The sequence below is a fragment of the Vicugna pacos genome, chromosome 12 (genome assembly GCF_048564905.1).
Source record: "Vicugna pacos chromosome 12, VicPac4, whole genome shotgun sequence".
Lineage (NCBI taxonomy): Eukaryota > Metazoa > Chordata > Mammalia > Artiodactyla > Camelidae > Vicugna > Vicugna pacos.
In genome coordinates, this window is record NC_132998.1 from 11821207 (window position 1) to 11943725 (window position 122519).

The 122519-nt window shown below is 36.6% G+C and overlaps 2 protein-coding genes, 1 long non-coding RNA gene and 1 other non-coding gene across 20 annotated transcripts; 1 reads left to right on the top strand and 3 right to left on the bottom strand.

The window, feature by feature from the left end:
* Window positions 1–8653: 8653 nt before the first annotated feature.
* Window positions 8654–51161, bottom strand: LOC102543958 (transmembrane serine protease 12). 5 transcript variants are annotated; one of them, XM_072972803.1, is made up of 6 exons: window positions 50949–51161; window positions 50112–50268; window positions 38497–38765; window positions 26840–26982; window positions 23867–24028; window positions 8654–10055 (listed from the first exon to the last, which is right to left on the bottom strand). In XM_072972803.1, the coding sequence occupies exons 1-6, from the start codon at window positions 51112–51114 to the stop codon at window positions 9819–9821; spliced, it is 1134 nt and encodes a 377-aa protein (XP_072828904.1). In that variant the 5' UTR covers window positions 51115–51161; the 3' UTR covers window positions 8654–9818. The 5 variants fall into 5 exon arrangements, with proteins under 5 accessions (XP_072828904.1, XP_072828903.1, XP_072828905.1 ...); XM_072972802.1 differs by having other exon boundaries at window positions 50073–50268; XM_072972804.1 differs by lacking the exon at window positions 50949–51161 and adding an exon at window positions 50675–50904 and having other exon boundaries at window positions 50073–50268.
* A 90-nt stretch (window positions 51162–51251) lies between these two features.
* LOC140700423 (uncharacterized) lies at window positions 51252–52690 on the top strand. Of its 2 annotated transcripts, none has more exons than XR_012078811.1 (2): window positions 51252–51475; window positions 52275–52690. It is a non-coding gene; the product is annotated as an uncharacterized lncRNA (long non-coding RNA). The 2 variants fall into 2 exon arrangements; XR_012078812.1 differs by having other exon boundaries at window positions 51252–51395.
* Window positions 52691–64615: 11925 nt separating this feature from the next.
* Window positions 64616–120372, bottom strand: ATF1 (activating transcription factor 1). 12 transcript variants are annotated; one of them, XM_072972809.1, is made up of 8 exons: window positions 120349–120369; window positions 115041–115139; window positions 84102–84221; window positions 81584–81684; window positions 73036–73166; window positions 70572–70754; window positions 70327–70486; window positions 64616–65114 (listed from the first exon to the last, which is right to left on the bottom strand). In XM_072972809.1, the coding sequence occupies exons 2-8, from the start codon at window positions 115131–115133 to the stop codon at window positions 64970–64972; spliced, it is 933 nt and encodes a 310-aa protein (XP_072828910.1). In that variant the 5' UTR covers window positions 115134–115139; window positions 120349–120369; the 3' UTR covers window positions 64616–64969. The 12 variants fall into 12 exon arrangements, with proteins under 12 accessions (XP_072828910.1, XP_015093595.1, XP_015093596.1 ...); XM_015238109.3 differs by lacking the exon at window positions 120349–120369 and adding an exon at window positions 119918–120172; XM_015238110.3 differs by lacking the exon at window positions 120349–120369 and adding an exon at window positions 120029–120170.
* On the bottom strand, window positions 71724–71796 carry TRNAA-UGC (transfer RNA alanine (anticodon UGC)). The gene has a single exon. It is a non-coding gene; the product is annotated as a tRNA-Ala (tRNA).
* Window positions 120373–122519: the final 2147 nt, after the last annotated feature.

Genomic DNA, 122519 nt, shown 5'->3' on the forward strand with positions numbered 1-122519 from the left:
GGATTGGCCCCTGCTGGAAATTCACTAGTAGCAGCACATGGACCACAAACGCTAGGCTTTCAAAAATAACATTCAAGAAAACATTAGGCTTTTAAAGAAGGTGCATTTCCCTCTGCTTTCACAGGGGCGCTTCTAAGTCCCCTCTGTGGCTTTGAGTCCGGCTACCTGACTCTGGGGCCTGATACTAAAAAGAATGGGCGCGGCGTTACAACACTTAGTTTTGTGGGTGGGAGTGGGCAGGGGGATAGCCTTCTGAGGGCCAGAGCCTCGTTGTTTTTTAGGCTATGCGCTTGCGCAAAGGGCACTACCGTGGCCGGGATCCCGGGCTCAGGCGCCACTCAGTGGCTCTTTTTTTTTTTTTTCTTCTATGAAATGAATAGTGACGTTGACTTCACCCACTGAGAGGAATAGTGTGGAAATGAGTGTGGTAAAGGTTTGGGCTCTGTGGCAGCTGAGGGTAAATTACAAGATTTCTGAGCAGCATTGAAAGTCTAACTCAGGTTTTGTCCTTTCTCCTGAGAGCAGCAACAGAGGAAGCAAAGGGCTGGGTTCATTTGTTCATTTAATAGAGTTTAATTGAGTGCTGCAGGTAGAAAGATGAGTTAAGACAAGTGCCCTGTCCTCAAGAAGCTTGGAGTTGAGTTGGGGAGACAAATGAGTAGAGCAGCAATGAGAGCATGGTGGGATGGTGGGAGGAAGAGGCGTGGACCAATGGGAGCATAGATAAAGGATCTAAAAATCAAACTGGAGGAGCAAGAAGGTGCTTTTTGGAGAAAGTGGCTTATGGAATGTTTTAGAGAACTGGTAAATTTTAGATGAAGAGAGAGTAGGGGTAGTCCAGGCAGAGGGCATAGCTTGTCGAAAGGCACAGAGGCAAACAGCCCAAGCGGCTCAATGTATCAACCCAGACTGTGGGAGTGGCTTGTAGAGGATGGAGCTATGTGGCCAGTGGGGCCAGATCATGAGAACTTTGCATTTTAAGCTAAGGATTTTGATCTTCAACCTGAAAGCCTCGAGAAACCATCAAAAGATTTCAGGCAGGAAGCGATTTTTTAATTTAGGTTCTGGAAGCAGCAGAAAAGACAGATTGGAGAGGGTGAGGCTGAGATCACTTAATTCAAGTAAGGACTGATGCGTGCAGAAGTGGTGGGGGAAGAGAGGAAAGGTCGGTGTCTGACCGGTGTGGGAGGTGAGAGAGAGAGAGGAAGCTAGGATGATGTCTTGGTTCCCCGCTTGAGTGACAGTGACAGAAATTGGTTTTGCCATTTGCTAAAGTTAAAAAATACAGGATAAGAAGCAGATTAGGAGTAAAGGGGACCCATGGTCAGATATTGGCAGATTTTTATGGCAGTAGGAAAAGGAGGCATGAATGGGAGAGTAGTGATGAATTGATTTACTCTGCAGTCCAGCCTGGTTAGAGAAGGGAATCAAGGTTAATTGATAGCCTGAGACAGACCAAGACAGGTTAGACGCACTCAAGATCTCTAAACTGAAGAACAAGTGTGGTGGGAGAGGTGGGAGGCTAGGAGGCTGGGTTTCAAGAATGAGACTTCAGAGTCTAAAGATTTCATATGTAGCACTTTGGAGGTGATGACAGTATGCTTAGTCAGGTGTGTGGCATGTCTGTGTTCCTCTAGAAATGGTATGTTTATTGGTAGGAGCATTTTTTCTGAGGAAAGAATCTGTATCTTTCATCAGACTCTTAAGGAATCTCTTAGGACCCCATAAAAATTAAGAATTGATTTTAGGTAGCACCATTTTAACCTAATCTCACATTTTCAGACATACCTGTCATTCAGGTGTTGTGTGAGCAGAAGGTAAATGTTTCTTTATAAAACTTTACTCACAAGGGCCCTCCCCAGAGTAGGAAGGGAAGAAAATAAAAGCACACTAGCAGAAATGTAGGTTGACAGGTTAACAATTTGTTAATAGTGGCCACTTTCTCCAGTGTTTCCTCCCACTTTTTTTTAAACATTTTTTTTATTGAGTTATAGTCAGTTTACAATGTTATGTCAATTTCCTGTGTAGAGCACAATTTTTCAGTTACACATGAACATACATATATTCATTGTGGCATTCTTTTTCAATGTGAGCTACCACAAGAACTTATATATATTTCCCTGGGCTATACAGTATAATCTTGTTTGTCTAGTCTACATATGCCTGTCAGTATCTACAAATTTTGAACTCCCAATCTGTCCCTTCCCACCTCCCTCCCCCCTTCCTCCCACTTTTAATATTTGGGCAGGTGGGGTATATGGCATCATTTATAGTTATAAATAAATGTGTATTTATTTTACTATTTCAGCCTTTGCTTTTTGAAAAAGACAGTTTTTAGATTTCTTTGTTTCTAAGCTTTGGTGGACAATGAAATTGAAAAAAAAGCTCTTCCTCTGGGGTCAGAGTTAATAACCTGTTCCCATAACCTGAGAGGTAAGATAGAATTTGAATGGAGTGCTGCTGCTTTTACAGTCTTAATACTACATGCTTAGCTTGATGGGTAAGATGGGAGCCAAGATGAGAGGGACTTAGAAAATCATGTCTGTATCCATAGCACTCCATGTGGAAGTTATTTGCAGCAGCTGAAGCAAGTGCATCTCATGTAGGTGCCAATTTTTTATTGTCACGTACAAAAATGAGAGCTCTGCCGAGTTATTTTTTATGGAAGATTTCTTTTAAAAAATACTGAATCGTCAGAAGACATTATAGTGTATGATAATCCAGACAAGTAAAATTCCAGGACATTTATAGAGGTAGAATATCTTTTTTTGATAGAAAAATTCACTTCATTCTGTTCTCACAAATGCTTAAGGAGGCGAGGCCATGGCGAGAGTGAGGGACTGTGTGGAGCGATTCCAGAGCCCTTACCAGCCATTGTATATCTCATTTCATCTTCACAAAAATCCTAGGAGATGTGGGTGGTGGTATCTTCTGTTTTTTTTTTTTTTAAATTAACACTTTTATTGTGGTATGGTTCCTATGCAGTTAAACTACACATATTTCAAATGTACAATTTGATAAATTTTGATAGATGTATACACCAATGAAACCACTACCACAATGAAGATAGCTAACATTTCCATCACTCCCCAAGAGGTGCAGTTTTCAAATTCCCAGTTGATCCCGTCCCACTCCCTTTGCCGCCCGGTAACCATAAGTTTGTTCTTTATGTCTGTAAGTCTTTTTCTGTTTTGCAGACAAGTTCATTTGTGTCCTTTTTTAAAGATTCCACGTATAAGCGATATCGTATGGCATTTTTCTTTTTCTTTCTGGCTTACTTAGAATGACGATCTCCAGATCCATCTGTGTTGCTGCAAGTGGCATTTTATTCTTCTTTTAAAATATATATTTTATTGAAGCATAGGCAGTTTACAGTGTTGTCAGTTTCTGGTGTACAGCACAATACTTCAGTCATATAGAAACATACATATATTCGTTTTCATATTCTTTTTTTTTTGCTGAGTCACTTTTTTTAAAAACATTTTTTGAGTTATAGTCATTTTACAGTGTGTCAAATTCCAGTGTAGAGCACAATTTTTCAGATATACATGAACATACACATATTCATTGTCACATTTGTTTTTCACTGTGAGTTATGCAAGATTCATATTCTTTTTAATCATGTTACTATAAGATATTTAATATAGCTCCTTGTGCTTTACAGTATAAACTTGTTTATCTATTTTATATGTAATAATTAGTAATTTTATTCTTTTTTGTGTCTGAGTAGTATTCCATGGTGTGTGTGTGTATATAACACCCACATCTCCTCTTATACTAGGTGAATAAAATATTAGTAATATGTAATGATGATATTTGGATTCAAATATTATGACTTCATATCCCATGCTTTTTACACTGGACCACAGAGTTGAGGTGTCAGTTGACAGACGGCCCTGAATACAGGGTTGAGCAGCTTAAATTCAGTCTTATTTATTATTGTATTTTAATTATTTTTTTTTATTTTGGGGGAAGGAGGTTAATTAGGTTTATTTATTTTCAGGGGAAGTATTGGGGATTCAACCCAGGACCTTGTGCATGCTAAGCATGCACTCTACCACTTGAGCTATACCCTCCCCTCTAAATTCAGTCTTATGCTGAGTTAGGTACTTTCATAATTTTGAGTTTTGGGGATGGCCAGATTAAACTTTTCTGGGAGGAGGATATAGCTCAGTGGTAGAGTGAATGCTTAGCATGCATGAGGTCCTGGATTCCGTCCTCAGTACCCCTACTAAAAAATTAACCTAGTTACTTCCTCCCCCCCAAAATTCTTTTTGAATTAAAAGGAATGATTTGTTTATCAAAGGATCAAGAGAGAGCTTTAGCCCTTAAATACTCTTGCCAAATTGTTCTGGAAATTATGAGCTCATGCTCAGGGCAGGTGATGAAGGCGCAGAGGCATGGAGACCAGTTTGAAGCATTTTCTGGTAAGAGAGATTATGACTTGGATGAAGTGTTGGTGCCTGCCTACAAGGCCATTTCTTTGTAACCCAGGAAAGTTGTTTGCTGAGCTTGTTTTTCCATGGAGTGAATTGGGTGAAGGAAGGCAAAGAAGGTTAAGTCAGTTGCAAAAGAAGTGTTTTTCTACTACTGTATAGATGTAATATCTCGCTCTGACCTTAGAGCTGCTTTCCTGTCATATTCTTGAATCAAGCAATAACTGGCAAGTTCCAACATAAACGGTTTGTCATCCCAGCCATCCCCACTGAATCTATACATGGGGTCATCCAGGCATTACTTCTCAGACTCAGATGGTGGCTGTGGAAGGCAGCAGAAGGGACCAGTTGAGAGGTATGTGGCAGATGAGGGAAGACGTGATGATGAATCCATTAGCAAATACTTCCTGAGCACCTGCTGTGTAGTACGCAGTGTGTTTCACGTGTGGAGGAAGGGAAGGTGAGACTGGAGGATATTAGTGTGTGCTAAGAGATTTCTCAGAGAAGAAGCTTCTTGAAACAGCCAGAGGATGCTTTCTAGAAGGTTATCACTTTACCTGGTCCTTGGGAAATAATTGAAGGTATTGAGGGAGTTGGAAGGGGTTGCTAATTTAGGGAAGGGGAGCGTGAATTCTGTTTTTGAGGTGTTAAATTCTGAATATCAAAGGCATGGCAAGTGTGATGTGAGGTTTAGGAATCTTTTTTTCACATAGGTGGTGGTTCACAGCCTAAGAGTATAAGACACTCTGAAGGGGTTGAACATAGACCAAATGAGTTTGAGGAGATCGTTCACAGAAAAATGGTGGCAGAAGGAGGAAGTAGTTGCAAAGACTAGTCTTGAAAAGACCCCGAGAAGCGGGGCAGTGTGCTGGGGAGGCTTGGGCTTCCGAGTCAGGTAAACTACGTGGGAAGACCAGGGTGGCCACTCACTGTGTGGCCTCGCGCAAGTGACAGAGCATCCATTGCTTTCACCTTTATCAGATCAGATAATTATATCTGCCTTGGAAAGTTAGAAGTACTGTATGAAATAATTGTGTAAAAGTCCCTAGTTATAAAGAAGGCAGACAATAAATGGACGTTTTTCTTTTTAGCTGTTAGAATCGTGGAATAAAAGAATCATTCCAAGGAGAAGGTTGGCATCAGTGTCAGATACATTTTAAAGACTGAAAAGGATGCAGCCTGAATTAAGACTATTATTGCATGTAAGAAATTTCTACTTTTAAGAATGGTAAATACTGAGCAATTTTCCTTTTTCCCATGAAGTTCTCTTCAGGTTCCCAAATAGTTTCCTTTAGACGAAAAATAATACCTTACTTGATCGGCATATTACTGTTTTGTTCACTGAACTAGAACCTAGGAGCATTGCCACTCTGTTTTATTTCCTGTGCCCTCAGTTAACATGACTTCTGCCCACAGTTCTCTGGTGGTTCCATGCTTCAGGGAATTCTGGTTATTCTTTTTTTTTTTTAATTCTTTTTTTGAGGGGGGAGGTAATTGGGTTTTTATCTATTTACTTTAATGGAGCTACTGGGAATGGAACCTACCACTAAGCTATACCCTCCCCTGCTCCGGTTATTCTTTAATGTAGTCTGAATATTTTTGGTTTTAAGTACTGAGATATTTAAAGTGACACTGAATAGTTTTCTTTTTTACTTTTGTTGACATTAGTCCGCTGTGATTCATTACATCCTCAATGGCCTAACAAATAAGAATTGAATTTCAGTTAAGTTCTGTATTTTTTAAAGCAATACCAAATAAGAAAGGCTTATGTTAGGGTCAGGAGTACAAAAGGAACTATTATGTAATGTTTGCCTCACTTTCTATTCAAGTATGAAATACGTAGAAATTAAGAAGAAACAATTAGAATATTAGAACAGTTAGGAATAGAGTATAATAAATATATATATATATAATATATAAATATTGTATAACTGTAATACATTTTAATGTTTTTTGTTAGCCATTAAAATAAGTGTTATGCGCATGGACCCAGTCCAGTGTCTGAACAAAATTAGGAACAAACTGGTGGAAATAGTAGCCATCCTAAAATCTGCCCTTCAGGTGCCCAGCCCTGCCTGCTTTCTGTCAGTTGCTTGAACATACTGTGTTTCTTCCTTTTTTTTTTTTTTTTTTTGTCTGTGGCACGAGCTGTTCCATTAGTCTGAAATACTCTTTATTCATCCTCTGGAATTTAGCTCGGATACCACTTCCTCAAGGAAGCCTCTGATCCTCCTCCCCCTGGGAGGGTCAGGTTCCATTCTCCTGGCACCCTGCACTTCCCCACCTTGAGAGCACTGACCATAACTGTGTGCCCCACGGGAGCAGAGAACACATCTAGCTTCTTCAGGGCTCTAAGCCAAGCACCAAGAGCAGAGTACACAGTAGGCACTCGATATTTAATGAATGAAGTCCAGCATTTATTAAGCACTGAATGCCTCACTTCATTAACTCCTCACAGTAACCCCTTATGTAGGTATTATTGCCATTAACAGATAAGGAAAGAGACTATAGAAGTACTTGCACCAGGTTACATAATCAACGAATGACACAGCAGAACTTGACTAAGATCACTTTGATGCCAAAGCCAGTGTCTTGTTGTTTATTTCCCTCATTGCATGCAATTATCCCACTGAAAAGCCAGTTGTAAGCATGGTCCTATGTGATCTATCACAGGAAAACAGATGGAGGGTCTGATCAAAATATAGCAATGAGAGGGAGGGTATAGCTCAAGTGGTAGAGCGTATGCTTAGCATACACAAGGTCCTGGATTCAATCCCCAGGACCTCCTCTAAAGACAGTAAACCTAATTGTCTTTCCCATAAAATAAATAAATTTTTAAAAGTGCAACACATTTTAAAAAACTTTTTTAAATGTCTTGAAAACATGGAACAATGTGCTTATAATGGACATTTGTAGTGTGCCTCCCCACCGTCCATTCCTGCTTTCCCCAGCACAGTTCATTTGGGGGATTCGCACCTCTCCTTGTCTCAGTCCACATGGTCTGGGTGTGCTCAGCCCTAGGGATGAAGCACTGTGCCAGTCAGCATGATCCATCCCATTGAAACACTATGATTGACTCAGGGATGGACTTGTGACCTAGTATTGTCAGTAAGAGGCAGTTGAGACTCAGTGTAGAACTTTGGTTGGAGTTTTTGCAAAAGTAGTTCTTTCCAACTGATCTTGGGCCCTGGAAACATGAAGTTCGGTACTACTTCTACAGACTCACTGCTTGAAGCAGAGAGGAGGGCACAGGTGACCCTGGACAGTGTCTGGCTCCTGATAAGATGATCTGAGCCTTGCTCAACTGTGCCTGAGGCTGTCTGCCCCGATACCTTTCACATTTGGGTCAGTGGAGTCCTTTTTCTGCTTAAGCCTTTTTGGGTTGGGAGTTCTCTCACCTACAATCAAGGGAATCCTAACCAACACAGGATCTAAAAGACATTGGACGTGTTTTGCCTTTTTTCTGTTTCCTAGTTGCATAGTTGTAAGTCACTTCCTTAGGCTCTTGGAATGATCATAAATGCGTGTTTTCTGGGCCTGAGGAGGAAAGCAGTGAGAAGGTGGTATGGCAGTGATGGCTTATCAAAATGGGTGCTGTGGTTTTAGGAATCAGGACTTCAAAGACTTGCTCGGTAACTTGTGGAATGTAAGATACTTCACTTATTTCTTTTTCTAAACCCATAGGGAGTGAGAATACTATTTGCTAATTATTTGAACAGGAGGGAGTTGGCTAAGATAGTGCCTGTTAACTTTGTACTTCGGTGTTACTTACCTTCCAAGGTGCTGATAACATGTCACCCTGTCAGCCTGTGGCTTTTCACATTTCTCAATCCCTGACTGAACCAATAGTGAGGCAGGTAAATTAAGGAGTTTCCTACTTTGGAGAGACGATAGAGGGAGGATATTCTTGTTCCACAGCTCAGGAGGCCATAGATAAGCGGTCCCACCCTTACTGTAACATTAACCGTTTCCACCTTCAGGAGACAACAGTAAGCTTCCTTTCTTCCTGCTCTATGGAGTTCACAGATGGGATCTTTGCACTTGAACTTTTCAAAACCCATTTAGATCCTTCCAAAGTTGTTTTTTTCCAAAATCTGCTAGCTGTGTTTAGAGTTACCTGGCTGTAGAAAGAAAAATCTGTATGTTCAGTTAGCTTTATTTTCTACAATGAAGGAAAGCTCTCCTAGAGACACTCAGAAAAACGAAACCAAGCCAGCAAAGATATAAACCATTAATTTTATTTCCATTCCTAAAATGTACATGAAGTCATTGATTGATTTGATTACTTAAAATAGTCTCTTTGCAAAATCATCTCAGAAAATATACTAAGTGTATTAAAAAAAAATTCAAACTATCGCTGAAAATTCTTTTAAGCCCTCTGACTGACCAGCGTGTTTTCAAAGCATATGTGATGATTTTCCAAGGTTTCCATGACTATAAGGAACAAAGAAACCATCTTGGGACCCAAGCGGAAATTTGATCAAAGTTATCCAAGCAATGTTTGTCTACTTCTTTACAGACTCACAGGTTGCCTGTTTGGTGGGGAGGGGCCTCTTACAGAGTGTACCTAATTACAGGATTTCCCTAATTACAATAGACTTTTCTTCACCTACAATTTGCTACATTCAGCAATGTAGTAGATAATGAGGAAATAAACTCAAGAACTTTTAACTGCTTCATACAGTTTTATGGACATACTAAAGTACAGTCTTCATCTTAAGAACTGAAGACTGGAATGCAAGAGAACAAACTGATGGGATACTGGAATGAAGAACAACAAAGCTGGGCAGAACTAGGTGTGGCGTCCTGGTGCATTAATCTTGAAAGCCAGCCCAGTGATACCAAGAACAACAAATAGATTCAGATTTCTTTTTCCAAAATAAACAACCAAAAAAATTGTGCTACTTAGGTTTGGATTTTCAACTAGTTAGTATTTCTGTATTCAGTTTGTGAATTATTAAGATCTTTTCACTCCTCCCTTTTCAAAATCTTCTTTTGAGTGCTTTAACTGCTTTGAGAGCATCAGCTTCTCAGAGAGGGAATGAAATTAAAATCTCTTGGGTAACAATTTAAATAAGAAAAATCGTGAGGTTAATAAAGTAAGAATTGAGGATAATTGTAGACTTCAATTATGAAAGCCCACTGTTTCCTTTAAGGGAGGGTTTAAAGCCGATTTGTTTTGTTTTGTTTTGTTTTTGATTCTTTGTGAGACTATAGAAAATAGCTAAATCAGTTACAGCATAAACTTTTAGGGATGAAATTAACCTGTAGCTAAAAAAAAAAACAAAAACAAAAGAGTTCCCTTCTCCCAATTAGTATTTTAAGTGTAAAACCAAAGCCTTGAACTCTTTGAGCCATTCAGCTCTCTACTGCCTGCTTGCACTACTTCACAGCATATCCGTAGATGTGAGGGCGCATCAGCTTCCAGGACAGTGGGGCCTGCAAATGCTGCAGCTTCAGCTTGGAGAAGCCGGCCTGCTCCAGGGTCTTCCAGCTCTCTCTGGTCAGGCTGCACCCATCAAACAGAAGGTACCACACAGGATTCAGGACCTGTTGCCAGAAGTAATTCCAAGTTGAATGCTTAGCTGCTACATGCTCCATGAAATAAAAAGCTCCTCCCTGAGAAAGAAAGGGGGGGGGGGGAAGAAACACACATCAAGGATTTTAATTTTGGGAAAACAAACTTCTGAAATGACTGAAGGTCAGATTTCAGTGGCCCCCAAGGCCAACTTCATGAGAAGACATGGAGAAATTAAAACTTACTATGATACTATTTTGGTTAATAATGTCTGTCATCTTCTGTCAAATTTTATGCAGAGCTGCCAGTCTATATTTTCTGTTCATAAAAGTAATACATAATAATAGCTAACACTTCAAGCGGTTACTTCATGCAAGGTCCTAAGTTTAATGCCCATCACATGTTAACTCACTTAATCCTCACAATAAACTTATTTGGTAAATATTATTATTATCATTTAATCATTCATATTTTTACAGATGAGGAAACAGTCACATAGGAAATGAACAACTTGCCTGAGGTCATACAACTTGTAAATGTCAGAATCAGGTTTTTTTGTTTTGTTTTTTCATTTTTATTAGGTAGAATTGTTACAGTTTGACTGCACGTATACAATATATTGCACGTAAATACATATACACAATATACTGCCCATACTTTTAAAAATTTATGTATATGTACTAAAGAACATTTAGAACTTCAGCTTTTTAAACTTACATAGTTATCAAAGGAATAAAGCCAACCACAAAATAAGAATTAACTCAAAAAGATACATACACCCTGCTATTAACAGCAGCATTCTTTATAATTGCCAAGACAGAGAAGCGTCTTAAGTACACATCAACAGATGAATGGATAAAGAAGATGCAGCATATATATGTAATGGAACACAACTCACCCATAAGAAAGAAGGATATTTTGCCATTTGTGGCCCTTCATTCATTTTTTTTTTTCACTTCAAAAAACAGAATTTTATAACTGGCGTAAACATTTCCATTGCATCAAAAACAACAAAATACTTAGAAATAAACTTAACCAAGGAGGTTACTTATCCTCTGAAAACTGTAACAAACATTGATGAAGGAAATTGAAGATGATGCAAAGAAATGGAACGAAATCTTGTGCTCTTGGATTGGAAGAATCAATATTATCAAAATGGCTGTATTACCCGAAGCAATTACAGATCTAATGCAACCCTTGTCAAAATACTCAAGACATTTTTCACAGAACTAGAACAAACAATTGTAAAATTTATATGGACCCATAAAAGACCCCAAACAGCTAAAGCAATCTTTTGTAAGTCTTTTTTTTTTCCCCCTTCTTCTTTTTGTTCTCTTATGGTTTGATGACTAGAGAATTTCGTTTAACATTTGTTGTAAAGCTGGTTTGGTGGTGCTGAATTCTTTTAGCTTTATCTGTAAAGCTTTTGATTTCTCCATCAAATCTGAACGAGAGCCTTGCTGGATAGAGTATTCTTGGTTGTAAGTTTTTCCCTTTCATCACTTTAAATATAATGTGCCACTCCCTTCTGGCCTGTAGAGTTTCTGCTGAAAAATCAGCTGATAACCTTATGGGAATTCCCTTGTATGTTATTTGTTCCTTTTCTCTTGTTGATTTTTAATATTTTCTCCTTATCTTTGATTTTTGTCAATTTGATGACTATGTGCCTTTAGGTTGATCCTGTGTGGAAATCTCTGCACTTCCTGGACTTGGGTGATTCTTTCCTTTCCCAACTGGGGGAAGTTCTTGGTTATTATCTCTTTAAAATTTTTCTCAGGTCCTTTCTCTCTTTTCTTTCTGGGATCCCTATAATGCGAATATTAGTGCACTTCATGTTGTCCCAGAGTTCTCCTAAACTATCCTCATTTCTTTTCATTCTTTTTTCTTTTTTTGGTTCTGAAGTGGTGATTTCCACAATCTGTCTTCTAGTTCACTGATCTGTTCTTCTGCCTCATTTAGTCTGTTCTTGGTTCCTTCTAGTATGTTGTTCATTTCAGTGATTTTATTCTTCAACTCTGGGTATTCTTTATATTTTCTAACTCTGCTAAAAACTTCACTCTGTTCTCCAAACATCTTCACCATCATTACTTTAGGCTCTTTCTCAGATAAATTGCCAATATCCTCATCATTATTTCTTCTGAGGTTTTATCTTGTGCCTTGGCCTGGGAGATATTCCTCTGCCGTCTCATATTGTCTATCTTTCTATTTGTATTTCTAGGTAGGTTAGTTACATTTCTCAACCTTGGAGAAGTGGCCCTCTGTGGGAGATATCCTATGTGTCCCAGCAGTACACTCCTCTCTTGTCACCCAAGGGCCAGGGTCTAGCCAGTCCCAGGGTAGAGTCTGGCCTGCGTGGATTCCTTCCACAGGCTTTGGGATTGTTTTCTTATTTCTGGTATCTGCCCCTAGTGGATGAGGCTGGACTAGAAGCTTATGCAGGTTTCCTGGCAGGAAGAGCCGGCGCCTGCCCACTGCTGGTTGAAGCTTGATCCTGGACCTCTGGTGGGTAGGGCTGTGCCTAGAGGCGTTTGTGGCTTAGGAAGTTGCTGATGGGTGGGGCTGTGTTCCCACCCAGTATGTTGTTTGGCCTGAGGCTTCCCAGCCCTTAAGCCTACAGGGTGGGGGTAGGTCTTGGTGCTAATGATCCAATCAAGATGTAAGCCTGCAGGAAAGCTCATGTAGATGAACACTCCCAGAATGTCCACCACCAGGTTTTATGTCCCCTGGGAGAGGCCCAGCCATCCCCTAAGTCCCTAAGAGATCTTCCAAAACCAGCAGGGAGGTCTTGCCCATGTTCCTGTGAAATCACTGCCTCTGCCCTTGGACCTAGTGCATGCAAGATTCTGTGTACACAACCCAAGAGAATGAAGTCTCTGTCTCTCCCAGTCCCGTGGGGATCCTGGAGCTAAGCTCCGCTGGCCTTCAAAACTAGATTTCCTGAGTCTCCTTCTCCTCCCAATGCTAGAACTCTGGGCTCGGGAGCCTGGCGTGGGGCTTAGAACTCTCACTCCTGTACAAGGGCCTCTGCAACTTAATTCTCCTTCCTTGTGGATCGCCCACCCAGGAGGTATGGGGCCCAATTGTATCGTGAGCACGCGCCTCCTGCTGTCTCACTGGCTGCTTCTTTATGTTAACAGCTGAAGATCTTTTTTGCTACGTTTCAGTCTTTTTTTTGATGATTGTTTAGCAGTCAGTTTTGGTTTTGTTGTAGTCATAAGGAGAGGTGAGCTCTTGGTCCTACTACTCTGCTGTCTTGACTGGAAATACAGAACCAGGTTCTTAACTTGAGTGGTCTGGCTCCAGAGGCTGTCAGTACTGTCTCATCATTATGTTTATTGTAGAAAACTTAGAAAGTACAGAAAAGTTTAAAAAGAAAAACAGTCACCTTTTATCACCTTGAGATAGCTACTGTTAAGATTTTTTTGTGTACTTTTATATGAATATGTGTTTTTTCCTAAAACTAGGACTAGAATATACATTGTTTTATAACCTGCTTTATTTTATTTATGTATTTGAATATTATTCTAAAACATGGCTTAAAAAATCTTTACACAATATTTCACATCATTGAAGTTATCAACTCTTTAACCATTCTCACTTAGGCTTTTTTTTGCTATTATAAATACTGTTACAGTGAACATCCTTCTCCATAAATCTTTGTGACTGTCTAAAACTATTTCCAAATAAATAAGTTGCTAAAAAGTGGAATTGCTAAATCAAAAGTCTGTACCTTTTTAAAGCTGTTGGTACAAGTTGTCAGATTGCCTTTTGGAAAAGTTGTAGCAGTTTGCATTCATACTAGCAATAAGTGTGAGTTCCCATCCATAACTCTCATTGATACTTTTTCCCCCCGTATCTTTGTCAATTTGATATGTAAAATGATACTTCATGTTTGATGATATGCATGTCTTTAATAATCTTAATCTTAACATCTTTTACTAAACTTTATTGGTTATTTGCATTTCTTTCTGATTTGTCTGTTGATACCCATTATCAATTTTCTAATAGGCTGTTGGTTTTTTTCTTACCATTAGTAAGGGCTTTTAGTATAATTAGACTATGTATACTACAAATACTTTCCCATTTGCTGTTTGTCTTTTAATTACAATTTTTAAAACTTCTTATTTTACTGTAAAAAAAAATCTTGTAATTCATCTGAAAATTGTTCTTAGGCTCTGCTTGCAAACCTGTGGGAGTCTGAATCCATACCAAGCACTGCCTGAGACTAAATACCATGTCTTACACTTTTGTACTGTTGTCACAAGGATGTAAGTGATAGGATTAATTAAAATACTGAATTATCTCAAAGTGTTACTGAATTCATGATAATGTTTTGTCATTAGGTATTTTATTCAATCAGTGGAGACTGTGGAAATTGCTGGCCTGGGAGGTTAGTAACTGCTGCTTTCATTAGGACAGACATATAAACGTAGGTCAGGTGTGGACATAATGGAGGCTACATGTTACTAACAGGTCTTCAGAAGTTTTCTACCATCTGCCTCTGGGGGCGTATGGGGAAGGGGCTGATGATTACCTCCGAAGGCTGTGGTAAGTGTCCCACTTTTCTCAGCCTCTTGTAGTCACCCTAGTCCTGGCTGTCCCAGGCAGAGAGCTTAGAGATGGAATTCCCCCGCATTCTATAGGTAAGTGTAAGACCTGTATTCATGAATGGAAAACTTGAAATTTCCAGATTGAAAAAAAGAATTCCACAAAATAGGACAGGAGAGAAGAGGAGACCCAGGCCTGGGGAGGTGGATACACAGGTTAAACTAGAGATGCCTCTACCCATTCAGGCAACTCTCAGGTAGATGGCTAGATGTGAGGGTTTGGGGTCAGAAGAGAGATCTGGGCTAGATACTGAGATTTGGAAACCATCTGTGTATCTGTGGTAACTGAAAACTTTGGGGGCATGTGAGATTGCCGAGGGGGTGTATGTAAGTGAAATGAGAGCCAAAAAAGAAATTCCAGTGCTTAGGGGACAGGCAGAGGAAGAGCAGCTAGCAAAAGTGGCAGAAGGGTTGAAGTCAGAGAGATAAAAAGCCCTGGTCACAAGCGCTGTGGCACAGCGATAAGAATATTTGCATTAAAGTTAGACCTAGAAGCCCTGTAACTTGTGGCAAATTTCTGAACTTAACTGAGTCTGTTTCCCCAGCCCAACCCAGAGACAGTACTTGCTTTAAAGGACTCTTGTGAGGGCTAAATGAGAACTTAGTAAAGCTCTGATTCTGTTCAGCAGAGAGTAGGTGCTTCGCAGGAGCTAAGGAAGACTACCAAGAATATGAGCCCCTTGAGACTACCAGTGCTGTAAACTGGAGACAGTTACTTGCTTTGCAGGGGTGCTGTGAGATTAGTGACACTCTAGGCAAAACATCTACTGACTGCGCATCAGTGCCCAGTCTTAGGACACAAGAACCCAGGACTTGGGTATCAGAATCAGACCTTTTTCATTTACTACTTTGATGTCGGCCTATCCTTGAGCCAAAGACAGAATCACAGTTGGCCCTCAGTATCCACATGTTCTGCACCCTCAGATTCAACCAACTGCAGACAGAAAATATTTGAAAAAAAACCCAGAAAGTTCCAAAAAGCAAAACTTGAATTTGTCACATGCTGAAACTGTTTACATAGTGTTTATACTATATTTACACAGCATTTATGATTTAAAATAAAGATGTAGTATGTGTACACACACACAAACACACACACACACAAAGGAATATTACTTAGCCATAAAAAAGAATGACATAATGCCATTGGCAGCAACATGAATGGATCTAGAGGTTATCATACTAAGTAAAGTAAATCAGACAGAGAAAGACAAATATAATCTGATAATACTTATATGTAGAATCTTAAAAAATGATAAAAATGAATCTATTTACAAAACAGAAGCAGACTCACAGACATAGAAAACAAACTTATGGTTACTAAAGGGGAAAGGGAGAGAGGAATAAATTAGGAGCTTGGGATTAACAGATACATACTACTATATATAAGATAGATAAACAACAAAGTCCTTCTGTATAGCACAGGGAACTATAATCAGTAACTTGTGATAACCTATAATGAAAAAGCATCTGAAAAAGAATATATATGTATATGACATAACCACTTTGCTGTACACCAGAAATTAATACATAATTGTAAATAAACTATACATCAGTTTAAAAAAATAAAGTATACAGGAGGATGCACATAGATTACATGCAGACACTATGCCATTTTATATAAGGAACTTGAGGGTCTGCAGATTTTGGTGTCTGTGGCAGTGGTGGGGGGACCCCAAAGAAACTGAGGGATGACTGTATGTCATTGCCTGTAAACACTATCTCCAAGTCCTTTTCTTCCTGAGAAACTTCCTTTATTAGAAAATAAAACAGAACATCCTTTTCTCCGAGAATAGTAAATTCAAATGTTAAGATATCCATACTTTGTGTTCAACTATGTTTAGAATAAAACTATTTTAAATTAGTTTTTAAACAAAATAGTAAAGGTAATATATGAAAATTACATACAGGTGTGAAGAATTTCAAACTGTACAGAAAGGTATAAAATAAAAAATAATTCTTCCCCATCATTCATTTCCCTTCCCAAGAGGGAACCACCATTAACTGCTGTTAATAGTTTCTTGTCTGTCATTCCCATTAATATAAGTACTTAACGTAGGTATATTCTTCTCCACAACACAGAAATGGACTTATACTCTACATAATATTCTGTGCTTTCATTGCTTTTTTATTGCTTTTTTAAATTTAACATTATGTCTTGAGAATTTGTTTTTAATCAACACAGATAACTCTTCTTTGTTCTTTTTAACAACTGAACAGCTTTCTTTTAATACCATGTGACAGTTTACTTAACAATCTCCTATTGATGGATTTTTAGGTTATTTCCAATTTGTGGTATTACAAATAATGTAGTAAATATCTTTGCATGTGGCTAAATTTTTGCACATTTGTATAGCTACTGTATGAAAGAGTAAGTATGCTTTAAAATTTGATATTATCAAATTGCCCTCTGAAGAGAGCACTTCAATTAGGATGTCCAGTCCCGCAAACTCACCCCAAGACCGTTATTGACCTTAAAAGTCTCTGATAGTATAGTAGGTAAAAGTGGTATCTTGTTTTAAGTTCTTTTTAAGTGACATGTAGTTGATTTACAACATAATAGTTACAGGTGTACAACATGGTGATTCAATATTTTTATAGATTTTACTCCATTTAAAGTTACTATGAAATAATGGCTATATTTCCTTGTGCTGCAGAACATATCCTTATTGCTTATTTTCTACATAGTTTGTATCTCTTAATCCCATCCCCTATTTTCCCCCTCACGGCTTCCCTCTCCCCACCGGTAACTGCTAGTGTGTTCTCTGTATCTGTTAGTCTGTTTCTGTTTTGTCATATACATTCGTTTGTTTTATTTTTTAGATTCCCCATATAAGTGATTTCTTGCTTTAATTTGTTCTTTAATTGCAAGAGTAAACATTTAATCCTATAATTGGCTATTTTTATTTATATTTCTATTCCAGTGCTTTGCTCTCTTTTTTAAAAAAATTTGGTAGAAGAATCTATTGATCTTATTGATTTATGACATCATTTAATATGAAGGAAGTTAACCCTTTGTCTATCATCCCTGGCAAATACTTTTCCCATCATTTTTGTACTTTGTATCTCGTCCTTTTTTTTTTTCCTCTGCAGGAGTTTTATATTTTATGTATTTATGTATTCTCAGCCTTTTCCTTTATAGATTCTTTTACACCCTAAGATTTTTTAAAAACTTCAACAATGTCTTCTCTAGTAGTTTTACTTTTTGATAGGATGTTTTGAGTTACGTGAAATTGATAGGACTGCCCTTGGTGATAGTGGTTGTTATTAACCAGTCCTCTTCACACCCCCGCACTCACCGGCCTTAGCACTCTGCGCACTTCCTGGAGGATCTGCTTCTCGTTCTTTACGGAGCACAGAACCAGGGTGCAGACCACCACATCCATGGAGCCGTCCGCCACCTGGTGCATGTTCTCCCCGGCAGCTACCACAAAGCGCTCAAACTGCAGGTGTCGGTTCTGGGCAATGCTCTTGACCAGGAACTTCTCAAAGTTGGGGTTGGGGTCGATACAGGCCACTCGGCATCCAGGCGGGTAGAACTTGAAGTTGGCCCCAGTGCCGCAGCCCAGCTCCAGCAGGGAGAGCTTCCCGGAGGGGCCCGCAAACTCCTGCAGGTTGCTGAAGAGCTCCCGCTTCTTGCTCGCCATCTGTTTATTGTAAATCACAATGAACTTTGCCAAGAAGTGGGGGAACCATTTTTTGCATATCCAGTTCCACATGCCCAGGAAGTTCAGCAGATACATGGGAAATGCCAGGATGCAGACGGCCAGCTGGAGGACAGAGATGGTAAGCGCCATCATTCAAAGAAGAAAACAGATCAGCAGTTAGAGACTTGACCCCTTTAAATGCAAGAGGGTGGGGTTCTGGCCACACTCTGGAGCCAATCAGCTGCAGAGGAAAGAAGAGCTGCCTGTGCCGGAAAGGCGCGGCTGAAGTCAGATCTTGGGCAAGAGGCCCATTTCCCTCAATTAATAGATGCTTGGCAAATGTTGCCTCATAGCTTAGTTTTCTTCAAGCAAAATGAGAAGGTTCCCAGCTTTTCCTTAGAAGAAACGCTGACTGCAATCCCTTATTACAAACCTATTTTTGCTTCCCCTTCTCAGGGTTTGGCGACTACTGCTAGTTACCTGCTGCGTTTTAAATGCAGTGTCCTTAACCCTGCGAGTTCTCCAGTGACCTCTACTAAGAAAACAGAAGCCGTGGGTGTAGCCTGGTTAAACAACACTGGAAGGCCCCTGCTAAAGCCCCTTTATTACAGTGTTCCTCCTCCTACTCCCCTCCCATCCCTCCGACTCCACCTCACTGTTTCATAAGGAAGTGAAAGGACATGCCTGTCTGGCCACCGTTAACAAGAATTTGCCTTTCTGAATTCTGGCGGAGGCTCTCATATGTTCATAATTCAGTGATGGGATCATTTTTAAGTGACTGTTTTGGGGCTGCCCATCTTTTAAAGGGCAAATTGAACCTTCAAATTGTGTCCAACTACTAATTTATATAAAAATAGTTCCCAGAGTATTCACATTTAGGAACCTAAAGTATTCAGAAAATAGTTTCAAACATCCATCTGTTTTTAGCAAGAAAGCCTGGGCTTTAAGATGGTCAGGGAACACAGAAATTTTTTAAAATAATGGTCATATTTATTTTTTTAAAACCAGGTAATAGATACAGGGAGTGTTCTGTTGCTTCATTATTTGTTATACCTTACAAATATTTTATAAATATTATGTACCATTTTAACAGCTTTTTTGAGACAGAATTGACATACATGCATATACATATTTGAAATGTATAGTTTAAGTTTTGACATGTACATACTTGTGAAACCATCACTTCACTCAAGATAACATATCCGTCACCCTCCAAAATACCTCCTGCCTCTTTGATTCCTCCTTCCTGCCCTCTCCACTCCAAGGCCACCACTGATCTGTTTCCTATCATTAGAGATTAGTTTGCCTTTCCTGAATTTTATGTAAGTAGAATCAGACAATATGTCCTTTTTTGTCTGGCTTCTTTAACTCAGCATAATTGACGGTCATCCATATTGTTGCATGTATCCATTGATTTTATTGCTGAGTAGTATTCCATTTTATGGCTGTGTAACGGTTTGTTTATCCATTAACCTGTTGATGGACTTTCAGATTGTTGTGTGTTTTTCGCTATTACAAATTAAGCTAATATGAACGTTAGTGGGCAAGTCTTTGTATGGACATACACTTTCATTTCTCCAGGATAAATTCCTATGGGTAGAATGTATAAGTCCCATGGTAGGTGTATGTTTACCTTTAAAAGAAACTGCCAGACTGTTCCCCGAAGTGGTTGTACTGTTTTATATTTCCACCAATAATGTATGAGAAATTTAGTTGCTCCATATCCTCACCAATGCTTGGGATGGTTGTCTTTTTAATTTTAGCTATTCTAAAAGGTGTGCAGTGGTCTCTCACTGTAGTTGTAACTTGCATTTCCCTGGTAATTAATGATGCTGAGCATCTTTTAATGGATTTGCCATCCATGTATCTTCTTTGAAGTGTCTGTTGAAATCCTTCAACATTTTTAAACTGGGTTATTTTCTTACTGAGTTTTGAGAATTCTTTGTATATTCTGAGTGCAAATCATGTATCACATATATGATTTGCAAAAATTTCCTCCTAGTCTGTGGCTTGTCTTTTTAACGATGCCTTTAGAAGTGCAGAGATTCTTTCTTGTGCTCTCCTTGCTTGCTTTTGGTATCAGGGTAATGCTGTCTTTGTAAAATGAGTTTGCAAGTGTTCCTTCGTCTTCTGTTTCTTGAAAGAATTTGAGAACTTCTGGTATTAATTTTTCTTTAAATATTTGGTGGAATTCACCAGTGAAGTCTTCTTTCTTTATTGGGAGATTTTTGATGACTCATTTCATCTCCTTACTAGTAGTAGACCTTACTAGTTCAGGTCTCCTGTTTCTTCATGATTCAATCTTGGTAGGTGGTATGTTTCTAGGAATTTATTCATTTCTCTTTGGTTAACCAATTTGTTGGCATATAATTGCTCATAGTAGTCTCTCATAATCCTTTGTATGTCTGTGGTATCACCTGTAAAATCTCCTTTAATGTATGGTTCTATATGAGTCCTCTCTTTCCTGATAACTCTGGTTAAGTTTTGTCTATTTTGTTTATCTTAAAAAAAAAAACCTGTTAGTTTCCTTGATCTTTTCTATTGTCTTTTTAGTCTCGATTTCATTTATTTCTACTCTAGTTTTTGTGATTTCCATCCTTCTACTAACTTTGGGTTTTATTTGTTCTTTTTCTAGTTTCTTGAGGTGGAAAATTATTTATTTAAAAAAAATTTTTTTAGGGTTTTTTTTTTTAAATTGAAGTATAGTTGATTTACAATGTTTCAGGTGTCCAGTACCATAATTCAGTTATACATATATATAATATCTATTCTTTCTCAGATTCTTTTCCATTATAGGCTATTAAAAGATACTGAATATAGTTCCCTATGCTACACAGTAGGACCTTGTTGGTTATCTATTTTATATATGTTAATTCCAAGCTCCTAATTTCTCCCTCCTCCCCCTTTCCCCTTTGGTAACCACGGTTTGTTTTCTGTCTGTGAGACTATTTGTTTTGTAAAAACATCGATTTGTATCTTTTTTTTTTTGATTCCACATATAAGTGGTATATGATATTTGTCTTTCTCTGTCTGCCTTACTTCACTTAGAATGACAATCTCTAGGTCCTTCCAGCAGTTTACTTTCAAATTGTTCAACCAAAAAAAAGCATGTGTGGAGAGAGAGAAAGATAGTGTGCAAACAGGGCAAGATGCTAATATTTGGGGACTAAAGGTGGGCAGTTATAGTACTTACTGTTCAACTTTTCTGTAGGATTGAAAATTTTCAAAATAGCTGGGGTAAAATAATGCTTAAGAAGAGTTTATAAAAATTCTTGTTATAATAAGTCAAATAGGCAGGACTCATGGTAGCTATTTTTGCATAGAAGGGCTATGGATGATTTTCTTTATACTTGTTTTCTGTAATTCCTTCAGTTAATATGAGGATATACTATTTGAGGAATTACAAAAATAAATTTAAAAATAGAATACTTTTTAAGTTAAAAGTTATTTGTATACAATTTTAAAGGTTGCTTTCTATTTACAGTTACTACAAAATACTGACGCTTTTCCTTGTGTTGTGCAGTACATTCTTGAGCCTTTCTTATATCCAGTAGTTTGTACCTCCCATCCCTGTATTGTGCCCCCCACCCCTTCCACCCAGTAGCCACTAGTTTGTTCTCTGTATCTGTCAGTCTGCTTCTTTTATGTTAAAAAACAGTATATGTGAGTAGGACTAGAAGCAAGTCCTTTGAGTGTATAAGTAGAAACTAGTCCTTTGTCTTATTAAGTTTTTCAGGTGAAAGTAACAAGATAGTTATCCAATGCCTAATGATCTATGCAATGAAAAGGCTCATGTGAATCACTGATGGGAAAACAATAACAGTAACCAGTTACTGAGCACCTTCAAGGTATCAAGAACTTCGTATAATCAACTTATTTAATCATCACAACAATGCCATAAGTAGGTATTAATAATTGTCCAAACTCTTATAACTACTAAATTAACAGAATGAAATTTGAAACAAAGTCAGTCTTAGATTCCAGAGTCTATCCTTTAATGGTCTCTTGTGGTGGGGAGAAATGTTATATAACTGAATTCTGGTTGGCTGAAATAAGGGAACTAAGCTGGCCAGAAAGATAAGAAGTTGCAGATGGTAAGTCCTGTGTGATTATAAAGGCAGACCTAAGAGGGGAGGGTACAGCTCAAATGGTAGAGCGCATGCTTAGCATGCATGAGGTCCTGGGTTCAATTCCCAGTACCTCCTCTAAGAATAAACAAATAAATAAACCCACTTACCTCCCCCCAAAATTAAAAATAAAAGAAAGGCAGACCTAAGGAGTAATTAGGATATACCTTTGAAGTGAAAAGCTATGCTTTTCCCCTCCAGTGTTGTCAACACATTTTAGAATAGTTTCTTTATATTACTAATATGCAGACTCCTTTGGCTCAGAGTCAGGTAGAAAAATGGGAAATGACTAATGTATTATACTGATTTTTATATAACCATTACCAACTAATTCCCTATAAAACCTTGTCAATGGGTAAACTAGGGTCTCTTTCAAGAAAGAACAGTTAATATCCTCTCACTGTTGCTCACAGGCCTATAAAAATCACAGTCTTCCACCCCTTGAGTGATAAACCAGTAATGATCCCCAGGGGAATTAATTGATGGAAAACTCATGCTTGCTTTCAGTTAAATCCTGAAATGAGGTCAAGCTAAGCAAAACAAAACAACAACAAAAATACGTGGTTTTACCTGGCTGAATGTGAAAAACAGGGATGAGAAAATAATTACTTCTCCTTTCCTACATGGGTTCTCCAAAGATTAAGGGAGATGTGAGTTGATTAATAGTAGATATTAATCCAGTCAACTTTTTCTTAGTCATGGTAAAATGAATCCCAGATTGGCATCCATCCTTTTCCAGCATGCTTTTCAGTTACCTCTCCTCACAGTTCACTTAAAGGGCCCAAGGAATACAGACTTTTAGCATGGGCTTCAAGAAAATAAGGTTCAGAAGCTAGGTTATAATGCTGGGGAAAAGGTCACAGATACATTTCTAAATAAAGAATAAATTATTTGGGGGTATTTGCACCACAATTCTCAGCATAGGAAAGAAAGTATTAATATTAAATAGTTTTAATTAGAATTTGATAAGTAAGCAGATACTTATTGCTCCAAATATCCTTTGAGAACCAGAAACAAGATGATAATTCAAAAAATAAAATATCATACAAAAATAATATATCATACAAACAAGTATTTTTGAATAAAATAAAATCTAACTTAAAAGAGCAGCTTTTGTTTTAATTATAAACTTTTTACTATTTGACATTTATACACATAAAATATATATTTATTTAACTGAATGTTTTATACAAACTCCAGGAAAGTATTCCAAGTGGAAAATTATGATTATAAAGTAAAACAATCAAGATACATCAAGGAGGCATGTGATTCAGTGCCAAATTTACAATCACATATCTGTTATGTCACAATCCTTTTATTCCAAAAAATGTTCTCATGAGAACTCCATAGTGGGCAATTACTTATGAAAAGAATAAATAATTTTCATTATGTAGAACATGGAAAAGTACACGATGCAAAATAAAGATTCTTCAGAATTTCTTCATGGAGTTGCTAGTAAGACAACAGAACCTAAAGCTACAAGGACCTGTCCAAGTAGAATATTTATGTCAAATATGCCTTTATTGCTTGCCTGGTAGAAGTGATCTGTCAGCCACTTTTGGAAGAAGACTGGCCCACTATAGACACCAGGGAAATTTTTTCGACCACAGCCGTATCCATAACTGGTAATTCCCATTACAAAATATCGTTTATGTTCTGGTAAGTAGCACATTAATGGTCCACCACTATCACCCTATTAAAAAAGTTCCAAAATAATGTTAGTTACTTCCAGTAGTCCTTAAACAACAGTAAAGCTGGAATAAAGTAATCACATTAAACATATATTTATATAAATATACATTTCCAGTATACCTCCAAGTTACAAAGATCCATAGGTTTTTGGTTTTATGTTTCAACTCAAACAGGAGGTATGCAGTCTGGCCTGGTATTTAGAGGAGTCATATAGTTGGAGGATAAACTTCCCACCTGTATAGTTTTGAACCAGAATACTATACATCAGGTTGTTTGAATTTTTTAGTGCAGTTACTCAGGAGAAGTGATTGAGGAAGTATGCAAAATACTGTAAATACTGTCTATTAGAATACTTCTGTTGCTTACTGCTGTGTGGGAAATGGGAACTAAAATATCTGAAGGCTTCTTTTAGGTGTGTGTCTGGTTTGCTAACTGGAGGAGAGGAGTAAGCTGGCGTCTTCCTGAGTGTTGACATTGGCTGGTGTAGGATAAACAGGAATAAGTGCTAAGCCTCCCAACAGGATTACAAGTACAAATCGCTCTCGTAGTTCTCGTAGTTCACAAGACGGTTAACGTACTGAGACACCACTGCTAAGAACTGTTAATCATTCAGAACAAGAGAGACACTGCCGTAACTGTTTCAGTGCCTAAAGGTTTGACTATGTTTTGAAGGTGTTTTCAAATCCTCTCTACAAGGTAAACACTGAATAATTATTTTTGATGATGAGAATGTTTCACTTATGAATATAATTCAGTTAGTTTGGATTCTTTTACTCAGCAAGATTTTTAAGGAAAAGGACACAGGAAAGATAAACCCTGGATTGTAGAAATCAGAATGAATAGGAAAAGATCAAAGCATGGGACACTCTTTGGGAGTGATGTGCTGGTAAATTTAGAAGTAGTGAAGAAAAGAGGAATAAAGATTCCAACAGCACAAGAGGCAAAAAAAAAAAAAAACAGCAAAAACAAAAACCATAAATTCAACTTAATAAAAAAACTCAAGGGCTTGTGCTACAAATGGTAACATCAGGAAAGTGAAAAGACAGTCCACAGAATGGGAGAAAATATTTGCTAACCATAGATCTGGTAAGGGACTTGTATCCAGAATATATAAAGAATGTTTATGACTCAAGAATAAAAAGATAAATAACTCAAAATAAAAACGGGCAAAGGCTCTGAATAGACATTTCTCCAAAGAAGATATGCAAATGACTAATAAGCTCATGCAGCATCAGCATCATTGGTCATTAGGTAAATGCAAATTAAAACCACAATGAGATACCATTTCACACCCACAAGGATGGCTGTAATCAAAACTCTAGTTTGAAAAGATACATGCACGCCCAATGTTCAGTATTTACAATAGCCAAAATATGGAAACAACCCAAGTGTCCTTCAACAGATGATGGTTTAAGAAGACGTGGTGTATATATACTATGGAATATTACTCAGCCATTAAAAATGAAATACTGCCATTTGCAGCAGCAACATGGATGGACCTAGAGGATATTACACTAAGTAAAGTAGGTCAGACAGAGAAAGAGAAATATTATGTATCACTTATGTGTGGAATCTAAAAAATAATACAAATCAATCTACATATAAAACAGAAATAGACTCACAGACATAGAAGACAAACTGGTTACCAAAGGGGAAAGGGAGTGGGGGAAGGATAAATTAGGAGTATGGGATTAACAGATACAAACAACTATACATAAAATAGATAAGCAACAAGGATTTACTGTATAGCACGGGAAACTATATTTAATATCTTATAATGACCTATAGTAGAAAATAATCTCTCTCTCTATAAATAACTGAATCATTTTGCTGTACAAGTGAAACTAACACAGTATTGTAAATCAACTATATTTCAATTTGAAAAAGACAGACAATAACAAGTGCTGACAAGGTTGTGGAGAGACTGAAACTCTCATACATTGCTGGATGAGAATGTAAAATGGTGCAGCCACTGTAGAATAGAGTTTGGTAATTCTTCAAAATGCTAAACATTGACTCAATAATTCCACCCCTAGGTAGAATTTCCAAGAGAAAGAAAAACATACCTACACATAAAAACATATACACAAATGTTTATAGCAACATTATTCATAGTACCCAAAAGGTAGAAATAGCTCGAATGTCCATCAGCTAATGAATGGACGAGTAAAATGGATGAATAAAAAACTCTTCTCAGAATTAAAATGTAGTATATCCATACAAAATTGTATTATTTGGAATAAAATGAACAAAGTATTAATACATGCTAAGTGGGGATGAACCTTGGAAACATGCTAAGTGAAAGAAGCCAGACACAGAAGACCTACAGTGCTGAATGATTCCATTCATATGAAATTTCCAGAATAGGCAAATTTCTAGAGGTTAGGGCTTGGGTGGGTGAGAGGAGAATGGGGAGTAACTCCTAATCGGTAGAGAGGTTTTTTTTGGGGGGGGGTGACAAAAGTGTCCTAAAATTAGATTATGGTGATGGTTGCACTACTCTGTAAATATACTAAAACCCCACTGAGCACACTTTAAATGGGTGAATTGTACATATGTAAATTATATCTCAATAAAAGTAGTAATAAAAAAAAATGAAAGATTCAAGGCAAAATTTGGTTAACCATGACTAGGAAACCAAGGAATCAGGTAAGGAAGACAATTTGGATTACTGAAATAGTTAAAAAGGAAAAAAATAAGTTAGTACTTATAGATTTGAGAATTAAGACTTCACTAGAAAGTGATCAAAGGACTTGTTTAAGTTCACTTTTGTCTTCAGAAAATATTTCTAAGGCAAATTATTTGGTCTTACCCTGCAAGTGTCAAAAACTCCATCTTCATCACCTGCACAAAACGAAGTGTTAGGAATTATTCCCCCATAACTCTTCTCAGAATTACAGAAATTTCGAGAAATATAATGCACTTCTGCTTCCTGTAATTTTTTTGTAATATTACCTATTAACAAAAAAATACCAGTAAATTATTTTGGAGAGCAGACATTTTGACAGAAATATAAAATGCTCATGTTGAATAGTTTTTCTTTCCAAAGTGACTGATTGAACAATTATCTAAAATTGTGTGTGTATGCATGTATATGTATGCCTAGAAAGATTGCAGAACAAAGTTCACCAAATGTTAATGACAGTTTTCTCTAGATGGTAGGAATTTCAGGTTATTTTTGTTATCTTTGCTCTTCTGTATTTCTTGAAGATCTCACAAAAGGATCTATGGCTTTTACAAAATAGAGCTATATAAAAATTGTCAAGGGCTAAAGAGGTAAATACTGAGGCCATGTTAAGTTGTGAATTGTGAATAATTTTTATTAAATTTTCTAATGATGCTAAGTCTTGAAGAATGTTGAACATGAAAATAGAACAGATTTTTAATTCATGTACTTCCCTAACTTCTCTGCTAATTCCTGAACATGAAGTGGTTCTTTGCTGTAAGAAAGATAGGAAACTGCAAAATAATACTTCAGGAACCATTAAAGGACAGATTATTGTAAGATTTATCCATAGAAAAGCCACTGTAACAGCAGCATCTGGTCCAATCAACCTGCTTCAGAGTTACAGTTATCACATGTGATAACCGAATATTTGTGTGCCCCACATCCTTCTCCAACTTTTCAAGTAATGGACATTATCCCCTTGGCTGGATGCAGGTGGGCAAATGACCCAACTGTTCCGTTTACAGAATTCCATTCTCCTGGTTGCACCGACTGGTCTAAAGGTGAATATATTTGGAAGAAGTCTAGCCAATTGGAATACTTATCCAGCATTTTAAAACTGGAGCTGCCAGAGAAGAACCTTTTTCACCCCAGTCACATGACTGTTTAGCTATAAGTTCAAAGCAGCCTGTAGCCATAGTTCCAGCCCTATGAGGACAGGCATGCTGAGAAAATAAAGTCAACATACAGAGAGAACAGGAGTAGGAACTGAAAATAAAGTATGTCCTGATGGCATTCACATTCCTGCACTGAGGCTTCCTAAAGGTCAGCCACATTTCTGCCCTTTATTTTAAAATAATTAAGGTAGCACTGGCTGTATATAAAAGAATATATGGCACATGTAAGTTATAGACTGTAATAGAAGAGAACCCCCGTGACTCTACCACCCAGTTTATGAAGGATACTGATGCTACCAATACCAGTGGGGTGTTGGTGCGGGATAATTCAAAGTAACCAGAGATTTTCCAAGTGAATAGGAAGAGAGAGCCCAGAAGTAGACGTCTGGGTTTTCTAGTCTGTTCTGCTGGTCACTTAGAATATTCTTGCACAGATGTAACACTGACTAAATTACCATGGTTTTAGGATAAACCTTGATTTCTGGATGGCAACTTCTCCAGCATAGTTTTCTTCCATAGGAGTGTCTTGGCTAATCTTGTGTCATTTAGAATGAGCTTTTTAATTGTCTCAAAACTCACGTCAGGGTTTTATCATTACCTGTTTTTTTTTTCCCTCAGTTTTTCAGAAACAATTGACATTTTTCATGTATTGAGTCATCCTGTTCAGGCATAAAGTTTACCAATCTGTCTGTTTACTTAGGTATTCTTTAATGCCTTTTAGAAATGTTTTAGGAATTTTTTTCCATCAAAGGCCTGCAATCTTTTGCTAGATTTATTTTTAGCTATTTAATCATTTTGGTATTACGGTAAATGTTAACTTCCATTAACTTTGGTTACCAAGAATTGTCAAATACCCTTTACTTAGACTCACCAGGAGCTTACTTTTTGTCACGCTGCGTTACCAGTTGTACTGTGTGTGTGCATGTGTGTAAATTTTTCTGAATCATCCAAGACTGAATGGCTGACATTGTGCCTTTGTACTCTTAAATACTTCAGTGTGTAGTTCTTAAGAACAAGGACATTCTTTTATACGTGGGCTTTTGTTTCTGGCTTATTTTACTTAGCGTAAGGTTGTAGTAGGTATCAGTGCTTCATTCCTTTTTATGGGTGGGTGGTATTCCATTGTATGACTGTACCACATTTTATCTATTCCTCAGTCGATGGACATTTAGATTGTTTTCATTTTTTTGTTATTGTGAATAATGCTGCTATGAACATTCAAATACAGGTTTTGTGTGGACAGATGTTTTCATTTCTCTTGGTTATCTACCTAGGAGTGGAATTGCTGAGTCATTTGATAACTCTATGTTTGAATTTTTGAAAAACTGCCAAACTGTTCCAAAGCAGCTGCACCATTTTATATTCCCACAACAGTGTATGAGGGTTCTAATTTCTTCACATACTTGTCAACACTTGTCTGACTTTTTGATAAGTCATCCTTATGGGTGTGACATCTGTTAACTTTTAAAATTATATTTTCTAACTGTTGATACTGTGTAGAAATGAAGTAGATTTGGGTATATTATTGGTTTTAGATCTGGCCAATTAACTAGACTCAATTCCAGTAGATTATAGATTCTCTTTAATATAATCACATTATCTGTGAATAATGTTTTATTACCTTTCTAAGTCACTTGTCTTCTACACCTTTTACTAGTGTTGCTGCACTTGCTAGAAGCTCTACAACAAGAGGGAATAAAACAACTGATTTTAAAGGAAGTGTCTTTCTATAGCAATGATGTTTGCTGTAAAGGTAGATAACCTTTATCAGGTTAAGGAAGTTCCCGTCTATGTCTAGGTGGTTATGAGTTTTTAACAGTCCTTCTCCAGCACCTGTTGAGATAATCATGATTTTTTTATCCTTTAATCAGTTAATATGGTGAAATACATTAGGAAACTTCTAGTATTAAACCACCTTGAATTCCTTAGATAAACTCATCTTGGTTATGTTGAATTCTGTTTATATTATTCTTGTAGATTCAGTGTGCTAATAATTTGCTTGGAATGTCTGCATTTATGATGTTGGCCTCTCTTGTCCTATACTTAACCTAGCTGGGCATCAAGATGATTACTGTCCTTGTACACTGAGCTGGGGCATGTTCTCTCTCTTTGGATTCTTTGGAGGTATTTATAAGATTTAAATAATCTGTCACTGCTAATTACGGTAGGACTCACTTGTTCTGAGTTCTGGTGTTTTATATTTGAAAAAAATAATTTAACTACTGATTCAGTTCCTTTACTCGTTATAGGACTATTCTTATTTAGTCATTTTGGGTTAGCAGCATTTTCTAGGGATTTATCCATTTTGTCTAAGTATTAAAATTTAGAGCATACAATTATTTAAAGTATTATCTTTTAATTCATAATATTATTTACACTTGTGCCTTCTCTCTTTTCATCAGTCTTACCAGGGGTTGGTTGTTTTTTCAAAGGTTTAGATTTTGGCTTTGTTGGTCCTCTTTCTTATGACTTTATTTTCTGTTCATTAATTGCTGTACTTATCTTTATTTCTATTCCCCTGCTTTTTATGGGTCATGTAATATTCTTTTAACCTTTATAAAGGTGGACATTTAATGCATAACATTCAGCCTTTCTTATCTATTAGGTCGAATATTTGCTCTTCCATATGGTTGAACCTAAAAGTATACATATTTAAAGTTTTAAATCTCTCTTTATGCAGTATCTTAGTTGCAGCACTCGAGTTTTGCTGTGTAGTATTTACATTATTATTCAGTTCTAAAGATTTTAAATTATTATGATTTCCTCTTTAACATATGAGATATTTAGTAGTGTATTTTGAATTTTCCAAATGCATAGTTTAAAAAATACCTTTGTCATCTTTTAAAAAGCTTTATTGATGTTTAATTTACCTAACATAAAATTTGTACATTGTAAGCATGCAGTTCAGTAATTTTTGGTAAATCTATACCAGCCCCAGGTGCAGTTTTAGAATACTTCCTTCACTCCACAGAATCCTCTCATGCCCATTTGTAGTCAGTTCTCACCTCCAGTCCAACACTCAGGGAATGACTGATAAGATTTCTATCCCTATGGCTTTGCCTTTTCTAGAAATTTTGTATAAATAAATCAGTTATAAAATTTGGAGTTTTTTTTTGAACTGTCTGTTGTGTTCCATTGATTTCTAGGCTATCTTTATCTTTAAAGTAAACAAACCAATATCATATACTGTATAGATTTTTAGTATATTTTGAAATTAGGTAGAGTAACTCCTTCAGCTTTGTTGTTCTTCAAAAACTTGTGGCTATTCTAGGTCCTTTGCTTTTCCATATACATATTAGGATCAACTTGTCAATTTGTACAAAAAATCTTACTGGGATTTTGATAGTGATTGCATTGAGTATATAGGTCAATCTGGGACGAAATGCCATATTAACAACATCAAGTCTTCCAATCCATGAATGTGGAATGTCTTTCCATTAGTTCTTTAATTTCTCTATGTAATGTTTTGTAGCTTTTGGCATACAGGTCTTGCACATCTTTTAATGCAACGAGTCTAGGTGTGGATCTCTTTTTAAAATCTTACTTGGGGTTGAGCTTCTTTTATAAATTAAGATTTTTCATGAAATTTAGGCAGTTTGGGGCCATATTTTCTTCAAATATTTTTTCTTCCCCATTTTCTCTCTCCTCCCCTTCCAGAAGTCCCATTATATATATGTTGGTACACTTGATGTTATGCCACAGGTCTCTGAGTGTGTGTTCATTTTTCTTCAACATTTTTTCTCTATTTTCTTTAGATTTGATTATTTCTGTTGCTGTAGTTTAAGTGCACTGATTCATTCTTGTCCCATCTCATATCTCTAGAATTTCCATTTAGTTCTTTTAAAAATTGTCCATTTCTGCATAGATGTTCCCTATTTGATAAGTCATTATCATCACACTTTTAATTCTTTGAACAGTCGTGTCATTTAATTTATTGAACATATTTAAAAAGCTCTTTGAACGTCTTTGTCTGCTGTATTCAACATGTGAGCCTGTTCAGTCAGTTTCTATTGACTACTTTTTTCATCTGAGTATAGGTCACACTTCCCTATTTTGTTTTGTGTTTTTTGGGCATGTCTTACAATATTTTTGTTGAAAATTGGACAGTTTAGATTAATATATTGTAACAACTCTGGGTTTTGATTCCCTTCTCAACGTTTTTGCTGTAATTTTAAAAATAACTTGCCTGGACTTAAATTGTAGAATCTGCGTCCCCACGTTGTATGACTGTTGATATCTCTGCTCAGTTTTTAAATTCTTTTCTTATCTTTTTTTTTTTTAATTTTTTTGGGGGAGGTAACTAGGTTTATTTATTTTTAGAGAGGGTACTGGGGATTGAACCCCAGACCTTATGCATGCTAAGCATGCACTCTACCACTTAGGCTATACCCTCCCTTCAGTTTTGAAATTTGGATTTTTACCTTTTAACCTGGCTTCATAGAGCTGGCCTATGTGTCTGCATAGCTTAGTGGTCAGTTAATGATCTGCGCTTTCATCCTGGGCTGATGGATCTATGTGTGGGTTGGGGAGTGCATTTTTTAATTTTCAGTTTTCACTTTATGCTGTGCTCACTGAGATTTTTCCCACACATGTATACATGTACAGTTTCCCAGTAAGCCAAGGATGTTTGGAGAGCTTACCTAGCCATGCTATAGCTCTCTCATTTTCCAGTTCTTCCTGTTAAATTTCTTACTGTTCCACTTCTGGCTCCATCTTGGGTCACAGTCCCAGGCCAACAGAGCTGTGGGTTCCCCTACTCATCTCTTGCTGAATCACTACTTTTATTAACAGTGCTGCTGGCCTGGATTTTCAACCGCTGCTCCAAATCAAGTCTGTCTCCTCTGGTAGCAAGATCCTTTTTCCTCATGATCCTGGTAAAACTATTGCACTGACTGATCTAAGACGGGAATTAGGAGCAGCCACAAGCAAGACAACTACAAATTCCTCTTTTTACCCAACTCTCTAGCTGTTTCTAATGAACAAATACTCCTCAATTTGTTGTGTGTTTTGGTTGATTTTCAGAGCTCTGAAGTGGTTGCTTTTGACAATTTTGTCCAGTTTATATTTATGTTGGGGGAAGAGGATCTGCCAACCTCCTTATGTTATCATAGCCAAAATTTCTCTTATTGTTTCTAAATTGGTTGTAATCAGAGTATATAGTCTGTACGTTACCTGTCCTTTGAACTTTGAGATTTGTTTCATGGCCTAGTTAGTGGTTGATTTTTATGAAGATTCCACCTGTGCTTAAAAAGATGAAATTCTATGATTTTGGGGGGCAGAATTTTCTGATTTAGCTATTAAATCAAGCTTGCTAATTAAAACATTCTAAATCCTTACTGATTTTTCATCTGCTTGATAAAAAACTTATATTAAAATTCTCTACTATCATATTTGTTTGCCATACAATTTTATCTTTTAAAGTATCTTTTAATATTATCTGGATCAGATTTATTAGCCTCACAAGTCTAGAATTGTTCTGTCTTCCTGGTGAGTTGAATCTTTCTAAATATATAATGATTCTCTTCGTCCCTAATTATTCTTTTATCTGAAAGTCTATTTTGCCTGCTATTTGCATAGTGATATCAGCTTTCTTTTAATTAGAATTCACTTGGTATATTTCTTTCCTGTTGTTTTACTTCAGTCCTTCCATATCCTTATATTTTAAGTATCTCTTGCTAAAGCTAGATTTTCTGTTCCCTAATCTGATTATCTTTCTTTTAATTAATTTTATTATCTTTCTTTTAATTGCGATTTGGTCCATTAACATTTATTGTGATTATGAAAGTATTTGGGCTTGTTTCTAATGTCTTATATTGCACTTTCTATTTTTCTCACTTTTTTAATGCTTATTTCTACTTTCTTGGGTTTTTTATTGAGATTTTATTTATTTATTTATTTTTTAATGGCAGTATTAGGGATTGAACTCAGGACCTTGGGCATGCTAAGCATGCATTCTATCACTGAGCTATATCCAAACCCCCGTCTTTATTTTCTTATTTCATTTGTTTCTTTCTACTGGTTTTCAAACTGTATCTTTTATTTCTATTATTGAAATCTGACCATTCATGCTTAACTGTAATGTTAATGAGTATCTTAACACTTCTGAGTTATACAAGGACCAAATACCACTTTAATTCTGATTACTCATTCTGAAATACATGCCTTTTTCCAAGTATTTAAATCTTTTTTACTACCAAAAATATGCTTTATTTTTATTGTATTCCAAGGTATCTCAGCCGTGGCACTATTGACAGATGACTCTTTGTTGTGGAGGGTGGGAGGACCAGCCTGGGCACTGAAGGATGATGAGCCGCATCCCTGGCTGCTGCCCATGAGGAAGCCATTAGCATGCTTACCTGCTGCCCACCAGTAAGACCAGAATTTTCTACAGATGCTCCCAGATGTTCCCTGGGGCAAAAGTGCCCTCAGCTGAGAACTACTATTTTATGTAGACGCTGTTTATTTACATTTACCTATAATTTTACCTATGTCTTTGCTCACTTCTTATATCCCATACCTCCCTTTTGGCATCATTTTATTTCAGATATATTTTTTGTTTCCTTTGCTGATAGATTATTGGTAGTAAACAGTTTTTGTTCACTCTTATTCTTTTTTTTTTAATTCCAATAGACTGCCATTTTTTTATTTTTTAAAGGTTATACTCCATTTATAATTATTATAAAATACAGCCTATATTCCCGATGTCATACAGTATATCTTGTAGCTTATTTTATACCTAATAATTTGTACCTCTTCGTCCCTCATCCCTGTGTTGCCCCTCCCCTGTCTCTCTCCCCACTGGTAACCACTAGTTTGTTCTCTATACCTGTGAGTCTGCTGCTTTTTTGTTATATTCACCAGGTGTATTTTTTAGATTCCACATGCAAGTGGTATCATACAGTATTTGTCTTTCTCTGTCTGACTTATTTTACTTAGCATAATGCCCTCTAAGTCTACCCTGTATTGCTGCAAATGGCATTATAGTGCTCTCATTAGTGTATGTTTGACCCTCTCATTCTGTCCTTTTTATACTTTACTTTCTATGGTATTTTCTCTGTGCCACAGTCTAGGCAGTTCTTCAGATATATCTCTGGTTCACAAATTCCCTCTTCACCAGAGTCTAATACAATATTTCATCCATTGAGTTTTACACTTTAGCAATTACATTTTTCATTTTTAAAGGTTCTATTTGGTTCGTTTTTTAAATCTTCCTGGTCATCCTAGATTGTCTGTTGCTCATTTTGAATTCTTTTTTATTTCTGTAAATAATTCACATACACTTATTTTATATTTTATACCTAAAATATTAATATCTGAGATCCTTGGGGGTTTAATCTGTTGTTTTATTTCTATTGACTTTCATTATTATGTTTTGTTTCTTTATGTGTTTAGCGATCTTTGATTGTGAGCTGATGTTTGGTTGATTTTAATCTGGGGATCCTGTATGTTACTTGGTACTACTTTAGCCCACTGAATTTATTTCTATTATATTTTTTTAATTGTCACAGTTATTTGGTTCTTTTTCATATCACCTTACTTTTTATTCATATTTTCAAGCATATCTCTTATTTTTGTAATATATTAAAATTTTTAAAAATATCTGATGATTCTAGTATCTGAAATCTTTGCAGATCTTATTCTGATGCCTGTTGTTTCTGCTGACTCTCACTCATAAATGCTTTGTTTCCTTTGGTGTGTAATCATTTTTTTAAATTATATTCATTTTCATTCAGACTTTATCTGGTGAAGTTCTTTGAGGTTTTAGATCAAATTAGGTTTCTACTCAGATTATTGGCATTTGTTTTTTCTCAGGCATGTAGAGACATTAACAGTCTAGGAACTATTTAAATACTAAGCTTGAAGCTTTCTAGTCTACTCAGACTGATTTGGAGCAGCAAATGCATATGAATGCATACATATTTTCTGGGAAATTTTATATCTTTTCTGTCTTCCATTAAATAGTTTTCCTAGCAATCCTGGGGGTGGGATAGGGGTTGAGGATGCTTTTGTTATATTTGGTTCATTTTTTAAAAAAACCTTTTTATTCTGAAATAGTTATAAGAAGTTGCAAAGGTAGTACAGTGAAGTTCAGTGCACTCTTTACCCAGTTTCCTACAATGGTTACATCTATGTGACTGAAGTACAATATCAAAACCAAGAGTAAACACTGGTATAATGTGTGTGTGTGGTTCTACACCATTTTATGGTAAACGTAGATTCATGTAATTACCACCACAATCAAGATACAGAACTATTCCATCATCAAATCTGCATGGTATCTAAACTTCTTACCTCCAGTACCCAGAAATCTGTTCTCCATCTCTAATTTTGCCCTTTTTTGAACGTTGCATAAATGGAATCACACAGTATGTTACCTTTTGAATATTGCTTCTTTTCAGCAAGCATAATGCCCTTGTGACCCATCTAAGTTGCTGTGTGTTATCAATAGCTAATTCCTTTTAACTGTTTAGCAGTGTTCCATATTAAGGATATGCTACTATTTACTTAATCATTCACCAATTGAAGGATATTTAGGTTTTTTCCAGTTTGGGGATATTACAAATAAAATTTTTATGAACATTTGTGAACAGGTTTTTGTGTGGACTTATGTTTTCATTTCTCTGATATAAATGCCAAGGAGTGTGATCCCTGGGTCATACAGTAAATATATGTTCACATGTATGTTTAGGATACTGTATCTCTGATGTTCTGTGCATATACCTTCAGGATTGCTGTGTCTCCTTGGCATTATGTTATGTTCTTCACTGTCCCTGGTAATTTTGTTTGGTCTTACATTTATCTGATATTAATGTAGCCAATCCTGCTTTCTTTTCCTTTTTTTTTTCCGTTCCATGTTTCTTTTGATTAATGTTGCCACGGTATGTTTTTTCTCATCCTTTTACTTTCAATCTGTCGTCATATTTGAAGTGAACTGTGTATGTATGAACTAGATGCTGGGTTTTGAGTCTGACTCATTTTTAGAGTACAGCCCTGGGGCTCCAGCTTTATGGGAGTCTCTGCACAGGCAGAGATTTAGGCAGGATTTATTCTTCAACCCTCTCAGGACCCGTGAGATCACAGAAATCAATATACAGTGTTACCAATTTGACACATACCCTCAGGATGGAAGCCAGCTTTGGTGCTCTAGGATCTAAGTTCTCACCTTCACACTCAGTCCTTGACCTGTGTATTTTCCCTCTTTAATAATTTCCAGTGGGAAGGTTGGTGTGTGCATGTGACCTGCCATGTTGCTGGAGAGCCAAATAATCCTCAAAAAAGCTCACTGACAGGTATTGTTACTCTGGTCTTACAGATGATGAAAATGTTTGACATGGTGAGAGATGATAGAATATAATGGGAACCCATGAGTTTTGAGACAGGCCAGCCTGGGCTTGAATTTTAACCTCTCGCTTAGTTAGCTGTGTAACTTTGAGCAATTTATTTGATCTCTTTAAACCTCAGTGTATTCATCCACATTATAATATTTTTCATGGTGTTCCTGGGAGCATTAAATGAGAAATACATTAAAAATGTTTAGCATTTTATTTAGTACCCAGTCCTGAATAAATGATAATTGCTCCTGTCATTGTTGTGCTAACCGTTACTAAAGATTCCATAACTTGCCCATGGTAATTCAGCTAGTATGTGGCCAGGCTGAGACTGAGACTTAGGTCTGTGATTCTAAAGCCCATGCTCTTTTTCTTATACCATGTCGCTTTCCTTATCTTCCTTAGAAAGAATTCACAGAGGAAAAAAAGAAAAATAATAATTCTTAGGCCTTTCACACATTTATTTTATCCTATGTAAATAATCCACAAATGTTTAAATGGCTAGATTTGGTGGGGAATAGGGGGAAAAAAAAGTCTCAGCACTTGATCCTATATAGTAGGTTGTACTTAATGTAGTACTAAAATATTCAGGCTTTAGAATCAAAAACTTGGGGTTGAGTCGCAGTTTCTCAACCTCTAAGATCCATAATTCGTGATATGTTAAATGGGCATAATAGCATTAACTCCCTAATAGGAATATTGGCAGGATAAGATAAAAGAAAGTAATGTATTTAGAACAGGAACTAAAACATGGTAAATGCTCCCAAATGGTAGCTATTGTTATTACCAAAGGCAGAGACTGTTTTCTGCATTTTTTTATTCCTCCCGTTAGTTCAGTCAACGATTAGTGTCCGTTTGTACACTAAAGAAAATACATGGCAATCAGCCTGCTTGATGCTAAACAGGACACTAAATAAAAAGGACACTAAATTTGATTCCTTACAACCAGGAGCTTATTACTTAAGAGAAGCAAATCTGCTCCGGAGTTTGCTCCATCACCTACGAGTCTCAGCGACTCCAAAACAGTTGGAACCATCATTCTCTCTGAGAATGTCTAACAGTTCAAGTATTTCGGCATGTATAACAAAAGAAAAGTCTCTGGTTTGGAAGATAATTTTCTCTCCCCCATGAGGAATTTAAAAATACAGAAAACATAAAAAGGCACTTCCTTTCCACTGGTTTATAAAGACCCGCTGCTCAAACTCATGTTAGAAAGAGATAAAGATGTATACAAAAGGGTTCACACCCTGCCAGTAATCAGGAAAACCTGTATTAATAAAATTCAGATTATAATTACCTTCTTCTTTTGTTCTTCCCCAGCCAGTTATAAAACACTTTGTTTTTCGGTTCAGTTTTTGGAAAACACCAAAAGGTAGACAAATAGGCTGAATATAATCATTATACTTCACTGCTTTTTTTAAATGAAAAAGCGCAATATCATTTACATAAGAGTCCACGTCAAATTCTGGATGGATGATGATCGCTTTAACTTTCATCTTCTTGGTGGTTGGCTGAGTCCCGTCTACCTTATTAGTTCCAACCACAACTCTCCACATTACAGGCTCTCTGAAAGAAAGTAAATGTCCTTATTATATAAACATGCTTATTGAACTAAGTAAACATTCTGAATTTCCCGCTAGTTTTTATTTTTCTCAGATTAACAAAAAATTTAATCTTACTTTCGTGTGATAAATTCATATCAAGTAAAAACCTAAATTTTGTGATGTAGGAAAGGATAAAAAGATCAGGGGGACAGAAAGTCCCAGACAGGTTTAAGTACATGAGAATTTAATGTATGATTCAAATACATGAGACTTTAATATATGGTAGGACTTCTTACCAGTGGACAAATGGATGAATTATTCAGTAAATGGTACTGATTGGGACAACTAGCTAACCAACAAACTAGTTAGAAAAGTGGAATAGGAGAGGGTCTAACTCAAGTAGTAGAGCACATGCTTAGCACACAAGAGGTTCTGGGTTTAATCCCCAGTACCTCTTCTAAAAATAAAAAAACCTAATTACCTCCCTCTTGCCCCCCCCAAATAATAATACAATAATAAATAAAATTTTTTTAAAAGTGGAATAAATTAAATCCCTGAAAAACACTAAATACTAAAATAAACTCAAATTGATTAAATATTTACATGCACAAATCTTTTCAATAAAGACTTCCTATATTTTAGGAATACATAAAGCAGTATGTTTGAGATTTCCTCGAAAGTAATTGGAGGAGGAGTTGGCGGGGATACAGAAGAAACAAGATTAGGAATGAGTTGATAACCTGAAGCTGGATAATATGTATATGGGAATTCACTAAACTATTCCCCCTACTTTTGTAAGTTGTTAAACTTTTAGAATGAAACATTTGGGCATTAAATTATGATGAGAAGTTTAAACCAGAATGAAAATATAGAAAGAAAACACGAAACATTGACATGAAAAAGGACTTCATATATTCCACTAGGCTGTATCTCTGTGAGACTTTATAAAGCATGACACTAAATACAAAAGAAGCAGCTAATGGATCTTGACTGTCTTAAAAAACAAACAAACAAAAACAAGCAAAAATCAAACCAAACCAGAAATCTTCTGTAGGTCAAAAATCAACAATTAAAACCCCAAGTGGTTAATAAGTATGCACCTGAAATTGCATTGGGAAGAAGGAACTTTTTACTTTATATTTTAAAGTAAAGTATATTTTTACTTGTTACTCTTGTTTACAAACTCTGAAATTCCTTTCATCCTCCAAATTGACGCAGTTTATGTATGAGAGAGAGTGTGTGTGTGTGTGTGTGTGTATTTGATGATAATGATCAGTACAGACAAGAGCCAGAGGACAAAAGGCACTATTATTCATTGAGAATATGATAGATGGGCAGTAGATGGGCACTTTGGCATCAGGTATCCATAGCCTATGAGAGCTGTATTGTATTTGATACTGCAGTTCTAATTCCTAGACTTTATCCCAAGGAAATAGAAGAATTTAGTTATCTTAAAAGTGGGCTAGGTAACCTCTAAAAAGTTTGTAAAAAAATTTTTAAAGTCCTAGTTTTATTTTGTTTAAAAAGAAATCACTGCTTTGAGCTACTTTGAAATAAAGATATTTCTTTCCTTTCCCAAACATCCAGTTTATCTTTTTTGAAATTAAAATTGTTCCCAGTTTTATTAAGAAATAATTGGCGGGGTAGAGGGTGGGAAGGGATAGACTGGGATTTCAAAATTGTAGAATAGATAAACAAGATTACACTGTATAGCACAGGGAAATATACACAAAATGTTATGATAAGTCACAGAGAAAAAAATGTGACAATGAGTGTGTATATGTCCATGAATGACTGAAAAATTGTGCTGAACACTGGAATTTGACACAACATTGTAAAATGATTATAAATCAATAAAAAATTAAAAAAAAAGAAATAATTGGCATACATCATGGTATAGGTTTAGGTGTACTGCATGTTGGTTTAATTTACATACATTGTGAAATGATTATCACAGTAGGTTTCATTAACATTTGTCATCTCATATAGATACAGTAAAAAGGAAAGAAAATTTCTCCTTGTGATGATAACTCTTAGGGTCTACTCTCTTAACTTTTCCATATGTCATACAGCAATGTTAACTATAGTAATCCTATTGTACATTATGTCCCTAGTCTTATTTACCTTGTAATGGAAGTTTGTACCTTTTGACCACCTTCCTCCAATATCCCCTCCCCCACACCCTGCCTCTGGTCACTCATGGTTCCTTCTTCTGTGCAGTTTTTTAGTTTGATGTAGTCCCACTTGTTTATTTTTCATTTTGTTGCTTGTGCTTTAGGTGTGATTTCCAAAAAATCATTATCAAGATCCATATCAAGGAGGTTTTTTTCCTTTGTTTTTTTCCTAAGAGTTTTATAGTTTCAGGTCTTATATTTAAGTCATTAATCTATTTTGAGTTAATTTTTGTTAATGGTGTAAGATAGGGGTCAAGTTTCATTCTTTTCATGTGAATATCTAATGTTCCCAGCAGCATTTATTGAAGAGACTTTTCTCTATTGATTATGCTTGGCTCCCTTGTCAATTATTACTTGAAACTGGATATGCTTGGGGTTATTTTCTGGGCTCTCAGTTCTGTTCCATTGGTTTGTTGATTTTTATGCCAGTATCATACTATTTTAATTACTATAGTTTTATAGCATAGCTTGAAATCAGGAACTGTGATACCTGTTTTTTGTTGTTGTTTTCTCAGGATTTCTCTGGCTATTCAGGGCCCTTTGTGGTTTCATATCAGTTTTAGTGTTTTGTCTATTACTGTTAAAAATGCTGTTAGAATCTTGATAGGGGTTGCACTGAGTCTGTCGATGGTTTTGGTAGTAGTGGCAGTTGCACAGTATTTATTCTTCCAATCCATGCACATACCTTTCCATTTGCTTGTATCTTCTTCGATGTCTTTTATCAATGCCTTGTAGTTTTCAAAGTAGAGATCTTTCACTAACTTGGTTAAATTTATTCCTAAGTATTTTGTTTTTCATGGTGTTGTAAATGGGATTAATTCCTTTATTTCTTTTTCAGAGAATTCATTGTTAGTATATAGAAATGCTCCTGATTTTTATATGTTAATTTTGTATCCTGTAACTAAATTCATTGCTTAGTTCTAATAGTTTTTTGTTTGACTTTTTGGTACTTTCTATATATAAAATCATATTGCCTGAAAACAGAAACTATTTTACTTCTTCCTTTCTAATTCTGATGCCTTTTATTTCTTTATTTGCCTATTTCTCTAGCTAGGACTTTCAGGACTATGTTAAATAGGAGTGGTGAGAGTGGGCATCCTTGTTTTTTTCCTGATCTTAGAAGACAAACTTTCAACCTTTTGTAACTGAGTATATTAGCTGTGGGCTTGTCTTACACAGCCTTTATTATGTTGAAGTATGTTCCTTCTACACCTAATTAGTTATGTGTTTTTATCATGAATGGAGGTAGAATTTTGTCAAATGCTTTTTCTATGGCTATTGAGATGATCATATGATCCTTTTTTTTCATTCTGTTAATGTAATGTATCACATTGATTAATTGGCATGTATTGAACGAGCCTTGCTTCCCAGGGATAAATCCCACTTGATCAGGGTGAATGATCCTTTTAATGTGCTGCGGAGTATGGTTTGCTAGTGTTTTCTTGAAAATTTCTGCATCTGTATTCATCAAGGATATTGGTGTGTAGTTGTCTTTCCTAGTGGTGTCCTTATCTGGCTTTGGTATCACAATATACTGGACCTCGTAAAGTGAATTTGGGAGGTTCCTTCCTCTTTGATTTTCTGGAAGAGTTTGAGGAGGATTAGTGTTAATTCTTCTTTAAATGTTTGGTAAAATTCACCAGTGAAGCCATCTGGTCCTGGGCTTTTCTTCTTTGGGAAATTTTTCATTCAATCTCCTTACTGGTAATTGGTCTATTCAGATTTTCTATTTCCTCCTCAGTCTTGGTAGGCTGTATGTTTCTAAGAATTTTTCCATTCTTTCTAGGTTGTCTACTTTGTTAGCAACTAGTTGTTCATAGTAGCCTCTTAACGATCCTTTTTATCTCTGTGATATAAGTTGTAATGTTTACTTTTTCATTTATAATTTTGTTGATTTGGCTTCTCTCTCTTTTTTCCTTGGTAAGTCTAGCTGAGGCTTTGCCAACTTTGTTTATCTTTTCAAAGAATCTACTCTTAGTTTGGTTAATCTTTTATATTGTTTTTCTGTTCTCTATTTCATCTATTACTGCTCTAATCTTTATTTCCTTCTAATTTTAGGCTTTGTTCTTTTTTAGTTCCTGAAGATGTAGAGTTAGGTTGTTTATTTGGAATTTTACTACTTCTTAATGTATGCATTTATTGCTGTGAATTTCAGTTTTCCTCTTAGCTGTCTCCAGTACATTCTGTTATATTGTGTTTCCATTTTTGTTTGTCTTGAGCTACTTTTTTATTTCCCTTTTAATTTCTTGTTTGACTCAGTGGTTGTTCAGGAGAGTGTTGTTTAATTTCCATGTATTCATGATTTTTCCTTTTTATTGATTTCTATTTTTATGCCATTGTGGTCAGAGAAGATATTTGGTATGATTTCAGTCTTCTTGACTTTGCTAAGACTAGTCTGGAGCCTGACATATGGTCTGTCGTAGAAAATACTTCATGTGCACTTGAGAAAAATGTATAATGTGCTATTATTGGATAGAATGTTCTGCATGTATCTGTTAAGTCCATTTTGGTCTATAGTGTTGTTCAAATCTCTTGTTTCCTTATTTATTCTCTATCTGGATGATCTATCCATTGTTGAGAGTGAAGTATCAATTCCCCAACTTTTATTGTATTGCTGTTTATTTCTCCTTTTACCTCTGTTAGTTTTTGCTTTATATATTTAGGTACTCTGATACTGGATGCATAAATATTTGCAATTGTTTAATCTTCTTTATGGATTGACCCCTTTATCATTGTATAATTACCTTTTTGTTTCTTTTTACCATTTTATGTTTAAAAGTCTATTTTGTCTAAAATAATTATCCCTGTGTTTTTGGGGTGACTATTTACTTAAAATGGCTTTTTCCATTCCTTCAGTCTCAGTCTTTGTGTGCCTTTAAAGCTAAAGTGAGTCCCTTGTAGGCAGCATATTGTTGGATAAAGATTTTCTTGAGCAAAGATAAGCTGAGGGAGTTGATTACCACTGGACTTGTCTTAACAAGAAATGCTAAAGGAGGTTCTTTGAGTGAAAGTAAAAGGATGCTAATTAACATCATAAAAAACATAAAAAGGTAGCACAGAACTCACTGGTAATGGTAAATACACAGTCAAAGATTCTGTAATTTGGCAACAGTGGTGCATAATTCACTTACAACTTTAGTTAAAAAGTTAAAAAATTCATGTAGCAAAAATAACCGTAATTATAATAAGCTTTGTTACACAATATGAAAAATATGTAAATTATAGTTGTAATAACCTAAAATGTGAGGTGGAGGAGAAGTAAAATTGTAAAGATTAGAAATTCTTTTGAAATTAAGAGCTTAAAATAGGGTGTTATAATTTAAGATACTTTATGTAAACTTATTGATAGCCTCAAGGGGAGATAATAATTACACAAAAGAACATGATCAGGAAGTCAAAGATTACTGATACCAAAAGACATCAAAACACAAAAAAGACAGCAGGGAAAAAAAAAAGAAAAGAAAAATTTTACTTATGAAAAAAAAGACAGCAGGGTAAGAAACAAGGAACAATGGATCTACAAAACAACCAGTAACAGTTAACAAAATGGCAGTAGTAAATCTTACCTATGATACAGTAATTGTAATTTAAATGTAAACAGATTAAATTCTCCAATCAAAAGACATAGAATGACTGAATCAATATTACATTATTTACTTACGTACTTCAATTTATATTCAGACCATAAGATTAAAAAATAGGTTATATACGTTGAAAACTCAAAACATTGCTGAAAGAAATTAAAGAAAACATAAACAAATGGAAATACATTCCTTGTTCATGGATAGGAAAACTTAATATTGTTAAAATTACAGTACTACCCCAAAGTGATCCATAAATTCAATGTAATACCTATAAAAATCCCAGTGGTTATCTTTTACAGAAACAGAAAAACATCCTAAAATTTGTGTGGATGGCTTAAAGACTTAAATGTAAGACAAAACACAATAAACCTCCTAGAAGAAAACATAGGCAAAACATTCTCTGATATAAATCTTAACACTATTCTTCTAGGGCAGTCTACCCAGGCAATAGAAATAAGAGCAAAAATTAACAAATGGGACCTAATTAAACTTACAAGCTTCTCCACAGCAAAGGAAACCATAAGCAAAACCAAAAGACAACCTATGGAATGGGAGAAAATATTTGCAAATGATGTGACTGACAAAGACTTAATTTCCAGACTATATAAACAGCTCATACAACTTAACAACAACAACAAAAAACAGTCCAATCCAAAAATGGGCAGAAGACCTAAACAAACAATTCTCCAGTGAAGACATACAAATGGCCAGTAGGCACATGAAAAAATGCTCATTATCACTAGAGATTATCAGAGAAATGCAAATGAAAACCACAATGAGGTATCATCTCACACCAGTCAGAATGGCTGTCATTAAAAAGTCCACAAATGATAAATACTGGAGAGGGTGTGGAGAAAAGGGAACCCTCCTACACTGCTGGTGGGAATGTAGTTTGATGCAGCCGTTTTGGAAAACAGTATAAAGATACCTCAAAAAACTAAAAATAGGCTTACCATATGATCCAGCAATCCCATTTCTGGGTATATATACGGTTGGAACTCTAATTTGAAAAGATACATGCACCCCAGTGTTCATAGCAGCACTATAAACAATAGCCAAGACATGGAAGCAACCTAAATGTCCATTGACAGATGATTGGATAAAGAAGTGTGGTATATTTATATAACGGAATACTACTTAGCCATAAAAAAGAATAAAATATTGCCATTTGCAGTAACATGGATGGACTTAGAGACTGTCATTCTAAGTGAAGTAAGCCAGAAAGAGAAAGAAAAATACCATATGATATCACTCTCATGTGGAATCTAAAAAGAAAAAGAAAAAAAAGGACCCTGTGAACTCATCTACAAAACAGAAACACTCACAGACATAGTAAACAATCTTATGGTTACTGGAAAGGGGGTGGGAAGGGATAAATTTGGGAGTTTGAGATTTGCAAATGTTAGCCACTATATATAAAAACAGATTAAAAAACAAGTTTCTTCTGTATAGCACAGGGAACTATATTCAGTATCTTGTAATAACCTGTAATGAAAAAGAATATGAAAATGAATATATGTGTATATATATATATGCATGACTTGGACATTGTGCTGGACACCAGAAATTGGCAGATTGTAACTGAATGTACTTTAAGAAAAAATTAAAAATAAAAAAATAAAAAAATAAAATTCATTTGGAATATCAAGGGACCCCACAGAGCCAAAATAATCTTGAAAAAGAAGAATGAAGTTGTAGGACCACACTTCCTGGTTTCAAAACTTACTGCAAAACTACAGTAATTGAAAGAGTATGGTACTGACGTAAGGACAGACACATACACCAATGGAAAATAATAAAAAGCCCTTGCACGTGTGGCCAGTTGGTTTTCAACAAGAGTGCCAAGACAATTGAGTCGAGAAAGAACAGGCTTTTCAACAAAAGGTGCTGGGAAGGTGGGTATCTACATGCAAAAGAATGAAGTTAGACCCTTACACTAACACCATATGTAAATTAACTCAAAATAGATGAAAGACTTAAATGTAAGAATGAAGCTGTAAAACTCTTAGAAGAAAACACAGGAGAAAACCTTCATGGTATTGGATTTGACAGTGATTCTTGGATATGACACTGAAAACAGGCAACAACAGAAAAAATAAATTGGACTTCATCAAAATTAAAAACTTGTGCATCAAAGGACACTACATCAAGAGAGTGAAAAGACAGCCCACAGAATTGGAGAAAATATTTGTAAATCATATCTTTGGTAAGGGATTAATATCTAGAATATATAAAGCACTCCTACAACTGAACATCCACAAAAAACATCAACAACAAACAGCCCAGTTCAAAAACGGGCAAAGGACTTGCATAGACCTTTCTCCAAAGAAGATACACAGATACCCAGAAAGCATGCGGAAAGACGCTCAACATCCCTAGTCATTAGGGTAATGTGAATCAAAAAGTGGCATGATGAGATGCCACTTCACACTCATTCAGATAGTTACCATGGTAGTAGTGTAAGTGTAAGTAGTGTAAGTGATAAACTAGGGATATGGAGACTAATGTTCTGAATCTCCTTTTAATCAGCAGGGAGTGTCGGGGGACAGAAGAAACAAATTTAGGAGATACTGCACAGAGAGGGTCAGCTAACTCTGGGGAATAGAACTGTTGGTGATGCTGTCATCTGAGAAAATAGAAAAGGGGTAGGATTAGAGGAAAGATTTTAAAAGTTCATGTTTGGACTTGGAGAGAACGTGATTCCAATATATATGTATAGTGGGCAGCTAGAAATACGACTCAGCTGGAGAGACTTGGGAGTTGCCGGCACATGATGCCTGCTGAAACAGAAGTAGGAGACATCACTAGGAAAGGGTACAGATGATAAGGCAAGAGGATAGAAGGTGGAACTCTTGAAAATACTGCCTCTTAAAAGATGACAAAGACTCAAGGAATAAGGAAGAAAATCTTAAAGATAGAGAGTAGTGGTGTCTTTAAAACCAAGAAAAGAGAGAGTTTCAAGGAGAGTAGTGGACAATTCTGTCAAATGTTATAAAGATGAAATAGGATGGGGACTGAGTAGAGGTCACTGGATTTGGCATGGAGGTTGGTCTTAATAGTGTGTTTTGGCCACAGAAATCAGATTGCAATTGGGTGTTTGTGAGTCCATGCAGATGAAGCAAAAAGGAGACTGTCTTCCAAGGAGTCTAATAATAAAGGGAAGAACAGAAACAGGGAAGGGAGTTTGCTTGTTTGTTAAATAATGAGGAGGTGACCCAAACATATTTGAAAGCTATAAGGAAGAAACAAGAGGAAAACATTGAAAAATACTAAAGAGACAGTGAGACATAATGAAACAGCTTGTTTGAGACTAGATTTAAATCAGTAGCTTGCCACTTAACAGCAGTGTGATCTTGGGCAAGTTACCAAATCTCTCTGATCTCTGGATTCCTCAAGTGTGAAATGGAGAGAACAGCTAGCTCAGAGGGTTACTGGGAGGACTTTTTAAATACAGAATTAAATGTAATATCCTTCGGCAGAGCCTAATCTCAGAGCAGGTTCTTGAGAAACAGTTGTTATAAGAAAACATAAGGGATAACTGATGGTGTGAGGTTTAGGAAATGAGGGGGGAACAGGAATAGAAGGTGGCCGTGTCTTCTGAGACAGGAGGAAGCTCCTGAAACACAGAGACTGTGCCTCAGGAATGTCTGCTTTCTCAGCACCTGGCCCAGTCTTCAGTATATAACATGTATTTAGTAAATGTTAAGTAAAGGGGTAAAAATGTCAATAATATTTAGTCTTGAGAACTGTTAAGTGGAATGTGAACATGATCTTCAAACACTTAGAAGAATTACGTTTAGGCAGAATGAAAACCAAGACACTTAGTTCAACATAAGGAAAAGCCTTCTAAGAATTAAAATTGTTCAAAATTGAAGTGAGATTCTTCCAAGGTAGTAATTCATTATCACAAGAGGTGACAGACGCCAAATGATACAGTAATGGTTATGTGTGTGGATTTTCATGCTGACACACCTGGATCTGGTCCTGATTTTGTTGCTTTCCAGCCAGGGTCTCCCTATGGCAGAGTGTTTGTGAAGTGTAGTGGAAATTATGTATGAAAAAATGCCTGGCTCAGTACATTGAATTATTTCAGACCAGAGAACCCTTTACTTCAATATTGTAAGAAGGATTCACAAACAGGACAGAGGATTGAACTAGACCCTTAAAAATGCCTCTTTGAACATTAAGATTCTATGACACTATAACAAAGCCAAATTATTTGTCCAAGGTGACACATCTAGTAGGTTTTGGAACCTTACTTTAAGCCACTGCACTAAGAGTCAAGAAGCCCAGGAGACAGGTGTCCCCACTCCAAAATGCATTGTTACGCCCACTGTGTTGAAGAAACAGACTAGTAGAGGTACAATGTCAGGACTTAGGTGAGAAAAGGTTTTCCAAGAATTTTCAAACCATACCAGGCAGGCTTTACCTCCCTTGGTTTAAGGTCTGAAAGCTATTGAAAAGCAGCTGAAACGATAGAAGTTAGAAAAGAGTTGTAAAACACCCACATCTGAAAGAACAGAATTGATTTCTAACTCTGAAACTTTTTCTGCATCTTTTTCTGAACGCTTGCGTTTATACCTTAATAGCTTTCCACTTTTCTGATCTCTTTTCCTCAAGAGGCCACTTACGGAACTGAAACAGCATGTTTTAAAAATGTGCTATACAGATTAAAAGATTAAAACTTCATGTACCCCATCAGGCCAGCTGCTCTTAGTTGAATTTTGAAATTGTTGTTCTTAAAGACTTTTCATTCTTCTCCAAGATAGCTCTTAAAAATTAGAGACTAAAGGGAGACAGGTACAGTGGTTTTCCAAAGTATTTTTCTTAGCACTTCATTTTAGATGTTAGGAGGGTCATAAAGTTCTATTCTAACTGTGGTAAATCCTATTTCTCCAAGACTGATATCATTCATAGACTGGATAAATATTTACTGTCTCCTATAAAGTAGGCCAATTCCTGTGTTATTACCAGGAATACAAAATAAAACATGCAGTCCTTATCTTCAAAGATCTCATGGTCCAATGGTTAAAAAAGACAAACACGATTATAATAATTTTTAAGCTAAAAGAAAACTTCAATTCTTTAAAGCAAGGTTCGACAAACCACCACCCACAGGCCAAATCTAGCCTGTCTCCTGCTTTTTATACAGCCCATGAACAAGAATGTTTTTTTTTACATGTTTAAATGATTGGGGAAAACCCAAAATAACAAAATGGGATTTTGTTCAGATTTCAGTGTTCATAAATAAGGTTTTATTGGATCACAGCACACTCATTCAATTATGTATTATCTGTGGCCACTTTGGTTCTACTGTGGCAGAGTTGAGTAATTATCACAGAGATTATAAGGCCTGTAAAGCCTTAAATATTTACTGTCTTTACGGAAAATGTTTGTTGATCTCTGACTTAAAGGATTTATTGCAACAAATATTCAGTGTACTATTCAGTATGACACATTATGGCTACCTTCAAACATGGCTTAACTGAACATGGCTGAAGCAAATGGTCCTCTACCACTTCAAAATATCCTCTAGGAAGATAAAACAGGAGTTGTGTTGTGAATACATACCTAGTATCCTTAATGCAGTGGGCAGCTGTGAGGACCCACCTCTTTTTCACTAAGCTTCCGGCACAGACGTGAGTAAGGTATCTGCCAGACTGAATCTGCAGGCTAACCATCCATGGCCACGCGCCGGTTTGAGCTTCTGTGCCCCCTATAATCCGAGACCCCTTTAAGACATCCGCAAGCGGTGCTGTCCCACAATCTAAAAATAAAAATTTTATGTTATCTGGACCGAACATATATGTATTACCTCATAATCTTAACAGATTAATCTTTTAAATTCCTATTTAAAAAACTGATAAAGCAAGCTGGATCCCTAAGGCATGCCTATATATTTTGAAACAAAATCTTAAGAGGGTTAAGATAAACATGCCTTAATTGATTACTTACAAATAGAAAGACATCAAATCAACACAATTCATCAATTTTAAAAACTCTACTCCTGACAAGTATAACAATGAGATAAGTTTCTCTGGCCAAGTATCAGATTTTCTCCTGAATGAAGTGCCGATTAAAAGAGCCTGGGGCTGGTGACTCGAGCTACAAGTTCTAACACTTGTCATTCAGTTTATTGTTAATTTTTCTCAACTGTAGTATGAAAAAGTTACCTAATAGCCCTTGCAACGCTGAATGCCAACGAATTATTAGTCCGTAAAGCGAGACTGGCAAACCCCGGCATGTTTTGCGGAGACGCGCAAGGGTATGGCCTTTCCCCCATTAGTACTACTACTGCAGTCAGCGTTATAATTGGGCTGCTTGCGTCTGTATGTTTTTAGTTAAAGGCAGTTGGAAAAACTGAAAAGGAGGGACCCAAACTCAAACACTGCAGAAGTGGGGCCAGGGCAAGGGAGGCTGTCCCAAGGGAAGAGCGACGGGTACTGCCCTGGGCGTCCGGCTCTCCGTCTCCCGGGGCCTCGGGCCGCCCCTGGCCGCCGGCCGGTTCCCGCCAGGAGCCGCGCGGCCCCGGTGCGGGGAGCGGGGAGCGCTCGGGGCGTATGAGGGAGCCCCCCAGAAACAGCAGCGCGGCGCTCAGGAGCCCCAGCCCCATTTTGGAGCCCGCGGTGGGCAAGATGGCGGCATCTCCTGCCCCCGCTTCCCCGCTGGCCCGTGGCCGGGCGACGCGCTGGGAGGCGCGGGGGGCGGGCGGGCGGGTGAGCGGCCACGAGGCCTGGAGGTGGGCGGGGGTGCCCGGTGAGCCGGGCCTCCCGGCGGTGGTCTGGTGGTGGGGCACATGCAGCGTCGCCGTCGCCAGGGTCCGCGGTTTCCGTAACTGGCGAGGCCTCCCTGAGCCAGATCCACGTGCCCAGACAGTACAGTACGGCTGCTGTGGTGAGAGGGGAGCTGCTGGAACCACCGAGACTTGTAGGGCCAGGAAGGCTTCCTCCAGAAGCAAGAGCGTCTAAACTGAAGTGGGTAGGCTGGGGGAGGGAGAGGCAAAGCAGAAGGCAGAGCAAGTGCAGAGGTTGGGATTTGAGACCGTAGGGACACTGGGGGTAGACCGATTTCTGTAATACACATTGGTCTCATTATTGATTGCTTTGTAGTAGTTTGCCTTCATCTGATCACCTCTGGGTGAACTTACAAAATCAAATTTAAGAACCTGAAAAGTTGAGGACAAAGCCTGACAAAACGTAATTGCACCCTACTCCCACCCCAAACACACGGGCAAACACATTTAGTCTCTAGCCTGAGAGATGCTTTATTCCTTGTCCCATCAGAACCCCTGAAATGCCCCTTGATCTTCCAAACAATGAGAAGAGAGCAGTAAGTGGCTCCAGCTAATTGATCCATTGAACAAGTAGGTATTAACCTCACACTGTGTACTGTACGCCAAAATAAGTGTCATATGGAGGTGTGTTAAGACCTGGCCCTCTGACCCAGAGAACTTTATAACTTGGTTAGTGGAGAAAATCAGGGCTAATTCACTTCGGGAACAAAGAAGTAAACCATGACACCCAAGCCTAATAGACACAAGGAACGAGTGTGGGCTGTGGCAGTCTGGGAAGGCTTCCTGCAGGAGGAGGATGTGAGCTAGGCTGAGACAGAGGGGGAATATCAAGAAGAGGAAGGAGATGTAGTGAAGACAAGCTAAGCTAAAGGTACAGCGTAAGCAAAGGCATGGGTATGTATCCATGCATATTTCTCCAGAGAAATAGGATATATAGAGATATATGAGGAGATTTTTTAAATGGGAATTGTCTCATGCAGTTATAGAAGCTGAGAAGTCCCATGATATGCCATCTGGAAGCTGGAGAACCAAGAAAAGCAGGGATATAATTCAGCCTCAACCCAAAGGCATGGGAACCAGAAGCTCTGATGTGAGAGGGCAGGAGAGATGGATGTCCCAACTCAAGAAGAAAGAGGGAGAAATTGCCCTTCCTGTGCCTTTTTGTTCTGTTTGGGCCCTCAGTTGATTGGACTGGATGATACCCACCCACCTTGGTGAGGGCGGATCTTCTTTACTCAGTCTGCTAGTTCAAATGCTGTCTCTTTCAGAAACACCCGCACAGATACACCCAGAAGTATTATTTTTACTAGTTATCTGGGCATCCCATAGCCCCGTCAAGTTGAAAACATAAAATTAACCACCACAGTAATAATAATACAATGTGTGTATAATTTTATTATTATTTTTACTGTTTTCTGTTATCTTACGGAGACTGAAGAGAGAAACCATGCCTTAAAAATTTCAATCAGGGTATATAAGTGTGTGTGTGTGTGTGTGTGTGTGTGTGTGTGTGTGTGTGTGTGTGTGTGTGTGTGTGTGTACACATTATGTAAATTGAAGGCTTTTTCCTGGATTTCTATTTGATTTGATTCTGTTTGTTGAGTCCGGAATCAATGTGTATGGCCCTTCTTCCCTTTAGCAGAACATTTACTGTAGTTTGAGATATGCAATAGTAGGCCTGGACCCTGCTTCATACTTAGGGGTATAAGTATGCTCAGCATAGTGATAAGAAGTTTGTCAGTGTGCAAAGGGAGCTGGGGAGAAGGGAGGAAAGAAGCCGGCAGCCCAGCAACATGGCAGAAGGCCAGGCCTGAGCCAAGAAGAGGTTTGTGCGAGTTTCACTGTGGTGGGCTGACCCAGGGTTTTTAAGAACTGTAAATGTGTAATGTTTGGGTTTAAACTGTTTTGTCATTGCTATCTTGAGCTGTGCTAAAGGTTGCTTCTGTCAGCCCAGCTCCTCCAGTAACAAGGGAACAGTTGGGCTGTGCTGGTCTGGGAGTTCGGGCACGTGGTAGGGAAGGAAAGTAGGGGTCAATAGAAGGACAGCGTCTTGCACATGTCATCCTCTGAGGCTGTCATGGTTGGAAGCATTAAATGAAAGGAGGCTATTAGTTGAAGCTTACAGATGGTAACAAGTGGAAAGAATAGAAGCTCAGGGCTGAGCTGAGATCAGTGGGAGGGAAGCAGGTGATATTGGAGAACCAAGCTGCAGCATGAACTGGCCCAGGGGCAGAACAGGAAGCAAATTTCCTGTTCACCAAATGGTTTAGTGGAAGATGATGCTTGAAAGGGGGGAGACATTTGGGGTGTGTTTCTGTGCTGGGGGATGTGATCAGGTTGGATGTGGCATTGTAAGCAGGGCAAGATGATGGGTCTTGCTGTGGCAGAGAACAGATTGAGCCAGGTTTCTTTTAAACACCCTGATCCAAAACAGGTGCAAGCAGACAAGTCATGAAGGGGCAGTGAAAACTGCAGTGGGCCAGTAACTGCCAAGGTCCTGGGCCTGGGCCTCCTCTGCCTTTTCTAGGTCTTCACTCTTCCCCCTGCATTGCCACCTGTGGGGTCACTCTGGCCAGCAGACAGGCCTCTAATTAGCCCTGTCTCCTGGTATTCACACCCTGGTATTAGACCCCTTCCCTTTAGGGTTGGCTGGATTTAGTGACAGGCTTCTAGCAAATAGAAAATGGCAGCAGTGACGGGCTGTCACTTCCAAGATTAGGTTATAGAAAGATTGTAACTTCTGTCTCGACCATTTTCTCTAGCTTTCTTGCTCTGACGGAAGCTGGCCGCCTTGTTGTGAGCTGCCCTATGGCCCTGCGGAGTGGCCTCCGGTAGTAGTCATCTTGTTAGTCACAGCCAGGAGTGAGCTCGGAAGCAGATCTTCCCCAGGTCAAACCTTTGGATGAGACCACAGTTCTGGCCAAGACTCTAAATGCAACCTCATGAGAGACCTTAGGCCAGAAGTACCCCTTAAGCCACACTCAAGATTCCTGATGTGTGGAAATTGTGAGATAGCAAAGTTTTGTTGTTTTTAGCCACTAAATTTTGAAGTAATTTGCTATCTAGCAACAGCTAATACATCTTGTTTCTCCTCCCTTTGAAGGAGGATGAGGGCATCAGTGCTGGGGCCTGGGGTTGGCTGGGGGCATGTACAGCAGTAGGTTGACTGGGTCTGGAGTTAGGGGAGATTTTATTCTTCCTTGTGGTCCCTTGGTCCACTTCGGGCATGTCTGAGTTAGTGCTAGAAGTCTTTTTAATAAAAATATTTTATTACATAGACTTTAAGTAATAATAAAATAAACTTCCATGTACCCACCACCTCACTCACTGTCTTATTAAATAGTTAATCCTTCTGAAAGAATATAGTACAGTTTATGTATAGTTTAAAGAATAACAATATAGAAATACGTATTTAAGGAAAAGAATACGATTGTTACTTTTGAAATTCCCTCTGTACCCATCCCTACTTGTCTCTTTCTCTTTCCCTTAAAAATGACCAATATTCTGAATTGTGTATGTATTAGTCTCTCTATCTGACTGTGCAATATGGTAGCCATTATCCACACGGGAAAATTCAAGTTTAACTTTAAGTAAAATAAAAATTCAGTTCCTCAGTCATGTTAAATGGCTAACATGGTGACTAGTGGTTACCACAGCAGCCGGCCAAGTTGCAGAACGTTTGCATCATTGCAGAGTTCAGTTGGATAGCGCTGAGGCAAACAATTTATTGTTTCGGCTTGCATGTTTTTGAACTATGTATCAGTTGAATCACACAGTTCATTTTTCTCTTGCAGCTAGCTTTGTTTCATTCAGTATTAGGTTCTTGACATTGATTCATGTGGTTACCTATAATTGTAATCCATTTATTTTTACCACACACATGGTATGAATATGCCACAGTGTGTTTATTTACATTGGAATCTATTATTGATGGACATTTGAATTGTTTCCAGATTTTTGCTATTATAGTATTATGTAAATGAGTATGAATTTCTTGACTATATACCAAGTTGGGATTGCTGAGTCATAGAGAATATATACCATCACCTTCTCTAAACAATGCCAAATTGTTTTCAGAAGTGATGTACCAGTATACTCTCCCACTAGAAGCATGTGAAGTTCCCATTGTTTATATTATCACCAACACTTTTTAATTTTTTATCAGTCTTGTGGGTTTGAATTGAGAAATGGTTTCAGTCTTTTCCTGATTTTAAATGAGTTTGAGTACTTGAATATCTTTTCATATATTTAGGGAATAGTCATTAATTATCTCATATTAAGTACCTACTTAGGTCTTTTATTTGTTTACCTTTGTCTTACTGATTTCATTAATGAAGCCACTGATTTTTTTTTACCAGCTGCATAGTTTTGCCTTTTCCAGAATATCATGTAATACATACATACAGTATGTTTGCCTTTTCAGCTTGGTTTCCTTTACTTAGTAATACACATTTAACATTCTTCCATGTCTTTTCATGGCTTAAGAGCTCATTTCTTTTTAGAAATTCTGGGACAGAATCTCATTTAGTGCAATAACATTCCATTATCTGATGTACCACAGTTTATCCATTCGCCTACTGAAGGACACCTTGGTTGTTTCCAAGTTTTGGCAATTGTGAACAAAGCTGCTGTAAACATTTGTGTGCAAGTTCTTGTGTAAACATCAGTTTCTGACTCCTTTGGGCAAATACCAAACAGTGCAATTGCTGGATCATACGGTAAGAGTATGTTTAGTTTTGTAAAAAATCACCACACTGTCTTCCAAAGTGGCTGCACTGTTTTTGCATTCCCATTAGCAGTGAATGAGTTCCTGTTGTTCCGCATCCTCACCAGCACTTGGTGTTATCAGCGTTAGGGATTTTGGCTGTTCCAACGCATCTACATTGGTATCTCATTGTTTTAATTTGCATCTCCCTGGTGATATGATGTGGAGCATCTTTTCATCTGTTTATTTGCCATCTGTATATCTTATTTGGTGAGATGTCTTTTAATGTCTTTGGCCCATTTTTAAATCAGGTTCTTATTGTTGAGGTTTAGAACTCTTCATATTTTTTTGGATAACTGTCCTCTGTTAGACATGTCTTTTGCAAATATTTTCTCCCAGTTTGTGGTTTGTCTTTTCATTGTCTTCATGTTGTCTTTCACAGAGCAGAAATTTTTAGTTTTAATGAAGTCTAGTTTATCAATTCTTTCTTTCATGGATCATACGTTTGGTGTTGCATCTAAAGAGTCATTGCCAAACCCAAAGTCATCTCGATTTTCTCCTATGTTGTATTCTAAGAGTTTTATACTTTTGTGTTTTACATTTGGGTCTGTGGTTCACTTTGACTTAATTTTTGTGGAGGATATAAGGTCTATGTCTGAATTCATTTTGTTTCATGTCAATGTCCAGTTAGTTGTTCCAGCATCACTTATTAAAAACATGATCTTTGCTTCATTGTATTTCCTTTGCTCCTTTGTTGAAGATCAATTGACTATATCTAAGTGGGTCTATTTCTAGGCTCTCTGTTCTGTTCCATTGATCTAGTTTTCTATTCTTTAACCAATACCACCCTGTCTTGATTATTGTAACTCTATGGTATGTCTTGAAGTCAGTTTTTGTCAGCTCTCCAACTTTGTTCATCTCCATATTGTGTTGTCTCCTCTGAGTCTTTTTTCCTCTGTTTAAACTTTAGAATCAGTTTGTTGATGCTGACAAAATAACTTGCTGGGATTTTGACTGGACTTTCATTGAATCTGTAGAACAAGTTGGGAAGAACTGCCATCTTGACAATATTGTCTATCCATTAACATGGAATACCTGTCCATTTATTTAGTTCTTGTTTGGTTTCTTTTGTCAGAAAGTTTTACAGTTTTCCTCATATAGATCTTGTACATATTTTAGATTTATACCTAAGTACCTCATTTTGTCTGGTGCTAATATAAATAGTATTGCATTTTTAATTTCAAATTTCAGGTTATTCATTGCAGGTATATATGAAAGCAATGGACTTTTATATATTAACTTTATATCCTACAACCCTGCTGTAATCATTTATTAGTTCCACAAGTTTCTTTGTCAAATCTTTTGGATTTTTCTGGGTAGTTTATCATGTCATCTGTGAACAAAGACACTTTTATCTCTTTCTCAATCTGTATACCTTTTATTTCCTTTTCTTACTGCATTTTATTGCCTTAGAATTTCAGTATGATATTGAAAAGCAGTGATGAGAGGGGATATCCTTGCCTTGTTCCTGATTTTAGCTGGAAAGCTTCAAGTTTCTCACCAGTAAGTATGATGTTAGTTGTAGGGTTTTTGTAGCTATTTTATCAAGTTGTGGAAGTTCCTATTTCTTTTTTCCTGAGAGTTTTTAGCATAAATGGGTGTTGGATTTTTGTCAAATGCTTTTACTGTACGTATTTTTTTTCACATTTTTTATTTACTGTACGTATTGATAATGGTTGTGTGATTTTTCTTTTTCAGCCTGTTGTGATAGATTACATTGATTTTTGAATGCTAAGCTAGCTTTGCATAACTGGAATAAATCCCACTTGGTCATGGTGTATAATTCTTTTTATACATTGTTGGATTTGATTTGCTAATATTTTATTGAGGATCTTTGCATCTATGTTCATGAGAGATACTAGTCTGTAGTTTTCTTATAATATCTTTGTCTGGTTTGGGTTTTAGAGCAATGCTAGCCTTATAGAATGAGTTAGGAAACATTCCTTCTATTTATACTTTCTGAAAGGTATTAGAGAATTGATATAAATTCTTAAGTGTTTGGCGAAATTCACCAGTGACCCCATTTGGCTTTAGTGCTTTCTGTTTTGGAAGGTTATTCATTATTGATTCAATTTCTTTAATAGGGGCCTACTCAGATTGTCTGCCTCTTTGTGTGAGTTTTGTCAGATTGTGTCTTTCAAGGAATTGGTCCATTTCGTCTAGGCTGTCAAATTTGTGGGCATAGAGTTGTTCAAAGTATTCCTTTTTCACTCTTACAATGTTCATGGGATATCCCCTCTTTCAGTTCTAATGTTAATTTGTGTCCTGTCTCTTTTTTCCCTAGTTAGCCTGGCTAGAGGCTTGTCAATTTTATTATCTTTTCGGAAAACCAGCTCTTGATTGCACTGATTTTTCTCTGTTGGTTTCCTGTTTTCAATTTCATTGATTTCTGCCTTAATTTTTTTTATTATTTATTTTCTGCTTATTTTACTTCTGATGAACAGAAGTTCATAATTTTAACATAACTGAATCTAGCAATGTTACCCTTTGTTTTGTACTTTTTGTGACTTGTTTAGGATGTATTTTTGTGCCTTACTTAAGAAATCCTCTAGGTTGAGGTCATAAAGCTATTTCTTACATTATCTTCTAGAGATTTTCTAGTTTTTCTCTTTCATATTTGAGTTTACCATCCACCCGACATTGATTTTATATGGTGTGAGGTAGAAATCTGATCCATTTTTCCTATGTGAATAACCAATATTTCCAGCACCATTTATTTATTTTTAGGCTTTTTTGTATGGAAAAATGCCAAATACATTAAAAACAGAATGAATAAATAATAAATTCCATGTACCCATTCACGTAACTTTGGTGATTATTTCACGACCAATTAGCTACATTTACATCTCTACCTACTTTACCCCACTACGAAAATTATTTTGAAGTAAATTCCAAGAATTATATAATTTTATCTGTAAACATTTTAATATTTATTTTAAAAATAAGATCTTTTAAAACGAATTGCAATGCCATTACGACACTTAAAATAGAAATTATAATTCTTTAATAGCAGTTCATTAAATGAAGCTGGTATTAGATGCCACAAACCAAAGACAGTACAAGAACAGAAAACTGCAAACCAATATCCCTCATAAGCAGAGACACAAAAATCTTCAATAAAATGTTAGCAGAACAAGTCCAGAATTATATTAAAAAGGTTATCCATCTTGGCCAAGTGGTAGGTATCCTGAGGATGCAAAACTTCAACATTAGAAAATAAATTAAGAAAATCTATCATATAAACGGACTAATTAAGAAAAGCCACGTGATCATATCAGGGGATGTAGAAAAAGCATTTGGTAAAACAACACTTAACTTTGACAAAAAATTCCCATTAACTAGGAATAGAAGGGAAAAAACCCAGAAAATAAAACCTGAAGAATTCATACCACCTGATTCCAAACTTAATACAAAGCTACAGTAATCAAGAGTGTGGTTTTGGTGAAAGGATAGACACATGTAAATCAGTGGAACAAAGTCTGTATGGAACCAATCCTGTACGAAACTTTGCTGAGACTTAACTTTATTGTCCAATATATGGTTCTCTTTTCATAAAAACTCTCACGCGCTTGAAGAGGACTATTTACAGTTGTATTTTATACATGGAATTTCATTGATTAGAAGTTGGACATTTCCCACATTTAAACATCTCTGAAATCAGTATGCCTCTGGTCATCAATGGCATGTCATACTTTAACTGGCAGTGGCTTTTCTTTCTGAGGTAGACTTAGGCTAATGCTTTGCCTTACAATCAGGGGTGGCTTATAATTGATGAAATTCAGAATGTTAGGTCAAGTTTTTTAATTGTTCAAGTCTCTGTACTGAGTATTTTCCTGCTTTTTTGTATCAGTTATGAGAGAGTTATGTTAAATTCTAAGATTGTGGATTTTTCTTCCTCATTATATTTCTGCATTTTGCTTAACACCCTGCCCCTGCATTATTAGGTGCATCCAGGTTTAATGTTTTTTTTCCAGGTGAATTGAATCTTTTATTTATAGTGACCATCTTTGTCCCAAGTAATAATTTTTTCCTTTAGAGTCTGTTTTGTTCAATGTAAACACGGCTGTACTGTTGCTTTCTTTGGTTAGTATTTGGCTGGTATAACTTTTTCCACGCTTTTACTTTCAATCTTGCGGTATCCTTATATTTTAGATTTACCATTATATAAACAACATGTAGCTGGATTTTGTATCCTAATCCAACGTGGCAATCTTTGAGATTTAACTAAAATGCCCAGTGCATTCGTATTTATTATGATTGCAGATACACATAGATTTCTACCATTTTATTTTGGGCAGTATCTCCTGCCTGTTTCTTTTCTCTCCTTTCTTGTCTTTTGGATTGATGAGTGTCTTCACTGAGTATGGAATTCTAGATTTTCTTTACTACATACAAATGATATGGCAAAAAGGAGAGGGGTCTTCTGTTCTTTTCTGTCAATCTCCCAAGTAGTTTGAGCTTGTGAAAGACTGTGTTTGATGTTTATTTAGTATCCTTCACTGAGCACAGCTAATTCATAGAAACTTTGATTACTTATGATGGCAATGGGTGGTGGGCAAAGAAGTGATGTGGCATTTTCCTTTGTAAAATTCACTGTGAGAAACTCTTAAGTTTTTGTTTAGTGTTTTGTAAACTTAGCCTAAGTGTTATTTGCACAATGCCTTTTGAATTAAAAAAATAATTTTTTGGCAAGCATTTTTTCCAGATGTGATACTAAATTCAAAGATTGTCAGTTGGAAAAAAATGCTTTGATGCACATGCTTTTTTTTTTTCAAATCTTAGCTATGGTAACTTTTCTTTGGTCTGCTCGGCCTTTCATTTAGGGAATGGTACATCATTAAGGTACCATTTATGTGCTTCTAAACAGGTTAATACAGTCTGACTTGTATTATTTATGGATTCATGCAGTAAATATAAAAACAAACTGGATCCATACTAAATTCATGATAGTGGTTTCCTTTAGGGAGAGAAACTGGTCTAGGAAAAGAAAGGTGAGGAGTTCATCTGTGCATTTTTCTTCAGAAAATGCTCAGAAGAAAAAATAAAATGTTAACATTTATTAATTCTGGATGGTGCGTGTACAAAGGTTTGATGTGTTAACTTGTGTAGTTTTCTTTTCTTTTTTATCTTTTTTTTGGTTTATTTATTTATTTATTTTAATAGAGGTACTGGGGATTGAACCCAGGACCTCATGCGTGCTAGGCAGGCACTCTACCGCTGAGCTATACCTCCCCCTGTGTAGTTTTCTATATGCTTATTTCTTCAAGTTTGTAAAGCTTCTGTGGTATTTAAAAATGGAGGTTGCCATCTAGTGGACTGATTTAAGTAGAAATTTAAAAGTCTTTGCTAATAGGTTCATAAAGATTCAGTGGAACAAAGCTTTTCAGACTCTTCAGTTACACATGTAACAAAGGTCTGAACCCTAGTTTTGTTATTTACCATGTGACCTTGGGCAAAATATCAAACCTCTCTGCTTAATTTGAGTTCCAGACCCTCATTCGTTTTAACAAGCATCATGGTGCACACATTTAAACCAGGTAAGCACTGCCCTAGACTGTGGTGATACAGAAAAGCACAAAAGAGACAGAGTTTAATAAAAGTATGTGTTGGGGGTGGGGTGGGGGATACGCTATTTTAGATTGACTGACTAGAGGTTAGGTTTAAATCCCAGACCCCTACTTATTAATGCACATATATAACCTTAGGTACCAGTCTCAAGAGGATGACATGATCTGCCTTGAGATGTAACTCTGCCTTGTTTATCACTCTTTTCCTAGTAATGCTTGGCATATAAAAGGCCTTCAAATAAATATTTGTGGAATGAATGTCATTACTTTAACAGTTTCTTGTGCATAGTGATTACTCAGTAAATAGGTATTAAGGAAATGGTATGACTGTGTAGGTTATGTATATAGGTAACCCTAGATTTTATAATAAATTGACACATTTACATAATCGTTAAAAACTGTTATATATACATTCATTGAAGGCAGCAAACTACTACATATATCCTGTCAATTTTAAGGAAAAGGATCTCAACCATGAAATGGCAAAGATTTGATCTCTAATGCCTACCTATGTTTGGTGAAAATAAATTTACACTGATAAAAGGGGATAGAGTTACCAGAATCTGTTTAAAAAATTTTAATGGCCTACACCTCCAAATTACTGTCCCTCAGAGACTTACGCCAAACACTGCCTAAAGGCTTCTAAATTCTACAACCTTGATGTATTACATGTACCTTCCCATTGTTTTATAATTAAAAACCAAGCACTATTTATTAAAAGTAAAAACCTACTTTGTATATAGCAAAGTAAATACTGTTATATGATTACTGCAATTAGACTGTGATATACTTTGTTTCACTCACTTTATAGCATTTCAGCATCTTTTCTGGGAATCTGAACTGCCATTATGACAACTTTATGATTCCAAGGCACAATACACATTTCTATCTCTTCTATACACATATGTTAACTGGAGAAAAACACAGGTTTAACTAGTAACCTCAATAGCTGCTGAACGAATAAACAGGTATGGTAAGATTTCCAGAGCTCTAACGCATACCCATTCTTCATGCTCTATTCAATAAAATTAAATGGGTATCTTGTTTTATATGCTCAAGGTGTGTTTGTGGGCAGTAATGTATTTCCATCAATATAATAAATTAGTAAATTGGTAATTTATGTAAAATAGTAAATTGAGCTAAGGAAATAATTTCACTGGTCTATTTCAACTTCTGAAGTTTAATTTCAGGTTTGTACTATAATCACTTTAAAAATGTCACAGGCTCCCACATTGGATTCCTGTTAGAAAAACATCTAGGGAGATAATTTGGTATGCATTTATGGACTCCTCAGTGGCCTGCCCATGCCTCTCACAGTTAGATTAGGTAACATGATCTAATGAGCAAGGCCCTGCACCAGAAATCTGCAGGCTGTGGAGAATTTACAAATATTTGTGGATGTCCAGTTGTTCAGGCACGAAGAGCTGGATATCTCTGCTGTAGCTCAACATAACTCTACCCGTAAATTATCTTTTAAAACACTCTTGATATAACCCAGTGACTCCAATACCTCCTAATATTCTATAGGCCTAATGGGCCACTGTTTTGAGAGTCAGGCTTTACAGAAGATGGTGATGTAAGTAGTCCCACTGGTGATCATACTTTCTTTTCATAAACTGAAATACACTTTGTCAACAAAGTCCCATTTTAAAAGACCCTGTTAATGAAAATTTTTATTAGGATTAATCACAAATTTATCAGTTGGGTTAAGATTTCTAAAAGACAGGCTCCTTAACCATGTCCTAAACACCAACAGAACAAGATATTTAGCTATTATAAGTGTTCTGACTGACTCAAAACGTAAACATATCCCCTTCTTAAAATAGGTTGTGTCAACCAGATTTGTAAATTCATTCTTATTTTTAGTTATAAAACTAGAAATGCACTATAGTTAGTATAGTTAACAGAATGGCTATCAGAAAGCTTGTCACTCATATCAAGCAATATATTTTAAATTCGGCAAACTTAATTTTATCAAATGTCCTTTAATTTTATAGACAACAATATGATACATATTGTATAAGAAGCGCACAATAGTTTTGCAGGACAATTTCAAAGTGTATACAAATTGGAATACAGAGGTTTAAACACTGGTGTACTGACAGCATTTTTGAACTCTGGATAAACTGCATACAAAACTTACAATTCAAATATTAGCCAATCTGGAAACTTCTTATAATATAAAAATGATACTTTGAGATGCAAAATACTTTTTTTTTTTACTAACAAACTATATAAACATTTAAAATAATCATTAAAAACTCAACTTTAGAATTTATAAAGATTAGCTATAAAAATATATTGGCAGTCACTTTTCTTATAAATGTACCATTCACTACATTACAAAATAGTCTCTAACATAAAATTGCCTTAATAACTGTACTATTTTAGAATCTGATAAACCTTACATTAAATCAATTATAAAATCCTCTTGGAAAACTTTGGTATGCATCTTCAGAAGGTTTTTAAAATACTCTAATATCATCTCAAGGGCCTGTAAACATCCCATTCTATTAAAAGCACAACAAAATAAGTAATGTATATTCAACGGCATACAGAATACAGAATCAAAAAAACAATTTATTAAATATTTGTAGAAAATCACCATTCCCAGAGTAACCAAAAAACAAACTATTTAAAAGTATCAAACTTTTAAACAGTTTCTCTTTCCATTCTGATAAAAAATGTTACAAAATCACTACACTCCATTCATGTACCTTAGATACCTTTTAGGACACGGCCTTGAAAAGTTAATAACCCAGTCTCAAAACCCTCTCAAGTCTGATAAACCAACTTTTAAAAACCCATTTAAGATCTGACAATAGAACAAGTATACATAATCAGAACACATAATTTATATATTTAGTTTTATGTATTAGCTTTTCTATTTGTAATTCAGAATTTATTGGTGGAAACAGAACACACACACACACACACACACACAAAATTAGAAAAGGTAAATTTTAGGAAACAGTAAGAAATGCAAACCTACAGGGTAAATTGATTTATTTAAAAAAATTCAATTTACCATATTTCATTTTATCTGCCATTTTCGGATCATTGACAACTGTTGTTATTTAGAAAATTCAAATTGCTGAAAGTTCATTTCTTGCTTCTTGAATATGTCTAATTTTTACAGAGCTTCCAGTTGTGCCAGTAACTTCCTTGAGGTCATTTTCCACTTTATCCTCTGTCACCACATCTCTTGCATTAGATATCTTTGAGTTGCAAAAGCCTAAATAAAAAGCTTCATTTTTGACCTTTTAATTTATAAAACTCCACTACAAAGAAAAATCCATCTAATTTTTCGGCAAGTCCGCAAAAATATTTTCTTTCTTAAAAATCAAACACTTTTATTAGAATAAAGATCCTTCAAAGTTTTTAACTCTTCTATTAGAGTTTTATTTTGATTTTCCAGGACTGCAACTCGATTTTCCAAGCATTTCACATACTCTTTCTTCTTTCTGCGACATTCTCGAGCAGCTTCTCTAAATACAAGCATTAAAAGTCAACATTAGAAAAAAGTTCACATTGTTTAAATGGAATATGTACTTCAGTAATTTTACCTGTTTTCTCCTCATTAAAAAAGATTAAAGTGTCATCTATATACAATGAAGTACGTTGATCCTAAGTGTAGAATTGAATCAGTTTTGGCAAGTGCAGATACCTGTCTAACCCACACACCTATCAAGACGTAAGACTGTTTTTACTGCCACGGAAAGTCCCCTCATGCCCATTTCTCTGCCCTATGGCTGATTTTTATTGCCATCAGTGAAGTTTCTCCTACTGTAGAACTTCATACAACAGTCATACAGAATGTGCTCTTGTGTCTGGTCTCCCTTGACTCAGTTTACTTTTGAGGCTCATCCATGTTGCTGCGCAATGGTTTGTTCCTCTGTATTGTTCGGCATATTCCGCTGTATGAATATCACAATTTGTTGATCCATTCTCTTGGGCTGTTTGCTAGTTTTAGCTGCTGTGCATGTTCTTGTGCCAGCCTCTTTGTGAACATATGTCCCATTTCTCTTGGATAAATACCACGAAGTGAAATTTATGGGTCCTCTGGTTAACTTTTTACATATAGATTCTTTAAATTATTTTTATTTATTTTAAAATTACAAATAGCCCTTGATACACAGTTTCATAATGTCCTCTCAGAATATTTCTATCGATTTACATTCAAGTTTTATATATATAAAAGTAATACACTGAGTATATTTTATATACTATGTACTGTAGATATTAGCTGCAACTTGCTTTTCTACACATACTGTTTTAACGCTCTTTCTATAATTGGTATGCAGATCTTTGCCATGTGGACATTTCATTGTTAATTAATTTTCATTTCCCTAACTAGTGAGGTTAAGCATCTTTTCAAAAGTTTAATGGTCTTTTGGATCTGCTGTTTCATAATGTGCCTATGCCTATTCATACCCTTGTCCATTCCTACCTTTTGCCCATTTTACAAATAGAAATTACTGGAAAGACAACCTAAGAACTCTGTGCATTATACACAGTAATCCTGTTTTTACATTACTTTCTAATCTATCATTTGACTTGGGATTTTTTTTCTCAATGCTCTTTAGTATTTGTCTTGGCTTAGATTAAAATGCCGTGTACTACATTATTTCTCTAAATTTTTATCTTAAAGATTTTGTTGCTTAATTTTCACAATTAAGTCTTTAATCCATCTGGAATTACTTTTACGTACAGCATAAAGTAGGAGTCCAGTTTAATTTTCTTCCAGATGTAGAGTCGTGTCAGTATCATTGCAAATATATTTTCAGTTTTTCTGTTTGGTTGTATTGTGTTTTTTTGTTGGGTTGTACTTATTAATTTAGAGCTCTTTATATTTTTTTTCAAACATCTTTTTTTTCGGTAAGATACACTGCAAATATCTTCTACTTGTTGAAGCTTATATTCACTCTGTTATCTTTTGATGAACAGAAGTTATTGATTTTAATGAAGATTCATTAATCTTTAATGTTAATTTTTTGTGTTTGTGTGTTGTTTTGTTTAAGGACTCTTTTCCTATACCTGAAACCACGAGATTTTATATTTTCACCTAAAAGTTTTAAAATTTTGTCTTTCACATATGTATTTTTAATCCATCCAGAATGACTTTCATGTGTGGTATGAGGAAGAAATCCAGTATTTTTCACATATAAATAACTGATTATCCTAGCATCATTTATCCAAGAGTCCCTCCTCCCCCAGTAGTCTGCCCTGTCATATATCAAGGTTTCATGTATCCACAGATCTGTTTCTGAGCTCGCTATTTCATTGGTCTTTTTATCTCAGTGACAGTATCACATTATTTCAATTATCACAGCTTTGAATGAAACTTGGTATCCCCTCACCTTATTCTTGTCTGGAATATTTTGGCTGTTCTTGGCCCTCTTCTATAAATTTTAGTATCAACTTGTCAAGTTCTTCAAACAAACTGGGTTTTGATTGGAACTGCACTGAATCTATGGATCAACTGGGGGGAAAACGGTCATCTTTATAATACTGAGTTACCAAATTAATGGACATGGAGAAATATACTATTTATTTAGATCCTCCTTAATGTTTTTCAAAAGCATTTTACAGTATTTTCCATAAATGTGTGGGACATCTTTTGTTAGACTTATTCTGACATTTTATTTATTGATAACATAAATGGTATCTTTTATTAAATAATTATTTACCAAACTCTTTATTGCTGATGTGAGGAAATATAATCGATTTTTGAAAACTGACTTTATATCTAGTAACTTTATAAACTCATTACTTGCAACAAATTTTCTGTAGGTCCATTTGGGTTTTTTTTTTCTTTTTTATTAAAGTATAGTCAGTTTACAATGTTGTGTCAATTTCTGGTGTACAACACATTGCTTCAGTCATATATGAATATACGTATATTCATTTTCATATTCTTTTTCACCATAAGCTACTATAAGATATATAGTTCCTTGTGCTATACAGTATAAACTCGTTTATCTATTTTATATATACTAGTCAGTATCTGCAAATCTCGAACTCTCTATTTATCCCTTCCCACCTCCTTCCCCGCTGGTAACTATAAGTTTGTTTCTATGTCTGTGAATCTGTTTGTTTTTTATGTAAGTTCATTTGTCTTTTTTTTATTTTTAGATTCCACATATAAGTGATATCATATGGTATTTTTCTTTCTCCTTCTGGCTTACTTCACTTAGAATGACATTCTCCAGGGTGATCCATGTTGCTGCAAATGGCATTATTTTATTATGTTTTATGGCTGAGTAGTATTCCATTGTATAAACATACCACAACTTCTTTATCCAGTCATCTATCAATGGACATTCAGGTTGTTACCATGTCTTGGCTATTGTAAATAGTGCTGCTATGAATACTGGGGTGCGTGTCTTTTTGAATTAAGGTTCCCTCTGGATATATGCCCAGGAGTGGGATTGTTGGATCATATGGTAAGTCTATTTTTAGTTTTTTGAGGAATCTCCATACTGTTTTCCATAATGGCTGTACCAGGGTTTTTAATTAGGCAATCATGAAAAATAGTATAGTTTTTCTTTTATTTAAATCCTTGTAATTTCTCCCTTTTTCCTGTTTTACTATAAATTGGCAAGGGTTTCAAATACAATGCTGAAGAGAACTGGTTCTTCAAGCTTTCAAACAGCTTGCAGTTAATTATCCTGGATATTCTAAGCAGATGAATGTATCTTCGGTAATAACAGTTTTATTTTTCTTCAGTTTTTATTATTTTTATAGTCTCTTGATCTTTGATGATTTTCAGTGACATCTTTTTTTTAAAAAAAATACAGCAGACATACTTCTTTCCCTCTCACTATTAGATAACTGAAGACTTTACAAAACTCACTGTGTTGTCTGCTCTTTCTGCTGATTCTTGATCCTGAAAGGCAGGGTGGTATTCCTTTGGACTTTAGACTCTAAAACCTGGACCCATGATTTTAAATGCTACCTCTGTCACTTACTAAGCAGTGTAACCCTAGGCAAGTGACTTAAATTTTCTAGGCCTCAGTTTCCTCATTTAAAAAAATTAAGGGGCAGGTATACAGCTCAGTGGTTGAGCGCATGCTCAGCATGCACAAGGGCCTGGATTCCATCCCCAGCACCTCCATAAAGTAAATAAACCTCCCCCCTAAAAAAAAAGGAAAGGAAATAACTTTTTGTGAAAATTGCAAAAGGGCTTGGCGCATATAATGGAGACATAATTTCTTGGGTAGTCTGTGATTTTTCAACTTGTATCTGTCAGAACTGAACGTATGGGAGTTCATTAAAGCCTGTGTTGAGGTTGCTTTCTCCAAGCAACAGGGGAGCACCATGGACCTGCGCCTGTTGTTTTAATTACAGTTCTCAGCTTATGCGTGTAGCACTTCTTGGGTCTTGACCTCATGAAGAATAATCTCTGGTCCAGTTCCCCAGCTTGCACAGGCCCCAGGCTCTGTCCTCAGTCCCTTCTGCATACCAAGGCTATACCAATCATGAAAATCTGAATTTATCCCCAGGAAATACAGGAGTTGGCTGCTTCAGTGCTTAGTAACATCATGGTCTTGTGCTTCTAGTTCATTCCTAACCTCAACAATTTCTCTTACTTTCCTGCATACTCATCCAAATCACTTAAAAGGATGGTTTTTATATTTCATCAGGCTTTTAAAAATATTATGTAGATGGGGTCATACTGTCAGAGAAGTCTTATTCTAGTAATTTTAACAAGTCTTCTGGGTTTCCTAGGCACACAATTATATCAGCAGAGAAAAACAATTCTTTTCTAATATATATATAACTTATTTCATGTACTTATCTTACTGCCATTTCTTGGACCATCCAAACAACAGAGGTCCCTGCCTTGTTACCAAGTTCATTTACAGTGATGCTTCCTCTTATTTTCAGTAAAGAAACATTTCATCTTGAAGTAATTAAATGTATCCATCTGGTCCTTTTATTGTAATTTTTATTGCTCTAGAAAATTGTCCTTTTACTCTAATTTTCTAACTTACTGGTGAGGACCTTAAAACAGAACCCTATTGTAATTTTAAAAATTTGTTTCATCTGTGGCTATTTACCTTTTTGTTCCTAATACGGTTTATTGATGTCTTTATTTTTTTTTCTGAACCCTTTGCAAAAGGCATCCATTTTATTCTTTTTCTCAAAGAACTAGTGGTTTTTCATGCCTGATGTACATATAGTACATGTAGCAATGTTTAAAATTCATTTAAAATGAAAGGAAATGTTTCTGGGGGCTAAACGACTGCTGTATTTTCATGATCAAAATTCATTTTTAAAAGCATTTCTGTATCAGTAGGTATATTAGGTATTATGCAGAATCTTGCTAATTCTTCCTTTTCTTGCTCTTGTCAACAGCAAGCAGCAAATTAAATTATTATTTTTATTTAACTTTGTCAGCCCAGCAGACAAAATACATTGTTTGAAAAGTTTGGCTAAACTTTGCTATTCAAAGGACACGATAAAAATCAAAGAACTCTAGATTCTAGATCATGTATTAAATAAAGACATTGTGCAGTGGGACTCACCGATCCACCAGAAATGAACCAGACATAACCTAATACTCAGTTAAAATAAAGCTGATGTAAACCCCTCTCCTTATGTCTAACATACACATACAATTCCAGTTAACATTTGGTTATGTTTTGAGATTTATAAAAACATTACCCATTCTGACAGTATAATTTTACTACCTACCTGTTTTTCATCAATCTTATTTCTCTTTTCAATTGGGGGTCATCTGTCTTAGTTGTCTGAGATGTAAGGGTCACGGGAGAAGTCATTACCACTGTTTGTGGTAGCGAAGTAGCTGAAGGTGTGGTACGGATCTGGTATGTCTGCATATCTCCTGATGCAGCTGCATGATCAGAAGAATGAGTTAATTCATAAGTGTCTTTGAAAGTACTTTGGGATGCTGTCCATAGATACTTAAGCATACTCACTTTGTACAACCACCTGGTTGCTGGGCACGAGTATTTGCTGTCCATCAGAGGTCTGTGCATACTGGAGAATTGTTGTACCTTGCTGAGTACTGCCTGAATTTGTCATGGTTAGTGTCTGAAGCCCCTGTACTCCATCTGTGCCTGGACTGGCCAGCTGTAAGGCTCCATTTGGGGCAATGGCAACTTTAACCAAAGAGAGAACATAGCTAATATAAGGCTATACAATACACTAATTACAAAGAATTGGCAAAAAAACCAAATGCTACTCATCAAAACAGGTTTAAATGCATTTCCTCTTGATAACTATTGACTAGTTTGGGTGAGTTATATAAAAGAAATAAATGGCATTTATTTATAATAAATGGAAATAAAATGGCATTTCTTAATAAAATTATATATTTTAGGTGCTTTAATCTTAATTCAGTCTCAAACTGTACAATATAACTGGTCAAAACACATCTAGGGCTCTACAGAGCACTCCATGCTAACTGCTGATGTCACAGCAGTTCTGAGGCATCAGCAGAAGGCACCACCGATGACTAACTTTTAAAGGAAAAATAAGTAGGAGGAAATATTAACATAGTTTGTAATTTTTATTCAAAAGCATTAAAAAAGATTGTAACTTAAAATATTTGTGACTAGAAAAGTGTACCTATGGAAATAATTTCAAAAAGGATAAAAGGTTACATAATAAAATAAATCTTCATATTCTTCCTTAACTCCACTCTCTAAAGATGACCACTGTTAAGCATTGTCATTTACTTAAGCAATTTTCTAAAATGTAATTTATTCAGTCACTCCTAGTGAGAAGCACCAATAAAGTCATCAGAAAGCCTCTATACAGATCACATTACAAAGCTTCCCATAAGCATTTTTCACTGAATTTTACTTAATTAATGCTTTGCCCTCAAACCTTAAATGAAACACCCATAAAGCATGACCAAATAGAAAACACTTTAGCATTATGTGATTACCATGTGATAAATCCCCCCTTCAAAATCGAATGGCTCATCTCTATACCCTCTTTTCAGGTTAAAATTATGCAACTTTTTTTTCCTTTTATGCTTTGGCTACCAAAATATACGCATCTCTGTGTGTGTTTGGTTTGTTTGTTTTAGGGGGGAGATAATTAGCTTTATTTAGTTAGTTTGATGGAGGTACTGGGGATTGAACCCAGGACCTCATGCATGCAAAGCATGCAGTCTACCACTGAGCTATACCTTCCCACCATGTGTGTATTTTAAGTGAAAATTTCTTCTTTACCAGTTTCTAATTATCCTTTCCCAAATACTACAAAACAAATATTCCCATATACTTTACCTTACATGACTTTAGAAGTAAAGACATTAAATTTTTTTCGATGCAGATATTTGTTTTAAACTTAATACTAGCAATTACTTTCAATCTCCTTCCCTCCTTATTATACATATATAAAATAAAAAGTAAGTCTCATTATCCCTATTAATTCCACTGGCCACCCTCCACGCCCTCCTGAGGTAACCATTATTTTTGGTGCTCAGCCTTCCTAATCTTTTGCTCTGCTCTTATTATCAAATTATGTATATCTACACACATTATAGATACACATCTTTTGATGTTAAATATATGTCAATACAGAATTGTTTTTATTTTTGCAACATATCTTCCTGTACTTGCTTAACATGTGTATTTACTTGATTACTGTATTTACTCAGTCTGTGTGGCCAGAATGCCATCAAGTGGCAGGAGATGAGATCAGAATGATAGGCAAAGCCAGATTCTGAATGTAATGCCTTGCAGGACTTACTCGAAATATGACAGAAAGTTACTAGAAGATTCTGAGCAAGAGTGGTGTGAGCTAATTGACATTTTAAATAAATTGCTTTGGCTGCAATATAGAAAACGATTAGAGCAATAATGGAAGCAAGATGACCAACCGGATGCCTACTGCAGTAAGTCAGGTAACAGTGTAAACCAAGATGGTGGCAATGACGACTATAGGTGCTGAGAGGTGGTCAGATGGGACACATATTTTGTGGCAAGAGCCAGACTTGAAGAACAGGGGTTAGGTGCAGAGAGAGAGACTGTCTACAAATTAACAGCACAAGTGAATTTCTTGGGGTGATGGAATTATATTTTGATTATGGTGGTGATTAGATAACTCCATGCATTTTTCAAAACTCATATGATAGACTTAAACTCCAAAGTAAGTATATCATTTACAAGCTGTGTATCACTTATAAGCTGTGTGACTTTAGGGACATTATCTAACTCTTTAAGCCTCAGTTCCCTCATAAATTGGTAACTGCACCTCACAAAGTTGTTGTAAGGAGTTAATGAGATAATGCTGAAAAAGCACTTTGTGCATTATTTCTGGTTCAAAATGTTATCCTTTAATAATCATCAGTATTAAAGTTTCACAGTCTACACATCCCTTCTTCACACAGAAGTGTCCATCCTGTGGGAAATGTTTTCCTATACGTACTGTACTGTCCGGTGCTAGTCTGATAGATGGGAGTTGGAACAGACATAGAAGTGACCGAAGAAACTGCAGGGTTTTCTCCGTCTCCTTTTCTGCCCCGTGTATCTTCAGAAGACAGATCTTTCAAAATTTTTCTGTGAAAAACAGAACTATTATTAATGTTGGTAATGAGGACGCTTTACAAAAAGGAATTGCTAAACCTTTTTCAACCTCTCCTATTCATTTTTTTCCTATTCATTTTCTAAATAGTGTCGTCAGTGACCATCATTTAAAAAGATCAAATTTTTTTAACCTTCAACTCTATAGTGGACAAAAACCCCACAGTTCTCAGAAAGAAATAGAGACTAGAAATACTACTATAAAAATGCAGATTATCAGTGATAAATTGCTTATTTTAACAAAAAGTAAATTTGATTCCATAGAGATCCCTCAGACTTGGCAAAAAGGGACTCATGGCAAGAATAAGGGAAAGAAAGAAGATTCCTTGCTGAAAAAAAGGTCTTCTAAAACACAGTTGGGGGTGGAGGGAGCATTATTTGTTTCTGGGAAAAGAAAAAATGTTTATTGTAGAATAAATTCCATATTTATTGTAGAAAAATCAGAAAGCCTGCAATACTTGCATGAAAACAACAACAAAAAAGAATCACAAAAGGAAAAAAAAAAAAACAACAACAGAACACCCTGAGCATTAAAAGGGATCTTCCATGTGGTCTATGCTGAACTTCCAGCCCAAGCAGAATTCCCTAACATTCCTAACACCTCTACTTCCAGGAATAAGGGATCCACAACATCCAAAATGCAAACTATTCAATTACTGGATGGTTACAGCTCTTCCTTATTTACCCTCAAAGCTAATTCCACCCTCATGAAGCTAGAGAAAGTTAAGTTTAACCCTAATTCTGTATCCATGCCCTATTTTGCAATATTTGACAACTGCTACAGGTCTTCTTTATTGGAGGCCAAATAATTCTAGTTCCTTCAGTTGTTGTTCTATCACATGTTGAAGATACTTCTCCATCTTGGTCTCTACTCTGACAGTCTTCCCACCAAGAGCCAACACAAATGTAGATGTATTACCAGAAGTTCCACACAGAGAACAAGGGAGGTGATGGTCCTACAGGACTCTGCATTAGCCATCTGTAGAATAGTCAGTGGTTCTTTAACCCACTCTATCAGGATCATCTGGAGAGGAGAGGTTTATTGAATCCAGATTCCCATCTGGTACCCCTAATGACTGAGTGATCAGGACAGAGCTCTAGAATTCATTTAACAAGCTGCCTGCATGGTCTTTATACAGCCAGCCTAGCAGGGGACTGTGGAATGCTGTGCTGATTTCTTTTTCAATTTTAAGTTATGAAATATTTTGAGCATAAAGAGAAGTACAAAAAATACAAACACCTATGTACCACAGACCAAGAATCAACAGATGCTAATATTTTGCCACATTTGTTTCAGATCTTATTTTTAATAGGAATTAAGTTATAAATACAGCAAAATGTCACCACCAATTCCTTTCCCTGCTCTTCTCTCCAAAGAGTATCATTATCTAAATTGCTGTTTATCATTCCCATATATATTTATTTTTACTACTTAGCATTTAGAGATACTATTTGCCATTGTTTTGCATTCTTCCTCATCCTCCTGACTCAACCTTGGAGAATTTCAGAGAGCAGTCTTTTGAACTTCCTATCTGTATTCTTTCTGGTGATCTCATCTGTCCCATGGGCTTGAATACCCTGTGTATACTGTTGATCCCTCAAATGAGATTTCCTCAGCATCTTTCCTGAATTCCAACTCCTATTTCCAATTGTGTATTGAATACTTTGATTCAATAGGCACCTCAAACTTAATACATCCAAATCTAATATCTGAGATCCTTCTACCCCGACAGTCTTACCCACTTCAGTAAATATCAACTCTGATTTCTCCATAAATTTTGGAGTCACCTTTTCTTTCTTACAACCCTTACCCAATGCATAAGCAAATCCCCCTTTCTGTCTTAAAAATATATCCAGAATCTTACCTACCCTCATCACCTCCACTGCTGTACCCTAGTCCATGCCATCAATGCCTCTTGACTGAACAGGATTATCAATTTTATTGATTTCCCCCCAAAGAACCAGCTTTCAGTTATATTATCCCTATTAATTTTCTCAAGTTCACTGGTTTCTGCTCTTAATCTCTTGTTTTATCCTGCTTTAAGCTTACTTTGTTTTCCCCCTAGTTTCTTAAAGTAGAAGCTTAGGTTATTGATTTGATACTTTCCTTCTTTTATAATATAAGCAGTTGTTTAATGCTGTAAATTTTCCTCTATTTCCCACGGACTACTATTTCCCATTGTTACAGCCCACAGATTTTAATATTTTGTATTTTCATTCAGTTCACAATGTTTTCTGATTTCCCTTAAGATTTTCTGTTTGGTCTATGGATTATTTTTAAGTGTTAATTTCCATGTGTTTGAAGATTTTCCTGTTATCTTTCTGTTACTGGTTTCTAATCTAATGTAAGTGTGATTAGCGAACTTTGCATAATTTCAGTTCTTCTAAATTTGTTAAGGTTTGTTATGACCCAGGATGTGGTCTTTATTAGTAGATATTCTTTTGTGCACGTGGGTGAAGTTGTGCACAATGTCGATCAGATTCAACTATAGTATTGTTCAGTTCTTCTATAATCTTGCCGATTTTCTGGCTACAAGTTCTGTTGGATACTGAGGTAGGTGTACACAAATCTTCAACTATAACTGAATTTAGTTATAGATAAAAGCTTAGTTTGCTTTTCAGTTGTTAGTTTTTGATACAGATATTTTGCAGCTCTATTAGGTGCATACACATTTAGGATTGTTATTTATCTTCTTGGTAAACTGACCTCTGTTTGTCTCTGATAATTTCTTTTGCTCTGAAGTCTATTTTGTATATTAAAAAAGCTACTTTAGTTTTCTTCTGATTATGTTTTAATTTCTCTTGGGTATATATATATATAGCAGTAGAAGTAGTGTATATCTACATTCATAAGGTAAATATGTTCAGTATTTTGAAGACCGACCAGACTATTTCCACAGCCACTGTCGCACTTCACATTCTCAACAGCAAGGTACAAGGGCTCTAATTCTTCTACATCCTTACCAATGCTTATGTATTTTTTTTAGGCATTGTACTGGGTTTGAAGTGATTTCTCATAATTTTGATTTGCACTTACCTAATGATGAATGACATTTTTGTGATGATGAACGTTTTTCTCATTTGTGCATCTTCTTTGGAGAAATGTTTATTCAAATCTTTTCCTCATTTAAAATTGGGTTGTCTTAACAATATTTAGTCTCCAACTGATGAACATGTGATATCTTTTCATTTAATCTTTTAAAATGTGATATCTTTTCATTTAATCTTTTAAAATTTCTCTCAACAAGGTTTTGTTTTCAATATACAGGTATTATGCTTCTGTTACATTTATACCTAATATAATTTGAATTTATAAAAGGAATTTCAAACCTAAGTGTTTCACACATTTTTATCTTAAGTGGAATTGTTCTTAATTTCATTTTTGGATTTATTGCTAGTGTACAGAAGTACAACTGATTTTATATCCTGCAACCCTGCTGAACTTGTCTATTAGTTCTATTTTATTAGATTCTTTGGGATTTTTCTATATATGAGATCATTGTCTTCTGCAGTTTTTTAAATTTCTCCCTTTACAATATGGATGACTTTTAATTTCATTTTCTGGCCTAATTGCCTGAGTAAAATATGAAGTAGAAGTAGTAAGAACAGACATCCACAGCCCTGTCTTGTGCCTGATCTTCGGGGAGAAAACAGTCTTTCCCCATTAAGTCTGTTAGCTATGGGCTTTTGTAGATGCGCTTTATCAGGTCAAGGAATCTCTTCTATTTTATGAAGAGCCTTTTTATCATGGAAGGGTATGGATTTCATCAAATGCTTTTCTGTATGTCTGTTGAGATGATCATACTTTTTTGTTTTTATTATATAAATACAATGTATTACGCGTTGATTTTCAGATGTTAAACCAATTTTGCATTCTTAGGGTAAATCCTACTCAATTATGGTGTATAAATACTTTCTATATGTTGTTGGATTCAGTTTGCTAATATTTTGCTGAGGATTTTTGTGTCTATATTCACAAGGAATATTGGTCTGTAGTTTTATTATCTGTCTTTTAATTAGTGAGTTTAAGCCATGCCTTCTTAAATATAATTATTGATATTGGTTGAGCTATAATTTTATTATTTGCTTTCTTTTTTAAAAAAGTTCTTCTGCATTCTTTTGGGTATTTGAAGATTCTTTCAAAACTCCATTTAAATTTATCTGTTGTGTACTTGACTAAATCTCTGTATAGTTTCTTAGTAGTTGCTCTAGGTGTTACAATATAGATGCCTAGTTTACTGAGATTCACAGTTTTACCACTTAAAGTGACCCTCAGAAACATTAGCAACACACTAAATCTCTGTCTCCCCTCCTTATGTTGTAATTGTCTTATATATTGCATACACTGAAAACCCCATCAGACATATTTTTTTCAGCCATCAGACATATTGTAAAGAATTCAGTAGAAGAAGAGTAGTCCATTAATTTGCCCAGATCTTGCTGTTGCTATTTCTTCATTCCTAACCTTCCAAGTTTCTTTCCATTTTAAGAACTTTCTTAGCAGTTATTTTAGAGGAAGTCTGCTGTCAATGACTTCTCTTAGTTTTCCCTTATCTGAGGATATTTATTTCACCTCTTTTCTGAGGGTTATCTTCACTAGACACAGACTTCTGGATTGATAGCAAGAACTATTTCATTTCCTTCTAGACTACATTTTTTGATGAGAAATTTATATTCATATCATTCCCTTTTATTATTTAAAATATATATCATTTTTATTATTTAAAAATATATCATTTTTCTCTGGCTGCTCTCAAGATTTTTATCTTTAATTTTCAGCAGTTTGATTATGATATGTTTGGGCAGGGATTTCTTTGTGTTTATCCTGTTTAAGGTTTGCTGAGCTTTATGAATCTGTAGTTTCACCAAATTTGGGAACATTTCAGCCATTTTTTATTCAGTTATTTTTTCTGCAACATACTTTTTCGTCTCTTATGACACAAATGACACAAATGTTAAATCTTTTGGTATTGTCTCACAGGTCCCTGAGAACTAGTTAATTTTTCCGATCTCTACTCTTCACACCAGATAATCTCCACTGAACTATCTCTAAAGCTGACTTATTCCTTACCTCTGTTATCCTACTGAATCCATCGAGTGAGGTTTTATTTCTACTACTGTATTTCTCAGATTTAAAACTTCTGTTTGGTTCTCCTTATATCTTCTGTTTTTTTGCTAAGAGTTCCTACCTTTCCACTGATTTCGATAGAATACTTGTTAGAACATTTTAGTAATAGCTCCTTTAAAGTCTTTGTCACATAATTCCAACATACGAGTCACCTAGGAGATGGCATCTGCTGGTAGTCTTTTCCCTTACAGGATTCTTCCAGGTTCTCTGTATACCAAGTAATTTTGGACATTTTCAATATTATGAAATTACTCTTGTTTAAATCCTATGGAGAACTTTTGTTTTAGCAGGCTATCAACCTGGTTCTGTCAAAGCCGTAAGTTCTGACCAGCCTTCTGTGGGTTGTGATTCTAATGTAAATCCAGCTTTCAAAGACACTGCAGTGCTGTTCAGATTTGGTCCATGTGTGCACCATGTAGTAGCCAGTTTGGAACGTGAACTATGATCTGTCCTATGTATAATTCATTTCCCAAAGTCTAGGAAAGCTCACATTTATTCCTTATTTGCTAAAAATTTTATGAGTGGGTGCTGAATTTAACCAAATACTTTTTCTCCATTTATTGAGTTGATTTTATATTGTTTCTGCTGATTCTCACATACGGTGGTTTACTTCCTTGTATGTTTGATGATTTCTGACTGTGAATTCTTATTTGGTTAATCTTATCTGTGGTAATTCAGAAAGCTTAACTTGGAGAGGCTTTGTTTCAGATGTTCTAGCCTCCTCTAGTAATCCTAGCTTAATTCAGAAATCTCAGGTTCACTGTCTCCTCCCGCAGTAGACCTAAAGTAATTGGTGTACCTTGGTTTTCATGCTTGTTTCTCCTTCCCATTCTGGGTTCACCTCGTGTATTTGTACGTATATGGTTTTATGTTTATTGGGGTAGGGTGACAAAACATTTCTATTATGTCCTATAAATACACAATGTATTAACAAGTATTTAATCCAGGAGCTAACTGTTCTGCGCTGGAAGAGCTCTGCTATTTGGAAATTAAACTTTTAATCTGTATTCTTTTGGTGATTACTTCTAATAGTCTAAGGTAAGTCTAAAGGTAATTAACAAAAGATTCCAGTAGACCATTCTTGTCTTACATGTTTCTGCCTGGTCTGTTTCTTTCCATTTTGCTTTTAAAGTACCCAAATTAATTATTATTAGTATTGTTCTAAAAAGTCAATGGTAACTTAAATGAATGTCTTGGTTCACCATTCTTTATTATATTCACACTCCTTCCATTTGGTTTCATTTCTTTCTTCCTGACATATACCCTTTAGTAATTTCTGAAATCAGTCTGAAATGACTTTAATTTCACCATTATTTCTGAGTGACTGTTCAGGTGAGTATATAATTCCAGGCCAATTGTTACTTTCTCTTGGCATTTAAAGATTTTAGTCTACTGTCTTCTAATACTACTGTTCAAAAGTCTGTTGTCAGCCTAACAGTTGGTCCTTTTGAGGTAATTTGTCTTTGGAAGCTTTAAAGATCTTATTTTTATCTTTGCGGCCCTCCAGTTTTGCTTCGTAAGATATATCCAGATGTAGTTTTATGACTTATCTTGTGTGAGACCTCACTTTCTAAGGCTGAGAAATTCATGTCTTGGAAATTTAGTCATTACCTTTTCTCTCCTAGAGAGAAAAGAAACTGAAAGTATTCCCCATTTTTTCCTTTTGCAAGTATTATTAGATGCACCTTGTGTGTTGGACCTTCCCATTCTATCTTCTCTATCTCTTAATTTTTACTCAGAGCTGTACCTTCCAGTTATATCTATTCTGCTATATATTTTAAATTCCTCAATAGACTTCAGCAGTTATATTTTTCATTTCCAGAAGTTTGACCCAGTTATTTTTTTAAATCTCCCAGCCTTTTATTCTAGTACAAGAGTTTTGATTCCTTATGTCTTTAACAACTTTAATTATACTTACACTCCCTGGCAATTTTATTATCTAAAGTTCTTTAGAGGTTTAATTCTGTTCATTGTATCTGCCGCTTCTTGCTAATAATGGATTACTTCATTCAGCTTTTCATAGTTTCAGATTATAAGCTCATTTGGTGGTGCTTATTTTTCACCCCCCCCCCCAAATTCACAGACAAAATTTTGTCTGCTCATTAACTTTATTCAGTAGAGTCCCAATTCCTTAGCACGGTAACAAGGTTCTATGTAATCTGGCTCCTATTTACCTTTTCTTGCTAAACCTCCTCTTTCTCCCTGCACCTTAAAGTTCCCAACTCCCAGAAAAGGCTACCCTCTTTCATATCATATACTCTACCTTTTATTACACTGTTCCTTCAGCCTAAGCAGCTCTTTTCCTGCCTTACAAAAACCCTCCCTGCTCCTCGCTCACAAAATTTATCAGATTTGTAATGAACCAAACCACGTCTTTTATGAAGTCTTTCCTACTTATTCTGTCAGGCAGGAAAGACTATACTGTATACAAAATTCTCTCATAACAGCCAAAACCTTACTGTGTTTGTTTGTGTTTCAAAGACAGCATTTCATCCTTTTCTGTCTCCCTTTCCTTCTACTATCTAGTCACCAGGTTTAGTGAATTCCACCACAGAAGTGTCTCAAATCCACCTACACCCAAGAGATCCCACTATCTATATGAAATCACGTAGGTTATTTCAAAAGCTTTCTGTGAATTATCTCTACTACTTCCAGCTTTCCATTCATTCGGCAAGTAACTATTGAACATCTGCTCTCATATAGTCATTTTGCTAGGCCCTAGGATCATACCCCCCAAAATTATTTAAGGACATGTGGCCCATGCATTAACAGGAATTCCAACAGGATGAGGTAAGTACTATAATAGCGGTCAGTAAAAAAGATGCCGCAGAAGAAAGACCTAACCTGGTGTTGGGGGGGTGAAGAGAAAATAAACAGAGAAGGCTTCCAGGAGGAAATGAGGCCTGAAGAATGTGTTTTAGTAAAGGGACCCACATATAAGGGAGAGACAAAGGCCCAGAACTAGGAAGCTAAGAAAAGGAACACAAAGTAGTTCAATTCTTAAAGTCTGCAGTCCTAATTTCACACTACTATTAAAGTTAACTATCTAACAGTAAATATGGAAATCTAATACTTTGCCAGAAGATAAGTCTAAATTCCTCTTCAGCACACAACTTGGGCCCTCTTCAGCACACAACTTGGGCCCTTCATAATCTGGCTCAAATCTCTCTCTTAACACTTCCCTTCCTATACAAACACATGCTCCTTCTCTATATAATTGGCTTTGCACAGAACCATTCAAACTCAGTTTGATACAAGTACTCACCTGTAAGATGGGCGCCGTGCTAGGATCCCGTGGGCTTTCTGTGAGGAGCCTATGCTGTCGGATGAGTCCTGAGACTCCTCACTTTCTGATAAAGATGACACCTGAAAAACAGAACTGGTTTTACTATGGTGAACCAAACAGGCAGAAACAGAATTAAATTTAATTTTTACTTTCACAAAAAGTGATCTGTCTCCTGCCACTCAAATTCACTTGTCATTAAGTCTAAGGTCTAAAAGAAAGAAATTGAGGGAAAAGGAGAAAGTTCGTTTCAGGAGCCCAAACTAATGAAAGGAACATTTAATACAGCAGGCTCAGAACTAAAAAGAAAGTCTATCCCCAAAATAAACCAGTACTACTTCACTAGTGTTGTAAAGATCAGGCTCTTTTTTAAAAAGTATCATTATTGCTGTCTGATTTGGATTTTGCACATGATAACTTTGAAACGATATCATATACCCAACTATTATCTATCAGATAATGTTATTGATGATATTGCTGACTATGCCGGCTTTCGCATCAGGGAAGAGGTCTGGGCTAGACATACAAACTGGAAGTCACAGCTCTTTAGATAGTCCTTAAAGCCACAAGACTGAGCTTGATAAAGGGATAAATATAGGACAAAATCCAGGAACACTCTAGCATTAAGAGGTTGGGAAGGGGGAGAACCAGCAAATAAGACCAAGAACAAGCCACCAGTGAGACAGGAGGAAAACCAAATTAGTGAGACGTCCTTGGAAAAACTAAAGCAAACAGTGTATTGAGGAGAAAAGAACGATCAACTGTGTCAAATGCTGCTTTGCAGGTGAAAGCAAAACAAGGACTGAGAACAACCGTTAGATTTATTTAGCAAAGTGGGGGTCATTGGCGAGGGCAGGTATAAACATATGCAACTTAAAAATCTATAATAATTAGCTTTACCTCATTTCACAGTTAAATGAGTTAATACATGTAAAAGCACTTAGTGCATGGCACATGGCAAGCACACACTGTTAACTATTATTAATAATTAACCTTTTAAAACTAGTCAATACTATATCCTTATGCAAGTTTTAAGTTAAAACAGTGTCTTACAATTGAGGAAACAAGTTATTTTCAGTTTTTAAAATGTATTAAATTTCCCAACATTTGTCCCAATTTGCATTGTGACATCTGACTTCACCTTCATTAAAAACAAAAACAAACAAACAAAAAGATAAACAGGGGAAGGTAATATAGCTCAGTCGTAGAGTGCATGCTCTATTAGTGTGCACAACGTCCTGGGTTCAATCCCCAGTACCTCCACTGACCAGCCACCCCCCATCCCCCAATAAGATCAACAAAACAGGCTTCTAGAAAGGACGTAACAAATAAGTTCTATACATTATTTACTGTCTACATAAAACTTTCCCCTAAACTATTCAGACTTAGATCTTAAATTTCCAGAAATGCTTTTTTTTTTACATTCTATAATCTCCTTCAAAGAAAAGTTCTAATGTACAACTACCTTCTTATATTTTATCTTAAATATACATCTTTTGATAGAAAAGAACTGGTCACAACCTGTAATAATTAAGAAATAACAGTAACCAATAATAAATTAAAGATCCATCTCTTCTGTGTTTCCTCAAACATCATAGATATGCCATTTGCAATTTAAATCTTTTGCTGTTTTCACTAAATTTACTCCAAAGCTTCGCATTAAACTCAAGAAGAAACTAATTCCTAAAGCTAAGCGATTACTTATAACTAAGATCAAGTACTTCTATTTAATAACAGCACTAACAAATAAAAGCAAAATCTTCATATAAAAATTCAAAATTCCATACAGTAGTCACCTTTCATATAGGGAAAAAACTACATAAAGATACAGCTCTAGAGTTGACAACACTGCCAGACACTATATATATATATATATATCTTTCTTTTTTTTTTCAAGATGAAAATGTTAAATTACACAGCTTTTCTTCCAGGATAGCTGCTTCTAAAAATTATATGACCAAAGGCATTCTGAGACTCACAGGAGCCAGAAGATAAAATGGGGAGAAAGAGTAGAAAGAAAAGGAACCCAGAATGGCTCTTTCCTTCCTACTGTTGTCAGGTGTTAACATGAAGGTAGACAGATATAAGTAAGAATTTTACTATGAGAGAACTCTTTCATTTGACCACCATAAAGCACGCGGTAGGTACTTTCTTACTTAGCTAAGACGCTCACATCATCACCCTTTCTTCATTCTTTTTCATGAAGGACACCAGTGCGATAAAAAGGTGCTTTCTTTTCAGAAAATCCTTCACTTCCTTAAATTCTAAGCATAACTTTTCTGCAAAATTGTCTTCTATTTTCACTGGGCTATATATATTATATGAAATGAGAAGTTCTGAAACTTTTCTATTTGCCTCATTTGTTCTATAGTCTTATTTCTAAGACAACTTTATTATTTTGGTATTATTTTGGTTTATAACTACAGCAATTTCAGTGTGTCTGAAGACTCAGGGTACAAAAGTCCCTTCTCTCAACCACTAAGTCTTTGAATTTCTGTACCGTTTGCACGTGTGGTGGGTGAATTACAGAAGACTGAGCTGTCTGGATGACCCCCTGAACCTGTACTTGCTCTCCAGGAAGAGGTACAATTGTCACTGGCGCAGATCCTCTTAATGACATCTAAGAACAAATAAAAATCCAATTAACATAATATATATTATACCTATGCACGTAAGATAGCTGAGTTCTTAATACTGGAAAACACATTTCAGAGCTTATTACCTTTAACTATATCTATTAATCACATATTAGGCATCTCATGCGGGCTGGAGACTGCACTAGGGGATTGAGAGTACAACAAACAGAATAAGAGCTATAATATAAGTAGAAAAGTAGGAAGTACTGCACTATAGGAGCAAAGAAAGGTGGTACTGCAGCTGGGTCTTGAAGGATACACAGTTCTCTGGGGGATGGGGCTGGATGGTATCTTGGGCAAAGAAACTGAGTATAAAAACGTGGCTCTTTAGAACATGTTATTCTAAAGAGATCTGGTTGAAAACCAATCAAGAAATCAAGAGTCAAAAAAGTTAGAAAGATACCAACTTTGGGCAGTGTCTCTTAAAGAAAAATAAATTATAATGTCATGATTCAGTTATTAAATTTTATTTCTGTGGCAATCAGATGGGGTTTCATGTAAAAAACCGCAATAAAATGCTAAACCAAGAAAAGCCCACCCATCATCCTTTTAAGACTCAGCTCAGCTTTCTACCTCTTCCAAGAATCTTTCCCAGATATTTTGAGATCTCTTGCCTTCCCCTGGACTACCCTGGGTTCACTTCTCAGGTCCTGAAAATCACCTTCTTGACAGCTCCCCTCTTTTGTTTGCATCAGGCCCCCAAAACAGTGCCTTATTCCCTTTCACTGAAAGTTCTTTACCCTTTCCCAAGATTGGATAAATTCCAGTCTTACCATTCTCCCAAAATGCCCAGGTCGTGAAATACTATATATAAAATTTTATCCAGGTACTGAGAACTGCAAACTTTCAGCATCAATGACCCCATGAGCCTCCCTCACGCACTAAGAGACATGACCAAACTCTAGCACAGCTTCTATCAGCTCAAGGTTATGTTCCTAGGCTGACTCAGCCTCCTTAGAATGCCTGCCTGAGAAAGCTCAATGCTGCCAACATAACTGTTCCAGCCAAAACCTGACTATAGATCTTTGACTTCACTTTTTTAGGAGCATTTCCTTTAGAAAACTTGCAGTTGTAAATCCTTACTCTGACCCTTGAGATAGAAATCTTCTACAACCTAAAAATGTCTTTCTCAAGGACCTGGGAGTCATCCCTTTGAAATGCAGTTATCAAGGATAGGGCCCTTGCCTCCCAGACTCTGTGGGTGTGTGGGAGGGTAGGAGCCTAACTTTGATAAGCACCAATTAGCCAACACAGATGGCTTAATCACTCTGACCACCTCCCCACCTAACACCTTCAGTACTTTTTTCCTTTAGCACACCCCAGCATTTATAAAGGCACCCACCTTTTTGTTTCAGCAGACTTGAGCTCAGTTTATGCTAGAGTCTCTCTTCCCTACGGTGTTAGTCTGAATGAAATTTTCCAGCCTTTAGTAAGTGTCTGGCTCTGTTTCTCTGTAACAGTATCCCAAAATGGGGATACAGAAATTAATGAATTAAAAAAAAAAACAATTCATGACTCTTAAAGAGTCCTACTCTACAATTACCATTACACTGAGGTCCCCTCACTTTCAGACCCTAACTAAAGCCAATCACTCAATAATGAGAGCCTTTGATGGTGTTAATTTACATTTCTAAAATGATAAAAACAATCATTCCTCCATGGTTTCTTGCAATCCTTTTGATTTTGTGCAGACTGTGGGTCTTGCAGGTAGAAGAGGGGAAAAAAGCACTGTATCTATATATATCTAGTTTAGTAGCTCCTTCCTCTTATTATCACTATTCTAACCTCACTGAATGCTCATTACTCAGGGTCCGAAAGCCTGGTGTCTTCCCACTGCCACTGTCGAAAGTGATAATCTAAATCCTGAGATCGTTCTCAAAGAAGGAAAGGAAGGAGCTGCCCTCTTCACAACCCCAACTTTAACCTGAGGTTGAAACACAGATGACTGCCTCTATTACTTTTTGGTGCTACCAGAGCTTTCTGAAATGACTGACAGAAATGTTCTATGTCTGCAGTATCCAATATGGCAGTCACTAGCCACATGTGAACATCAAGCATTTGAAATACGGCTTTTATGACTAAGAGACTGATTTTTAAATTTAAAATTAAATTAAAATTGAAATATCCACTTGTGGCTACCATGTGAGACAGTACAGCACTAGATCTTCAGAACCTGTTAACACACTATGGTGCCAACCTCAGAACCCCTCTTAGAGATGTTAGAAGTGGAAAGAAAAGGATTCTTTTTTTTTTTTTTGGAGCTGTAGAATCAAGCCCCATTTCCTCTCACTCCACGGGGTTAGCTGAGCTCACTCCTCTACAAGTGACTTGGCAAAAATTAGCATACTCTTTAGCTCCCTAATTAGGGGATCCCTTGACTGTAAACATTTGGGTGAGGGAGGGTGGGGAGTTAGTAGAGTGGCATGGGAAAGGAACCTCTATTTTTCAGAGTCTGAATCCAAAGTCTTCTAACTCCACAAAGGCACACAGACTATGGAGTCAGATAGGCTTGGGCAGATTTATACCATTTATGGCCTTGCCATAACTATATGGTAACTTAATAAACGAATTTATTTTATAAAAATAAATATGAAAACAATGTTATTAAATATTATAACTTAAAAGCCAAACAAACAATAATTTAAAAACTAATAAAAACTTCTTACAGTGGTCTACAAAGCCCTGCACAGAATGGCTCCTTCCTGCCTCTCCTGTTTGATCTGATACCATATTCCTCTAGTTCCACCTAAAGGGGAGTCTGATAGTCCTTTCTACTCCTTCCTACCAGAAGGCCTTACTTAGCATGATATCCCCTCACGTGCCCAGAAAGTCCTTCCCTTCCTTCTTGGAAAGTTAACACCTACTCATTTGTAAATCCACCTGAGCCACTCTGCATCCATGGGACTTGGAAGGCAGTCCCTTGAAACTGAGCAAACTTGAAGTTTATGCTTTTTGCTGTGCTGCAAGTTATAAAGTCCCTTCTTTCTGAACCAGGACTCTGATGTCTTCTGCCAGCATCCATGAAACTGAGACAATCTAGCTTAGTAGCTTGCAGGCAGGGTAAAATCTTAAACATTTTACGTTTCTTGACACTTCTCTTTCCTCTGCTTCTTATACTCTAAAGACTCTAGATTCTAAATCACCAAGCCAAAATCTGAAGTAGAGCAAGAACAAAAGAGTAAACAAACAAAACCATTTATCAAGGCAGACTTGAACTGCTCTCAAAGGAGAGGGGGTCATAAAAGGCCAGGATTTTCTCTAGGGAAAGATAGGAGACCCCCTATTAAGCGGGAACTTTCGAAGGGCCATATCCCTCAGGATAAGGTAACAGAAAGAAAATTGCATTGGTATGGAGGAGGGAAGGGCTGAAGATGATGTAACCAGCTCTCCGCAGATTTAGTTTAAATTAACATCACCCAGATGAAAAGACAAAAAGCCTCAAATCCTGAAAGTGGTTCCCCAGGCACCTGGCAATAGTAAATTCTTTCTGGAGAAAGGCAGCTGCATCCTTGGCCACAAAAGATTTAATGGATAGTAAAGAATATTAAAATAACCAATTATACAAGGCACCTGGTGCAAGAAGCAAAAACAGCACACAGCAGAAATACGACATTATCAATATTACTTAGGTCTAATCAGTATCAAGTGATGATAAGTATCAAGTAATATCAATAGTATTAAGTGACTAACATTATCAGACACAGATTATTAAAATAATTATGCTTATTACTATGTTTAAACAAACAGTAGAATATGTTTCAAGACAAGCTTGAAAATACCTTCAGGAAAAAGAAAACTACAGTAGATTTGAAAAAGAACCAGATTTTCTAAAAACAAAGATACAATACTTGAAAATTTAAAAATCTCGATATACCAAACAAAGCTTAAAGGGAAAATTAGTGAGCTGGCTAACAAGAAAAAATTATCTGAACTGCAAGAGAGAGAGAGAAACAGATGGAAAACATATGAGAGGTTAAAAGATATGAATGAAAAGGCCAAAGAGAGTAGGACAGAGACAAAATGTGAAGAGATCATGGCTGAAAACGTTATAGAAATATAATGACAGACATCAATCCATAGATTCAAGAAGCCCAGTAACTGCCTTGTGGAATAAACAATTCTACACCTAAACACGATATAATGGAAGCTGCAGTACAACTAAAGGTACAGAAAAAATTCAGAATTCTACACCCCATGAAAATATCTTAAAAATGAAAATGAAATTGGTATTTTCAACAAACAACAAAGAAATCACTACCATCAGCAGACTTAACATCAAAGTAAACTCTAAAGCAGTGGTTCTCAACCAGGAATGGTTTTGCTCCCCCAGGGACATCTGGCAACATCTGGGGACATTCTGGGTTGTCACAATTGTATGTTGATACTGACATCTAGTGGGCAAAGGCCATGCTGCTAAATATCCCACAGTGCACAGTACTGCCACAACAAAGAATTATCCAGCCCACAATGTCTACAGTGCTAAGGTTTTTCTAAAGCAAATACTTAAGGTAAAAGAAAAGCAATCTCAAATGAAAGCTGAGACATGTAAGAAGAAATGAAGACAAAAGAAAATGATAAATGTGTGGAAAAAAGCAAATAATGATGAATACATAAAATAATTATGTTTTATGGGATTAAAAGAGAAAAAAAACATTAAAACTCAGGTTTCTGGGGGCAGACCTGGGGAGAAGACTTGGTGTGGCTGCCCAGAGACAGCCCACAGGGCCTGGAATGTGGTCCAGGTTGCACCTGGGGGTATGCGCAGGATGGAGCCCAGATTCACAATGGGCATGGCTCTGCTGCTACAAGCTCTGGGGTGGGTTGCCCACACATGGAGGTGGGGCTGAAATCTGAGCCAAATCCTGGTGCTCCTACATCACATACAAATGTGAGGCTTCCATGGGTTTATACTGGTGACTGTGATGATAGCACCCAAGGGACATGTGAGCCAACCACTGGCATTCCTACAGCTGAGGCAGACAGGTCCAGTGCCAGGAGCAGCAGGCTTTGTGGGCACTCACATACAAAAGTGGGGCTGAAATCTGAACAGATTTAACTGTGCTCCCACAGCAGAGGTGGGGGTAAGGGCACCACCAACAATGGTATACTTTGTTGGCATGCACCCCGGGTAGCATGCAACGGCATAGAACAAACTTCCTGGTGGATAGCTCCTGGGAAGAAATACGCAGGAGCTCCTTTCCCTGCAGGAGAGCTCCAGTCCCACCTACCTCACACTGCAGCTTGGAACTAGATCTGGGTGCTTCACCTCCAACAACCAGGGAGCAGACCCTTCCCCTAACAGGTCTGTGACAACCACAGAGCAAAGAGGAGGCCCCACCCAACGTCCAGTACAGGCTCTGGTCACCGTAACACCAATCATACTGCCCTACAAAGGGATAACGGCTAGCACACCCTGAAGAAAGATGCAGCAGGAATTCATACAAAAAACAATATTGGAATCACACAGGCTATGCAGGGATACTACCACATAAAAACAGCCTTCAAAACCACAGTGGCTGTTTCTCCTAAATTCATAGAGACAAAGAAATACAAGTAAAATGAAAAAGAAGAGGCTCCCAATTAAAAGAATGAGAAGAGATTTCCAGTCAAGATGGCATAGTAGTAGGAACAAAAGCTCATCTCTCACGACTACAACGAAACCATAACTGACTGCTAAACAACCAACCATTGAAAAAAAGACTGGAACCTAGCAAAAAAAAAAAAAAAAAAGGTACTCTGCAACTGGAAACAAAGAGGGAACCACAGCAGAATGGTAGGAGGGGCATGCTCGCCATATAAATCAGGCTCCATACCCCTCCACAAGCTGAAGAGCGACCCACAAGCTGAAGGGTAAGTCAGTTGTAGAGGCCCTCCCACATCAGAGTTCTAAGCCCCACATCAGGCTCCCCAGCCTGGGGTTCTGGCATTGGGAAAAGGAGGAGACCCCAGGACATCTAGTTTTAAAGACCAGTAGGGCTTAGCTCCAAGAGCCCTATGGGACTGGGGGAAACAGAGACTTCATTCTCTTAGGTTGTGTACATAGAATCTTGCATGCACCAGGTTCAAGGGCAGAGGCAGTGATTTCATAGGAACATGGGCCAGACCTCCCTGCTGGTTTTGGAAGCTCTCTTGGAGACATAGGGGACGGCTGGGCCTCACTCAGGGGAGTGTTCATCTACATGAGCTTTCCTGGAGACTGACATCTTGACTGGATCATTAGCACCTAGACCTAGCCCCGCCCAACAGCCTGTAGGGAGGCCTCAGACCAAACAAATACTGGGTGGGAACACAGCCACACCCATCAACAGACTACCTAAGCCACAAAGTCTCTGGCCCTACTCATTGGAGGTCCAGGACCAAGCTTCACCCAGAAGTGGGCAGGCACCAGCTCCTCCTGCCAGGAAACCTGCGTCCAGCCTCATCCACCACAGAGCAAATACCAGAAATAAGAAAATAACAATCCGAAAGCCTGTGGAAGGAGTCCACAAACACAGGCCAGACTCTACCCTGGGACTGGCTGGACCCTGGCCCTTGGGTGACAAAAGAGGAGTGTACTGCTGGGATGCGCAGGACAGCTCCCACAGATGGCTACCTCTCCAAGGTTGAGAGACATAACTAATCTACCTAAAAACACAAATAGAAAGACAATATGAGGCGGCAGAGGAACATCTCCCAGGCCAAGGCACAAGATAAAATCCCAGCAGAAGTAAGTGATGAGGAAATAGGCAATTTATCTGAGAAAGAGTTTAAAGTGATGGTGAAGATGTCCAGAGAACTCTAGAGGAGTATAGATGCAGAGTGAAGATTTTAGCAAAGAGCTGGAAAATATACTCAGAGTTGAAGAATAAAATCACTGAAATGAATGACATACTAGAAGGAACCAAGAATAGACTAAATGAGGCAGAAGAACAGATCAATGTGCTAGATGATATATTCGTGGAAATCAGTACTTCAGAACAGAAAAAAGAAAAAAGAATGAAAATGAGGATAGTTTAAGAGAACTCTGGGACAATGTGAAGCACACTAATAATCACATTACAGAAGTCCCAGAAAGAGAAGAGAAAGGACCTGAGAAAAATTTTGGAGACATAATAACCAAAAACTTCCCCATCCTGGGAGAGGAAACAATCACCCAAATCCAGGAAGTGCACAGTTTCACACAGGATCAATTCAAAGAGGAACACACCAAGGCATAAAGTAATTAAATTGACAAAAATTAAGGATAAGGAGAAACTATTAAAGAGTAGCAAGAGAAAAGGAACAAATAACATACAAGGGAACTCCCATAAGGTTATCAGCTGTCTTTTCAGCAGAAACTCTACAGGCCAAAGAGAGTGGCACGATATATTAAAAGTGATGAAAGGGAAAAACTTACAACCAAGAGTAAGTACTCTATCCAACAAGCCTCTCATTCAGATTTGATAGAGAAATCAAAAGCTTCACAGATAAACAAAAGCTAAAAGAATTCAGCAGCAGCAAACCAGCTTTACAACAAATGTTAAAGGAACTTCTCTCATCATCAAACCATAAGAAAAGAGAAATGAAGAGGGGGAAATAAAAAAACCTACAAAAGATTGCTTTGGCAATCGAGGTCTTTTATGGTCCCATATAAATTTTGGAATTGTTTGTTCTAGTTCTGTAAAAAATGTCATGAATATTTTGACAGGGGTTGCATTGGATCTGTAGATTGCTTTGGGTAGTATGGCCATTTTGATAAGTGTTGATTCTTCCAATTCAAGAGCACAAGAAATCTTTCCATTTCTTTGTGTCATTTTGGTTTTCAGAGTATAGGTAACTTCCTTGGTTAAGTTTTATTTCTAGGTATTTTGTTATTTTTGATGTCATGGAAATGTTTATGCCAGTTATAAAATGCTGGTTTTTGAAGTGAAAAAAAAAAATGAAGGGCCTCAAATGGCAAAGCATCCTTCTTTTTTATGGGTGAGTTGTATTCCATTATATATATGTATGCTGTATCTTCATTATCTATTCAACTATTGACATGCACTTAGGATGCTTCCATATCTTGGCAATTTAAATAATGTTGCTGTTTATAGCAAGGTGTATGTTTTTTTGAATTGATTTTTATTTTGTGGTTGGCTTTATCCTTCAGTAACTATGAAAGTTTTAAAAGCTAAAGCTCTAAACGTTCTTAGAAATGATGAACAGTACATATATGTAAGTTAAAAAATATACGTGCAGTGAAATAAAAAGAGCTATCAAGCCATGAAAGACATGAAAGAAACTTAAAAGACATTACTAAATGAAGGAAGCCAGTCTGAACAGGATACAAACTGTACAGTTCCAACTAAATGACATCCTGGAAAAGGCACAGCTACAGAAACAATAAAAAGATTGTGGTTTCCAGGGGTTTGGGGAGAGGGAGGGAGGGAGGGATAAATAGATGGATCACAAGGTATCTGTATGATGTTATAGTGGTGGCTATATGTCATTACACAATTGTCAAAGCTCATAGAATGTACAACATCATGAGTGAACCCTAATGTAAACTACAGAATTTGGCTAGTAATGTGTCCATGTTGGTTCATCGACTGTACCAAATATGTCACACTGATGAGGGATGTTGAGCACAGGGGAGTATATATGTATGAGTGGGGAGGGCTATGTGGGAATTTTGTATTTCCTGTTCAATTCTGCTATAAACCTGAAACTGCTCTAAAAAAAGTTTATTAAAAAATACGTGCAGTATATTGTATATATGTGTTTACATACAAATATATTGTATATGTGCAGTCAAACTGTAACAATTCTACCTGGTAAAAAACTGAAAAAAATAGAGAAAAAAGTAATTCAATAAATAAACCTAATTACCTCCCCACCAAGAAACAAACAAACAAACAAAAATACAAGAGAAATCCCCTGAAAGAACAATGAGATAGACCACTCCAGTATACCAGACCCTGAGTTCAAAAAGGAGGTAATAAAAGTGCCAAAGGAATTAAGAAAAGCCTATCAATAGAAATGCAGGTCACTACAACAAGGAACTAGAAACTATAAAGAGAAGCCAATCAATATTAGACAACTCAATTGCTGAGAAGAAAACTGAGCTAGAGGCAATTAATAGCAAACTAAATACTGCAGAAGAACAAGTGATCTGAAAGACAGAATAATGGAAATCACCCAATCAGAAGACAGAAAGACAAATGAAAAAGAAAGAAAAGAAAGCAACATACGAGACTTATGGGATAACATAAAACATGCCAATCTACACATAATAGGGGTCCAAGAAGAAGAAGAAAGAGAAAAAGGGATTGAAAATGTATTTGGAGAAATTATGGCTGAAAACTTCCCAAACCTAAAGAAGGAAACATAACCAAGTACAGGAAGCAAAGAGGATACCAAACAAGATGAACCCAAACAGATCTACAGCAAGACATAGAATTAAAATGGCAAAAGTTAAAGATGAAGAAAGGATTCTAAAGGCAGCAAGAGAAAAATAAAGAGTTAGTTACAAGGGAACCCCCAGAAGGATGTCAGCTGATTTTGCTACAGAAACACTGCAAGCCAGAAGGGAGTGGCAAGATATTCAAAGTCCTGAAAGGCAAAACCTGCAACTTAGGATACTCTACCCAGTAAGACTATCATTTAGCATACAATGAGAGAGAGAATTTCTTACACAAGCAAAAATTAAGAGTACAGTACTATTAAACCTATCCTAAGAGAAATACTGAAAGGTCTTCTCTAAGTGGAATAGAAACAATGTATAGTAAAGGAAAAATCACAACAGGAAAAGAAAATATATAAAAGAATTGTAGAACACTTAAATAAACAAGTACATAGATTGAGGGGGGACAATAAAAACATTTTGTGAAAGTGACTTTAAATACAGTAAGAACAGCTAAAAGATAAAACATGAAGATGTAAAATAGGACATCAAAATCACAAAATGTGAGGGACAGGAGTAAGAAAATGTAGATTTTGTTAGAATGTGTTTGCATTTATATGACTACTAATCTCTTAAGCAAGTAGATACAATAATGGGCTAACACACTTGAAAACCAAGGTAACCACAAATCAAAAAGATACACAAACAGATTCACAAAAACCAAAAAGAAAAGACCTCAAGCATAATAACAAAAGAAAACCATCACACCACAAAAGGGAAAAAAAGAAAAGAAACAAAGAAATACAAAATCAACCAGAAAACAAGGTTTAAAATGGCAATAAACACATACCTACCAATAATTACCTTAAATGTCAATAGAGTAAATGCTCCAATCAAAAGACACAGAATGACAAACTGGGTAATAAAACCTACAATATGCTGCCTACAAGAGACCCACTTTAGGGTGAAGGATTCACACAGACTGAAAGGGGATGAGAAAAGATTTTATGCAAATGGAAATGTCAAGGAAGTAGGGGTAGCAATACTCATATCAGACAAAACAGACTTTAAAAAAGGCCATAAAGGAAGATAAAGAAGGACACTACATAATGATAACTGGATCAATACAAGAAAAGGCTATTACACTCATTAACATATATGCACCCAATACAGGAGAACCTAAATACATAAAACAAATACTAACAGACATAAAGGAGAAGTTAATGGGAACCCAGTAAGAAGACTTTAACACCCCACTGATACCAATGGACAGACATTATAGACCAAAAAATCAGGCAACAGAAATTCCACATGACACAATAAGTTAGGCTTAATTGGTATCTTCAGGACATTACATCCAAAAAAAAAAAAAAAAAAAACAAAACAACCCTGAATACACATTCTTTTCAAGCACACATGGAACACTCTCTATGGCAGACCATATGCTAGGACATAAAACAAGCCTCAACAAATTTAAGAGGCAGAAATTATTTCAAGCATCATTCCTGACCACAACAGCATGAAACTAGAAATCAACCACAGAAAGAAAAACAAGAAAAAAATATTACATGGAGACTAAACATGCTACCAATAAACCAATGGGTCAACCACGAAATCAAAGAAGAAATTTTAAAAATCTCAAGACAAATGACAATGAAAACAAATCCATACAAAATCTATGGAATGCAGCAAAAGCAATCCTAAGAGGGAAGTGAGGGAAGTTCATAGTGATACAGGCCTTCCTCAGAAAATGAGAACAATCTCAAATAAACAACATAACTTACTACCTGAAAGATAGAAAAAGAACAATAAACAAAACCTAAAGTCAGCAGAAGGAAAGAGAATAAAGATCACAGAGAGGAAACAAAGCAGAAATTTAAAAAAAGAAAACAATAAAACTAAGAGCTGGTTGTTTAAAAGAGTAAACAAATCAACAAAACTCTGGCCAGCCTCACCAAGAAGAAAAGAGAGAGGATCCAAATAAAGTAAGAAATGAAAGGAAAAAGTAAAACCAATACCACAGAAATACAAAAATCCATAAGAGAATACTATGAACAATTTATATGCCAACAAATTGAACAACCTAGAAGAAATGAACAAGTTTCTAGAAACATAACACTACATAAAAACTGAATCAAGAAGAAACAGGTAATTTGAACAAACCAATCACTAAAAGTGAAATAGAATCTGTAATTTAAAAAAACTCCCTGCAACCAAAGTCCAGGACTGGATGGCTTCACTGGGGAATTCTACCAAACATACAAAGGACTTGTACTGATCCTTCTCAAACACTTCCAAAAGACTGAAAAGGAGGGAACACTCTCAAATTCATTTTATGAAGCCACCATCACCCTGATACCAAACCAGAGACACTATCAAAATTGAAAATTATAGGCAAATGTTTGATGAATATAGATGCAAAAATTCCCCCCAAAATATTAGCAAATCAAGTCCAATAACACAAAGATCATACACTATGATTAAGTTGGATTCATCCCAGGGTCACAAGGATGGCTGAACATATGCAAATCAGTGTGATACACCATGTCAACAAAACAAAAGGACAAAAATCACATGATCATCTCAATAGATGCTGAAAAAGCATATGATAAAATTCTACATCCATTCATGGTAAAAACTCTCACCAAAGTGGGTAGAGGGAACATCTCAACACAGTAAAAGCTACTTATGACAAACTTATAATCAACGTAATATGCAGTGGTGAAAAGTTGAAAGCCCTCCTGCTAAAATGTGGAACAGGACAGGGATGCCCACTCTCACCACTTCTGTTCAACACAGTATTGGAAGTCCTAGCCACAGCAATCAAAAAAGAAAAAGGGATCCAAATTGGAAGGGAAGAAGTAAAATCATCACTATATGCAGATGACATGATACCCTATATAGAAAATCCTAAAGACTCCACACAAAAAATATCCCTTTTAAAATTGCATCAAAAAACTGAAACCAAAACCAAAACCAAAACTTAGGAATAAACCTGACCAAGGAGGTAAAAGATTTATACACTGAGAACTATAAAACACTGATAAAATTAAAGATGATTCAAAGAAACAGAAAGATATCCCATGCTCTTGGATTGGAAAAATTAATGTTAAAATGACCATACTACTCAAAGCAATCTACAGATTTAATGTAATCCCTATCAAAGTACCCAGCACATTTTTCACAGAACTAGAGTAAATAATCCTAAAATTGATATGAAACCACAAAAGACCCAGAATTGCCAAAGCAATCCTGAGGAAAAAGAATGAAGCTAGAGGCAATAACCCTCCCAGACTTTAGACAATACTACAAAGCTACAGTAATCAAAACAGCACGGTACTGGCACAAAAAAGACATGGATCAATCGAATAAAATAGCCCAGAAATAAACCCACATATCTATAGTCAATTAATCTTCAACAAAGGAGGCAAGAATATACAATGGAGAAAAGACAGTCTCTTCAGCAAGCTGTGTTGGAAAAGCTGTACAGCTGCATGTAAATCAGTGAAGTTAGAACACTCCCTCACACCATAAACAAAAATAAACTCAAAGTGGCTTAAAGACCTAAATATAAGACATGACACCATAAAACTCCTAGAAGAAAACAGGCAAAACATTCTGACAAATCTTAGCAATGTTCTCCTAGGGTACCCAGGCAATAGAAATAAAAGCAAAAATAAACAAAAATGAGGCCTAATCAAACTTACAAACTTTCACCCAGCAAAAGAAACCATTAATAAAACAAAAAGATAACCTACGGAATAGGTGAAAATATTTATAAATGATGCAACCAACTAGGGCTTAATTTCCAGAATATAAAAACAACTCATACAACTCAATAACAAAAGAACAACCCAATCAAAAACTGGGCAGAAGACTTGGACATTTCTCCAAAGAGGACATAACAGATGGCCAATCAGCACATGAAAAAATGCTCAACGTCACTAATAAAAGAAATGCAAATCAAAACTACAATGAGGTATGACCTAACACCAGTCAGAAATGGCCATCATCAGAAAGTCTATGAATAATAAATGCTGGTGAGGGTTGTGGAGAAAAGAGAACCCTCCCACACTGTTGGGAGGGATGTAAACTGGTGCAGCCACTATGGAAAACAGCATGGAGGTTCATTAAAAAATTAAAAATATTTGATACAACATTGTAAAATGACTATAGCTCAATTAAAAAAAAGTTTAAAAAATTTTAAAAATAAAGGTACCATATGATCCAGCAATCCCACTCCTGAGCATATATCTGGAAAAGATGAAAACTCCAATTCAAAAACATACATGCACGCCAGTGTTCACAGCAGCACTATTTATAATAGCAACGACATGGAAGCAACCATCGATGGAAGTGTCCATAAGCAGACGAATGGATAAGATGTGGTATGTGTATACACACGTATACAAGCACACAACCACATCCACACAATGGAATATTACTCAGCTATAAAAAAGGAAACAATGCCATTTGCAGCAACATGGATCAACCTAAAGATTATCATACTAAGTGAAATCAGTCAGAAAGACAAATATCCTATGATACCACTTTATATGTGGAATCTAAAAAATTATATAAATAAACTTTACAAAACAGAAAGAGACTCACAGTCATAGAAAACAAACTTACTGTTACCAAAGGGAAAAGAGAGAAGGGGATAAATTAGGAGTTTGGGATTAGGAGATACACACCAGTATATAAAAAACTGATAAACAGCAAGGACCTACTGAACAGCACAGGGAACCATGTTCAACATCCTGTAATAATCTATAATGGAAAAGAATCTGAAAAAGAATAGTTATAGATATATAGATACTGAATTACTAAGCTATACACCTGAAACTAACACAACACTGTAAATCAACTATACTTCAATTAAAAGGAAAGTCTAACGGACTACAACAGAATACTATTCAGCTATAAAAAAGAATGAAATCTTGCTACTTGCAGCAACATGGATGGACCCTGGGGGAATTATGCTAGATGAAATAAGTCACCCAGAAAGACAAGTACCACATGATCTCACTTTTATGTAGAATCAAAACAAAACAAGCTCAAGAGAAAACAGATTTGGTGTTTGCCAGAGGCAGAGGGTGAGAGGTGAGCAAAATAGGTGGAAGGGGGTCAAAAGGTACAAAATTCCAGTTATAAATAAATAAGTCATGAGAATGTAATATACAGCATGGTGACTACAGTTAATAATACTGTATTACCTATTTGAAAATTGCTGAGAGAGCAAATTTTTAAAGTCCTCATCAGAAGGAAAGAAAAACTTTTATAACTATATATGGTGACATGTTAACTCGACTTACTGTGGTAATCATTTCCCAATGTATTCAAATATATCACTATATTGTACACCTGAAATTAACATAATGTTATGTCAGTTATACCTCAAACAAAACAAAAACCACGAGACACTGCTACATATCCACCAGTTAAGTTTGCACTTAAATGGATCAACAGTGCTCTCATACACTTCTGGCAGTGGTGTGAATTGGTAGACGTCTGTAAAACTGTTGTAAAACTACTGTAACTAAGTATTTGTATACTCTGTGATCAAACAATTCATGTGCAGCACAGACATATGTAAGTGCATTCATTAAGCACAATCCACAGTATCTAAAAACTAGGGGGGAGGGACTCTAGGAGACTATCTCTTTTTTTAATCTAGCTATATACTGTTAACAAGACATATACCTAAAACATAAGGACACAGAAAGTTTGAAAGTAACAGCACAGGTGAAAAAGATGCCATTAAGATACTACCAAATTAAATCCAAATTAGTATCAAATTAGACTTTAAAAAGCATTTCTAGAAATAAAGACACAAAAGGAACTGTTCTCCACAAGTATATAATGATTTTAAAAATCTACATTCATTTACTAACAGCCTCATAGCAGACTTTCAATCACAGCACAAACTGAAGGACCACTAGAAATAAGTCCATAATTATAATGGAAGATTAATGCAATTCTCTCAGTCATAGAACAAATAGAAAGTGAGAAAGAAGATTTAAACAACACAAGAAAGTTTACCTAATAAATATATAGAACTCTGTATCCAAATGCAGGCTATACCTTCTTTTTAAGACCACACTAATCATTTAAAAAAATTTACCATAGATTCTGTAAGGACAAAGTTGTATTGCAAATTAGTTCCTGATTTATTAATTTTGTTTCCAAAACACACACATTCTGTTACTCCACTGGAAGAGATATCAGAACCATAAAATTTCTTCTCAAGTAAAACAAGTACTCAAAATTATATTATTACTTAGAAAAATGCACTTAATATGAAAAATCTGAGATACAAACTCAATGTTTTTTAATGAGTTCAGCAAAGCTGAAGTCAACCTTAAAGACAGAAACTTGCTGGCCATGGTTCCTCTAAATAGTTTTATGTGATAACAATGTACTAAATTTTCTTCTAAGGTGTAATTGTTGTTCTTAGTCCTTTTTACCACAAAAGCCTTTTATGAACAGAGAATGCTACTGTGTGTACTTGTATTTCCTTTGAAAAGCTCACATGTAGGGAAGAGTATATAGGTCAGTGGTAGAGTGCATACCTAGCATGCATCAGGCCTGGGTTCAATCCCCAGTACCTCCATAAAAAGAAATCAATAAATAAACCTAATTACCACCCCCCACCACCAAAAAAAGCTCACATATACTCAAGACCTCTTGGGTTTCCAACATTCAGACATTTTCAGTAACTTCACTAAGTCTATCTTAACACATTACAATAAGATTTTGCCACTATTATACTTCAGTTGTACTTAGAATATTCACTCTATATTCTGGGGAAAATTCATCTCATCATAGATTGTTACATGAGACCTCTCATGTTAAATTCCTCCATATATACTGATTAACTTAAATTATGAACCCTTTAGGTCTATTAATTCATATTACTTTAGGTAATTTTGGACTGTAGTCTAGCAGTTCTATAGGCCAAGTCCAAAGTACTAACACTATAGACACAGCTATTATAAGATGATGTATCTAAATTATCCTCAATGTCTACTATAGATAAAATGTTATTATAGCATGGTATTTGTAAGTTATATCTACTCTCACATCCCGCTGAAGAAATTAGCTATTCCTCATACATTTTCTTATATTTTCTCAAGCAAAGAGTTGTAACAAAATACCTCATTTCAAATTGTCTGCAAAATAAATGAATAGATTATGAGAAAATCTGAGCTGTTCATAACTTAATCTGCTTTCAAAATGAAAGAATGAAACTGAACCACTCTTAGACCATATACAAAAGTAAACTCAAAATAGACTAAAGACCTAAGTGTAAGACCTGAAACCATAAAACTCTTAGAGGAAAAGAGGCAGTAAACTCTTTAACACTGGTCTTAGTAATTTTTTTTTTGATCTTTCTCCTCAGGCAAAGGCAATGAAAGCAGAAATAAATAGTACTACATCAAACTTAAATGCTTTTATACAGCAAAAGACACCATCAGCAAAACAAAAACACAATCTACTGAGTGGGAGAAGATATTTGCAAATGATACATCCAATAAGGAGTTAATATCCAAAATATATAAAGAACTCATTCAACCCAATACCAAAAAGCCAAAGAGTCCACATTTTAAAATGGGCAGAAGACTAGAACAGATTATTTTTCTAAAAAAGATACACAGGTGGCTAACAGACACCTGAAAAGATGTCCAACATCACTAATTAGGGAAATACAAATCAAAACTGCAAGGAGCTATTACCTCACATCTGTCAGAATGGCTATTATCAAAAAGATAAAAAATAAGTGTGGAGAATGTGGGGAAAAGGGAACCCTTGTGCAATGTTGGTGGGAATGTAAATGGGTTCAGCCACTATGGGAAACAGTATGTAGGTTCCTCAAAAAACTGTAACTAGAACTATCATATGACCCATCAATTCCACTTCTGGGTAAATAATTCCACTTCTGGGTATTTACCCAAAGAAAACAAAAACACTATTCAAAAAGATATATGCACCCCTATGTTGACTGCAACATTATTTACAATAGCTAACATATGGAAGCAACCTCAGCATCCATCAATGGATAAAGAAGATGGTGGTGTGTGTGTGTGTGTGTGTGTGTGTGTGTGTGTGTGTGTGTGTGTGTGTGTGTGTGTGTGTGTGTGTAGAATATATATATTAAGAATGAAATCTTGCCATTTGCAACAACATGGATGAATCTAGAGGGTATTACACTAAGTGAAATAACTGAGAAAGACAAATACTGTATGTTTTTACTTATGTGTGGAATCTATAAAAACAAACCAAATGAATAAACAAAACAAAACAGACATAAACTCACAGATACAGAGAGCAAACCTGTGGTTGCCAGAGGGGAGAAGGGTGGAAGGTTGGGCAAAATAGGCGAAGGGATCAGAGGTACAAACTTATAAAATAAGTAAGTCATGGGAATATAATGTACAGCATAAGGAATACAGTGAATAATACTGTAATAAATTTGTACTGTGACAGATGATTACTAGGCTTATCAAGGTGATCATCTTGTAATGCATTTAAATTCTGAATCACTATGTTGTACATCTGAAACTAACATAGTATACATCAACGATACTTCAGTTATATTAATAAGGTGAAAAAAATGAAAAATGATCTTTTCAAACACCCATAGAATATTCATTGATACCATATTCTAGGTAATAAACAACAAATTTAAAAGAAATGTAATCAGAGTATCTTTTCTGAAACATAGACAATAGAAACATCCTTAAACACATGGAAACTAGACAACACACTCCTAATTAACCAACTGGTTAAAAAAGGAAGTCTCAAATTTAAAACATACACATAAGTGAATGAAAATGAAAATTTTGATAAAATTGTAGGAAGCATCTAAAGTGCTGAGAGGGAAATTTATAGCACTAAATTTTTTATTAACAAAGAGGAAAATAAACAAGATCATATATGGTATAGCACAGGGAAATATATACAAGATCTTGTGGAAGCTCACAGCAGAAAAAATGTGACAATGAATATATGTATGTTCATATATAACTAAAAAATTGTGCTCTACACTGGAATTTGACACAATATTGTAAAGTGACTCAAACTCAATAAAAAAATGTTTAAAAAAAACAAAAACAAAGAGGAAAGAGGGGGGAGGGTATAGTTCAGTGGCAGAGAACATGCTTACCATGTACAAGGTCCTGGGTTCAATCCCCAGTTTCTCCATTAAAGAATTACCTCTTCTCCCCCAAAACACAAAACAAAAACAAACAAAAAACCCAAGAAGATCTCAAATCATATAAGTTCCTCCCTCAAGAAATTAGGTTTATTTTGTTCATCTTCTTCTAGTGAGCAGAAGGAAGGGAATAATAAAGGGTAGAAATCAATAAATTAAAAACAGGTAAACAATAGAGAAAACCAATAAAACAAAAAGTGAGTTCTTCAGGAAAAATAAATAAAATCTATAAACCTCTGGCAAGACTGACAAAGATAAAAAAGAGAAGACAAATCACCAAAATTAGTAAAGAAACAGAGGTTATCATTATGGACCTTACAGCCATTAAATGGGTAACAAGGCAGTACTACAAACAACTCTGTAAATTTGACAACCTAGAAATGCATCAATTTCTTGAGAACAACGAACTACCAAAACTCAGCCAAGATAAAATAGCCCAAGTAGTTCTCCAAAGAAAGAAATCTCTAGGTCCAGTTTTCACTTGAAAATTTTACAAAACACTTAAAGAATACCAATTTTATACAATCTCTTCCAGAAAAGAAAAGGAAAGGAATACTTTCCAACTCATTTTATGAGACTAAAGATATTACAAAAACAAACACTGTATAGTACAAGATATATTCAATATCTTGTAACAACCTATAATGGAAAAGAATCTGAAAAAGAAAAGATATACATATACATATATATACAGATATGGATATATATGGATATATGGATAACTGATCACTTTGCTATATACCTGAAACACAATATTGTAAATCAACTATACTTCAATAAAAAGTTGTTTTGAAAAGCAAACAAAACACAGACCAGTCAGTATCTCTCATGAATTTAGATGCAAAATTGTCAACAAAATATTAGCAAACAGAATCCAGTAACATATAAAAAGAAAATAACACCATGACCAAGTACTATTTATTTTAGGTATGCAAGGCTTGTTTAACATTTAAAAATATAATCCACCACGTCCAAACAGGCCAAAGAAGAAAAAAATCGTATGATCACACCAGTTGATGCAGAGAAAGCGTCTGAAAAATCTAACATCATTTCATGAAAAAAAAATTTAAACTCAGGAAACTAGGAATAGAAGGGAACTTCCTCAAACTCACAAAGAGTATCTATAAGAAACTTACAGCTAATGTTTTTTTTTAATTTTAATTTTTTAAAACATTTTTTATTGAGTTATAGTCATTTTACAATGTTGTGTCAAATTCCAGTGTAGAGCACAATTTTTCAGTTATACATGAACATATATACATTCATTGTCACATTCTCTTTCGCTGTGAGCCACCACAAGATCCTGCATATATTTCCCTGTGCTACACAGTACAATCTTGTTTATCTATTCTACATTTTGAAATCCCAGTCCCTTCCCAACCCCTGTCCCCCTGGCAACCACAAGTTTGTATTCAATGTCTATGAGTCTGTTTCTGTTTTGTATTTATGGTTTTTTTTTTTTTTTAGATTCTACATATGAGCGATCTCATATGGTATTTTTCTTTCTCCTTCTGGCTTACTTCACTTAGAATACATTCTCCAGTAACATCCATGTTGCTGCAAATGGCATTATGTTGTCAGTTTTTATGGCTGAATAGTATTCCATTGTATAAATATACCACATCTTCTTTATCCAGTCACCTATTGATGGACATTTATGCTGTGTCCATGTCTTGGCTATTGTAAATAGTGCTGCTATGAACACTGGGGTGTAGGTGTCATTTTGAAGTAGGGTTCCTTCTGGATATATGCCCAGGAGTGGGATTCCCAGGTCATATGGTATGTCTATTCCTAGTTTTTTGAGGAATCTCCATGTTTTCCACAGTGGCTGCACCAAACTGCATTCCCACCAGCAGTGTAGGAGTGTTCCCTTTTCTCCACAGCCTCTCCAGCATTTGTCATTTGTGACTTTCGATTCAGTAATGAAAGAATGAATGCTTTCCCTTTGAAATTGGGAGCAAAGTCCATTTTCACCACTCTATTCAAGACAGTTCTGCAAGTTCTAGCCAGTGCAATAAGGTGCGAAAAAAAATAAAATGCATGTAGACTGGAAAAGAAGAAATAAAACCATCTCTATTGGCAGATGACACAACTATACATAGAAAATCCCAAGGAATATTAAAAAACAAACGAACAAACAAAATCATCCCTCCTAGAACTAATATGTGAGTTCAGCAATGTTGCATGGTACAAGATCAATAAAAAATCAATTACATTTCTTTATCCTAACAACAAACAAGTGAAATCCAAAATTAATACAGTATCACTTACAATAGCTCCAAAGAAAATATGCAATATTATATACAACTGTGCCAAGGAAAATGAAATACTTAGGTATGTCTAACAAAACATGTAGTACAGGATCTGTATGTTGAAGATGACAAAATGAAATGGAAAGAAATCAAAGGAGACTGAATAACTGGAGAGATTCACCATATTCAAGGATTATAAGATTCAACAAGATGTCTATTCCCATCTGATCTATAGGTTTGCAGACATAGACAAGCTTGCTATAAAATGTATTTGGAAAAGGACCTAAAAAAGCCAAAACAGTTTTGAAAAAGAATAAAATGAGAGGAAGAAGCATCTTCTGGATGTTAAGGCTTACTATACAGAGTAATCAAGACAATGTGGCACTGACTAAGGGATAGACATATAGATCAACGGATCACAATAGAGAACCCAGAAATAGATAAACATGCCCAAATGATTTCTGACAAAGGTGCAAAAGCAGTTCAGTGGAGGAGGGATACTCTTCAGTAAATGATGCTGTAGCAACTGTACATCCCATAGGCAAAGACAATAACCCCTCCTCAAATCTGCACAAATATTACATTTTAAAGTGAATCATGGACTTAAAGGTAAAATATAAAACTATAAAACTTTTAGGAAGAAACATAAGGGGAAAAAAACCTTTGAAATTTAGGACTAGGCAAAGAGTTCTTAAGACACCAGCAGCACAATCCATGTAAGAGGAAAAACTGAGTAGGGGAGGGTATAGCTCAAAGTGGTAGAGCCCATGCTTAGCATGCACAGAGTCCTGGGTTCAATCCCCAGTACCTCCTCTAAAAATTAACAAATAAGCTTAATTATCTCCCTCCCCATGCCAAAAAAAAAAAAAAAAGGAAAAATCGATAAATTGGCCCTAATCAAAATTTAAAAGTTTTGGCCTTGTGAAAGACCCTAGTAAGCAAATGAAAAAGAAAAATTATTCTTCTATTTTCCAAACCATTCATACTAGAAACACCCAAATAAATTCACCTAGATTTCTAACTCTCTAAAGAAGAATCTTTCTTTTCTAAAAAGTAAAACCCAGATGACCAAGAACATCCAAGAAATCACAGAGCCTCCAGGTAAGAAAGGATTACCAGAAACACTTACGTACACACACACACACATTCTTAGCTTACCCCTGGACGAACCCTTGGGTTAAGTTTTCATGTCAAAAATATGAATGGAATGAAAATCAATCTGTTTTAAAAATGTTCTGGAGCCAAGTCTATTTTGTAATTTCTTAAATTATCCTCATTTATCCTCATCCTCTGCCTGGCGGCAACAAAAGACTATGGTAATTACAAACCCTGCAGTTGTAGTGGACACCATGATTCAACAACCAGATCCCCTTTCTCTAGTAAAAGACTTATTCCCCAGCTGCTGGAAGACAGCTGCTGACAGTGTTCAGCTGTCAGCCCTCTTTAGAACTGCCCTGGCTGATGACAGTCACCTTGCCTGAGGTTGCACATACCACCTCCCAAGTCAGTCAAGATCCAATGCCTGGTACTGTATGCAGGAATATAAAGGCCTGGCTGGTTCCTTACCCCAACTGTGAAGGCCTTCATTGAGTCTGAATCACTGTCCAACTTTTCCCTCTGCCCAATCCTGCTTCCTTCAATTCCTTTCTTTCCCTTCCACAGGTGGTAATCCCCAAAAGACTTCCTATTAAACCTCCTGCATGCTAATCTACATCACACAGTCTGCTTCTCAGGAAACCCAAACAGTGAGAGAAGTCAAGCTGCTGGAATTCAAACCATGTCTCTAGCCTTACTAGCTGTGTGATCTCTAAAATGTGGATTATAAAAGCACGGTAGGTTGGTAAGAATTTGAAGGCATTAAAACACGTGAAATGCTTAGAAATACACTTGGCACACAGTGGACACTCAATGAATGTTAGCTGTTACTAAGACTGTCTTCCCTATTCACATATGGTTAAAGTACAGAAATTTCTCTAGAGTATGAGAATTACTGAAAGTTATGAACTGGAAAAGACCTTAGAGATCACCAAGTCTGATGCCCTTAACTTCCAGATGCTGAACATCAAGCTGTTAAATGACTTAGTCAATGTCCCAGAGTCACTAAGTGACAAAACCAGGATTTAGACCAGGTCTTAAGCAAAGCTGCCTCTCAATCTATATATACTTTGTAATTAAATGAAATTCATCAAGTATTGGGTCCCTCCCCTTCACCTTCTTGCCATAATTGAACCTCTGCTCTCCTCTGGAGAACACTGCCTCTCTTATAGCTCTCTCCTGCACTCCCCATACGCCGAGCCTACAGATAGGGTAGGTGTTTCCTTTGCTCTTCATTGTTACTTCCAGGCCATTGTCCCTTCAAAGTCTGTCTACGGGGTGAGGGAATAGCTCAATGGTAGAGCCCATGCTTAGTTAGCACGCACAAGGTCCTGAGTTCAATCCCCAGTACCTCCTCTAAAAAAATAAGTAAACCTAATTACCTACCCACCCCATCCCCCCCAAAAAGCTCTGCCTGAAAACTCTCAGCTTTGAGGCTCATAGCAGCAGACTGTCCTTGTGGCAGTCATGTTCCCTCATTTCTTTTAGGACTTTATCACTCTATTCTCTCCAGTACTATTTCTGATATAATTGGTGGTGATTTCAGAATGCAACATCCGATATCCTCCCATGCCTGGGCCTGTTTCTGATTCCTTTCCTCCAAAGCCCCGTCTTCCACCCTCCTCTGCCACCTACTCCCACTGTCATACCCTAGAGGGTTTCTAAACAGGTATTTTGGGCAGAACAATTCTTCCAAGTGCAGGAATATCCTGCTCAATGCAAAACAGTTAGCATCTCTAGCCTCTGCCCATTAAATGCCAGTGGCAACTCCTACCCTACTATGTATTTTCAGACATCTCAGTGGGGAAACAGTTCTACTCCAGTTGAGAACCATTTACCTAAACCTTATCATTACCAATAAATGCACCCCTTTATAATCTCAAATTCAGAGTATCACCTACTTCCAGCTCACTACCACTATTATTTGGACTCTCAACAATTCTTGGATTTCCACAGGAACCTATAATCCATTGAGTCTACTATCTTTTCCCTGCTTTTGACTCTATCAGGTCCCCACTTCCTTCCTATAGAGCTTAAATTTCATGGTCCAGGATTATAATCACTGTATCACATACACCTTCACTGTCCTTGTTTTTTCTTGCTCTACTGTAGTCTTGTGACTAAACAGCAACCCTGTTAACTCACATACTCTATGCCTGTAACCTGTATGCAAGTACCTGAATCTGGAGAAAAACACACAGTTGTAAACCTAATGGTCTCACTTTAAGTTCATGATCAGTAACCTCAAGTAGACTGGTAATGCTCTCCAACAATCCTACTACATAACCCTAGTTTCCTACTGTCCTGGCAGACTATTTCCTGTTTTCTCCTTCTTCCATATCTTCTAGAAGCATTTTATTTTGACTGAAAAACAAGTTACCAAAAGAAAACTTTCAGAGTATCTCACCCCCAATCTTACTCACCTTTCTTTCTTACTTTGAATGTATACCTAGGCTCATATAAAATTTTCCACTTATAGACCAGTTCTCATCCTCTCCCCTCAAGGACATCACCACAAGACTGTCCTTCCTGTCTTGTATCATCAGATTATCCCCTTTTACTGTATCATTCCCACTGGCACACAAACAGGCTGTTAATTCTTCTCATCATAAAGGGTAATAATAAAAATAAAACTTCCATGATCCATAGAGCCCCCTCCAGCAACTTCATTTCTTAGATCCCTTTGCAGCAAAAGTCCTCAATGGAGTTGTCTTCATTTTGTTTTCAATGAGTTTATCCACTTTCTCCCCTCTTTTCTTCCCTGTTCTCTAGGATCCAATTAGATTTTTATCCCCACTCCTACTGAAGATTGTTGTTGTCAAGGCTGCCAATGAACTCCACATTGCCAGATACAGTCAATTCTTATTATTTGTGGTTGTTATGTTCTATAAGGTTGCCCTATACACTGAATTAGCAAATACTGAACTATTGCTCACAGGGGAAATAGAGGGTCACATTCCCGCAAGCCTCTGGGCACATTTCCATCAACTAGTTAATATAACCTTATTTTAAGTGTGCTTCTGTTTAAAGACATCTTATCTAATACAGGCATACCTAGTTTTACCATGTGTCACTTTATTGTGCTTTGCAGATACTGCACTTTTTATGAATTAAAGGTTTGTGGCAACCCTGTGTAGAACAAGTCTGTTGGCACCATTTTCCCAACAGCATTTGATCGCTTGATAATTCTTGCAATATTTTAAACTTTTTCCATTATTATTATATTTGCTATGATGATCTGTGATAAGTGATCTTGGTTGTTACTACTGAGACTCGCCAAAGGCTCTGATGATGGGTAGCATTTTTTAGCAATAAAGTGTTATTTTAAATATGTACATTGTTTAAACAGAATGCTACTGCACACTTAATAGAATACAGTGAACATAAATTTTATATGTTCTGGGAAACCAAAAAATTTCTGTGACTTACTTTATTACAATATTATGTTTACTGTGGTGGTCTGGAATATAGTGTTGTTAATTCATTAACATTGAGCTCATGGTCAACAGCACTACAAGGTGTACCTGAGTGAAAATTATCTAACACATGTATTTTCTATATGAGGTACATCACAGTCTTCCGGCACTTAAACACTTCAGCACCATGCTTAGAGGCCATTTTAAACAGAAAGATTACCAACAAGAAGCAAAAAGTGTGAAAAACATGGTGCTGACTAGACCACAAAAAGGAGAATTATTTACAGTATGAGAACTAAAATTACGACAGAGTATTGCCCTGTTTTACCTCAATTGAGAAAGTGACTCAAATTTTTCACTACTCTGTGCATGTCCTCTCATGGCCACAAAGGTGTGTATTGATTTTGTTTGTGGTTACAAATATATTTTATCAAGTAAGTGAATTTGCAAATAGAGAATCCTTGAATAATGAGAATGAACTATATGATAGTTATTGTTATTCCTCACTTTACCTACCAGCAGCATTTTACACAGTCGACTGTCACCTCATTCTTAATTTCCAAGATCCCAATTTCTCTTGATTTTCTTTTTACCTCACTGGCCATCCCTCTTCAGCCTCCCCACACTCTAAATGTTGGAAAGCCCCAGAGTCAAATCCATTGACCTCGTCTCTGACTACACTCACACCCCAGTAATCTCATCTAGTCCCATAACTTTAATTACACTTAATGTTAAATATTTAGATATTGTTCCACAGCTCTTGGATGCTCTGTTCTGTTTTTCTTCCCACTTTTTTCTCTTTGTTTTCAGTTTGGATTTCTGTTGGCCTATCTTCAAGTTCACCAGTTCTTTCTCCTTGGCTGTATCAAGTCTAATAAGCCCCAAACATACTTCATTCATCTATGTCACAATTTTTATTTCTAGCACTTCCATCTGACTCTCTCATACAGTTTCTATTCCTCTGCTGAAATTCACCTCCTGCTCATACACGTTGTCCACCTTTTCCTCTACAGCCTTTAATATAATATTGTTTTAAATTCACTGACAGTTCTGAGTCATCTTGAGTCTACTGATTATTTATATTTTTGACAGCAGGTTTTCTTCTTGCTTTTTTGTACGTGCTTCGTAATTTTTGCCTGAATGATGGACATCATGCGTAAGACAGCAGAGACTGAGGAAACAGTATTCATGCCTAAAAGTGGGCACTCTTCTTCTACTAGGCTTTTAGGGAGGGTGGGGGAGGAAGAATTGAGCCAATCCATTCAGGAACTGAGCAGGGTTTGGGTTTTGTTATGATTACATTAAGTACACTACCAGCTTCAAATTCCTGTAGTGTGACCTTCTGCTTAAGGTGGGAGCTGTTTTGTCAAGCGGTTTTTCCCAATGTTCTTGCTCCACCCTCAGCCTTAGGCTTTCTATGTGCATCTGGCCCAGAGTGTCTCTCCATACTCTTACCCCTCCTCTTTCCCAGGGATAGACTGCTATTACTTCATTTGCTTGGGGTGGTAGGGAGGTGTCACAGAGGTTCTCTGTCATCCTGCTAGTCTTAGTCTTAGAGGGTAGGGCTCTCTCCCCATAGTAGGAAAACTAATGATCTGGACCCAGAAAAGTTTTCTGTCCTTCCCTTTAGAGTTTATGGGTTTTTTCTTTCCACTTCTCCCACCCACAATGGAATATGGGGTTTATTCCCTTCCTCTAGTGGCTTAAAGATCTCTTCCACACGGAAAAAGGGTCCAGGCAAGGCTGTACCACCTAGAGGGGCTTTCTCTGGTCTCCCTTGCCTCCTCTAATCTTTCTCACGAGCAGCTCTTAGAGGTCCTTGGAGAAAAGGCTGCAGGTGGGTGTTACCCTTGTGATGCAGCTCCCAAAGGTTCTATATGCTCATGCTAACCAACACTCAGACTTTAGCAACTCATTGAAAATTTAGCTAAATTCTTTCCCCCTTTTGACAGCTCTGCCTTTTTCCTGTGCTCTGCTACAGGTAGGCCATGTCCACATCCCACTTTTAATGCGTTGAGAGACATAATGATTTTGTGTATCTAAGCTTATTCTTGTTTTACAGTGGGAGCAATACTCTTTCCAGCTTTCTATAGCCTAAATGGAAGCCAGAATCACCCTATGAGTTTAAGTATATTGAGAACTCTTAAATTTACATTTCTAGTCTAGACCACTCCCCTGGATTCCAGACGATATATATCCAGCTACCTGCTGGACAGATCTACTTGTATGGTTTGCCTTAAAAATTCTAGGGTGGCCCCCATGGTCCCCACCTTCTAGTGTTTATGTCTTTATGTAATTTTCTCCCCCTTGAGTGTGGGAGGGACCTGCGGCTTGCTTCTAACCAACAGAATAAGGCAAAGATGATGGGGCATCATTCCTATGATTAAGTCACATTTTATAGCATAGGAACAGGATATCATTCCCTTGATTATGTTATATTATGTAAGACTCCGTCTTGCCAGCACACTCTCACTCTCTTGCTGAGTTTAAAGAAGCAGGCTGCCATGCTGTGAACTGCTTATGGAGAGGGCCATGTGGCAGCAAATTGCAGTCAATTTCTAATGGCTGAGGGTGGCCCACAGCCAACAAAAAATTAAAGAGTTCTCAGTCCTACAGCTGTAACAGTGAATTCTGCCAACAACCTGAGTAAGCTTAGAAGTGAATTGTCCATTCTAGTCTCCAGATAAGAAGCCAGCCCTAGCCAATATCTTAATTGCAGCTAGGTGAAACTGTGAAGCAGAGAACCCAACTAAGAAGTGCCTGACCCTACAGAAATTGTGAGATAATAAATGTGTGTTGTTTTAAGCCACTAAATTTGTGGTACTTTGTTTTGCAGCACAGAAAACTAACACAGATAGTATCACAAACCTTACATGCCCAAAAACCAAATTCCTGATTGCCAACATTTCCCCAAAAAGAAAACAAAGAAGAAGAAACAATGTTTCAGCATTGTCCATCTCAATAAATGGCAACTCCATTCTTTCTTACAGTTATTGAAGTTAAAAATTATAAAGTCAATCTTTTTTTCTCTAAACTCACATCCAATCCAAAAGCAAACGCTGTTGGCCTCACAACCAAATTATATCCAGAATCTAACTTTATCTCACCACTACCACTGCTACCACCTTGGTCCAAGCCACTAAATGTCTTTCACGCACAATTAGTGTAACAGCCTCCTAACTGATTTTTCTGCTTCCACTCCAAAGCAGCTAGAGTGATCCTATTAAAATATCAGTCAGATAATGTTTTTACTCAGACCACTCAAAAGGCTCCTCATCTCACCGAGATTAAAAGCCAGAAATCTTCTAGTGGCATACAAGGCCCACATTATCTGGCACTCTTACCCTCTAACCCCAAACCTCTCTGCTTCATCTTGTGTCCCTCTTCCACCACACTGGCTGCCCTGCTGTTCCTTATCCATGCCAAGCACATATCAGTCTCAAGAGAGTTTATAATTGCTGGTCCATATAATTGTAGAGGTATTCCCACAGTTAGGACTTCTCTGATCACCTTATATAAAAAAGCAAGTCCCTGTCCCCAACAAGAATTCCCTATCCCTCCTACCTGGCTTTATTAGCCTCCACAGAACTTATTACCAACTGATGTCTGTTTTATTCTCCCCAAAACTAGAATAAATTCCACGAGAGATTAGACTTTTGTTCACTGCTATATCCCCAACTTACACTGAATGACTGAATAAATATTACTGTATTAGAGACTGTTTCCTTACAGAATTTAGAGTCTAATAAAGTAGTCAAGCCAGAAGAATTTGGATACAAAGTTAGTGAAATTATTTTTTAAAAAATCACTGTAAAATTATTTACCACCTAGAAATGTACTTATTCTATCACTATCAATATGCTTCTGAGGAAACATGGAAAACATTCACATCTAACCAAAGTAACTAAAATGTGTAAGCAAGCCAACTGAATTAAAACATTTCTCTGAAGGGCTCTACTAGCAGAAAGGTAACTAAAAACCTCTGTCATTGTTTTTCCAACACCATCTGGAGAAGACACCATTATTCTTCACAGATAAAGCCAAATAATATAGAAGGATGCATCAAGCTTGAAGGACTAATCCTTTAAATCTTTAGGTTCTCAAACTTTGTGGTCTCAAGACCCTTCTATACTCTTAAAAATTATTAAAGACCCCAAAGAACTTGTATTTATGTGGGGTTTTTATCTACTAATACTTACATTTAAAATTTAAAAAGAAATTTAAAAAATATTTAACAGTTCATTTTAAAATAATGGTCATAAATCCATTACATGTTATAATGTACACATAAATAATATATGTTCATTAATATAATTAAATATCCCCCAAAAAGTTAGTGACAGAAATGACACTGTTTTACATTTATACAAATCTCCTTAATGTCTGAGTTAACAGAAAATGGCTGGGGGAGGGGATAGCTCAGTGATAGAGCGCAGGCTGAGCATGCAAGAGGTCCTGGGTTCAATCCCCAGTACCTCCAATTAAAAAAAAAAAGAAAAGAAAATGGCTGAATTTCTCTTATCTGTTTCTACGTTAACTATTTGCCGTATGTTGTTTTGGTTGAGATATACGAAGAAAGTCTGGTCTCACAGATATGTAGTCAGAAAAGGGAGGAGTGTTTTAAAGGTAATTGTGTACATTCTTCTTTGAAGCCACATCAAAACTCGACAGGTTGTAGTTTCTTAAACGTTGTTTGCAATATACAATCTGAATTTTGTGTATTCTGTTAATATTAAAATCCAATTGGTCTGTCTTGCACTCTGAATGGATCTTATAACATGCATGATTTTGTAATACAATTTTATAAGTAGAAAGTCAGTAACTACTGGGAAGCTGTCAAGTTCACGATGGTGAATACAAGTTTTCCAAAATTCTAATTTTTGCTTGTAAGTTCAAATCTTATCACTGGCTACAAATTCTGTCAGTTGTTTTCCCTGAACTGGGTCAGGTGCATAGATCAGAAAATTTGAAATTTTAAAAATATCATCAGAAAAAAAAATATCATCAGGTTTGCAATATGCATGTCTGTCATTCAAATTCTCTAATGAATATACTGATTTTCCAGTTCAACAAAAATATTTCCTACATATCCACAATACATCTACTGAATTAAAGATGGTTTACCTCCTAAACTTACTTAGTCTCTATTTCCAGTTAGCCCAAAGAGCCAAATAATTTTTCATTTTTCTTATGCAGCAACAAAATTAATCTTAGAAAAAAAATCTAAATAATCATGCACCACATAAAATGAAATCTACCTCTCCAAGTTTTGGGAAGTGTATACATATTAAAATGCTAAATATACTCTGTATAAAAGAAAACAGAACTGAATGACCTTGACAAGATACTTAAAGTATTTCTTCCTTCCATACATTTCTACATTTTACAGGTTTTTTTGCTTGGTTCTTTTTTTGAACATTAGTAATTAGAGATGTGAAACAACAATTAATCCATGTAACAAATATTCTTAACTGGTTCCTTACCTGTTGAGCAATATGAGAAATATGAGCTCCCTGAACTGTTGAACCAGACTGAGGTGCTGTTTCTGAAGTGTTACTCTTGTGAGAATCTTCCATAATCAACTGTAAAGGAAAAAAAGTCAGTTAAAAGATGCTTTCTAACTTCATTTTCAAGAAATCTTAAGATACTTCTTTTCTTAACATGCATACTTTTTCAATGGAACAAGACAAAGCTTTTGCAGGTTGAGCTCAATTTATCCAGACTCAGTAAGTTCCTACAACTCTGCTCTGGGTGTGTAGTGACCTAATGATAAGATCTTTAAAAATGGCAAATAAAAAGTGCTAAAGGGTATAGATAGTGTACTCTAGAATTGCATTAAAAATTGATAACTTGGTTGCCTTTATGGAAGAGAATTGGTAGCTATGGTTCAGAGACAGAAAAGAGGCTTTTCCTTGCATCTTTCTTTGAATTTCTTGAATTTTGATCCACATGAACACATTTAAATTTAAAAAATGGTATATGCATATAAATTACTGCGACTAAATTTTCAAATGTTATCCCACTCAAGAAGTATGATAGACCAAGATGGCAGAGTAGAGGGGCTCACAACTCACCCTCTCCCACAAATACACCAGGAATTACATCTACAAACCAACTGAATCGCACAGAACACCTACTGAACTCTGGCAGAGTGTCTCTCGCTTTGAAATACAGAAGAATTCTCACAAAATCCGATAAACAACATACTGTATAACACAGGGAACTATATATTCAATATCCTGTAAGTTGTGGTGAAAAAGAATATGAAAATATATGTATGTATATGGATGACTGAAACATTATCCTGTACACCAGAAATGGACACATTGTAAACTGACTACTTCAATAAAAATATAAAAATTTTAAAAAATAAAAAAAAAAGAAGTGTGATAGTCTTTTGTCCAGTGACACAAGCATTCTTTTCTACAGTCTAGGGAACAGTTTCTAACTGCATATATAGTTTAACATGAAGAATGTACTGAGCAAGGATTGAATAAATTAGTAAATAAGTCAATCAATCAACCAATCAATCCACACCTATGGAGGTTCTAAAGATCTAGATAATGTAGATAATCAACTGCAGGACATGTAAGCTGGGTATGTACGATTTTGTATCCTGCTTTCATTTATCACAAATATTTTCTAGATTTTAAATAGAAATATATTTAAATGCTACATAATATGAACATAAATTTGTGTATTACCAAACAAAACAAGAGATTAATATATTTAGTATACAAAGATTTTTCTATAATTAAAATTTTTTCCATAGAATATATTCCAAAAAGGAGAATTACTTAATTAAGGAGTATGAATATTTAAGGTTTCCTGAAAGAGTTAGTCCATTAGAAGCATGAGAGAAAACAATGGGATTTTTAAGTCATTACAAACATAATAGGTGAAAAATGGTACATTGCTTTATATTTCTTTAATTTTCCATTAGTTGTGTAAGCTGTTCATATTATTTGTCCATCTATCTACCGGAACTTAGTGTTTTCCTTATTAGCCTATATTATTTCTTCATATAAATTTTATTTCTATCATTTTGATACAGTTTTCCAATATGACAACTATAATAATAAAACTTAAAATTTTGACAATTCCATCCAGTGTTTCCTTTGTTGTTTCTTCAACTGCTTTTAAGCTATATACAGTCCCTTCTTTAGGAAGACTGCAGTGATCTCTAATCTACACAAACAGAACTATAATCCCACAGCCTAAACATAGAGACAGCATCAAAGATGGAATTACATACTTTCTACATACTCTCTCTACTGAAAATGACTTTTTAATCACTCCATTTCAGAAGACATAATATAGACCAGAGAAGGGGGGGGGGAAGATGTAGTGCTAAAGCATTGAAAGAAACTATAAAGGTTTTTTTAAACCTTGTTAAATTACTGAAAATGATACTTTTCTGTTTCACTGTGACTCACTGATTTTCTTATTAACAATATTATTAAGAAATCCTATATCTAATGGAAACTAACATGATCAACAAAACAACACACATTTCCTAGTAAAAGCCACTACAGTCAGCAAATAACATTTTGGACAATTATTACAACCATATTTCCAATGGAAAAGAAGATAACCCATTTTCTATGTTTTTTTTAAGAGACATCAACTAATCACCTCTTTTTTCCCGAAATGAAAGCAGTCTTACAGTTTCATCTCATTATAAACAACACACACACTCTGCATTTTTTAGTGATGTTATCAGAGAATAACCTTTATTTGTTCACTTTTTAAAGCTATTATTCCTAAAATTAAGGTTAAGATTAACAATCTGTTAAAAACTTGCTCAACACAGAATTTTATGTGTACAAATGCACTTTCTGTAAAAATAAAGTAAGCTACAGGCAGCAGCTGGAAGCTGAACAGGAAACAATCTCATGTTGGGCAGAATCACAAGTGGGCAGTGAAACAGTTTCAGAAGTATCAATAGGAATGAATTTGGGGAGCCAAGAAATCACAGCAGGTGATCTTTCTGACATATGGAGAATGTAAGTAAAGGCATGGCACTTTCAAACAAGCTTGCTAAGAACTTTTTTTTATGTATCATCTGCTGGATTCCCTATATGAGAGCTGGGTAAATTGAGCTTCAAAGAAACCGCCATTTCTGTGGATCTCACAATAAGATGTGAATGCACAATCTGAAGCCAGAAGATTTAAATCTAAAATCCATGTTCTTTTATTCCCTCTTCCAGCAAAACCCTCACATCCCCAACGTGTTCACCTGACAAACTCCTAATTTTCAACTTTTACCCCAAACATTACATTCTGTTCTAGGTCTTTCCCGGCTGCTCTAGGTCCTTCCTCCCTTAATGCTTCTTCCATTGTGCCTTAAAGATATTTCTAATAAGGTTTCTTAACATTCTGAACTGCATTTATTGGCAAGTCTATTTCCCCCAGTCTTAAGGAGCTTAAGAACAGGGCCTGTATCTTGTCAATGTATGCTCTGTGCCCTCACGTATGCAATAAATAGTAAACATCAACAAACACAGTATAGTATTCTCATCTGATGAATGAAGAGAGCTTAGTTTCCTCACTTGTAGATGATGCTGAACTGTGATAAGTTTGAGGGCAAGAGGGCTCTTGCTCAACATTCCACAACTGAACTCATGATCTCCCTTAAAAATTGCTCCTATTAGTCATACTGAATTTCTTCCAGATCTTAAAATGTGCCTCCTTTGCTTTCTCTCATCTTCAGGCTTTCACATATGCTATTCCCTCTGCCAGAAACACTACTCCTTTTCATGCAGCCCATTCCTCTGAGTTATTCTTCTAGGCAAACTTTCAGGGACTCCCTTAGACCGGTCTAGAAGCTTTGGCTATGTCCCCACAGCACATGTTCCCATCCTTTTACCGCACTTATCACAGTACCGTAATAACCTGTTTTCTGTCTCCCTACCAGAATGCATGCTCCAGGGAGTCAAAGACCACATCCTGTCCCCGATGTAACACCAATACTTAACATTCATTGCTGCCGAATAAACCAATATGTTTAGTTGGCTTTATCTACTTAAAACTGATAGAAATAATGGTTACAGAAATATTTTTAGACAATTACTTCAAGCCAGCTTTAGGACCAGAACAATTCAGGCACAAGGAAACAACCTACTTTAGAGTTGAAAATTCATTAGTATAAATAAATGGGATGACATGTGGAAAAAAAAAATTCTGAAAGGACTACCACCTACTGGTGATACAGTAGTACTACATAGATGTATCACAAACGAAGCCGAATCTTAAAGATAACTGCAAATAACACACCTATTTGATTTTAGGGCTACAATACTGATGATAATCGGGACACTGAGAAAACTGCACATTATAAAGTCTATAGGAAAAATAGCACTTTAATAAAACTGCGTATTTCTGTTGATAACGAAATTCTCAGGATAAAATGCATTTTGCGAACATAAGCAAACATTACGAACAAACTCATCACAAACGAGGCCAGTATGACAAGACGCTTCCAAGTCCTAGCTAAAAAAGCCTCAGAAATGTAAAGGATTCTAAAGACTATTACTAGCCCAATCACCACTCCTCAAAAGCTGACGAAACGGCTAGTCAGAAACATCTGCAAACATTTTAAAGAAATCAAGCGGCACGCTCCACGGCGTAGTTGACTCTATGAAATACCAAACTTAGGTCTGTGATACAGGAGAAAACCAAAGAGAACGTTTTCTCGGTTTGACCGTCCGTCCAGAGATAAACAGGGGACCTTCTGTCACTCCACTCTCCTCGCTTGCTGGCTGCACCTTTCCATAACTGTTTCGTGTGTTGTGACTATTCTACCATCTGTCTCTCCCCTCGACTGGAAGCTCCCTGAGGGTAAGGGCTGGTTCTGCCCTTCACAGGGACCCGGCCAGGCCTCATACCCCGAAGGCCCCCCGGCGGAGACGACCGGTGTCCGGCCGCGCTGGGCGGACGACGCGCGGAGGCCAAGGCCACGCTGCCCTCCCCCGGCTCCCCGCCCCAACCCCTAGACCTTCGACGGAGGGCGCTCGCCTGGGGCCGCGGAGGGGCGGCTTCAGAGGCGAAAGCCACCCCGCGGCGAAAGGTCTTCGGTTTAATTTTCATTGGGGGGGCGGGAGGGAAGAGGAGACCGCTGACTGAGGGGCACAGGGGGGGGCCAAAGCGCGAGAACCGGAAGCGCGCCCGGCCGGGGGAGAGCGGGCAGCCCCTCCCCCTTCCGCCGCGCGCCCTCCGCGCCCCTCCCCCACGGCGGCCGCCCCGCGCGACCCCCACCCGACCCGCGACCCGCCTCGGCGTCCCCGCCGGCGCCGCGTCCCCATGCCCTCCCGCTACCGGGGGACCCGGGAACACGTCCCCACCCCCGCCCCCCGCTTACCTGTGGCTGCCGCCTCGTCGCTGTCCGGGGCGGGAACTTCCACTCCCCCCTCCCAGGTGGATCCGAATTCACTACCCACTTCCCCACCCCTTCACGCGGCGGGGGACGTGCCTCTTTCTCCGGGGTCAGACGGGGCGGGGAGAATCAGTGTCACTTAACAGCCAACTGTCCTACGCTACCGTTTCCTCGGCAGTCAGGGCCGCCACTGGCGGCATGATCTACACCAGGCCGGGGGCGGGGGAGGGAAGGGGGGCAAAACTGAGTAAACGAGCGTGGGGGGCGAGGCTAGGGCGGTCCCTCCGTGCGAGCCGCCGTCCTGCGTCACCGCGTTGCGCACGTGACGCGCCGCCATCTTGTGCCGCGGCTCCCCGGGACGGCCAGTTTCGCGTCCCTAAGGCGCTATTCTGGCGAAAGTTAGGGGTGAAAGTTACCTGTGGTTCCTTTTGGCTCCCGGAGCTCTGTCCCCACTCTTCTCACAAGTTGGTTTCCGGAGGTCAGCACCCCCTCGGCGGTGTCAGGAGGCCGCTCGCTGCGGGGGGGGTTTTCTACGCTTAGCGGCGTCGCCCTGAGCTCAGCTTCTCGTTGCTCTGGCCCAGAGCTGTCGTCCCTGGCCTTGACCCACGTCTGACCTATCCCCTTCTTGTAGACCAAAGCGACCTGAAGCTTGAAGACCCAGGCCTCACCACCCAGACTAATTTTAATCCCTTTAAACTGCGCAGAGTTGTATCTTTTATCCCAGGTGAAAGGATTAAAAAACCACACCCACTAGGTGCCGGTGGGCTGTATTTATCCTAATTGCTTAACTAGAAACAAGTTACAGACAATAAAATAAAATCACAGTCATTCATCTAATACATTACAAAAACTTGAAACTATTTTTTAATGTGTCTGCCTTTTTGGAGACGGAGTTATGGATTATTCCGATGCATTATGCTGAATTTTTTTCTTTACCCATTTCATTGCAAAATGTTCTTTTCTGATTTTATAATGATAATAAACAACAAATGATCAACCTTTTAGTATGCTCTTAACAAAAAGTTCTAGAATTTTTCTGAACTTTCACTAGTTTGAGATTGCCAACGTAGGAAACTGATACCGTGGATAGAGCCCTTCCTGGTTTGACCTTTAGGGCCAGATTATGTGATTTAAAGCTCAAGAGTTACTCTGCCAAACAGCCCTAAGAACTCACTAATGTTTACCCATTGTCATTCAGTCAGCAAACATTGACTACCTATTAAAAGGTAACTGCCCTTTAGATTTTTGATTAGGCAAATTACCCAACCTCTAAGTGTGTCTTCTTACCAAAATTGGGAAAGTGTAATACTCATCCCAGGTCTCAGTGTTATTTAAAAAAATCAAAATATTATATATCATAGGAAAGTAAAGTGCCCTATAAAGGTGAGGAGTGGAGAAGAGGTTCTCAGACATCAGCCTTTTCTTATTAACAAAGCGCAGTCATTAAAGAACCCAGAATATTAATAGCTGCAAGGCTAGTTGTAAATTTGTTATTCTTTTCATGTTCGGTTGTTTCTTCCTTGGAAGACAGAATGCTTAACAAATGATGAGTACAAGAGAGGTCGGAGGACTGAAAAATGTTAACCATCAAAAGAAACTAAATTTTACTGAAAACTTCAAAATGCATATGAACTGCCCCTTCTTTAGCGCCTCTTCCACCTGTAAAGCCTCGTGAGTTTAAATCAAATATATGCTGTGCAACACTGCCACTCACAAATATTTCCACTGTCCATGTTTCTTTCTCATGCAAGAATCACAAACTGTACCTACCAGTCTTCTGAACCTTGAGGAATAATTGAAGAACAAGAGAAAAAAAAGTCTGGGTTATGATGCAGGTAGTTCTATCAAAGAAGAAAGAGTTTTATAAACCAGATGGACAGGTCTTTGACTTCAGAAGTAAGGAAGCAGAGTGAAACGAAACGTAATTTTCAAGAATCAAAGGTAATTGTTTTAAAACAAACTGGTCCAGCCAGTGGTGGCACCTCACAGGCTCTTCTGGACCAGTTTTCTAGTTAGGAGAGAGGGATGTTGTAATGAAATGGGTTTAATAATAACACTATTCTGTGGAGTTTTGTAGATTGAATGAGTTTAACACATGTAAAGTTAAGACCCAATGCCTGGCACAGAATAAGCACTAAATAAACGTTGGATATTAGTATGTAAGATACTGCAATATAACTCCTGGAAATTTGACTGAAAACATGAAGTGGCTGCACATCCTGAGAAGCCTCATGGGTTAACAAAAAGACTGAGCTGGAGTGGAGGACTAGGGAGCTGTGAAACAGTATCTAGAACAGGTCACCTCTCAAAAGGCAGAAAATGGTTAAAGCTAGTAAATGTAAGCTTTGTGGTCTTAAAAAATAGGCTTAATGGTTTCTGTTTCTTTTTGTTCTGTCCTTTTTCAATACTCAAGTCTAAACACACAGGAAAACCTAACCAAGGATAGGTCTTAAATGCCTCTGGGAATTGTATGAACTACAACTATACCACCATAGCTAACACTCCTATAAAAGGGTTGTCCCAGATAACTTAGCTCTGAAACTATTTGCTGTTTCATGCTAACTATGCTTGAATTGAACTCCTAGAA

Excerpts from the sequence above, each read along its gene's own strand:
- LOC102543958 (XM_072972802.1), bottom strand. The coding sequence starts at position 51,114 with ATGGGGCTGGGGCTCCTGAGCGCCGCGCTGCTGTTTCTGGGGGGCTCC. Across the intron at positions 38,766-50,072 it reads CACTGCATTAAGGATACTAG|AGAGCCTGTAATGTGGAGAG; the intron begins GTATGTATTCAC and ends ACTTTCTTTCAG. Across the intron at positions 24,029-26,839 it reads GAGTTTTTGACACTTGCAGG|GGTGATAGTGGTGGACCATT; the intron begins GTAAGACCAAAT and ends CTTTTTTAATAG.
- ATF1 (XM_072972806.1), bottom strand. The coding sequence starts at position 119,646 with ATGAAAATTAAACCGAAGACCTTTCGCCGCGGGGTGGCTTTCGCCTCT. Across the intron at positions 115,140-119,574 it reads CCGCCCCTCCGCGGCCCCAG|TTGATTATGGAAGATTCTCA; the intron begins GCGAGCGCCCTC and ends TTTCCTTTACAG. Across the intron at positions 70,487-70,571 it reads CAACCAGGTGGTTGTACAAA|CTGCATCAGGAGATATGCAG; the intron begins GTGAGTATGCTT and ends CTGATCATGCAG.